The sequence below is a fragment of the Caloenas nicobarica genome, chromosome 3 (genome assembly GCF_036013445.1).
Source record: "Caloenas nicobarica isolate bCalNic1 chromosome 3, bCalNic1.hap1, whole genome shotgun sequence".
In the NCBI taxonomy this organism is placed as follows: Eukaryota; Metazoa; Chordata; class Aves; order Columbiformes; family Columbidae; genus Caloenas; species Caloenas nicobarica.
Genome location: NC_088247.1, coordinates 102,392,054 through 102,536,232, shown reverse-complemented (window position 1 = coordinate 102,536,232; position 144,179 = coordinate 102,392,054). Strand labels below are relative to the sequence as shown.

Genomic DNA, 144,179 nt, shown 5'->3' with positions numbered 1-144,179 from the left:
TGCTTGTGACCTGAGGAGTTACAGTCTGAGTGCTGCTTCCCCACTTACTGCTGCTTCCTCAAGAATTTCTATCACATCTGTGAAAGCTGACCTCCTGTAAATTAAAAACTCGGCTGTCATTCTTGAGAGTCCTTTTCCTGTTATCACTTTGATCTTTTCCAGGTAAGAGTTTTAATCCTGGCTGCTTCTAATTATCCTGTGAGCACAAAAAGGGACCTAAAGGGCTAAATCCACTTTGTGAAAAGCGCAGTCCAAAATGATAGCTAAAAGGGAAGGGAAACTAACAGGAGGGAAACACTACTTCCCTGGAGTGGTGTCTAGTCTAGACCAAGCAGTTATCCCCTGACAGTTTTCAAAGCAAAGGAGGGTGAACGTGGATTCAGGGTGTGAGGCAAGAATACCAGAGTGGTGACTGTCACTGCCCACAGGTGATTTGTGCCGCTTTGAATGAGCGTCTCTCCTGGGAAACAACTCTAGTAATTGAAAAAAAAATCCCAGGAATCTTCACTGAAGGCTCGAGAAGTTCATTTCCGTAGGACCTGGAAGAGCGTAAGACAATTTGTTGGTCCTCTTCTCAAGCCTAGCTGAGGCGCTCTCTGCACTCACCCTCCCCTCTGAGACACAGGGGCAGAGGAGTCTGGCTGCTGGGGCCTGCAGATGGACCAGTGCCCAGTGGTGGGGCACTTCACTGGAAAAACCAGCCCAGCTGGTTGCTCAGGCAGGGAAGAGAGCCAGCTGGCTCTGCTCAGGAGGGAGACACTCAGAACAGTGCCAGGGGCTAAAAACAAGCGAGTGGGGCCAGGGGCTGGAGTCTGGGGTTACAGCACCCTCCCTGTGCCCATCCAGTTTACTCCTGTCCCCCAGAGAAATAGCCCAGAGTGTATTTTAGTCTATACTTTTAAGTTTATTTCTCCATCCTTCTGGAGACTGCTTTCTTTTCAAGAACTGTTATCATGAGAATAGAGGAATCACACTGTCTTTGAAGTGTGTGTGTCCACATCTCGCCATATAATCTGAGGGGATATCAAAACAAATAAATCTAGGTAATGAACAGGAACTAGATAATTACATCCCATAGGTACCTTCTGATTACCTGAACTAGTGGCTGTTTTTCATGGTCCTTCTGCTCTATCAAGTCATGAAATGCCTTATTGTCTTAGGTTTTCCCCATCTGTGCTAGGAACTGTCACAGAACTCACTTGCCTTATAACATGCTTCCCCATTTTAAGTCAGAAAATGCTGTATTTGAGTTAAGCATCCCGGCAACTTAAGGGAGAGGCCGAGGGGGTGGGAAGGGGCACATTCATTCATCATCTGATGAATTAATTTTTTTTTTTTTAGATTTTAATCAGCTAGACAGGCCCCATGAAGAAAAGTTTGTTTACACTGCACAGCCTTTTATGAGCACAAATGCATATATTATGATGGCTTAGAGCCTGGACAAAAGCTTGGAGTTGTATTTTTGTTTCAGTAAGTAGATTTGATCTAATCAGATAACAGCAGCAATACAAATTTTCACAATAGCAGTTGGCCTTTATCTGGCCAGTCTAAGAACAAAGGCTTACTGTTTGTGATATATCTTTTAAGATCTCTTTAATGGCCTAGATAAATATTACAGACAAATTCCCTGTCAGTAGGCTTACTGTTCGATTAAAATAAAAATGTGCTCTTTGAAGGTCTTTGGGGTTTTCTTCTGAAAAATTTTACCAAGCACCAAATACAAATAGTACTTCATGGTCAGTGTGTATCACCAGCCTCTGGGAAAGATGCCATAATTGTTGCCAAGAGTGAAGAAAAGACTAATGATATCAGGGAAATAGACAAGGGTATTTTACTTGTTCTGCACTTTCTCCAAGAGGTAGAAAGACTGAACAAAGAGGCTCTTTAATTTGGATGGCAGGAAGAGACCCAAGAACTGAAGACTGAAATTGAGACACATTTGTCTGTTCAGGTGAATTTCAGTAGATTTTAGGCAGCCAAGTCCCCAAAAGCTGATCCAGCAGGCCCTTCCTTCAGTCATAAACCCATACGGCACCCCCATTTCTACTGCTGCTCCCAGCACGTGTAAGCCATTGCAAAGGAGCACCCCAGGGTGAGGAGCCTCACATGGTGATTGCCGATGTTGTGGAGATGGATGTGAAGAACATGGCCCCCCAGGGGAGCCAGCATGGAACACTTCCAGCAGAGCTGCAGCTTTGGGTTTAGTGCAAGGCATACCAGCCATGGACATTTTCTTGCACACTTTAGCCATGGAAGTGAGAGGTCTCTGATACTATGACCCAGTTAGACCATTAAAGGAAGTGGAAGACCTAAGTACTCAACCTTCCTCAGTCTGAGAAGCTTGTCTGGTTCTCATTGAAGGAAACGGCTTTAATCATGAGGCTGTAAGCACGTATGTTAGGTAACAGTATGTTGTATCTCTACTGCAGAAGCTTGGCTGTGCAAACAAGAATGCAAGAGTTGTGAGGATTTTTTTGCTGAGCGAGGTTGGAAGATAAACTCCTTGAATTATTTTGGAGTGTAACGCTGGTTGCTTGACTGTGGTTGTTTAATCCAAAATGCTAGTTTAGCTAAAATCCATCATCAGACTTCATCTTTAGAGCCTAGTTTTGAGTACAGAATTAGCAACTGCCCTCTGCTTCCCTTTGTTAGTACACGCTTCTGCCATAATGTTGCATCCAGTCAGCATTCCACTTGTTTTTGCAGAATTGGAGATCTATAGTTAACTCCTCAGTTCTTCTTTTAGCATCACCTTCCAGTTTGAGGTACCAGTTTCCAAAGTTACAGCCTCCAGCCTCAATAGCTTTGACCCATTCTCAGGAAACTTGAAAGTCATAGGTAACCAGCCTAACTGTTCTAGATACTTTAGAGGATGTCTCAGCCCCGTGACATATAAACAACAGACAAGTTTCCAATGTTTGCAGTGCTTGCTATTTTCTTCCTTCCTCCTCCCACCCCCAAGTTGTCTTCCTTCTGTTTGAATGTTTCCACAGAAGGGTCAATGCAATTCAAATAAGGCAGGAGCTGCACTGGTCATGTACCAGGGATGGGGCATATCATTATGCTTGGGCTGCGTTAGGTTCGTGCATGTTTTCTAGTCTTCACTCTGGGTCTTTGGTTGGGAATTACTTTTTTGATTGGGCAGCTAACATCCAGCTGAAGTCTTACCTTTACATCCAGACTAAACGCCAATGTGGAAAGAGGACAGATGCAGTGGTCATACTAATGTAGGAGCTAAACCCCCTTTATATGCTGGTGCACTTGGTCCATGCCTAAGTCAAAATCTAGTGAAAAGAGAAAGGGACTGAAGAAAAGGAGAGGGAGATAGGAACTGAGATCATCGATTTACATTTCAAGTCTCAGGTCAGGAGCAGAGTCTCACATAGTCTCCTCCAGCACTAATGAGCTGGCTCAGCAGTCCCACGCTGCTAAACCGTGAGAGACCATTTCAGGCCTAACTCCCATAAAGCTCTCTGTGTGTTTTGTTGTATCTTACAGCTCAGCTTTGTCCTGTCACCATGGCTGAGTGGTAGTGGACTGTTGTATATGCCATAATCCCTTTCCTGGAGCTGTTGCAAGCATCTGATATGGAACATGGCCAAAGATTGGTTACAGATGTACAAAGATCAGGTGTTTAAACTTTAATACTATCAGGACATGAACATTTTCCTAACATTTGTTCTCAAAAGTAAACTAGGTTTGAAAAAGGAAAGGGGAGGATTTATTTGACTTTGTTGGGATCCTTGTTCCGCAACTTATGGACTGAATCAAGAGCCATTTGAAATCTCAGTCTTTCCAGCTGAGATTATCTATACTGAGGGTTAACCTGAAACTAAGCAAAGATGTCCTCACTTACTCAAAGGTTCCAAACTTCCTGCTGTTTCCCTTTCCCAGTGGCTCATTCATGCCCATGTGCTTTGTACCTACAGCTGATTTCTTTATTAATACTGTTTGTGAATGCTGCACTTTGACAGGTTCTGGCAGAAAGATCTGGGGTTAACTAACACTTCTAGGAATTGGCTAATCCCTTGTCCCAAAGGACTGAACAACTGACTGTTGTTTCTGGTCTGGGACAGTATGCCAGAACAATTTAATACTAAGAGCATAAGTACTTCAAGCAGAATTCAGAAGCTGTATATGGGCAGGACCCCCAGTTCATTCTGTCACAACTGTAAACGTGTGAATCCTTGTCAGGCAGGAGAGCTACTCTCGTGAATGCAGGAGAGGGACAGAAGTCAGCAAGAATGTATTTATATTAGTATCTAACGATGAGAAGCAAAACATTTGAAATTATATTGTTTTCTACACAGAAACACCTACTAGTGATTAGATTTGAAACCAGAGAATTATTTCAAATCTTAGAATTTGCCAGCAAGCAGAAGTGTGGCACTAGTGTGTCTATAAACTTATTCATAAACATTGCTGCAAACTCAGTGTAGTTTAGGTTAGATGAATATAAAACAGTCTCTGTTCAGTTAGCTGGACTCTGGATATATACATATAGAAGTCGGCTTAAATATATTTTCAAAACATTCACAAGAAAAGTTGTACACTGATGGTGAAAGCAATGTGCATATAAAATTTTAAGTTAAATCAGTGTAATTATATACACAAATCCATCTCATTACAGAAAAAAAATAATAAGGGACAATTAAGATGGTCTTTGTCTCTTCAGTACCTAATGGTTTTGGGTATAGAGGGGAGAAAAGAGGACTACGCTTTGATTTTCCGGGCAAGCAATATGCTCTGAGTTTGTTTAATCCTCTTTCTTCCCTTTCTCTGGAGAGCTTTTGTGCTACTGGCGACAACTAGTGGTGTTTCACAGAAAGACATCAGGGTACCAGCAGCACTCATGCAGGCTCCAAGTGAGCTCTCACATCTTGCTGTCCAAACAGCAAGGCCCTTAGTTATGGAGCTAAAGGGAGAAAAAAACCTTCCAACTTGGCAGTAGGATTAACGTTTATCCCTTAATCCTTAATTCTAAAGCAGTCTTGCAGCAATTAGAGATGAGATTCTCACACACTCATCAAAAGATAGTGCTACCTTTATTATATATACACCCTATTCACCTGTAATTCAGTGACTTACAGCAAATAGCCTGGATTGGTTTTGTGAAAATTAGCATGAGCAAAATATTTACACCTCGGGGTTTTGTTTTGGTTTTTTGGTGCAGATAATGAAAAATTTACCAGCTTTACCTCTGTCTTTACCTTTTTATCCACTGACCACATCCCAAACACCTAAACAATCGGTATTCTTGATCACAGGACTTCATCTTTGTGGAATTACTTTCAGCAATCTGTGCTTGTGGTGGGCACACAATTCCTCTCACTGACTGAGTCGTCATCTAGGAAAGGGAGGGCATGGTCACTGCAATAGGTTATTGAAAATATTTTTAAACTCTGTAAATCTCATCGATGATTGTATCAGACTGGTCTTCTCTAGAGTCCACACCCAGATAGCCAACGCCTCTGCTGCTTGGTTCCCCAAAACCTCCGGCTGACAACTGAGTACCATTTAGGTCCACTGCTCATTTTCACAAGCACATACAGAACGGGTCTGTTCACTCCCACTGGGGTGTGCTGATTCATATTTGACCCAGGGTTATGTGGCAGAAGCAGGGGAGGCTGCTGAAGAGAGTCAACGTGCTACTGAATGCTGCACAAAACCACTTCTGAGACCAAAATTTCCTGTCAGATCACTCTCTTAAAAAGCAAGCAAATACTCTCAGCCATCAGCAAGGACAAAAATAAGGCATGTAACCCGTTCTTTTTATATGTGGACTCCAGTGTGGTTTTGTTGGGGGTGTGGAAAGGGGAATGTCAAGTGCTTGCTAACTCTCCATCAGACATTTGTTACTCTAACTTCTTTCCTGGCTTTTCTACATCAAAAAGGAGACAGTCTTAGTCCTCCTCTTGCTTGAGGCCCCTCTCACTGTTAGCCTCTGTGGATGTCCCAAAGTGTGCACAGCTGTGCTGAGACAGACACCACTACAGCATCCACTCTCAGGAACAGCCAGTTCCCTTTTTGCTGTGCAGTGAAGGTCTCTGGGTGATTTAACTCCAAGTTAACAAAACTGAGTTTTTAAAAAAAGCTAGTACAATAGTGTAGGTCAGTTCCAGACTACTCAAAGCATCTGCGTCGGCCTTCCCTGATCCAGATGCACACTTCCCAAGGAGGCTGACACCATTTGCATTCTGTATGCACTTGCTTGCTGCCTTTACATCCAGGTAGGATATCCACCTTGCATTGTAAAAGTTCTTTTCATTGCTCAGAAACATAGCAGCTTAGGACGTTCCACCCCAAAAGTATTTGCTGCATTTTTCCTCCCCTCCTACGTTTTCCCTTTACCTCTTAGCCCAACATCAATACAGTAAATGAAACAAAATCTCACATGCTGAGTTCTGGTTCTCTAAGCTTCATAGCTCCAGCTTTCAGTAACAAATGAAGCATTTACATATCCCTTCACCTCCATGCCCAGGCATGTAACTTAAAGGGATGATGGTCATTTTGTGGGAAGAATATTCTTCCCAGAAGGTTTTACGTGTTAATGTGCAATGGTGAAGGGTTGTATGAATGCTATGTGGGGGATTCTGTTAAATTAAAAATGTTTGGTGTCCTCATGAGAGCAGTAAGAGGCATTACTTAGTGTCAGCATCCTCCTCCTGCTCATGGAGGGCCACGATTTGGGGGAAGATGTAGTAGCTTACGCAGAAAAAAAACTGAGGGAGCAAAGCGTTTACAAATGTTCCTTGTCACTAAACCAGAGCGGAGGCAGACTGTAACAACTGTTAAGAGATTATTAGAGATTTCTTTAACTTACAAGAATGCGGAAAAGCAGATAACTGTAAAAGCAAAGATGGCTAGAAATATTTCACCATTTTCTTATTTTCCAATAATAAAAATATATATTTTTTTAACTTAAAAATCTCCAACATTTTCCAATTTTTCCACTCTAAACATTTTGAGCTTGTGGTTAAGTTGATACATGTCTGTTAAATTTTGGCTTCTAAAGTAGTTTCTATTTGTCACTGCTTTTGGTGATGCTGTCATTTTGCCCATATGTTAAAAACCAGCCATTGCATTTGGGCAGACACAAAGAATGGAAATGGAAATGTCTGAAAGATAAATGTAATTTGAAACTATTTGTGCTAAACATCTTATATTATGGTGTCAACAAGTAATAGTAATAGTTAACAAATGATAAAAGGGAAATGTGGTCATTTGTTTCCATGGTTCAAGCGAACAGAAGAGTAAAAAGTAAACAAGATCTCGACCTGCTGTATGTTTAGTTCTGTCTTATTTTAATAACCTAGAACACTTTGTGGTCACAAAGACAAACATTATACAGTTTACTGTTTATAATGTCCCCTTTTAACAGTGCATGCTAGATCAAAAGAAAGAGTAGAAAACACTATAATTTTCTAGTACTAGGATTTATTACCCATAGATTCAGTTAAAACCTCTTAACAGAATTTTGATACTCAGTACCTGCAATTTGCTTTTCTTTGCAGCACATCCTAAATTCCTTAATGAGACAAAATGTGAATGAAATTCGAATGCCAGGACTTCAGAATTTAGCACCCTATCCTATACTAATAATATTATTTACTTTCAAGAATCAGATCTTGTTCCAAAACCATGAAATTGTCTTAAAAAATGACAGGAGTAGTATTTTAAGTTGCAGTGTATGTGTTTGCAGACTCCCCATATTAGTCACAGTTGTTACAAGTTAAAGTTTTAGTATAATCTTTGAGACTTTGAGAACATCACCAAAAAATGTTAAGTACAGTGAGATTGTGTCAGTTATGAGATTCGATGGTACTACAACATCCTTGTTCTTCCTATTTAGCAGATGGTCTCTAAAAAATGGCCAGCTCTTTCCCTTGGCATTTGCAATGGGAATATCATAGTGGTTTCTACTGACATGCTTTTTCATTTCCCAGAAATCACTTTGTAGGATGACAACAAGCATAAGATGATTTTAGTTCAAGTGCAATATTCTGCATAGCATTTTGTACTTCTGCTTTAAAGAAGCAGTGTGCTCAAATCATAATAATAATTAGTGAGGTTTACCTCTTGTTAATTACTGGCTCAAAGCCCAGCTTGTCTCCTCCCTGAACTAGATTTATTTTGCAGTCGTTAGATGGCCATCGGGGCTTTGGTTCTGCAAGAATTTACACTTTCCAATTTTTAAGCAGATTGTGCAGGAGGTCACAAAAATTCTTCCATTGGGCTGTCATTTCATTTCAATAAATGTTTTTTTAAAAGGAGAGGCAGATGGTTACAATCTTAGTTAGAAGGGGTTTTTTAAACTACAGTACATAAACAACCACTTTAAAGCTAACAATTTGCTCTGTTCTTTACCATGCTCAATTAAAAAGACCTTCCTTGCTCTGAAGAGGTTTTTGTCTCAGATAGAGACAGGCAGACAGATGGCATAATGCAAGGAAAATCCAGAGTAGGAATAAATTAATGAATGGGTTCATCAGTGAGCTGCATAAATTATGTTATGCACCTTTTTGTCTGAGGAATTTACAGTTCAGGAAATGCAGTTTTTCACAAAACATGAAATCTTGCAGCATAGTTTCAGGCTGCTGCGTTTTTTTTCTTTTCCTTCACTGTTAGTCTTGTTCCTGCCTATACTTTTGAAACTATTTTACAACCCTTTCAAGAACAATTTCACATTGCATGGTTAATCTGAAGCTCAAGTACCTCCAAAAGAGATCCCCCTTTTAAAAATGCATGGCTGTTAGGGACTTCTATGTGACAGCAATGTGAACTCCAAATAGCAAGATTGCCCTTACCAGGAGAGTGCTCAGGGAAAGAGCAGCATTGGCCTGCTCGGTTGCGATGACTGGATGACTGCACCTTACTTCGGTAATCCAAACTGTTTCAACTGTTTGGATAACTGATTAAGGAATTAAGCTAATACACCAGCTTTATCAGTTCCATGACGCAAATTGAATAGCTAGGCCAAGATTTTCACGCTTACCTAGTGGGGTTTTGGTGCCACCCTGAAGGTACATAAAGGTACTTCAGAGAAAGGATAAATGTCAAATCACTAGTCAGTTCTAGTGTGACATTAGCCTTTTATTCTACAACTGTTAAAAACATGCTCTACAACTTACTGCATAGATGGCCGACTCCAGAATTAATGCTTACTATTTTCACTTTTTTCACACAGACTTGTGATGTTACGTCAACAGCTAGTACTTGTCGTTGGAATATCACTAGCTAGTGATATATGTGCATCTAGAAGCTGTTATTCAGAAGCCCAAGTCACCCTGTATCGTTTCTGCAACCTCACAGATATTCCACTTGTGCCAAAGGACACAGTGAAGCTTCTGCTAGCTTTCAACTATATCAGACAGGTGACTGCAACTTCCTTTCCACTGCTGGAGCACTTGTTGTTGTTGGAAATCGGATCGCAATATGTCTATCCTGTTACCATAGGGAAAGGAGCTTTCAGGAACCTGCCAAACCTTCGTGTCTTAGACTTGGGATTCAATAACATTCTTCAGCTGGATCTTGATGCTCTTGTGGGCTTGCGACGTCTGAGTGTACTCCGTCTTTTTCAGAACAACCTGGGAGATTCCATCCTGGAGGAACGCTACTTTCAAGATTTGAGCTCGTTAGAAGAAGTGGATCTTTCAGAGAACCAAATCACTAAACTTCATCCTCATCCCTTGTTTTATAATCTAACAGTCTTAAAAACTGTGAACCTGAAATTCAACAAGATATCCAACCTTTGTGAAAGCAATCTTACCAGCTTCCGAAGAAAACACTTTGTATTTTTTAGCCTCAGTTCTAATCAATTGTACAAGACAGATGAAATGGTCTGGGCTAAATGCCAAAATCCTTTCAGAAATATTACATTTGACTCACTAGACCTTAGTGTGAATGGCTGGAGCACAGAGAAAGTCCGATATTTCTGTGCAGCCATTAAAGGTACTCAAATTGGTTCGTTAATATTTGGCCCTCATACAATGGGTTCGGGATTTGGCTTTGATAACTTAAAAAATCCAGATAAGGATACGTTTGCAGGGCTAGCAAGAAGTGACCTTCGTTTGCTTGATATTTCAAATGGTTACATTTTCTCTCTCAATTCTTTAATCTTTCAAAGCCTTGGTAATCTGGAATTTCTGAACCTTTTCAAAAACAAGATAAATCAAATCCAAAGGCAAGCATTTTTTGGCTTGGGAAACTTAAAAACTCTCAATCTGTCAAGTAATCTTTTAGGCGAGTTGTATGATTACACTTTTGAGGGTCTACACAGTGTACTGTATATTGATTTACAGCAAAATCATATTGGGATGATTGGTAAAAATTCATTCAGTAACTTAGTAAGCCTGAAAATAATTGATCTCCAAGACAACGCCATTAAAAAACTCCCTTCCTTTCCACATGTGACCTCTCTCATTTTAGGTGATAATAAACTGATGTCTGTAGCTGGTACAGCAATAGCAGCAACACACCTTGACTTAGAACGAAATTGGTTGGCAAACGTGGGTGACCTGTATATTCTTTTCCAGGTTCCAGATGTGCAGTATATCTTCTTAAAACAGAATCGCTTCTCTTACTGTGTGAAGAGTAATAATGCTATAGAAAACAGTCAGTTAATCTATATGGATCTAGGCGAAAATATGTTACAGCTTGTGTGGGAGAGAGGTTTATGTTTGGATGTGTTCAGGGCACTGTCAAAACTTCAGGTTCTACATCTGAATAACAACTACCTCAGTGCTCTTCCACAGGAGATTTTTAGAGGTCTAACGTCTCTAAAAATACTTAATCTAGCTTCCAACCTATTGTCTCATCTTTCTCCTGGGCTTTTTCCACAAAGCCTAACCAAGCTAAACTTATCTGGAAATCAGCTTTTAACCCCTGAGCCTGAAGTCTTTATGACTTTGAGTATTCTGGATATAACGCATAATAAGTATGTCTGTGATTGTACTTTAAAGAATCTACTAGTGTGGCTAAACGAAACCAATGTAACCCTAGCTGGCTCAGAAGCTGACAGGTACTGTGTATACCCACCTGCATTTGCAGGGGTACCACTGTCCTTTCTGACATATGATGATTGCGATGAAGATGAACTCCAGCAGATGCTCAGGTTCTCAGTATTTGTCTTCACCTTCGTCACTCTTCTGATGTTTCTGACAGCAGTCATCATTTTTACTCGCTGCCGAGGGATTTGTTTTGTCTGGTATAAAACTATCACAGAAAAAATTATAGACAGGCATCCACAAGCAGCAGATAAAAGTGAATACAGATATGATGCTTATTTGTGTTACAGCAAAAATGACTTTGAATGGGTCCAGAATTCTTTGATAAAGCATCTGGATTCACAGTATTTTGATAAAAACAGATTTACCTTGTGCTTTGAGGAAAGAGATTTCTTACCTGGGGAAGAACATATCAACAATATTCGTGATGCCATTTGGAACAGCAGGAAGACAATTTGCATTGTGACCAGGCAGTTTCTCAAAGATGGGTGGTGTGTGGAAGCCTTTAATTTTGCCCAAAGCAGGTACTTCTCTGATCTGAAAGATGTCCTCATTATGGTAGTGGCTGGATCACTTTCTCAATATCAACTGATGAAACACAAACCAATTCGGAACTTTTTACAAAGGAGCCAATATTTGCGATGGCCTGAAGATTATCAAGATGTAGACTGGTTTTTAAATAATCTTTCTTGCCAAATTCTGAAGGAGAAAAAAGTGCAGAAGAAGGCCAATGGTATAGAGCTGCAGACTGTAGCAACGGTCTCACAGTGACACTGTATGGGCTTTCTATGAAGCCCATTTCCAGCTGTGCCAGGAACGGCAAGAATAAATAGAAGTTTGCGTCATCTTTCAGGTAGAAAGATAACTATTTCAGTATAAATCCTACTATGATCACTGGTCTACTTCATTTGCTGCTGTTTCAGCCTGATACTTTGGCAGTTGAGCTGCCTCCTGCCTTGCAGAGGAACAGTATCCCCTTCCGATCTGAAAAGCAAACAAGAAACTACCTCAGCAGCTGCATGGGCTGTACACTGGTGACATGGCCAATAGCCCAGCGATGGCCAGACAGCTTCCACGTTCTGGGAGTGGAAAGTATAGACAATTGGTGTGTAATTTGGGTTGTCCTCCGTACATCCTGGGTCCTGATCAACTCTAGGGTGTTTTTCTGCTTCTATTGAAGTATTTTTCTAGAATCATTAATGCCTGGTACTTTCTCACCTCTCTAATCACTTTACCACTGTTTGTTCAGGTATGTGTCTTCAGGGCGTTGTTCAGGGTCATTTAAATAGAAGTCTGACTCAGTGTTCTCTGTTATAAAACCTGCACCTATTATTTCGATGGTGACGTACTCGTTCTGTGTACTGTTCATCTCAGTTTATACATTTATTCAACAAAAACTTACCAAAATCATTTCAGTATGGCCTCAGTGAGTTTTTTGCTGTAGTGAGGAAGGAGGAATGGGAGGTTTTATAACCTGTCTTGACCTTAGCTGCAAACAAATACTACCATCTTAACTATTTTGATGGAGATTAGAAAGTACAACCCACTTCCTGTGAATGAATCTGTTTGAATATAGATGTGCCTGTGGCTGATCTAATTTAGTGTCAGTGTAGCAGTATACGGGATTTCTATTGATAAAATTACTACAGTAAAATATTACTTCCTTCTCAATCAGTGTAGTCACTCAAGAACAGAAAAGGGCTAAACATTGGAAATTTTTCCAGGAGGCACAGCGGAGCGGATTAGAAAATGTCCTGGATAATGTGGATGAAGCCCTGGGTGTCGCTGTGGGCTCGGGTGACAGCTGGGGCTTCCCAAACACCTCCAGCATCCGTCCGCTGCAGCTGCTGGCATTAGGGACAAAATGCTGCTGCAGAGGGAGGTCTGAAAAACAACCAGCAGCCCCGGTTTCCCACAGCCCCCATGGGCTGCCAGAAAAGCCACCACCTGCATTTCAGCTCTCTTAACATTGATCTGAAAGTGTCCAAACTTTTTTTTTCTTTTTCCCCAACTAGTGCAAATATTTATAGGCATCCTTTAAAGTCAGAGGTTATACCAGGGAGTATTTCACGTTAAAAAATCACTGACAGGTAGCCAAAGCAGGAATGAATCTGTACAATGAAGATCATGTGCAGGTCTAGGCTGTTAGTCTATGGATCTGTAGATGGTGTAAGAGATGGGAATTTTAAAAGCACGCTTAAGGAATTACATTTGAATGAACGTTACAAAATATTTTTGATCAAGTGTTAATTGAGACCCCTCTTCCGTTAGGACCTTATCGTATTCTTACAAGTCACTCCTACCGCTTCAGATACTTGAAACTTACTTCAGGTAACCTATGTATGCAGGAACGACAAGCAGAACAGAGATTTCTGAGATGGCTTTAACCAAGGTGGTTTGATTTTGTTTTAAATGTTTCTATCTACTTCATGCTTATGCCAGTGGTGGGAGGTGGCTACATAAAACTTGCATTTACTTCAGTCTTTGAAAGGTCTGACTTTTTACATAAAGGTCATAATAAAACCTTTGGATGAAATTTCATTGTCTGCCTCCGTGCTTATATAGCATTTTGGAAACTTAAAGAGATCAAACCTGTGTCAGGAGCAGCTGGGAAAACTTCTTTCTGCCACAGAGGCAGCTTAGAAACATAGAAGTAGCCCAGCCCCCATCTGTCCCTTACAAATTCTACTGCAAGGGGTCTACAAAGGGCAGTAAAAGGATTTTTGGAGGACATGCTACTGAACCATTCCTGACTGTGGAGTGGTTTGCAGGCATATGAATAACTGCAATGTCAAATTTTAAAGAGATCCAAAATACCTTTATTTTTTACTCACTGTGAAAGTACTCTAAGCCTGAGAGTCTCAGTCTTCGCAGCCGGTATGCTGTCCTACACAACGAAAAATTGACTTCAAATAGATCACAGGACCCTGACCACCACATCTTGTAGTCACCTCTTCTTAAATGACAAAGCCTGGGGAATTGTCGAGAAAGGGCTTGTGCAAACTTTATGCTCCACTGCTCAGCAGGAACCACAAAAGCATCCTGTACAAAAATGGAGAATGACTATGCTTGATGAATTAAGGCCATAAATTGAACCTCAACCTCATAACTATTGATCAGATTCCCTTCAGGTTTGCTGGGAACATCACTGGTCTATTAGCATTTTATGGCTCTTTAGTTAAGGATACTCTCATCAGTTTTAGTCACCTTCCTCACTGAAAGACATTAACTTGTTGGAGAGTGTCCAGAATGGGGTGTGAAATGTGACAACTGGCTCTAAAGCAAGCTATTAAGACGGAAGCTGGTGAATTTATTTGCAGTAGCAGCACAGAGAATAATCAGAGGACAGTGACTCAGTGCCACATGGTATCAGCTCAGATATTTAACAGTAAAAGCCTACCCCCACCATTGTAACATATGTTATAAACATTAACTGGTCAAGCAGGCAGTGGTGTTCTACGGCAAGAGCTGGCCAACCTGTCAAAGTCCTAAGATTGAAGGGCTCCTACTCGAAATCAAGGCACTCCGGACCAGAACCCAGATTCTAGAAACATATTCCTATGGAGAGTACCAGAAGTCAACAATGATATGTCCACATGTTATTGCACATTTTACATGATTATTGTTTCACATACAGTGAAATTAGGCTTCTCCTCTGCATTCCATCTGACATCCATACCATTCTCAGGGAAGTGTTGTCCAATTATATTTGCTAATCCCAGTTGCTAATCCCTCCTCAGAGAGACTGTTCAACATGCTGGTAGGTCTATCACCTTGTTAATTTGCAGTTAGTATCCATCATTGCTCCCACCCCAATAGCTGTCCTGCCTCTGTGGAGAATGTTAGCACAGATATGATACAGAGAATTCAAGCTCTTGAGTGTGACACTCCAACATATGTTGCTCAGAATCACTCTGCCTTTCCTTTTCTTGTGTCACATCATTAACTCAGCTCATTTGCTGACTTCTGGGTCTTTTTCAGTGTGACAGCTCTTCTGCTCGCTGCCAGAGACCATCTGGGTTTCAGATTATTGGATCCCACCTTCTCAATTTCATGTGGTGCTGATTATTTTACAATGGCTTTAACATGTTCTGTTCTTGCTGGAACTGTGAATAGCAGCAGCCCAGTTAAATCACCATACCTGGCAAAATACTTCCAGATGAAGAGCAATGCACAGCTGAGTGCAAGAGTGAGTGGCGAAGATACTGCAAATGGAGCAGAATCAGAACATGCATATCTGAGAGATCAGCCAAGTTAGGAAGGGTACATATGGCTGTCCAAGCATCTCACCATTGAAAGGGGACTTACGTTCCATGAGAAGCAGAAACTTGAAGCAAGCAAAGGCGGAGGAGGAACAAGATACGCCTTTAGAGCCTGACTCTACAAACATGATTAAAAATTATGTCCTAGTAGAGTAAGCAGATTAACTTAAAGTAGGACTAGCACTAGCAAATATTTGCAAGGTTTCTTTGCACTATACAGTACTGCTAACAGCAAGCATATAGTTGTGTGAAATGAGGCTTCCGAATCAGAAGACTGGTGTAAAAAATCTACGATATTAGAAAAGAGTTAGAAATGTCTCACATTTGACCCTGTAAGACCACGCTTTTACATTTCCTCTATAATCATAAGAAGGTGGATCTTCATGCAGTCCATTAACACAAGAGCCAAGGCTTTAAGGAGTAATCCAGATATTTCAGGATTTCTGCTTAACTGTGAAGTATAGGTAAATTAGCCAGGCCTTGACTAAAGAATAGCTTTAGGAAGATGGTGAAGAAAAGACAGGCTGGCCTTCCCAGCTTGCTCTGGGTGGTGGTTCTTAATATCACATATGTCCTCCTTCCTTCTTCAAGATTCTGTAGCTGTTGCTGATAAATAGGATCAGCAAAACTATAGCCTTGACTGCAATAAAATAACCTGAAGGAGAAGTGATGATATGACGACGTCCCATACAGACAAATTTATATCAGTAGTCCTTACAAAGCCTCGTCCGGTGGTTACTGCATTAGGCTGCTGTCAGTCTCTGAAAAGGTACCAAACACCTTTGGGATGCCAAACAGCTTGTTCTGCTTTGGGGTACAAGCCCTTTTTCATACATAGTTTACCTGTTTTCTGGTTTGTCCCTCACAAAGATGAGCTGAGCATCTTGGTCTCCAGTCTCACTGTTCTGCAGCCATCAGAGACTCCATGTATCTGGAACAGAACTGCAGGTGCTGCTCCACCAGTATTTCCTTCAATGAAACAAGAGCTGCAAAAGCAAAGTTTAGAAGCTGAGATTTACCCAGAAGGCTCCTGTGAGCACAGACACAAAACACAGGGAATGCTAAGTGCCAAGCAGGTACCAGAAATTTTAAATTTAGCCTTGTTAGTCAACCTGGCATCACATCTAGGTGTTACTGTTGGTCCAGTCCAACAGAGAATGACATAGAGATTGACACCAAGATTGACAAGGGGCTTCTCTCCCCTTTCTAACCTTACCTTTGCTTTCTGTATTGTGTACATACAGCATAGTGGGTGCCAAAAATAAGTCTACATTTCCTTTCCCAATATGCAAAAAGGCAGTATATAGGTATGACATGAGTTATTTGATAGCACAAAGACTATCTATTCATAGCAGACTGTTTGTTTCAGACATGCGGTTTTCCTTCCTTTCAGATAGCCTATTGTTTGTCTTTTCCATTTGTATTAAAAATAAAATCTTTGAAAACTGCAAGTAAGAGAGAAAAAGATATTTCTTCTGAAACTAACAATTCTCCAAACAGGAAGGTTAGCTTTTTCCTGTTTAGACATTACGTTCAAAGAAAGGAAGTCGGGATTTTCAACGATAATAACAATTATATGGTATGTAAACATCACTATAAAAAAGGCTTCACTCTTTATTTAGCGTATCCCAAATGCTACACTGCTGTTTAGAGTATCTTTATCTTTACCAGTTCACCAGCCTCTTGCAAAAATGGATTTATGAGCAGTCATTGCACTGGGCTGATCACCTGTGTGCTTGCTTCTTGCAAGCTTCCCGGGATAAGAACAGCATTGTCAGGCTGCCTCAAGGCTGCGTGGAGGGCAGTGATGGAGAGCAGCGGGGCAAACCAAGAAACCTCATACCAAAAAAACACGCTGATGTGGCAAAGTTCTTTTTGCACCAGGATTACACATACACATGTAAGCTTTTCACGTTGCCACCCAAAGCCAAGTACTTCAAGCCATGAAGTCTGTTATCACTGTTCCTAAAAATGGAATTGGCAATGTAATTTCAGCATTGTGATTAGACTCCATATCAAATATTCGGTACATGTGGCACCTTGTAATACTGAAACTAGATGTGTTTGATAAAGATAAGTGCATTTTATTATCTGCTCTTTAAAGGCAGAGAGAGTGAAGTTACACAGCTTTTGCCATGAGCAGCACTGGAAAGAGAACTCAGGTTTGACAAAGGATAGATAAGCTATTAACTCTGTTTGCTCTGTTTTGTAGGAGTTTTACAACATACATTTTTATTACTTTGGAAACCAAAGTCTTCTATTTATCTCCAGAACTAATTAACAGTGTAAGGTCTCTACTTACCATGCCAGCAGTTTGCCCTTGTGGGGCAGAACCATTTTTACAGGGAGGAGAAGGTAGCGGAAGGTTCAGTGGGGGTTGCCAACTTGAGTGCCAGTGATTTGGGGATGATCTGGGCCCCATTCAGGACAGGAATGAGAATTCACTGGGCATTTTGCTGGGAGCTGCAAAGGTTTTTTCAGGTAGCCATATGGACTGGAATTTCTGATGGGGCTTGCAAATTAAGAACAGTGGGAAAACCAGTGAAGGACATATGGCCTAGTTCAGGTGAAGATGCACCTGTGGGAATGCCAGAAATGGAGTCGGGAGAGTAGGGAGAAGGCAAAGGATTTTTAAACACATGAACTATGTTTTGAGAACTCTAAGATACTACAATTTCATCAATGATCAGGAAAAAGCTTTGGAATTAGCCATTTGGGTATGTTTCTTCAAAACGATGGAGCCTAAGAATGTGATGCACATAAGGAAAAAAAAAAAGGTGAGACAATTAGTGGTAGGAAGTGCAAGAAATGAACAAACATATCCCAACTATAACCTCCTTTTCCCAAAGATATGATGTTCTAGAATTCACTCCCACAACTACTCATCAGAAACGAAAAGCCCAGGCCCGTGCACCCAGCCTTGCTTTTGGGATGGTGAGAATGGCAGGGCGAATCACTTACTTTGTTACAAGAGTGTTACCATCTGCAGCCCTCCTGACATAAACATTCAACACCCCTCAAAAGCAGGCGTTGAATTTCTCACTCTTTTCCTAGGGAGAACAGACTTCAAGCTGCGAAGTGAGAGCATTCCAACTGCATCTTGCAATTCTCAGTGCCGGCTTCTTTAATTTCAAATTTTAACTGCTTCGTTACTTCTTTTCGTAACTTCCCCAGTTCCACATTGCCAAACATCCCTGGAACGTGTTTTGTTGCAAATGCATTTGCACCCACCCAGGAAAGGACCATTCTCTGCCGTGAGCCAGGACTGACAACAGCTGACCCATAAGCTTCATGGCAGGAACGTGTGTGTGATTAAATATGAGCTAGGAAGGGTCTACAAACACTTACCTAGGTATGTCTACCTTACTTGCTACCCAGATTTCTGGGAAACCTCATGGATTAATCACAGCACTTCCTCATGTCTCAGTTAGGATTTTCTGGTCTGACTGTACTTTTCCTGCCAGAGTCCCAACTTTTTAAGAAGATGTCAGCTCAGCCTTCAGCTGTAGCAGCCACTGCTGCTCCCGGCAGACCTCATGGCACAGGGAGAAATATGAACTCGTGTGGAACAAAGAAATCCAGAACACACAGCACCTTTACAAAAGTCCCTCAATACTCTGCAGGAACACGTCCAGCAAGAGGAAAATGTAGGCTGTCGGTTAATACTAAACTAGTGGTAGTTCAATGAGTTCTGTCTTGATGCAGAACAGACTCTAGCTAGGAGCGACAGAGCTTGGTTAGTTTAAATAATGATGGAATTTCTGTTTTGTTCCCAAAACTTGTGACAGCCTTTAGAAAAGGCCAGGCAGTTTGCTGCCCTGTTTTCAATTTTCGTGCAGTTCTTCTAGCCTAGGTTCTGGGTGAAAATGGAAACAAATCACAAAAGAAAAGACCGGTAGTGATTTAAAAGAGCTGAAGAACACCGAGAAGAAAAAGAACTACCAAGGGCTGCAAGAATATTACATCTGAATTCACCAAAAGTTCCCAGTGTGAAGAAAGAGGAGCTGTATTACTACAGAGGGCACTGTCCCTGCCAACTCACTATCCATATTGTAGATGGAGAGATTACATGGAAGATAAGGAATGGTATGAGAGGCCACTAACCTGAAATAAAAGAGACAAAAGGAATCTTGTGGAAATCACCCTCTTTTGGAAATCACCCTCTTCATGCCTCACTTTCTTCATTTTTTCCTTGGGAAGACTAACACTATCCTAAGGGCACTGTAATTGTAAATACGTTACAATTGAGGGACATTTACACGCTGTGCTGATGGAGCAATGTAAACACAGAGGGCTTAATTTCTAACTTCCTTTCCTCTTACCAGAGGAATCCATGTCCTATGGCCACAGAAGTGCACTGGCACTTGTCTTCACACCCAAAAGAACTTTCACTGAGTTTTTTGCTAAAACTGGAAAATCTTTCCTATTTAGCCTGACTTCTGAAAAGAAAATAATATAGTTCACTAGAAAGTGGGAACCCACTCCCCCTGGGTGTTCTTCCTTTTGAGTATTTGCTCATACTTCTGTGGTTGTTTTTTGCTAACAGTGTCCTTTTCATCAGTGTTCTTCTCTGAAGAGACTGATTCATAATATTCTCATTTGGGTATACACACATTCGCCCCCTTGACACTTCAGAAATGCGCAGCTCCATTCATACCCCAAGCACACACATCAGAAGGCTGTTTAAAAAGCCCCAGGAAGTTTGCTCAGACATGCTATTTTAGGAGACTTGGACTGGGTCTTGGAATTTTACAATATTTAGAGGATTTGGCACCGTGACTATTTCCACACCAGGACATGTGTGCCGTCAGAACGCGTACCGTACACCTCGTGAAAGAGGAATAAACTACCTGCAAGCTAAGAGATAAAAGAGGAAGGTCCATAAAATGCTTGAGAGTAACTGTAGTAAATACTTTGGGGAAGACCAACCCAGTTGGCCAACAGACCAGCCCTGAAGAGGGCCAAACACAATGCACACGCTGGGGACTTCTGCTGTGCCCTGCGAGGAGGAAGGGCCAGAGTATACAGAAAATGTCAGCCTGTCTGAGGATGGGTTAGAACATAATTTGTTATTAGCTGAAGGGACAGAACTACACTATCTTATTCATGTTACAGTGCTATGAAGCCCATAGCTACAAAGCCTGACGCTTCCTCAGCACAACTCCACTATGTCAGTGTACAGGTTATGGTCCTAAAATTGTCAGAAGATAAAAGGGCTGCCCAGTCATACGAAGCCTGAGGAAGAAGACCAAATAAGATGCTGCAGTTTCCCACCCAGCTCCAGCACACTTGCTGGTAGCTGCCGAAGGCACTAGAGAGGCACCTTTTTAGCAGAGGTGCTCAGAGGCAGCCCATCCTGCTGATGCTGTGGTGGTTGCCAGACTTAAGAAGCTACTTAAATAAAAACTATAAAGAACAGACTGGGGAGGTGGAAATGGCCACTCTACCAGCTGTATCCTTCTCATGCAACAGGCAACCTGTGCCACCTGCTCAGACACCACTGACTGACTTCAGGGAGCAGAAACACTGTTCTTAGGAAATTATAATTTCTGCTACTCACTGTCCACAGGCTCCTTGCAGGGTCCATGGTTTGCAAAGGATCCCTTGACTCACCTCTGGTTTCCATGTACTCAGTATTTGCAAGCACTTAGGAAAGAGGCCTTGTGCTGTAACTGAGGGACCTATCAGGAATATCTGCAGAAAAATATTTTACAAAGTAGGTAGCTGCAAGTAACTCCTGTGGCTGGGCTGTTCTGCCTTCTCAGTTTTCAGAGAAAGGTGCTCTTTCCCCTGTGTCTGTTCTCCCATGGAAGCAGGCTGTTTATCAAGAAACTGGCCCATCCTTCACATATGTGAGATACAGCAATGGGTGATGAAATCCTCTGAAGACACCTACAGTTTGCAGAAGCAAAACAGCAGCTCTTCTTAGCAAGGCCTCACCCTTCCTTCTGCCGTGCTGTACATTCCGCTGCGCCTCAGCTGACCTCAGAATACAGAGTTTTTAACTTAATAACTTACTGCTCTCTGACCTCAGCTTTACCCCTGTGAAGGAAGAAGATCAGCAGGAGATGCTCTGGAGGGATACAGCTTGTACTTCACATATAGAAGCAGCAGCTTTTCTTTCAGTGACCCTTTGGTAGCCCTTACGCTCAGGTTGGAGATCTCCCCATATCCTGTTGACTGTATTTCATTGGCATGACAAAGCAGCACATCCTGCCTGAACCTATGAACCTTTGGCCAGACCCTCATCTTTGGAGCGCCAGGATACACACAGTAATAATGCCTGATGAGCTAACACCATGTGCATGATGCCTTAGTCAACAAAATGCAGCTTTGCAAAATATCACTCTGTTCTTCTGGGACATGTGAAGCCAGAATCTTCACTAAAAGCTGCTACGCCACCAGAATACCATCTACAGCAAAACCAGCAGAGATTTTGGACAGAAGCTGTTGGATTTATTCTGACTTCCCGCAAAAGCTTAGAGGTGTCTCAAGCCTCAGTTTTCAAAGTAGCATCTGGGATCAATGCAAACCTTTGTCACAAGTGGCTCAAGGTGCCAAACTCGGGCTTGCCTCCCACAGAGATCCAGCAGCCGCACAGATTTTTAACAGACTGATAACTGTTTATGCAGTAGTAAATATTTTCATATTCCATCTATTTATAGTGTCTTGCCACTTCAGAATTTTTTTTTTTAAATCAAAGATACCAAGGCAGCTATATAACTCTGTGTGTTACTTCACAGTTTGATAGAGAAAACATGACCTGGGAGGGTAAGAGCCTGAGAAATGAGACGTGTTTGCTTTAGCAGGAAGGTTAATTAAATAAAATTCGTCAAGATCTAATCCTTCCTGCCTAGCTCCCACTTGCCTTTTGTGACTACTCTGCATGTTTCCATCTACCCACTGAGAAGTGGTTGAAGGGGATAATGGTTGCAGCCGCCTGCCCTATGTCCACTGACTTTGAGGAGGATGGGAAAAATGTCTTTGAACAATGTTTTCTTCAGTACTAACACACTTACTAGAAATAAACCTAATCAGTAAGATGGTGATGGATTAATAGGTGTTTCAGCTTTGATGAGTCATCTGAGATGAGAGCCTGAGAAATATCTAGATGGTTGTAAGCTGGATGAACTGGGGAAGAGAAGTCTTATACAATGATGTTGTGGTAAAAGGAGAACCAGGGACCACAAGGCAGAAGAAAACTAAAGAACTTGAAACTCAAAGAAAAGTAGAGAAAACCAAAAAATTCAGAGGAAAACAAATGGGCTTTTTACATTTTAAGCAATCTAAGATTTGACCCAGTTTCATCAATAGAAAGATACCCAGGGAGTTCCATAAATCTATTAGTTTTTTAAAAAAAGGCATTTTTTACTACATCTTGAGTAGATTAATCCCACAGCAAGAAGTATAATCTTTGTTTTCCAAAATCTTAGCCCTTCTTGAGAAATTTTAAAACAGTATTAGATCTTGATGGGGAGAAATCAGATGATCTCAGCCCTGGACCAGCTTCTGATTTACAGCATCCAAAATGATCAAGATTATTCTCCTGCAGATGTGGCCTTAAGCATTTTTAGAATATGCAACTGTCTGTGAATTCCACATCTAAAAAGGAGAAGTCGCAAAAAGAGACCACCATGGTGACTCACTGCTCTCAAATCTCCCTTGCAAAAAAGATGTCCTTAGCCCTTCCCAAAATATGAGTCACAATTTTCTGATGTGGGCTAGCAATCTGCCCTCCAGTTCTCAGAAAATAGTGTTTAGAGCATTGCCGTATCTAATGATTCAGGAATTGCAAGGCCCCCTGGAGAAAGAGCAAGGGCTGCTACACCCAGGTTACAAGCAAAGAGCATGACCCCCGGAGAGAAGACATTCTTGCAGATGAATGTGGGGATGAGAAAACAAAGATGCAAGGATTGCCCTTGATAAGGCACAATCTCTATGTTTTCCCTGTGACAACCCGGCACTTCCACAGTCCTAACAGGGCTGGTATGGTAACAGAAGCTTATCAATACGTATTTTAAATAATTCCCAGTTTTTGATGCTTCCAGGAACTTCTTCAAAAGGTGCCTTAGCAAACAGGTACTTCAGTTTCATCAGTAAATCAGAGTATCAAGCACACAAGAAAAACAACTACCCAGGAGCTGCTCTCAGCAGGAGTCGCAAGCAACATCTGTCCTGGTACATTACCTTCTCCGTCAGCCTTCTGAAATTAGATTTGACTTCATGAAAAGGAGTGTGCAGGTACCCTTGTCAGCTCCAGAGGCATGAAACAGGAATGGCACTTTAATGACCCACTTAAAAGTAATGAAACAGCCATTTATCCTAATTGGAGGAACACTAATTATATCAGAAAGTGACGCACTCTTAGATGGCAGAGTGCAAATGCTATCTAATCAAACTTAATGAATAGGTAAAGTATCCTGACGGAGCATCTGTGCATCACTCACGCATTCCTGCAAACAGAAAAATTAGCCTGTAGGGAGCTGATCTGAAAATGGAGGTTTTAAAATGGAAGGTTAATTATGGCTGTTGGATACATGTGCTTTATCTAAATACAAGTTCACGTCATAAGCCTCAGGGGATGTTTTCTGAAAGAAATGATGGCAGTTGAAGGTTGGCTGGAACATGGGGGAACACCAGGTGTGCAGGGCCTGTGGTGGTTACCAGGAACACGTGGGGGACAGGAGGAGGCTCAAGACAGCTTTTGAGTAAAGCCTCCACTGATACCTACCACTGCTGCTAAGCCACAGGGGTAAATCTTATGCTGAAATGTCTTTGTTTTCTCTCTAAGTGGCTCCCAGCATTTGGCTCTGCTGCTGGGAGGGAAAGGTCAGTTCCAGTATCTTCCCAGCCGGGCAGTCTGGAGTGCAGCAGAAGCCACGTGTAGGACCCTGGGCTGTCACCAAGCACCTCACACCCTTCAGCATCAGTCCTTAAGGACAGCAAAGGGGCCACTTTTGCCAGGCTCTGAATGAGATCCCATTTGCCCTGCGTCAGCCAGGACAACAGTGGGTGGGGTGCAAGGGCTGAGAAGGGACATGAAACAAGGATCGGGGCTCAGAGAATGCACTGAAGCCCAGCACCCCAGGAAGAGGAGATCATTATTACAGGGGGAGCCTAGGGGCCTTGCCTTTGGTGATCACAAGGATATACTAATGCATTTGTATGAAAGTGAGCTGGGCTTTCTATGAGCTGTTCAGTGATGGGATCCCAACAGCTATGAAAAAAGATGCAAAACTTTGCCACCTCTTTAAAAAAAAACAACAACCTCTAACACGGAATAGCAATGAATTGACAAAATTGAAACCTCTGCCAATGAAAAAAAGCCATCAAAACTTGCTCCTATGAGCAAGGTACAATGTTAAAGTGAGAAAACATTTACCCTCAAGCCGCATTAGTCAGAGCCTTAAAATATGAGCAGATCTGGCTGCATGGAAGCCATATGAACACTGCTAGTTTTATATAACGAAGATGCCAAGTAAACACACAAGTCTTGACCAAACAAGTACTGCACTGACAGCTAAAAAAAAAAAAAAAAGGGATGTAATAAAACTCTAAGCAAAATGTTCTCCCAGCCAAAAAAACAAAACAAACTCCAACAACTCAGGATAAAAAGACATCCACAGCCTCTGAATACTTACTGAGATTAGACATAAAAGCCTCTTCAACTTATCTTGAGTCGTACTTTCCTCTTAATGTCAAAGGGTACCCTGCCGCATAGGGAGATGTTTATACCCTCTCATGGGAAGCCAGAGGCTTCAGATAAGGGAGTGTCTTTGGAAGAAGAGAGCTTTCAAGGTTTGGGAAGATAGCCTTTATTATCGGCCAACCCTCTATTAGGCTGGTGAGATGCCTGTTTGATTTGGCTGCAGTCTCCAGCCTCGAGTTCCTGCCCTAGCTTTTAAAATAGAACAAGATCTCCCTGCAGCTGAAAAAGGGCAAAGGGTGGAACGTGTAAATAGCAATTAAAACAAAAATCTTGTTTTTAGAAAACCCTGCCCTAAAGGATACTCTGTGCTCTTCCCTAGTGGCCAGGGTTGGCAGGCTGACAAAGCCAAACAAGCCACACAAACCAGTTCAAGTTAAATGCAACTTGCCCAGCTATTTCAAACCATGAGCAGCAACACAATCCTGACAACACCCGTCCCTGCTCTCATGATTAGAGACAATTCAGCCAGAAGAACAGAATTCTGGACTGGAGTTCATGAGTGTTGGGGGCTGTCCTGGCTCCCTCGCCAACCTGCCAGGTAATTACCTTGGGACAGCTCTGTTGCTTTACCTTTCTGAAGTAGTTTTGAGTTCTATAAAGAAGTTCTGGATTAGATGTTTGTATATATCCTTACTATTGGTAGTTTTTGTTCCATATAGGTTGGTAAGACTACATAGAAAAATAAAGCATTGAAGCAAACCAAGCTTGGTTTAGGGAACAAGAACCCCCTCAAATCCTTCCTCACCACCTTGTCAGGCTCTGGCTTTGCAGGAGCTGAGTGCGCCCAGCTCCCACTTGCCATCCGTGGTTTGTGACCTTACCTCGTCTGTTTCTCGGTTTTTCACTGTACTGTTATAAATCATGACTTTCTTGCCTCTCAGTGTTTCAATCAATATATAAAATGTCAGATCAGATAACTGGTACTCTCTCAATGCACACTAATGTAATTTCATAATGTGATTTCACTTTTCAGAGAAAGAATTGGGAAAGCTATTATTGGAACAGGAAGAACTGGGTAATTGATCAAGGACACTTTAAAGACAAAATTCTTTGAGTTTTGAGTACCATATTTGGCTTTGGATTATACACGAGTGGCTTCTGTGACTTTCACTCCGTTTGCACACGCTACAAACCAAAACGATTTCTGAAAGCTAAACATATATACCACTGACCTAGGACAAAGTGGATTCAAAGGATGGTTAAGTGCCAGTACCTTGGGAGCTCCGCTAAGCCACAGAAGTTTTTCGGCATCTATAATTTCTTTTTATTATAGCATTAGTATCATGTGGAAGAAGTCACACCCCAGCCCAGTGGTTTCTATCTCATTTCCAAGCAATATCTGACATATGGGATGAATCTAAGCTAACATGTTATCTCCAAGTATGACAACACTGGATAGAGATCTTGAAGAGCTGTGAGGTGTGAAATGGAATAAACTACAGAATTTTGGAGAATAATTAAATAATTCGTACAGGAAAACAAAACCAACAACAACAAAAAACCCAGACCAACAACAACAAACAACCCCCCACCACACAATCAACCAAAAAACAACACTCCAAACCTCATGATATTGCTTTGAATCTGTGCTCCCACAGAGGACAAATCCAGTTAAGATCCCATCTCAGTCCTGCTGGCTCTGGAACCAGAACTGTGCTATGGCAAGATGACGTTCTGCTCAACATCTCTGCACGTTTCCTCTCCATTCTTTTGTGGCCATATCATCCCACCTGTATGAGGAGATGATGAGATTTTTCGGTTTGGGATTTTTGGTAGGTTGCCTTCAGTAACTAGGTAGTCCCTTTCAGGAGCAAATTAGGAATGTCTGGGTGAACTGTTGATGATTTGTGCTATATAACAGCAGTCTGCAGGCACAGAGTACTTTGTGAAAGTTCCTCAGTTCTCTGAATAATAAGCATTATCCTTCCCACTGCTCAGACTTGAGAGCATTGAGAAACTGAACAACACACGTGTTTGGAAAAGCTGGGATCTGGGTCAGAATCACAATTCTTATGTTTCTTGCTTTAACTACCTCTTGGACCATCCAACATCTTTTGAAAGAATAATAAAATAATTTAATTTTTGTTCAACTTAGTCGCCGAACTCAGTTTTTGCCCAAGGGCTGGGTGGACACACCAAACACCTCAGTGGGAAATACAAGCAATTTTCTGTGATAGCAGTTTCACTGTACGGTCTTGATGACCTGCCTCTTTTCAACTTGTTAAAGCTTTTGCTTCATAGGGAGATTGGGTTTAGATTTTTTAAAAGTCATTGCATTGCAGTTATTTTTATAATGTCTCTAATTTCCAAGTACCTTTGCTAAGCAAAAGATCATAAACAGGTTTTGTGTGAAACATGGAAATAAGAAGCAGAACTAAGTATTACTGGGACAGACTAATTTGAGGTTAGAAGAGAAGGAAACTGCAAACAGAAATTAAGGTGTACAGCAAGGGAATTGGCACAACATTGTATGAACATCTGGATGAGAATCAGAACTGCCCAAATAACCTCACTGAAACCACAGAGTGATCTCTGGGGTTTTTTTAAGCACTGATAGGCTGTGAGGATGCCAGCACTTAAAAGAAGATCTAACTTTTCCTAAGAGAGAAGAAGGAAAGAAGGTGAAGGATTCTAGAGATACAGGCATCTCCACACAGAAATTTCATCAATATGGGAAAAAGAAAGGCATTTTCTTCCAATCCTACAGTGCTAAAATTAACAGGAATTCAGACTTCACTGGAGCTGGATTTCAGGCACACATGGCAGAGCTGAGAAGTCTGGGCAGATACTGATTTTAATCGAGTTACCTGAAAAAGGCAGTGCAGAAGGTGACTTTACCTCGAGGTGACAGAGATAAACCAGATACCTTAGACACTGTCACACGGAGACAACTTAATGTCAGTGTGTGCCTTAAAGCAGTGAAGGTTATGTGGGCCATTTGACACAGGCATACCTGACATTCTTCCCAAATTGGAGTGAAAAGACCAGCCTGTGATTTACACAAAGGGGAGACAAAGCTGCACAAAGGCCAGGGGCAGGAAAGAGATCAAAGCTCTTAAACAGAACGAGTTATCCTTATCAGATTGAGGCTTTTTTTCATTTCAGGAAACCTTTAAAATACTAATTTCCAGCAAAAAATCTTATTTTCAGAATCATCTTCCTAAAAAGTGAAACCCTGGATTAAAGAAGCTTCGGTTTGCTTGTCTTTTTGTTTGGTTGATTTCCTTTGTGACTTTTTTGCTTCTTTCACATTTTTAGTAGCAAAATAGATTCAGAGAAGAGAAAATGTTAAGCAGCCACAAAGAAATGTCGACATTTTCTGTCCAAATGATTGTGAAATATTTTGAATTAGAAAGGTGTTTATGCTGTATGCAAAGGCCTTCAAAATTAAAACATTTCTGAAGATAATTTTTCTACTGTCATTACTTCACAAGCCCTAAAATAACACTCTTGAGTTTTACAAAGCATTTCTGACATTTCAAGATTTTCCAAATTGCACTTGAATAAAATCACGGTAATAACAGTTTAAACAAACCATAATCCTGGAGGTATCTGGATTCAGGTATCACTCAGCATCAGTTTGAAAACAAACTGTGTAACATGATTTTTCATTTCTTATTATCTCTCCAGCTTATTTTTTTAAATACAACATTTACAGGAGTACAGGGCTCACCATTTCTTATTCCTGCCAGGCGTCCTATGCTGAACGGCAAGCAGATCAAAACTAGCACTTGCTACTGCCAATCCATGGCCAGACACAGCTAAAGACAGTAATTTCCAGGGTTGATAAACGCGGTTTGTTTCTTTAAATGGCTACATTTCTTGTATTTGTGCTTTCCTTAAGAGCTTTCTAGTTCAGCCATGTTCTGAGGTTTTCACTTAAAGCTCGGGCCTCCCAAATATTGAAATTCCTGACAACTCCACGCTCATTCCAGGACTGTGATTCTGTTAATTCTCTCCAGGCTGCTGGAAAGACAAGGTAGAACAGCAGTCAGTCGGAAAAACACACTTATTTTCATCTCTCATGGAGTTGGTATCTGAGAAGAACATCTCAGTGAGGCCCTAAGGGCAACAAGGACTTTGATTTACTCCAGAAACTGCTTTCTTAGACAAGTTGCTCTCTTGGCAAAATTTAGAACAAATTCTTGAACTACACAGGCTCGGGGAACGTTCTGACTTCCTGCCTCGCTTGAACGAATATTTTTTGCACTGCATTTTGTGTGAGCTCCCACCACCTACAGCAACAACACTTCAAATTTCCTGATGGCATGTCAGTACGTTGCACGTTTAAAGTCTTCATTGTTCATAATATCAATAATTATTATACAAACACAATATTGAAGAATTATTTCAAATCCTCATTAACTTCAGTACCATCAGGAAGAGGAAACCAGGGCAGGAAAAACCTGCAATTACTGTTATACATTCCCTGTGACATCAGTCACATCACATCAGGACACTGTCTTCCTTGTTCTTCATCTTTCTTCAGCTCGGATATCCTCTGGCAGAGCCAGCTCAGAGAACAAAAGCTGGATTAGGCATTTGTACGAACAAGAATAGTATCTAATATTACACTCGCTAATGAAAAATGTCCAAAGATATCCACTGTCATGGTTTAAGGAGATAAACTGATCACCAGCTGAGGTCAAGAAAAAATAAGCTTCCCCACCCTCACCCACACAACACTTCAATGTAATTATTATACAATGGGAACACAACGAGCATTTAAACCTTTCTTGAAACAGCCGCAACTGGAAGCACTGGGAAGACAACACTTGACCACACAACTCCATCACCTCAAAAATTCCTAAAGCGGTACAAAAACTAGACTAGAGAAAAATCCAGACTAAGGCAATACTGGAATTGCGGCTTTCCTCTTGAAATGCTGGCAGATGAGCCACATATGGCTGTTTGCTGCAATTAATGCAAACACATTAATGAGTGTTAAGGTACTACAGTTACTTCACAGCATACTGTCAGGATATCCACCAAGGACCCATATTTCGGTTCTACACACACTCTTTAATTCTAATCACTGGTCCTGCAAGGTCAAACTGCCTTCGTTAAGTCTGGCAGTTCTTCTTCACTCAACTCTAACACATTGAAGTCCACTGCTCAACAAGACAGCAATACACACTCTCAGAGGCACAAGTATAACTCAGGCTAAGCTAGTTTGTCTCTGCATATATCCCTTTTATTCCTTGTTTGGCCAATACTACATACACTTCTGAGTAGCTAGTTCTCTCTCTGCTTTATTTACCCGGCTGCCAGTGTTGTAGATTTAACTCATCATCAGAGAATTAGGCTTGTCTTTTAATTTCATGCATCGCTTTAATAACAATAATCATGCAGTCACAGTGGAGATGTAATTCATGGCATGGTGCCTTCTCCTGGAGCTATGCAAATTCTGAATTGGGAGTAGCTAGTATGTATATTTATTACCTGGCTCTCCCTACTTCTTGTATCTATTCATCTCTGGTAATATCCTTGCCTTCCAGAGCTGACCTTATATTTATCTGTAAATCCTGGAACATCCACAAAAGCCTACAGAAGCAATAAACGACTAACAGTGCTGGACAACCAAACTATCTGCCTTATTTTGGCATTCTTTGCATTGTTACCCTATCTGTAATATTGCAGAAATTAAGTAGATACCAGGCAGTGCCTTGCAGTCTTGCCTCTCGAAGGTCCATTCATCGAGGTAAATATTTTAGTAGAGAAAGGGCAGATGGGAGTAGATTTAGAGATACAAGAATGAATTTCACAATTTAAATACCCAGGTATAAAAAGGCTTTGTAAGGAAGCTCTGAGATGTATCTTCAGGGAGTCTGACACTAGATTCATCTAATATCTTTTGAGAGGTTTTTCCTTGTCAGTCATCAAGAGAACGGGTATGTCTGGGCTGCGTGTCTGGTGTGGTCCTACAAGGAGGCAGCGGCCACAGTCATTCATAGATTAATATTCAGCTTCTAATGTGGCTGAAGCTCAATTCATTTATTGATTTAAAAACTAGATTACTGGCTTAAGTTGGTATTGAAAGCAAATGGGAGGCAGCCGAGAGTAGGCTTTAGATGCCCACTGTGGCCTGAAGCACAGGGAAGGCAGGCAGGCAATCGCCTGCTGTCCCCACTGCAATCTGTGCGTCCTCTTCAAACCCAGCTTTAGATACAACAAATCACAGTAACACAGTCTGGAGGTGATTAATGAATTGGCATAATGTGGCCAGATTTTGTGTCAGGGAAGAAAGGTCAAAATTTCTTAGAAAGCTGGAAGTGAAAGGTTACATTTTTAGAAACTAATGTAAACCTGAGCTTCCTCAAGTAAAGTATGCTGATGTGTTTCAAAGCTTCAGCTGACCTAAACACTGTAAGGACAAATTTTTTTTTTAACAGCCACAACCTTTATGACCAGATCTAACCTTTAAAGAAATCTGAGTTTATGCCTGCATATTTATATAATATTTTTATACACACACTTACATCTATGTATATGACGCTAGAACTTTACCAGAAACACTCTTTCCCGCTGGAAATTACTCATTTAATTTCTTCCTACAAGAATGGATGACTGTTAATTCCAGGGTCAGAGAGGGTTTGTTCAAAACCAAAATCAAATTATGGCTCCTATGTGTAAGTACAGAAGTGTGCAAGAAAACTGCTGATCAATAAAAACAAGAGTAGATCATCTGTATTTCCTAGCTTCTATATTTACAGACTGGAAGACTCTGAACTGGAAATCCAGTATTTTAGGTTACAAAAAGCACACAAGATTCATAACTTTTTGATTAATATGCATATTGCACACAAAGAAATATTACTAGGTGTCCTGGGTGAGTGTTGTCTGCTGCCATAGACTAAACCCCACGCCTTTTCCTGTTAAAACCTACACAAACAAACAAATGGGAACAATAGATTAGTTAACTGAATTAAGCTTTCGCAAGCCAGCACACAGCTGATGGCTGACTGTTAGCAAGAAGTTGAACTGGATTTAAAGCATCAGCATGGGGAAGACAAGTGACAAGAGGCTTAAGAGCACTGGGCCCAGGGTCTGCCCTGTCATGAAATAGGTAACCAGTTACTCAGAAGAGGAGGTGCTCTGTCCCTAAAAGGCAATTACTAAAGGCTGTTTTATGGGATGACTTCCAACAGAAGCCAACATTGACTTATGGCTTAATTTCCTACTGCAGACCACAGCACAGACACATGTGGTAGCTTGAGTACCGAGGGCAGGATAAATAAACGAGGCCAGAGCTTGTGCTGCCCCAGCTTGATTCCTTTGGTGGCTGCGGGGAGCAGGGCAGGGATCTCAGGTAAGGCTGCCAATCCTTTCCTTTGCCTGGTCAAATAAAAAGATCCATGGAAGCAAAGCAGCCCCTTTGCCAAGCTTCTTCCTCAAAGAAGAAAAATATCTCGCCTGTTCCTGTGCTTGTCCAACTTTCCCATGTTGTTCCAGTTTCAGGTTTCAATCCGCTGGTACTTTAGTTGACAGGAAAGAAAAATACTGTAGAGCACCGTTAGCCAAAAAAACATTGCAACCTCTGTAAACCTTCAGAGGGTGATGTTCCAAGCCAGGTACAATTTACTGCTCCTAAATTAGGATCTCGGGCTCTCTGGATAGTCACTGGGAAGAGACGTGGGTGCTTCCAGAAGGCTGCGCCTGGATTAGATGTCTGAGGAGGGCAGTGGGGGTACATCTCAGATTGCTATTTTGCAGTCAGTAGCTTCCTGTCCCACTTTTAATTTGGGGGTTTTCTACAGTGAGAACAGAGGGATTTCAGGCAGGACACCACAGCCTGGGATACGTGTCCTTTTTCTTCACGGCAGCAGTCAGCTCCAGGTGCTGGCACATTTATTGTCTGTTCCGTCCATACCCAGGCCGGCTGGAGATCCCAGATCTCACTTTACTGAACTATTTCACCATATGGGAAAATTTGGTAGCTGGGAGTCAAATTCTCAGTTCAGATCATTGATTACAGATCAGCCGCTGTCCTATGGAGGAGAAGAGATTGAGTCTTTTGACGCAGTTCCACTTTGTCTTCTCCACTTCTCCTCCACTGTAGGAGAGGCTAGAAACATTTGTGTCCAGTTGGATATACTGACATATAACTTCAGATCCTCTGAAGTAATAACAAACCAATCTGTGATAAATTTGAGGAAACGTACATTCAGTCAGGCACATAATGCAAAAACATGAAGCGGCTGTGGCTTCCTCCCTGTCTGGGTTTCCTAAGGAAGGGCGGACCCATTTCCAGACAGCATGGACTTGGGTGCAGCAGCAGCATCTGACATGAATCCTTGCTCTCCTAGTCTTAAAATACAATGTGAAACCAGAGCAAGTGTGAAAGCTGAAGACTCCAGCAGGGTTTCACATCAATCAGGCTTTTCAGGCTAAAGCGTATCAAAAAATAGGAGCGAGACCGCAAATGTTAGATGTCAGGATGATTCCTCTTGCATAGTCAGACGACGAAACAGTTTTAAATCCACAGCCTTTAGAATTAGAGTCCCCCTCAGAAGCTCATGCTGCCCCTGCCTTGCTCCCAGTCCCCAGGAAGCAGAGGAGGTTACAATACAAATCTGAATAACTTTCTTCAGGGCAAGGTCACCTAAATCCCGGAATCCCGCAGGTCTCCTCCACGGACAAGGGGCTCCAACAAGGCTGTGCCGCAGCAGCAGGGACTGCTCCCTGGGCAGGGCTCTTTGCACGCAGCAGCGACCGCAAGATTCGAGCCACGCAAGCACCGGGAGGGAGACACTCTCTGTTGCCCCAAGGAGGGGGAATAACTTGCAGAGTAGCACAATGACAATGGACAAAAGGCAAATTGAGACCTAGTATCAGAAAGATAAATTGCTGAGAGTTCTTACGACTGGAGACTAATCCTTGGGGATTGCATGGCCAGTTATCCCCTGCTGCACAGGCCTTCATAGCCTCTCTGCTGCTCGAGGTCAATCCCTCCCTGGTGGCCAGAGAACCAGGCGAGATAGAAGAGCGGGTCTTCTCCAAGCCCTGCGTCTGGGAAAGGCACACAGTGGCATACCTGCAGCCCCTCCGAACTGGCTGGCTTCTTGCACTATGAAAACCAGCTCTCGTCCTTTGGGATTGATCTTCGGGCACTGCAAGGAAACCAGAGCTGAGCTGGAAAGGAGAGCTGGAAGACAGAACGCAGATGGAGGTCTTGAAAGGAGGGCTGTGAAATGGGCAAGTCAGACGTGAGGCACATGTATACAGACTCGCTAACAACGAAGGATATTGGCCTCTTATTTTACTGTTACAAAACAGGTGTTTTGTCTTTTTTTTTTTTTTTTTTAACCAGTCGTTTCAAGCAGTTTTAAAGCTAGCTGTAGTTACCTTGAATCATCTATACATCCAGGCCTAGCATTTTGAATGTATTATTTTAAAGGCATCATGAAATACAATCATGAAGTACTAAAAATGGTAAATGAAAACAGGAATTATATGTCCCTACAGTGCGGGACCATTTATAAAAATTGTGAAGTAATGGTAACATTAAACATCAGTTTATAATGACAGGGGTTTAAGACTTGGGCATATTATTGTAGATTTTATATATTTAAAATGCTATTAATTTAAACATAAGAGCATAGTATTTCTTTGAGAGAGCCAAAGCAGAAACACATCAGGCCACTTTTTACACTTAACCAGGGTGAAGTGAAAAATTAAACCATCAGTTTGAGTATCAGTAACTTAGCTACAAAAATCCAAATATGGATTTGGAACACCAAAGAATCCAAGCACGCACACAGTTTTGGCTACACGTACACAGCATCACAAGGACTTCATCTGCCTTTTGAATGTGAAACACCTGTGCTGGTCAAAGTTATCAGCTTCTGTATTCAGGGGATGAACAGAAGTACAGACCTCAACCTCCCTCCTCCATTGCCTACAACAAGCCAGTAGCTGGCAAGGGACAAACAGGCACACTCACATTCTGCTTTTACAGGTGGTCTCAGTTTTGAGCTGCTCGACTGGAGGCAGTTCAGCCTCCACAGAACCATAGAATCTGAAGTCCTGACTGGCGACGGCCAAATTCACTGCACGGATGTGCCCGTGAACCTGCACAACAGATGCCAAATGGAGAACATCGAAGTTACAGCAGTAAACGCTATTTGGATGTTACTGGTCATCTTGAACAAACACCAACATTTATTGCAGGTTCATGGAACGCATCCTTTTTAAACACCACTGATTTTAAATTTATAGAGGTTTACAATTCCCTAATTAAACATCAATCACCTTTTACAGGCTGTTGCTTGCTACTCTCTTTTGTGCTTACCACTCTTGAGATCATAAAAGTTATTGTCCTCTCAAACATAGTGGTTTACACACATTTCTAAGATGTTTACTCGCTCTGTATCATATACAAGAATATTGCAACGCAAATAAGGATCTGGGGTACGTCTCTCTCCCTCTCCTGTTCTGACTTAACTAGACTAATTGAAGTTTATCTAAGTTACCCAGTGCACCTACGGCGCTGTCTCAAATTCTTGCGTACGGGCTTGAGTATCTTGCAGTTAAAATGCATTAGTTCGAGTCCCATATTGCTTCTCAGCTACAAAAGATGAAAATGCCAGACCAAGCAACACTTGCATTATAGTCTTCATTACGACACCTTATTTTGGTCCGGTGTCTTTCCCCTGTGCTGTTTTTTCACATATTCAAACTTCTCTGGAAAGTGATACCGTCAGGGTTTAAAAAATCCTTATAGAATTGAGAAAACAGGAGAGTTTACCTCCTGGCAAGCCACTGTAATCCTAGCATTTTTCAATTTCATGTTGTTTTTCTTAATACTTCCTGAATTACTTTTACTTTTTTTTTTTTTTTTAAAGTTTCTTTGTGCGAAGATAATGCTGCACAAAAGAAGCTGAGAGTATGTCATTATCTGTCATTTATGTTACAAAATTCCTAATGCCCACCTTTGTGAAGATTATATTCTTCCAGTGCTATGCCAAATAAAACACCTCCAAATCATGTAACTACCTACTGCTACAAGCATTCACACTGCTGTCAGCAGAACACAGTGCTCTATGCCTGCCCTATTCGGTCGTGTACTACTGCTGTGAACTGTTGAAAAACGGACATATTATACTCCCTAAATGTAAATGAAGTTTCTCTGATAAGAAAGGATCAAAGAGATTATGCTACACAACTACACAAGCTGTAGTTCGGAAGCTCAAGAAAAATGGGAATCAACAAAAGGAGAGGAAGACCTGCTACGTGCAGCTTTATGAATACATGAAATACAGGGAACACTGGTTACCTTTAGTGTATATGAATGTCAAAACGAGCTACATTTAGCACTCAACAGATTCAGTACTATGTTAGGAAAGAAATCAAGAAATCAAGCTTAGGGCATCTAAGAAAGCCCTAATGTCGGATGAGACAGAACCCTAACTAAGAACACAGAATAGAAGAAAGCGTGAAGAAGGGTCTGGGACAGCTTTTCTGCTATGACAGCCACAAATTCAAGTTTTATCAGACTGAAAAGACCATATATTAGCAAAAAGGTTTGTTGTTCAGCCATGCCATTTCAGATCACCTGGAAAATATTTAGGACAACACAATCATATATTATAAAGCCAGACACTGAAACCACAATTTTTAAACATATAGATTAAAAAATATCTATTTTAACAGACTATTTTTGTAAGAAAAAGTGAAGGAGAATATCTAACCTCGTGCTGCAGGATAGCACCGACAGAAATCTCCACCCAAAGCACGGCTAAATCCATCTCTCCGTGCTGTCACTCTTTGCCAGTACTGAGTTCACATGCTTTCAGTTCTTTATTTCTGTTCATTTTTACCTGGGCTCTGAAGACATCCACGGGTTCTGCTTTTGCACGTAAACATCCCTCTAAGAAAATGGATTTAGGACCAGGCACTAAAGCGTACTAGGAATTTTTACGAGAGCCAAGAACTCGGCAGTGGCAACACCTCTTATTTCTTGCATCAACACAGCTCAAATAACTCAAATTAACTTGCTTTTGATTTATACCATTACAGCGAGAGTTGAGTCCTTGTCCCAGCTTGCCACACACAGGTTTTCTTATCACAAGAGGAAGAACTTCACCGGTGAGAGAAGGGGAGAAGAGGTGCTGGTGCAGTTATTGCCCTGAACGCTGCCGTTTCGGCCAGCTGATTTCAGGCAACCTGCTGCCAGGGTTGGGTGAGGGCACCAGAGGTGCCACCTCCTTAGTCATCCCAAGCCAAGCTGTCCTCATTTATCATCCACTTGTCCTGAAAATTACTTCAAATATACACAAACTCAGTAATAATCTTACTACGTCATCCATCTTAAGATTTAAACTATGACGTTTCCTATTATCGAATACTATTACATGCAGAAGACACAGCTTAGGTCAAATTGTTAAGGGTCTGACGTCACTGAGTTTATTGTTTAGTCGTGCTGTTGTCTGAGGATCAGGGCACTGTAATACAGTCAGCATTACTAAGGAGGCAGTTCTGAATAAACTGCTCCTTTCCTAAACCACGGAGAAATGTGCCAGAATTGCTATTAAGATAAATCTGCGGACAATTTTGGTTAAGGCTCTACGAGGGTTTAAGAAAGTTCATTTAGGCCGCAAAACAAAGCCACCCATCAGCTCTAAAGACTAATTGCTGGAAGAGCTCAACTTGTAACACCGCCATCCTTGTGGCCAGCCCACAGCAAGAGAACAAGTGTTATCCCTGCTGCTTTTAAGACAAATTAGCACCAGTTTTAATTAACTTTAACAGTTTGGGAACTAGACTCAACACATATTTTTAATGAACACAGTTTAAATAAAAGCAACAACCAGCTGCTTCTCTGGAATGTGTCTATCTCCAAGTAAAGTGACATTTGTGAAAACCTAAAAAATGGAATCTGAACCCAAGCTGGACATGTTACCTTTAATACATTTCAGGAATAAATGGAAAATTACACATCTCGAGGAAGCACCTGAGTCTGCGCAACTTTCTGAAGTGGAGACCTTAGGAAAACCACTCCCCATAGAAGCTGCCAAGTAAAGGGAAACAGCAAAGTCCTCGGTGTGTACGACTACTTAGTATTCACAAGTTACAGCACAGTAGCACCTAAAAACTGCAGCCTCTCTAAGCTACGCGTGATCTATTTTCTAAGTTCTCCAGACCTCAAGAGACCTTATTCTGATAAAGCGAGTGAACCGGTGAGAGATAGAGAGGCAGAAGCCAGTCCAATACCACGTACAGAATAAACAGTCAAAGGACAACACCATGGGAGTGAGGGCAGTTCTGCGATAGCGACACTGCCTCCTAATTCAGGAATGTGTGGAGATCTGTTATACGAACTCAAGAGAAGCTCTTGCTTTTCTTGCAGCCTCTCATAGAGACTGAGCTTTTTTTGCAAAGGCAAGTGTTGTTTCACGCTGTGGGAATACGCAATACTTACAGTGTCCCAACTCACCACTGTAAATCAAATGCTACATGTACAGGCACTTCAGATATTATTGGCAGAAGTAAAATTTAATATAGCTTGCCAGCATGTGGAAAAAATTTAAGGTCTGATTCAATGAAGTCAGTGTGATTTGGACCTGGATCACCCATCTGCTACCTATATTAAGCAATATAACATTCTCTATATAAATAAAATATATTTCATTTCGATCACGTTTGACGTTTCTTATAGTGATAAAATTTTTGTCATTTGTCAACTTGTATTTTTGGACCTCTCTTGCACTGACTACCAGGGCTCCATCTGGCAAAATAAGAGGTGTTCCTAATCCAAAGCATTTCAAAGCAATTCTGCCACATTAGTTAAAAAAAGATTAAATTTAAATGATTGCAGGTGATTGTAAAAAGATGGATTTAAATTTTCTTTAAAAGACCTCACAAACAATGAAACAGTAACTTAAAAACCCCCTTTTTGTTACTGTTCCAGCTATCTACCCATCTACCAATACTTTGTACGAGGTAGCAGCAGAGTGATGATATATGGAGCATGGTGTAATATGGTTAAGGATTTATTGTAAATTATCATACCATTTTTGTTCAACTAATCACCGTATTACCCACACGATAAATGTGATTGTAACCAGAAAAACACACACTCTAAGAACAACACAGACAATTAGGTTATCTAATATGCTAAATATAATATTTCACCCCAAGTGAATTTGAGAGAGTTGGTCTCGGACGCCAAGTCCCATTCCCAAGAAGATTCTTTATTCCTGAAGAAAGCATTCTAGCAACTTCAGAGCCACACGCAGGTCACTGCCTGCCCACATAAACACTCTCTTTCCTCCCTTGGATAATCGAAGACGTCACTTTAAAGACTCATTACACATACGAGTTACAGTAAAGTCTTTCATAGACTTGGAAAAGGCAGAAAGCTCGTCTGTCACGTCCCAAGCAACACGTGTCATTGCTGCCAGAACAATTACCGAATACTCTGCTCAATGTGGTAAATACCCCAGCATGGGTTCTCCACGGAACCAGAGCTCTCCATCTTCCAAAGCCAGGACCCTGTCACCTCCCGGAGGAGGCACCAGCCCGTGGTCGGGCAGCCTACGAGAGAAGCACCATGCTCGGCCAGCGTGGTGAGCGCCCATCCAGAGTCACCCTGACATCCCAGTGCAGGGGAGGACCTCAGTGACAGCAGCTCAGTTAACGGGAATTAGAGCATCCTAGGCTCATCACCTTCCTTGGCAATCACTGGCAACTCTCAGAGAGATGTCTCAGTAGGATGTAATGGTCCTTGTTAAAATATCCTGGAGGGGAACAGGATCCCACCTCTCCTCGCTTGCTCCTAGGAGCCTGTAAAAACTTAATTGTTAATATTTAATTTTTTCTCTCATGAGTTTTCCAGGGGTAGCGTAATGCACAGCCTCACCAACCATCACATGTCACTGAAACCAGCTCCTATTCCAGGTGTTGTACTGGCTTGGATTTTAGAGTCTATGCATGAATTGGCATAGATGCTGCACAGATACACATATGTGGTGCTACATACGTAAATATTAAACTTATCTATTTCAGTGATTGCTCCTTGTCTGGCCAAATGATTTGGAAAGAATAAGGGAGACAGCAGGGAGGCAAAGGCAAAGTCACAGAAGGCAAATACAACAGCAATACTCTTTGCTAGCTAAATACATTTCCTCATTTTAATATTTTCTAAGCGTACATTACAGCTCAACTCCTTACCTGTCTCGCTTTTTCTTAATTGTATCAGCCTTTAAGAACATATAAATAATAACGAAAATACAACATTAATCTTTACCGCTTACCTCACCATTCTAAAAGCAATTATTAACAAAAGCGCTTGGAAGGGGTTTCCTTACACAGAATGAGGTTGCAGAAAGCTGGCTTAGAGAAAACCTTAATTTTGAGTTCACCAGCTCAAAACGTCCCACGTTCTGCAGACGCGTTAGCTGGAGACCTCCCCTGAGGCCCTTGTCTCAAAGGCACAGCTGTGAATGAAATGACGGCTGATGCGACAGGCACTTTGTAAGCATTACACACCGCTCTGGCAAGGTCCGACTGCAGGTCAATTAAACTACCATACCAGTGTTTTCATTTCAGGCACGATTTATTGCTTAGCGTGTTACATACACCCCTCACAGAAACTGCACTCAAGCAGGTGCAGTGGTCAGGAAGAACGTTGGATAATAGCAACAGCCCGGTTTATTTTTTATCCCTTTTCATTTCTTTAGATCACTAGCACTGCAAGTCTTACCTCTTTATAATTAATGGCCTCTACAGTGCACAGAAAATCCTTGAATTATTCCCATTACGAACATTCAGAAAAAAATCTGGCTCTAAATTAAGTGTTTTAAAAGAACTGAAAGTGAGTTTTATTTTATATCTGAGAGAACGCTACTCTTCTGAAACAACATAAAACCATTTTAGCTTTTTCTGTAGAGTTCAACCTCTTATTCTGTTCCAGAGACTGGGACATACAAGCACTAACATCACTACTCCCAGACAAACCAAAGTGCTTTGTCACACGATACTGACCTCCTATGTCCCTTCGACATGAACACTAGCACAGAAAAAGCCAGGCTTTTCCTCCAGTGATTCAGAACGCACCACGTACATGAAATCGCATCAGTCCATGAAATCTACCTTTTGTTATCTGTGCATAGTAAATCAACATAATCAGCATAACCAAACGATTATATGAAGAGAGATTTGTCATTTAGGTGCATAGCAATTACGACATGCAGTTCCAGCTCTCAAATCCACCCTCCCTGAATGATGAGACCAGCGAGTATTCCCACGACCAAGACATAGCTGTCATTTGACCAAACCCTATGGTTACACAAATGCTCTGTCTGAAATCCAGTGTCTTGCTTTCATGGCTTAGTTCAGTATTTGTAACTGCATCTTGGACCTCCTCTGGGTAAGGAAACTCAGAGCATAATATTTTAATTTATGTGTTTAAGCCTTTTGAATGGACTTAATCTGATAGTACTGACAGTAAGTCTAGAAGATGTGCATTAACTCTGCCTTTCTCCACAGACTTAATTCCAATTTACATACTTTGTGGGAAAAAGTTCAGTATTGCGAGGCACTTCATGCCCAATTTTATAGATCCTGATTTTAGATACATACATATGTCACACAAATGAATGATACTTTTCTTGTCAACACTAAGAAGCAAATAATGCTCACTTACTATTGTTTCCACCTGTATTCTTTGGTATTTAACAGTAATTCTACACAGTAACTGCCAGAAAGGGCAGTTTAAATCAGGGGTGTCCAACTCCCTTACGTGGGGGGTCACATCAGCCTTGCGGTTGCCTTTAAAGGGCCGAATGTAATTTTAAGACTGTATAAATATAACTACTCCTACATTTATACAGTCTCAAAATTACATTCGGCCCTTTGAAGGCAACCGCAAGGCTGATGTGGCCCCTGGTGAAAATGAGTTTGACGCCCCTGGTTTAAATGTTTTACTGTACTATATACACAGATGTGCCACAACAGCACTGCAAGCGCCGCTGACCTCCAAGAGCTTTTCTTTAGATTTTGTTGGGAATAATAGTCAAAAAACCTCCCCAAACAGGCTACCCTGCAGAGCTGGTCTTTGAGACAATCCCGAATGAACACCGTTACAGTCCTGCCGCTGCTTCAAGGTGAGCACAAGCCTGCCAAGGCAGCAGTAGCATAAAGTTAAATTATGCACCCGAAAACGTGGCAATCTCAGTCTACCCCAAACGTTATCAACCTCAGAAGCCCTGGCTTCAGAAAAGGGAGAGTTTCTTTGTAGCACTTTATTTCTTGAGGTGGCTTATAAGGAGAATTCAAACTTTAATGCCCTGGGACAAAAACTAAATTAAATATAATCCATCTTATGCGTTTCAGCAAAAAAACTCCATTCTGGACAACATCAGGTTTTACTACATGTAATGGCTTTATGAAATGTATAAATGTTACTGTTCTATAAAATACATTTTTCATTCCAAAATGCAAATCATAATTCATATTTATTCAGGACTTTCCTTTTTAGTGGTTTAAACTTACTTTTAAAAGAAACACACAGGATTGTCAAATTAAAGATTTATTATAGTGTTTTTATTAACAAACTTTGATTGGAAAGTTCTGGGCACATTAACATAGGAGGCACATTGGCTTCGATGTTTGGCATTTGACAGTCAACAGAATTGCACTTCACAGCGATAGCCTTGCTACAACAGTGTGGATTTTCGCGGCAACCCTCATAGCGACCCTCTCTCACTGACCTGCTCAGCAGATGTTTTTTATCATTTTGGTCAGCCTTCCAAACCCGCTCATTCTGCAAAGAATGCCGGTCTACCTTGCTCTCAGCTTTCTTTTTCTGCTTTGACAGCGAGGCTTTCTTGCTTTCAACCCCATTCGCTTCTGTACCACCCTTGTCATCACACTTGTCCATCTGCTGACAGAATCCCTTTGGGTTATTTGATAGACTGTTCTCACATTCAGAGCAACGCACTATCAGAGGTCCTGCGTTTCGGCAGAGAAACTGTGAGGAGCTCATCACCTTTGGAACAGTTCTTAGGTTTTCCTCTGGGTTTTGATGAGCATGTGGATCTGTCCTATTTATTCTTTGATGTGCCTGAAACTGTTGCACTGACTGGAGGAAAAAATTTTTCGGCAGAGAGTTCTGCGTCTTTGTTCTTTTGAGCCTTCCTTGAAGGCAACTGCAGTGGAGGACGTGCTGGACGGGGTGCACGTAACCTTCAGCCGTTTGCTGTAAAGCATTTATAGGAGCTACAGAGCTTTGGATCTGTAGAGTTCCCGGTGAAGGAGAACACTGGTAACAGAAGGTATCGCTTAACTGCTGACAGGAGTGCGGACTCCACTGCACTGCCACTTGCTTATAGGCATCGGGACAGCTACACTGCCTGTTCTGGGAGAAAATCGGGCATATGGTGTGCTGGTCAAGAGCTGGCTGTAGCATAGCTGAACTAGCAACATTTTTAATGCTTTTACTCACTTCGCTATTATAGGTTGAGTGCACAGGCATACACATGTTTTGGGGCCTGCTACTGAAGAGCTCTGAGCAGAGATGAGTTTCTTCGTACGTCACCTTCTCAGCAGGGTTACAGACACCAGTCTGGCACGCCAGAGGCTCGAGCTCATAGTGCTCATGCTCCACTTCTGTTTTTTGACTTCTGGAGTCCAGCTGATATTTGCCAACAGGATGGGATTTATTTTGAGCTCTGCCTCCTTGGGCTTCTGAAAAGGTCTGAGAGAAGGCATTACACCGCAATTTTTTTGGTAGTGGGATCTGGCCACAAGTGCCTTGGGGTCCAAGGCATCGGCACATGCACTGGAAGAAGAACGTTGCGAAAGCCCAACTAATGCACATGATAAGCATCATAAAAGTGCCAAGCTGCGTGTAGGCCAGCACTGTAGAGGGCATCATCATTGCTCCAGCTACAAATGTAGTCAATGCAGCCATTGCAATAGCAGAACCCATACGGCTTAAAGAAAAAATGACCTTTCCCTCTCGGTCAGGGTCAGGGGCTAAGCGATAGGCCACTCCATAATGAACAGCAAAGTCTACAGATAAGCCAACAGCCACTGAAATAGTGACAGATTCTAACACATTTAGCTCCCATCCAAGGAGAACCAGAGAACCTACAGTGACGAAAATAGTTCCAGCTATTGAAACTATTGCATAAAGGCTTATAATTATATTCCAAGTTGTAAGAAGCATTACGCTAAATGCAACAGCAACTGAAAGGCCCATGGCAATCAGAGTACCGTCAGAAAGACTATCCTGAAGATCATAAAATTCAAGGTTACTCACAAACCAACCATTGCTAAGACCTTCAGGAGCAGAACTAAGCTCACTTGAAATCCATGAGTCAACCTCTTTGTAGAACTGATGCATTTTCTCATAAGCCAGCGTGAAGAGGTAGGTGCTTTGGAACTCCAACACCACTGCCCTGATGGTGTCATTCAGGTCAAAGCGAGGCCCTGGGGTTTTACTATCTAAATGGTACCCTGTGCTTCTTTCTAGCTCCATTATAGCCCTCTTGATACATAATTCAAAAACTTCTTGTTTGTAGGGAAAGCTCCAGTGGCTGCAGCAGGGGTAAAGAGATGGCTCATCACAGTCTTGATTTTCCATCCACTGCTTAAATGTTTCAATAAAGCAGCTTGTGAAGTCTTGTTCTTCGGTCTGATAGTAAAACGTTTGATTTCTTAACTTCTGACAGAAACGTAAAATCCAAACCTGTGAAGCTGGGCTAGCGATATTAAAACTGCTATCTAGTTGCAGCTTTCCTTTACTTTTAGGGTTTAAAGGGTTACCATTATCCTCAGGTGTGACACCCCAGATTACTGTAATTGGCATGTGGAGCTCCTCTCCATGGTGGACACGTTCAAACATAAAAAGCTTTTTGTATTCTGCATCATATCGTTCAAATGGGTGAGAAGACCTAAATACCTGAAACTCAGAGAGCTCCAGTGATGGCAATTTCATCTTTGGATTTACACATACGATATATGCTCCACCAATTGTTAAGGCAAGGAACCAGAAAAGCCAAATATATCGAAATTTGATAACAATGCATGGCAAAACTTTTTCAAAAAATATCCTGGATGCTTCAGAGACTGCAAAAATAATCTTGTGGAACATTTGGCACAACACTGTCCAGCAGTTTTTGTTGTTGTATACCCTCTGCTGAGGTTTCTTAAAGCAACTGAAAATATTGAGAAGATATCGTTCATGTAATACAACTACAGCAGGTAGCCATGTAACCATTAAAACATAATTCACCAAAATGGCAGTACCGGCATAAACACCGAAACACCTGATTGCTGTGATATTGCTGACATAATTAGCATAGAAGGCAGCAGCGGTAGTAAAACTTGTGACAAACATGGAAAGAGCAGCGTGTTGCAACGTGATGCTCACTGTCTCAGAGGTTCCTGCGTGAGGTTTATCAAATTTTGTGTAGTTCCAAACGTCACATAAGACAAAAGCATCATCTGCTCCAATCCCAACAAGAATAATCAACGCAGTGAGATTCATGAATGGGAAGAACTCGAAATTAAATACTACCCGATACAGAAAATAAGAAATAATCAAGGAACTAATTATTGCAAACATAGTCATCAGCGTGATAAACATGGACTTCGTGTACACACACATAACTAATAAAACAATCACGATGGCTATGGCAGGATACACAGTATCCATCAACAGGTAATCCTGAAACAATCTATGTTTTATTCCAAACTCAATCCCTGTGACGGTGGTTACACCATCAGAAGCATTCCAGTTCTCAAAGTTATCCAGGTAAATACTCATCATGCTTTCCCCTTTCTCGGTCGGAGAGAAGAGCATGCTGTATTTTAAAGCTGGTAAGACATAGTCAGCTGTCTTTGGGCTTAGAAAATCCTTGTCCACTAGATAGTGAAGGATCTGGTAAACAGCGTTGTACTTGGTACATTTGCGAGGCACGTTTGTACACTTGAGCTGGTCCTTCCTTTTGGCGTTCATGTCCCAGCAGTCCGGCCCCAAGGTCCCATTGTAGTAGTATTTGGCACATGTGCGAAGCAGCTTTAGGGTGTGAGAGACATCCCGTTCGACAATTTTTTGACATGATGACCTGTTGTTTAGAATAGCCACATAGTTGCCCAGCGTCCAGCTGGGACAGCACGAAGCAGCAGTGGCTCTCTGGCAGAGATCACCGAACTGGGAGTGGGACCTGATCTGTAAAAAGACAGGCGGGGCAAAAAAATACAGTTTAAAGTAATAGTCTGAATTATTAGAAACATTTGCCCACAAAAAAAAAAATCCAAAGTGATGAAAATTCAGCTTATGGTGTTTTTGTGTTAACATTTTAAATTCTTATTTCCACACACATTGTTTTTGATCAGCATCCTCTTACATGCAGCAGACTAAATCAGCAGTAACTCAGTGTACTGACTTGTCACAGCAGCATAAAACTGGCAGCAGCATTCTAATTCTAGTGTTTGAAGATGCACTAAGATTTTTTTCCTGACTGAGGACTATTAAACCTCTTCTATTACCTCACACTATAGCCCTGCAAATAAACAATTTGCCGCACATCAGCAAAGTTTCATTCTGCTTGGAATCACATACCGAGGTTCCTAGGAGAGGCAGGGACTCACCGTCCAGAAAGAAAGGATGTGAGAGCTTTACGACACCTTCCATCATCTGACCTCTCTTCTACAACCCTCACTTTATCGCTTTTTCAGCTCTTGCACAGCTGACAGACGTTTCCCCGACCCGGCCAGCCTGCCACCCAGGCATCGTCCGTCCCCGAGTCATGCCGGATTTCCGAGGCACAAGATAACTCGCTGTGCCACGAAGCACCCCAAAGTTTTAACATTTTGGGTAAGGAGTCTCCTTAGTTAAATGAGTGTTAATCCCTTAGATGACCACTCTTCTTTCACTTCATTCCAGATTCCACTGAAGCCAGTGAGAGCGTGACTTTGCTAAATCACCATAAGGTGCTTTTAGTCAAAAGTATCTATAAAATAGAACTGAAACTCTTAAGTTTCAAGGTTAGATCAGGGAAATTTTCTCAAGTTAGGAAAACTCAATCTTGATAGGGCGCGGGAAATATAAGTCTTAAAAGCCAGAACATCTGGCTTGTTATATGTGGCAAATTAGAATTAATCCTTCAAACAGTTAGCTATATGTAAAATTTCAGTCTTAATCAAGTTACTTAAATGAACACTATTAATACAGTCAAATTAATAAAGCCATGTGCTTAAGAGTTTACAGGACTTAGCCCTGAAACCATTATCTGTGTATGTTTTAAATTTAGGTGACCTGAAATATACCACTTTGCCTTTTTTTTCTTTTTTAAGCAAAATTGCACAGGCTTAATATTAGCAATCCTTTGTAATGCAGCCAAAAAAACCTGCACTTGGGGATTCTCATGGCAGTTATAAAAGCTTTAATATAGACTTAATTTTGTCAACCAGTTTCTGAACAATAACAAACTGGCATTCCAAAAAAACAGGATAATTCACATTTGATTGTTTCCAGATAAAAACACTCACACATGCAAACTCAGGAAAAACTGAACAACCTACTAAATAAAAGGAAGCACTGGAATAGTATTTTTCATGGCACATCTCCAGGTTAATCCTATGAGGATATAATAGGCAAATTGGGAGGAAGGGACTGTATTGTCTTCTCTATGTATTCAAGTTCAAGATGGGCCAATAAGGTTTATATGCTGTTCTTCAACACTTGCTGCAGGCCACAAACATTCACCAGTAAAGCAACTGTTGCCAAAGATAAAGTAATATGAGCTGGCAGCTGGAAATTAGAAATTAAAATACAAAATTTAGCTCCGGATAGGTCATTGAAATACTATGCAAAAAATTAGTATATTGTAGCATTGGGCCTTGCTGGTGATCCAAAGGAATTGTAAAGGCCATTTTGCTGTTGCCAGATTCGGTCTGCCCCTGGCAGCATTTTCATTTATTTTGGAACAAGTAAGGAAACTAAGCTGTGCAACCTCCACACATGCCGTGTCTGAGGGCAGATTTGCCCAAATGAATCTACACAGGGACAGAGAATCACAACTACACAGTTTTGGGGAAGCAGTCTGAGGAGATAGTTTACAGTCTTCAAAGTTCATAAAATAACTGCTTATGGTTTAAAGGGAAAACATTCTGCAATTAACAGGTGAAATAAAGGGCTGCTCTCATCCAAGTAGCAAAAAATGTGAACACCTCCTATAGCTATTTTGTACATAATGTTTCCATGAAGATTGTAGGACTACCATATGCTGAGCAGCTGCAGGATGGAGCCCCTAAGTATCAGTAAAACATATAGTTAAAGTAGTTACAAGCAGATGGGAATATAATTAACACATGGGGGATATATTGCTAGCTCCTATTAAAGCAAATAGTTGGTGCTGAAATCCTGCTTATCATCAGAAAAATACATAAATTCTAAGGTTTGTGTTCCCAGAAAATAGCGACATTTTCCTGTCTTTGAACACAGAAAGCTTTCCCACTTATTTCAACAGAGTTGTGGCCCTAAACAAGCATGAATTCAACAACAAAAATAACTACAGACCAAAGAGTCTGAGACCAGGAGGTCACTGAAGCCATCCATTTCTCAGCTTCAGCCCTTTTCTGAGCCCTGACTATCTAACTTTTATTATAAATTTACACATACCAGCAATAATTGCAAAACCTATCAATATCAATTTGGTTTGCCTACTAACTAGCTAAAAATCAACACTGCTATATCATCATGCACTGTCATTCTGCTCAGCTGAGATGTTAATTACTGTATTAATACCTAAATTACAAAAAAGATACATAGAAACATTATCTGTAACCATATTCTTTATCAATATCTACACAACTGTGGGTGTAGCTGAAATAGCCAAAATTTAATTTTCTGAAGTGTCCTTATTTCAAAAGAAGAGCTGTTTTTATGGATACAAGATGCATGGTTCTTGGTTTTTTGAAGTAGTTTCATCTTTCCCTCAAAGAGTATTTGAAATTAGACATTATTATCAACTCGTGCATATAGGAAGGAAAAAAGAAAAAATCCTCAGGACTAATGCAACCATTACCGAGATTATTCTTCAACGGCAATGAACTGGGTTTTATGCTGTTATAAAGAAGTATTTTTCTTTTTCCATCCAGATTGCATTACTTTGCAATGATCTACACTACCTGGGATTTACCTGCATCGGCTGCTCGTCTGACTGAACTTCTACAGTTAAATACACAGATTAGCATCTCCTCCCAAACTCTTAGTTTTTACCCTTGTAAAAGGTTTCCCTCCTGATGGAACTGGTGATATGATTCCTCCCTAGCTCACTTCATTCAAAACTGAGTTGGGTTGGTTTAAATACTGCGCTTCACTCACCCGACTCATTCTGATTGAAAGAGATAAAGGGGAAATCACATGAGCCATCCTGTCAGGGCCATAATCTCTGATGGGGAAATGAGGAACGTTTCATGAGCATGTGAGGACAAAAACCACTTACACCGCAGGAGGCCAAGCAGGACAAAATGCCAGCTGTTATGGAAAACAGTGTGGGAATTTGCTAAATACATTTGTCTAAAAGACCACGATAAAAAAATCTAATAATGAAAATATTCCTCACGAAATAGCTGTGGTATAATATGAAGTTAATTGTTTATGATTATTTTTGTTTTGGAGGAGAAAAAAAAAAACAACTGGAAAGAAAAGGATCATTATTAATAGAAGAAAACATGTTGCTTTACTTCCATACAAAGTCACCAGTACCCAGCAATGTATGGTTACCCAGCAGTTCAAAGGAAAAATTTTACTAATTTCCAGCAAGTGACAAGCTTATATTTTACAAATGTACCACCTGAATGCTTATTTTAGCCTTTGCTGGTTAACTTCCATCAGTTGAAACTGGACATCAATCAGAGCACTAACTTATCTCCTCATGCATGTAAAATAAGTTATGGTAAACTCTGCAGCTGGCTATTACAATGGTTATTTTGACTATGTAGAAGGACAGCCAAAAAAAATTGCAACGGGGCCAAAGAGACAAGGCCAAAGTGTCTTCTTTCATTCCCTCAGTTTTAAAGAGAAAATTAATATTACTCTGAGAGTATCACTATCCACATCTAATTAACTGGGTTATATTTCTAGGTACTGTATCTATGTTCCTTTGACATCCATCAGCCAACCTATTTTCTTTTGACCTAAAAAAAAAATATATATGTGTATTTAAAAAAAAAAAAAAAAAAATCGGAGTGACCCACTGGCTGCAAGAGAAAAGTGCATATGCTATGAGGATGCAGCTAGTTCACCTGAAGGTGAAAAAGCAAGAAAAATTGAACTATTTGCTGGAAAACAAGAACAAAAATCCATGGAATAATATCCTAAGAAGAAACATACAGCAAATGTTAACCAAACTTCTGAAGCAACTCTTCTCCATCCCATTCTGGATGGGATTAGTAGCAAATCCAAATTCTCCTATATAATCTGATTTTACAAATTGAAAGCTGTTTTTTAACTTGGCGTTCATGCTGACTGACCATCTGAAAAGGGGGTGAACAATGCGAAATCCTCTCATATGCTACTGGCTGGCAATGGGCTGCAAAACAAAGTTTCAAACACATGCTTCATGTATCTGCAAGTTAAACAAAATAAATGTCATCCTTACTTACCCTCGAGTTATCTACATTGCACATTGACTTAATTGCATTCAAATTCCATAAGTTCTCTCCTTCTGTTGATGTAAACACCACTCGTGAATAGCGATCACCTGAAATTACAGGAGTGGAGTTTATGGATTATTTGGGTGTGTCTGGTATCAAAGACTGAGACAAAATCCCACCAATCAAAATGACACAGATTAAATATTTGTCAGTTCATGGGAATCCACCTCCTTTTCAAGATGAGTTATTTATCTGTAAGACTCAGTCCACATTAAAGTTTCGGTTTCCTTAAAGTGCTTATAGTAAATATGGCATCTTCAATATTATATACCACTTAGAAGCTCTACAGACTTCTATTCAAGCAAACGATCTTCTGAAATATGACAAACAAATAAAAATCAAAGGATCTAATCAGCAAACTATGAAATTCTTGGCACGGCATAATGGCAGTGCACAGATAATAGTAATCAAAGGCTGATTTAGTAAGTCATTTGGGAATATAAATAATAATTATAAAGCTGTTTCTACAAGAATGTTTTTGCCTTAGAAGCAAATGACTACAGTGGAAATTGTTGCAATATCCTTCAGGCCATTTTTAAGAATTCTGTAGTTTAGACACATACAGCTTAAACTACAAATTAAATCACATTTATTAGAAGACAGCTTTTAGGAAAGGAAATATTTACTTAGTGCCAGTGAGATCTTTATGTGTAACTAACAAGGAAAACATACATATATATATATATATATATATATAAAAGCACAAATACAGAGTACTGCGTAATGCAATATGGTACTTTGGGTTAAGAAGTGTTACTACGTTAATTTCAATACTCCAAAAACCAAAGGGCTGATTTTTTTTCTCACTGCTGTGAATTTTGCCTTTCATAAGACTAATGAAAAGACTGAGGGGTCTTTTTATGATCTCTGACTGTGCCTCAGGATCAAGAAAACTGAAATCTCCTGATCCTAAACCAGGCAAAGAATGACACTAGGAACAACAAATACGTGTCGACAGGAAATCAACTGTTTTCTTTCCATAATGGACTGGCAAACCTTCCCATAGAAGCACAATTACTTCATGACTGCCACAACTGAGAATATGCAGAACCAGGAGTGGAAAGAATGAGGGTGAGATGACACAGAAACAGTGGGCAGGGGAAGAGGAGTTAATTCTGCTTTGAGCTGCAGTTAATGCTCAGTAGAGTTTTGAGAACATTTCCTATGCGAGATCTGCTCAGTCTAATTTGGTTCTGCTCACAGGAGGAGAAATGGCAACTTTTCTCATGTCTTCTCACTTAGATGTAAGACTATATCGTAACAGAAAAAAAAACAAACAAACAAAACAGAAATCTGTATTTCACCCTGGTTTTTACTGGTCATTGCTCTCTCAGATCAAGTAATATAAACAAATAATTTCACAATTATGTTTTTGTGCTCTGTTATCAGTCCTCACAGACTGAAGTAGCTGCAAATGAGCCCAGGTCATTACATGAATAAAGGCAAGATCTAAATCTGCTAATCCATTCGCTCTCTGCCAGAACGGGACTTATCAAAGTTCTGCAGCAGGCCTTGTAAAAAGTCAATAAAGACTTCTTTGTCTTTTCTGTCCTCTGGTTTAACTTAAACAGCCTCATAAGCCTTCAGTATTTTAACTTGGGGGTTTGTTGTTGGTCGTGGTGGTTTTTGCATGTGTTTGCTGTTCTTTTTTGTTGTTTAAAATTTTGTTTTCTTTTAGGGGGATGTTTGGTTTGGATTTGTGTGTGTGTAGTTTCCTGAGTTTGTTGTGTTTCAGAGTTAATTTTTTTTAATTTGGTTGAGGTTTGTTGTAGTTTTTGGTTTGTTTGTTTGTTTTTAACCCTAAACAAAGCCCTAAATTCTGGACAGGATATGACCTGTGGATGTCTTTTAGGACATATACAGGAGAAGTATTTTGATTTAGGCTTTTTAGAGTTAAGTTACGGAAAAAACGACTTCTTCTCTAGTGTGAATTGAGTGCTACCTCTATAGTCATACACAAAACACTGTTTTTACAGTAATCAGCATTACCAATAAATATTAAAAATTTTACAGGAAATGGAACCAATTAAACGAAGAGCTTTAGGTGAATACAGTTTTTGCTAAGAAGAACCAATAGAACACAGCATTTCAGCCCAAATTCTTCGAAGATTTTTCTACACCGAAAGAAGGTGCTTATCATGAATATACTAAGCAAAAAATATTTTCCTAATAAAGCATAGAATATACAGAAGAGATTAGAAATCATTCAACTGGCAGAAGTTTTTCAGCCTTCCTTATATAATTTCTCCACTTACTTGGAATGTCGCAGAAAAAGGTATCCTTGTGGAAGTTCCAGTCTGCTTGCCTCTTCTCTCTTTCGTAGTGATCATCTGACCATCTATCATCCTGATGACTAAAACAGAACAAACAGTTCTACCTCAGCAAAGAGACTGTGAATAAAAGGAGCATCCAAACAAGTCACACTTCTTAATAACTCTGACATAGAAGAAAACATATTTTTACCAATGTGACCTTGGTATACAAAAACTGAAACATTCCTTGAATTTTCTGTATAAATTAGAGACTTCAAGGGAAATTACATGGAGCACAGTACTGAAAATACCCGTAATTCAAAGAGAAAAATAAAATTACACACTTTTTTAAAAGAGCTCACGATGGGAAATACCTAGTTCCATGTGAAAGGCCTTGAGAATTGTACATGATCAGATTCAATATTTATTGAAATCAGTGGCAGTATATATATATTAACTTCAGAAGATATTGAAGCAATCGCTACATAAAAAAAAACCCCAATAAAATAAGATGCATTTTAATACAAATTCTTACCTCTTGGCTTGCTCATCTGCATATTTGAAAGGATAGTTTGCAAGTGTTGCTTTGTACCCTGTGTTTTTCACCATGTTGTTCCATGTGACCAATCTCTGTCCTATGGCCGTCCCCCTTGGTTCAAAACCCTAAGTAAAGAGCACCACAAAATTCCATTAATACTTTTCATTCTTTAGCTCAAATGGGAAAGTGGGAACATGATCAAAGTGATGGATAGTTTTCATTATGAAGCACAGTTACTCCAGGCATCTACTTCTAAGGGTAAAATGCTCTATGACAGGTCAGACAAAATAATGACCAACTGTATAGAGTGACAAGGGATTAAGAATTCTTGCATGTATGACTTCTCTCCCTGAGAAGTGATGATTTAGTCTACCAAACATTCAACACTTAGTTTTCAGAGAAAGGGTGTTCACTCTTTACTGATGAAATATGAATAAAAACACTCAGGTGTATCTTCTCTATTTCTCCAAGAAAAAGGCAAACCTTTACATAATTCTGAAAGTGACTTTGGAACAATTTCAGTAACTTGGCTGTTTTCAAGAAATACACATCACATATGGATACAGATGTAAGCTACTATAATATAAATAACAATAATTTACAGGAACAGTATATTTTTATTTGAGGATAATAATTAAACACAATACTTTCAATAAAAGTCCTGAAAGCTACTCATGGGTAGATAGCTCATGAAAACTAACAAATCAGCACAGTATTTAACAGAATCTGCTAAAAATTACTTTCAGTCTCTCAATATGGATATCATCTCATCCCCAGAAGGCACTTAGAACCCCCCTTCCTTTAACAGATCCTGACCCTCACTCTTTGAAACCTGATTTAGAACGTATGGGCTGTGTTGTACTGTGCTGTACACCTAAAACTGGGATGAATTTACATTATTCAATGTACACGGGTTCTGTTGAAAGACATATGAGCTTCCAATGGCAAAATGCAGTAGAAATTTAAACAAGTGGCCAGCATTCTCTGCTGGCAACTGCGTTTTTGTATCATCGTTAGCTGCTCGAATGTCAAGATTTAATCCATTTTTTTAAATTGGAGGAATTAAAAGGCTCTTTAACACCTTACTTCTTTTCATGGATTCATTAGCCACAAATTGCTTCTGCAAGCTTACTGCCAACTGAATCTCTCTGAAAATTGATTCCCAAACAGATTCACAGTCCAGGGAAGCTCTTCAGCTACGTTAAGAGATAGTTTTCTCCTCCAGGCAGATCTCAACTTCAGAGCAATGTATCAATTGCTGTACTTGTATTTGCTGCTTACTGGTACCACTGCAAAAAAGCCAGCAAACTAAAACCACTTATTTGTCAGTACAATTGGTTAATATTTACCTACCAGCAACGGATCAGAGAAATCTGGAAGGTCTGGAACTAATATCCCGACCAGCGCACACACCACTATTAACACCGTACACATGCCCAGGACCACCACGGGCCAGTCGGCAATCAGCGCAGCGTAGCTACGGGGAGAGGAGCACAGAAAAGATGTTACAGAAATAAAAGTTACGCACAAAATTAATCCATCCTTCTCTAAGGAACCATGCTGAAATGCTGACCTGTTTTCTCTGTCCTTCATGAGATTAAGCTACCACACACGGATGGAAACCGTTTGGAAACAGTTTATTTCTATGCTCTTTTTTTTGAAGTATGAAAACAAAAAACACCCCCCACCCCCGGCCTTTCTATCAAGTTTCCCTACTGAAGCTTTATATCATTATGTAGAAAAGCTTTTCATATCAGACTACTATTTTTTTCCCCTCAGGATTCTGACAAAAACGCAGGTTTTATCTCAGATTTTCTTTGTGCTGCTACAGAGGTAATTAACTATGGGCTACCGAAATACGTAATTCTGTTGTTTAATACATGTTCAGTATTTGAAACAGTCATAGCAATAATTTACATCAAATGTTTTTACATAAAAACACAAAAAAAAAGCATATGTGAAGTGATAACTGTTGTTTAAGACTGAATAATTTTAAAAGGATAAATACTTTTCCTTAACTTTACACTTAAATTTTGGAATAGGCATTATCTATGGTTGGGGACCACTAAGAAACAGATGCTTTGCTAAAAATTTAATGATAGAAAACATCATAGTTCCTTCTTTGAAAGCTTAAGCTTTTTTTAAGAAAAATATCAAAGAGAGGAAAAAATTGATTTTTAAAGTAGAACCCAAAAACCCCACACTCCCTCTATATTTAAAATAGTCATTGTAAAAAATACTCAAACCCTATATACTAATGATCCATAAAATCTGCTGTAAATTCAAAGGTGCAAGGGAGCTGCAACATAATACATGAACTAATCAGCAATAATTGTTTAGTCTTCTGTATAACACATAACCTTGGATTGTAACTCCTAGTTCATTCTAAATTTTAAGAGTGCAAGAATTTTTATATGCAAATCTGTCAACATTTTCAGAAAATATTTGTATTTTTGTTAAATTGGCAGAAAAGTATCAGAAAATAAAACCCAGAAATCTTATTTTCTTAATAATTTTTCTTACAATAAGGACTTGAATTCGTAGAGTCTCTCTTTCAAGGGCAACTGTCTGATCTTGGGAGCAAAGAGAGTATAGAAAGTCCCAAACAGTTTAAAGGGCATTAGAAAAATAATTATATGCTATGAATCATTCTATACCAAGTCTCTGCACACACTAAATATGGATTAAGAAGATCTACACTCTTGTTTCCTCCTCAACTTACATGAAACATGAAAGTTTAGAGCAGAGCACTTTCCTGACTTATTTCTGCTGTCTTAAAAGACGGTTCTTTTTCAGTTTCAGAGCAACTCATTATCTAATCACAATTCAATTATCGACTTTACAGAAATGTCCTGTCCCGTGCCTGGAAAAGAAGGTAACACCCAGCTCCTTGCTCCAGCAATAGCTTCCCAATTTTCTAGCTGTAAAATCACCCGCAGCAAGCAAGCCTATTGCTGACCTTCCACAGCATGTGGAAATAAGTATGGGCTAGCGGTCTAAGCACAGCTTTAGGGAGCAAGGAAGTCCAAAGCTCTACGTATATCTCCATTTCCCACTAGGTAAACGTGGAATAATTCTTGCACTGACACAAGAGGTTAATTAGCAAAAGCCTGAAAAGCAATCTGAAGTGTAAGTTTTTTATTAAAGTGAATCACAAAGGGGCAGCTTGCCAGCAATTGTACGAAGCAGAAGTGAAGGGAAGTAAATGACCTAACAGAATTTTCCTAATTATAGGACTAAATGTTTTCATAAACACCAAGCTGGGTTGACTAGCTATTATAAAAAAGAAGTCATAAAAATTATACCCTAAAGACTTTTTTTTCCTATTAATCACTAGTGCTAGATTTACTGCTTTGATATCTTGTCTCTACACTTCAATTCTCCTAAATTGGTTAAATTCTTCAATCGCTAGCTGTAAAAGAAACTATGTCCTAGGTGAAGTAGTTAACAAGTTAATAAACCACATACAGAAAACAGTAAGTGCTTGTTTACACCTGCAAATTTGTCTTGTTTCTTATACCACATACTGAAATTCAGATAAGCAAAGCTGACCTGGGCTGGAAAACCAAAAAGGACTAACCAAGCTATATTTTATTTGTCTGAGCATCATTTGGTGCTGCTGAGGTCTCTGGCTCCAAGTTGCCTACAGCCAGCCTTGGTCCCAAGCCCCTGGAAGTGGCTAAACAGATGGCAGTTATTTTATTTTTTATCCATTAAAATGCCATAAAAAGAGTTTAGTTACTTTTTATTTTCCCTGTGAAAAGCCGCTGCTGCGACTCAGATTCTGCATAAATGACCATTTGCCTGAAAATGTCCAAGTCCGAGAGGAAAAATGCTTAAATCAATTCCTCAGCCAAGGAATTGCATTCAGAAAGGATGTCCTCAGTGCTAAGCACATCCTTCTACAACAGGGCAACACCTCCTGCTTTTTTGATGCCTAATTAAAGCCATGGTTGTGCAATGAGCTGGACATATAATTACACTGACAGATTATCTTTTTTTTTCCCTCCAAACTACTCAAGCACTGAACGATGACTTCTCGAGAACCATGACACTGACTGAAATATCTTTTTTACCCATTTTACAGCCTGCTTTCAACCTAGTTGCTCTAATAGAATGCTAACGCTACTTTAAGCTGCCCTGTACCATTAATATGCAGATAGTTTTCATTCATTTCTTTCCTCCTGATGTTTTCCACACATTTGAAAAAGGTTGGTTTGTTTTCCATGTTTTAAATAGTTAAAAATCCTTAGGTGCTACAGTAAACAATTAAATCTACATTTATCTCGCCCATTTAGCACCACTAAAAGACAGGTTTCAAGCAATTTGCCCCAAGGTGATCTAAGACCTTAGATGCTTTCTTCAAAAGAAGACAGAAAAAAAGACAGTTTTTACTTTTCCTTCCCATTTTAAGCTACAGTGTAACACGTGGATAGTGTTAAACTTTTCAATTCAGCACCCATATGCAGACATACTCAGGTTAAACCACTACCCCGTCTCATATAGAGACACAGGAACACACCATACACAGTTTCCAGAAAGAGGTCACTATGGGCAACAGATAATTCTGTGACAGAATTGATATTAACAAACAGATATCTGCAAAACAGATATTTAGTGAGCATGCCTGTTCTTTACTGAAAGAAAATCCTAAAGCTGGATCATGTTTTTAATGTATTTCCACTTGAGATGGTTTCTTGTTGCTATTACGGATGCAATAACAGTTTTAGGTAAGTCGCTCTGTTGTTTTCTATGACCCTGCCATTCTTCAGAGCATATATCCAGGCCAAATGTAATGCTCCTGATTGCGTGGGGTTTCTGGTTTTAAGAAGAAAAGATCATTACAATGGAATTTTCTGAACTTTTCTGTCAGGTTGTTTCATCATTATTGACGATACAACCAAATAGCTTCTCAGAATAACCTTTAATCACAAAGGTACTGGGTCACAGAGTTGTTATGCTTGTGCGGATGGTGAAAATACACAGAGAATGCCACAGATCGTAATTGAAAAAATGCCATAAAAATATTTGAAAACAAGGAACATTGAAATCTGCATAGATTTAAAAATTCTGGCCCAGAATTTATGGAGTGACGACTTGTCTCTCCACAAATAGGGCATGTGAGTTTGACCACCTTCTGTGGTCTCTCCCCTTCCTGCCCCCCTGGGATTCACAGATGTGTGATGAGGGACAGTAGAGAGCTTGTCCCTGGCTCTTTCCTTCACTGTTTATTTAGGAACCCATTGTAGATCAATTCTTCTAAACATTGTTTGAACTTGCTGGTGCTATCTGCCTCCACAGTCTCCTGTGGCAGATCAAGAAATTCACTACGTACTGCATAAAGAAATATTTTCTTTTAAAATCTGCTTTAATTTGATTGCCTACTGTTTTCCTTGAACATTCCTTACTCTTGCATTGTGTGGAGAACAACAGCTTTGCCACCACCTCATCTACTGCCTTTATGATTCTGCAAACCTCACATGTGCCAGTATTAGACCTTACCTTTTTGGTAACTTGAAAGGTCTGGCTGGCCTAGAAGGAGAAGAAAAACAAAGTAATTGAAAATTCATTAAGTATACATGCACGTAGCAATTTGCTTAATTCCTCTCATACATGGATAAGCAAAGAAATTATAAAAATCAGTTATTTTAGAATACGAATTATTTTAAAAGGCACATAATCATATTCAATTGAGTCTCCGCAAACAAGTAATTCAGAGAATGATTACAGCTACAAAGACAGCTGCATTTTCAAAAGTGGAATTTTATGCAGCTGATTTTGGGGATTACTATTCCAGAGGCTTTTTCAGTTTTCAACAAGAGACCAAATAAACTAACATGATAAAAATTCAGTAGCATTGAAAATCACGACAAAGTTTGCATGTGATGGGAAAAGACACCCAAAACACCATGTTCTGACATTGCAGTTCACAAACTCTCTTAATTATCCTCCATAATTCCATTAAAAAAAATTATTTTGGCCATAAATTCTGCTTCAACATAATACAGGAAATAGAATGACAAAAGATACCTCTATAAAATAACTTTTCCATGCAAGTTTTTGTTATTTATTAAAAATCTAATATAAACAATATTCCTTTGATGAGGAGATAGGAAACCCAAATGCAAATTATTCTTATCTGCCATTCCTATCATCCCTTTCCTCAGCAGGGAGGATGGAAGAACAAATTAAACTAGCAAAGCTAAACACTGATGCTAAGCCCTCTTTGACTCATCTTCATTCATGGTGTGTCCCAAACAATACAGCAAGCAAATATAACTATGATGGAACATTCCATCAAGAAATATAAATCTAATATATTCATTTCCTTAAGAATATATATACACACACACATATATATAAAAATCTATTTTAACTGTTACAAGAAATAAGAATTGTATAAAAGCAAATTTCTATCAGCTGTAATTTACTGCTGTCTGGAAATGCTAAACCCGACAAAGTATTAATAGCAGAGCTGCTGACTGGGACATGCCTGTAGGTCGTACATAGCAGTAAAAATTGCTCCTAGCAGCCAGAGGAAGCTGGAGGAAAAACAGGAGAAAAGCATAATAACCAATCTGCAGTTGCAGTAACTGAAGGATTAAGGAAATGTACAGACAAGGATTTTCTGTTCAATCCAGCCACAAAAAATTAGGATTAAATTTATGAAAAGTCACCAGCCTTCAGACTGTAGCCCAAGATGCAAAAATCTGACTTTCAGTGGTACTGAACATACTCCATTTCACAACTAATGCCAAAAACTTGTGGTACGACCACAGGAACAACAGACTTGTCAGCAGCTACAAAGTACAGAAACCCAAATAAACTGATTTCTGAAATGATTTTGCAACAGTAAGTTGCCTGAGGCTGCAAAGAAGTTGTGGCATGCTCAGGGGACTTCTCGCCATCCTATCTACAGCCTCAACCACAAAACCAACTTTTCTCAGCTGAGGCTAGACTGGACAACGAGAAAGTAGGTACTGAAGACACTAAACTTGAATCTGAAGTCAGTTGTAACAGGATTCTGTATCAAGAAAAATGCTTAAACAGACAACCCTTTCATGGATTAATTCAGCACCAAGGCAGAGCACAAACTGAATGTATGAAAAAGGAGACAAAGTTACAGTCAGGTTAACAGATCTTCGTAATTGCAGCATTCATTCACCCTTGGTTATATAGCAGAAAGAAATACATCTGCACATATTTAATGTTAATATGGTGATTTAAGCATGTATTTCTAGCTTTTATTTGTAAAGATTTGCATTTGCACATACATTAAGTCACTTAGGAAAGTGAGTCCCCTTTTCGTCTGTGCCATAATGGACCTCACCATGAGCAACAATACTACACAATCACTTGGCACAACCAACAGCCATCCAAGGACAACAACTAGTATAAGCTGTTGTAATTCGCATTGACAGTGATTATATAGAGCAGGGGTGTCAAACTCATTTTCACCGGGGGCCACATCAGGAGTAGTTACATTTATACAGTCCTAAAATTACATTCGGCCCTTTGAAGGCAATCGTGAGGCTGATGTGGCCCCCGGTGAAAATGAGTTTGACACCCCGATGTAAAGGTTTGTATGACCATTCAGGTTTACATTGGCAGATAAAATTGCCTTCCGTATCCTCAGACAATCATTATCATGATCTCCGCGACTCTGTAAAGGGTGAGGTGGTTCATCCAGAGAGCCACGTCCACATGACTACACAATCTTTCACACACAAGAGTTTGCTCAGACAGTGAGAACTGCCACAGAACCAGCTGAGCTCCTCAAAAAGCTGCTGACGCAAACAGTTGTTGGGAAGGACCATTGTTTATTTTATATTGTTCTAAGGACCCCAGGTTGCAGTATAGGTTGGGGAATGACCTATTAGAGAGCAGTGTAGGGGAAAGGGACCTGGGGGTCCTGGTGGACAGCAGGATGACCATGAGCCAGCACTGTGCCCTTGTGGCCAAGAAGGCCAATGGCATCCTGGGGTGTATTAGAAGGGCTGTGGTTAGTAGGACGAGAGAGGTTCTCCTCCCCCTCTACTCTGCCCTGGTGAGACCGCATCTGGAATATTGTGTCCAGTTCTGGGCTCCTCAGTTCAAGAAGGACAGGGAACTGCTGGAGAGAGTCCAGCGCAGGGCAACAAAGATGATGGAGTGGAGCATCTCCCTTATGAGGAAAGGCTGAGGGAGCTGGGGCTCTTTAGCTTGGAGGAGACTGAGGGGTGACCTCATCAATGTTTATAAATATATAAAGGGTGGGTGTCACGAGGATGGAGCCAGGCTCTTCTCGGTGACAACCAACAGTGAGACAAGGGGTAATGGGTTCAAGCTGGAACATAAGAGGCTACACTTAAATTTGAGAAGAAACTTCTTCTCAGTGAGGGTGACGCAACACTGGAACAGGCTGCCCAGGGAGGTTGTGGATTCTCCTTCTCTGGAGACATTCAAACCCGCCTGGACACCTTCCTGTGTAACCTCATCTGGGTGTTCCTGCTCCGGCGGGGGGATTGGACTGGATGATCTTTTGAGGTCCCTTCCAATCCCTGACATTCTGTGATTCTGTGTGACAATGCAGGCACATTCTCGATGTAGCTGCTTCTATGGTTCCCCCTTTCCACAGCTCTCCCAGCCCCTTTTGCAAGCAAAATCTTAGTAGGTGTACACATTTTATACCTCTTCAAACTTTACACTTTCATTTATGTCTCCATAATCATATATCAAAACAGATTTTCTTAACAGAATGTAAAATTTGTTTAGATAGAACTTTCAAAAATTAACTGAGGCTAATTTCGTTTACACAAGAGGTAAAAATACACGACCCTTCCTCATCCGTCCTCTTTCCCATCAAAACCAAACTACATTTCCCTCTGTTTCCTCCACCTGCAAAACATATTCAGTTCTGAACAAATGATGATGATTAAGTTCTTCAAAGTTAGGGAGGGTTAAAGGTCACACCTGCTATCAAACTGTTTTGTTTCGAAAAGCATGCATTAAAAAAACCTGTGTGCACCCCGGTGAATTCCAGCAGTGTAACCAATCCCTTGCAGCTGTTGTGATGACTCTATTATGTCAGTCAATAGGAAAAGCTATCCCTGAAAACTATGCCCAAAAAATCCTTTAGTTATGCTCTAAAACACAGAAATGCATGGCAAAACCAGATCTTTCCCACTTAATTAACACTGCTGTGTCTAATTTTTGAAGTATTATACTTCCATGTAGCCAATTTAAATAATGCCACTAACCTCCAAAAAAAATCTAGACAGCAAAAAAACCCACCAAAACCAAACCTCATCAGTTTTCATGAGAAATAAATGGTGAATTCCATAATTGTGCTGGGACAAAAGCCAAGCTGATCTGTGTATTAAATTACCTCTGTACTTTGTTCACACAAGTTTGGTAGCGGAAAGCGACAATCACAGTTGTTTGTGACGGGGCTAGCACAACCGAGTTATTGCAGAAATTACAGTCACTGATTCAAATCTAATACGTGCTATGCCAAGGGGGGAGCAGGGGGAAGAAAAATACAGTCTCTGTTCTATCACCAGTTACTGCAAGTCTCAGCCCCTGTTCGACAGATGCTTCGCTTCATCCTGTCCTTTCCTAATGGCGAGTTTAAACTGAGCATCATACAATTAGGAATCGCATAAAGAAAAGGTAAATAGATTGGTTAAAAACCCCACACATTTCTCAACATGAAATGTATTTGGTTGACCAGTGGCCTTCTGTGCAACATGGTTAAAAGGAGGAATGGTATTTTTAAAAAGCATTGCTATAATATCCAAAAGTTTACTGTAACAAGAACATCAGGAGTACAGATCAGAGCACTGGTTTGGACTGGACCACTACAGCTCTAATATTCATTTGTCTAGCATTGAACCGCACCATTTCTACCAATATTTTAAACAGTGAGGTAATAGAAAACATCAACGTTCCTGCCTACATTGATAGTAACTTTAAAAAAAGAAGTTAAAAAGTGTCAATACATCCCAAAATGTACTTTTGTATTAACTGATCCAAACAATGCCTTGCTAAAACATTTTGAATTCCTGTTATGTGCCTGGATATTTCCCTGGCTGAACATCTGACTTCTGAGTTATTTCATGACACTTTGCATGCAACTAATTTCTATTTCAGTGTGCAGAGACAGGAGGCTCAGATCTAGAAGGGCTTTTCCGCTTTGCGTCTGGGGCTACCAGCCCCGGCACAGGGCAGCCCAGAGGTGCTGCCAGGGATGTCATTGACAGAAACTTGACAGATTAGGACAAGTCAAATTTTCTAAACAGTCATTCAGAGAAAACTAACTGGACAGGTGGCTGGTCTCCTTCATTTCGACACTGAGCTGCACAAAATTTTGAAAATAAATCACAGAATCACAGACTGGTTGGAGTTGGAAGGGACCTCTGGAGATCATTCAGTTCAACCCACCTGCTAAAGCAGGTTCACTCAGAGCAGATCACACAGGAATGTGTCCAGGTGGGTTTGAATGTCTCCAGAGAAGACGACTCCACAGCCTCTCTGGGCAGCCTGTTCCAGGGCTCTGGCACCCTCACAGGAAAGAAGTTTCTCCTCATATTCAGATGGAACCTCCTGTGCTTCAGTCTGTGCCTGTTGCCCCTCATCCTCTCGTTGTGCACCACTGAAGAGAGTCTGGTCCCATCCTCGACACCCTTATAGCTTACAGCTATTTATCATAAAGTAGTAGCAGTTACAGGGCTGTAAATGATCACTAATAATACTGCAGAAAAGAGCAGCAGAAGCAATCGTGACAAAGGCTCCAGCAGAATGCGATCCAGAGTCCATGAAAATTGTGGATGTTGCAGTAGATCTGTAACACTGCTGAGTTCTGGCAGCATGGACAAACACCAACTGTTTCACAGAATCTTAATTCTTCTTTCTTCATGCAGGTATTCATAAAAAGGATGTATTCTTTCTCTTGATACAAATAACATCACATCCATATAAACACATAACATATTTGTTACGTAATGTACCCTTTAGGACACAAACTACCTTATTTCTGAAGCACCTCATATACCACAGGTGTCTAAACATAGCGATACCAAAAAAATAATCATTAAAAAGCCAATAGCAGAAAAACTAGTTTTGCCCTCTTGCCTTTCACTTAAAGATCCACTTGAGTCAAAAATGTTGTTACAAGAAATAGCTGTGCTTACTGGGGGGGGGGGGGGGGGCGGAAAAAAATCAATATAAAGACTCCCCTGTCCAAGGATTATGAGGTGTTTAACCTCAATGCTTGACTTTGCCAGAGGGAAGCTATTCCCTTTGTTAATAGATCTGGTTACAAGAAGCGATAAAACATAGCTTTTTGTCATTATTACACTCAAGGATAAGCTAAATCCCTGCAGGATAGAATGAGATATGCATCATATTGTACACCTTCCATCAGAACATACAATACAAACTATATCCCGTCAGAGGAAGAAAATCCTCATGTTTTCAGAATGTCATTGACCCATGAGAACAATTTGAATTGCTCTTAAATATCAAGCTAGCTTTTGCTGCTATATCAGGTATAACACCTACGTGCTTTATCATTTTAACAATCACTCAAAACCAAATCCAACAGATTAAGTTGCCAAAAAGCTTTTTACCAGCCTCTCAATTTAATTTTTAGCTATGATGTGTAGAGTTTTCTTTGATACTAATCATGAACTCTCTCAAGATGTGTTTTAAACAGGCAGTGTTTATTGTATTTGTCTGCACTTAGCTTTACTTATTTACACCTATACAGGCAGAACAGCACAACTCGAAGCAAAAGGATGCCTTAAAGATGACAGAGAATTCAGTTTTCTGAAAAGTTGCTTTTTTTAAGGTTTTATTGAAAACAAGAAAAATGCAAAGACTTTTATTGTTGTCTCCCACATAAAATGTCACGGAACAATCCAAAATGGTTTTATGTCTAGATTATCAGGATGATCTGAAACTAACTGCTACTTCACTCAATTTTTCTTGCATTCTTCTTTCCCTAAACTTTTCTCCAATGAGCGTAGCCACTTTTAAACACAGTTCTCAAACTGTCAATAAGAAAATTGCCAGCAAACATACTTAGACTGGATTGTCCTAGCTTTAAATGGCAAAGTTTATACATAATTTAAAGTATATTCTTCTTCAAAAGGTTTAATTAAAGCTATATATATATATTCCTTTAACTTCTAAAGCACTAAGGGCAGCACCACATATAATACTGTTTGGCAAGTTAAACAAAAGTTCTGAACTATTCAAGACAATAAAAAAGGCTTAGTAAAATACCACCATGAATCATTATTTGAAAAGAAGCCAACAGCTAATTTGGAGCAGACTAATATTATTTCAAGAACCTTCACAAGTCTAAAACCATTAGTCTTTTTTCTTCAGTAATTACAGTGAAATTAATAGATATGTTCTGGGATTTAAATGATTACTAGAGTAGTTTCAGCATTTTTACTGGCAAAAAGTTCCTTCCTTAGAAATATTTTATTTCAAAGCTGTTTTTATTACACTTCCCAGTTGAGTGGAGCAACACAAGGTCATGGCCACATCTTGTATTTCCCTGACAGACAGGAAATTAATGTGACCCAAGAAATCACAACATACACGCAAGAAAAACTCCATCCCATGATACCAGAGAGAATGAAAGAGATGTACCAGAGCACCTATTTTTAATCAAAGTATTTCTCTACATAGGCTGAAATCCATGTTCGCATAGGCATCAATGACTGACGTTAAGCATATGTAAGTTTGACTCTGGAGTAGGGAGACTTCAGACTGTCATATATCGCACTTCAACTGGTACACGCTTCAGTCTTCCTTCCTGTGCAGATGTAAGAAATTGGGAACGTAAGTCACTGGGGGATTCATTTTTGCTCTCAGAAAACCTCCTTTGACCAAAGAGCTTTTTTGAAGACAGGCTACAAGCCCACGCAATTTTTTTCAGAATTACTAGACCAACTATAGGGACAAATGCTAGTTTTTATCTTTCTACATTTTTCATCTCTTGCAGCAAATGAAAATACTGTTACTTAAGCAATTTTTTTTCTCAATTTAGCAAACTATTTCACTTCAAACATATATTACAGTGTTGAGCTGCTGTTCCAGTGTCTGAATTTAGCCATATAGAATGTCATAATTTTTAAATGTTATAAGCCAAGTTTACATTCAACGTAAGAGATTTAAAAGGATTTAGTAAGTAATTACACAAAGCAGGCTCTTTAGCTTATGCTGACACAGATGAAAAACTGTATATTTGTTTCGTTTGCTCAGTAAGGAGCAAGATAAAAAGAGAATATTTACTGAACATTTAAAGGTTTTCAGTACTGCAGCTAAGGCACCAAAAAACCACTGCAAGATTAAGCAGACTGTAAACCAGATTTAATATAATCAAAACTGTTCAGCAAGAAGTTAGCAAAAGTTCATCCACTTGACTGAATGAACTAAACATCCTAAAAAAGGGAAACGCAACACAAGAATTTTGCAGAAAGCTCTCTCATTAACATCACAGAAAACACTGGAAAAGTGAGAGAAATTATGCATGTAAGCTTTTCTAGTCCTGTAAATGCATCTATTTATGATTTCTTTAAAAAAAAAAAAAAAATAATTTCCAAGTAGAGGGGCCAGGCTTTCTGAATTATGATCAAGATTTCTACCTGTAACTTCCCTTCCCTGTACTGATCTGTTAGAAGTACCATCTCATTTCTGTTTTGCGTTGATAGTCAAGGCTTCAAGAGATTTCTTTATTCAGCAGATATCCTGGGCAGATGTCTCATAGCAATGTTAGTACAGCAAAAATAATACAGAGGGCACCTGTGCAATTTGGCATTTCCCTTTTGCATTGCATTTGTTTGGGGGTTTATTTGTTTGGGGTTTTTTTATTGGGGTTTGTTTTTTGTTTGTTTTGTTTTACTCTTCAAGCACCACTGTCTACTTAAAAGCATGCACATCAACTATTACTTATTAGAGGATTAAGACAACATTGAAATATCAGAGAGGACTGAAAAGTGATTTGGGAAGGAACTAGAGACAAAGAGAATTAAGGCAACTTACAACGAGTTTTCCAAAGTCAATGTTCCTCATTCTGCACTTTCCCCATATCATAAGGAAGACTGAAAACTTTTCAGAAGTAGGAATGCCCAAATCTCTCAAATCCAATCTAAGAGCGCTGAAAATCAGGTTACTGGCCACATTTAGTTTAGACTTTTGCTCTTTGTTGTCTAGTGTTGCCTTGTTTCACATTTGAAACTTATCACAACCTACTACTAAATTAAGTAAAAGTGCATGAGAAAAACTATACACGGTCAAAGCATTCCAACAAAATGCCATTGTTTTGGATATTCTGCCATGTGTTTTTTTTCTAAATACCCGTACATAAATGCTCAGTTTAAGTCATCTCAAAACACACAACAATTAGTCCTTTTCAAGAATGAACAAAGCTGATGCTGAGTTTTCCGGTCAATTTAGCACAAAAGGATGGACCTATGTTCTTTACCATTTCCCTCAAGTTATCAGCTTCAAGTGTTCTGAAGACTGCAGTTCAAAGGCCCAGCAGATTGCTGGTTAAGTACTAGTTCTTTGTTGTTCAAGGAAAGGTGAGGGATACAAGGCATAGGAAATTCATCTTCAAGCACACATGGAACCTGGAGTTTGTAACTGGCAGAGACTAAAGGTCAAAATACGGCCAGGCTGGTACCCGGCTGTGCTCAGACCAGAGCAGGAACCTTCCACATCTCTTTTTCCTACTGCAAAAACGCTTGCCTCAAAGTAATCTGAAGTCTAGGCAAATACTAATTAGCTTAATTAGTACAATTAAAAGCCTGCAAACATCCCTTGGACTGCCTAACAAATGAAATTATGTATTTTTTCAACTTCACTTAATATTTTTCTAGGCGTGCTATTTTTAATTTGGTCAGCCACTGAATTATAAATAACATTTTTTATTTGTATTCCGGTCTGTGTCAGCCCTTTGCTTTCAGCTCTGTGCAAGACTAACAAAGTGCAGCATGTTGTTTGCATAGCTGACAATGCACAACAATTATCACAGGAAAAGTAAATGAATTCATATAACCAGAATAAATCTCTTTGGTATCACACTCGGGGACAATGTCAGACTAAAAGTAAAAATGAATAAAATGGGCAAGCACAGCTCAAATTATTGTCTGCCATGACAAATTATTTCAGAGAAAAAAGAACCACTTGATTTGTTTGGTCCCAGGGAGAGCTTTTCCTCCACACGTACACAACGGAATCCCACATTTGGACTCAGACTGAGAAGGATGCACGAGGCTGCTACTCATTCCCTCTCCTTTCCTCAGCTGCATTAAAATCCCAAGTATGGAACCGGGCCGCTAGTGCTGTGATGTGAAAGGGAGCATCTAGTCTGCTGCTCCCATGTGCCTCCAGCCTCTTTATTATGGGAAACCATTGGGTAAAGAATTCATATTTTAGCATGGAATAAATGGCTTAAATGAGAACAGCACCAGAATTCGTAAAGTTTCCATACAAATTACCAGCATTCAGGAACTCCTGATCTACAGCACAAATCAAGGTATTCTCGACATCCTGAACACTGAATGAAGTGGCAGTAACAGCTGCTTTTTAGTTGCTCAAAGTTGATAAAAAGGTTCAGGAACAAGCTTCAAAAATCTGACCTAAATGATTTTTTTTTAAAGATATCTATTTTTAATCTTCCTAGGGGGACTAAGTCTTTTATTAACCTATAACACAATATAATCATATGTATTATACAAAAGACATCAGTGCACATTTCATATAAAAAGTGAAAACAAAAGAATCTTTTAATGAATTAAATACAGCAGAAGCTAACAATCTTCAAACTGGAAAATATTTAGATAGGTGGAAAAATACTTTGTTTAAAAAACTCCACGTAGGAGTTCTGGTGAACAGTTAATGTTGCTGAAATGAGAATACTTCAAAATATTTTATACACATGTATACATATAATCAGCTCTACAAGCCACGTAGAACGTACTAGATAACAATTATCCTGTTCCTGGAATCAAGCAGAGAGCTGTTTCATAACAAAGTCTTGTTATTAAGATTGGTATTTGGCAAACATTCCCTTGCTTTCTGAAAAAACAAGAGCTTTTTATTTCTTTCTGGATCTAATCTTTATGCCAAGTAACTAGAAGGAAAATATAAAATGGGTAAGAGGCAGCTATAATGTTCTATCCTCACTTCACAGCTTTTTCATTTTTATAGATCTCCTTTTTAAAGTATTAATTAATAAGTGGAAGTATTGAAGTATATCTGCAACACTGTTTAAACAGTGTGTGGCACAGAACTCTGAGAGAGAGCAGAACCCAGAATCCCACTACAGTCACATAAATCTGCAATGCCAAAACGGTTCAAACGCAGCCTTAAATCTAACTGGAAGGAAGATGCACAATAAGTCCAAAGATATTAACACTTTATCAGCTTCCTGACTCTGGAATACTACGTTTTTCACCTTGCTTAGAATATAAATTGGTCTCAATAAGCAAAAAATTTGAATCCAGCAAGTTGAACTAACTAAGCTTTAGGAGCTAAAACCTCCAAACAAGGCTGGTGGGGAATGAGGAACAATTTACATGTACCTTGGAGTCTTTAATTTTAGGCAAGCTAATGATTCTGTGAGGCTTTAAACTGATTTTCACATTTTATCTTGAGATGACTGCACGATCGTGGAGAGATCATCCCATGTGTCCTGTTACTGTGTTTTTATCAGAGATAATTCAGATGCTTTTCAGAGAAGTTCTCTTATCTGCTTCAGCCAAAAGCATTAGCAGTATAGTCTTCAAATGTAAATAATGGTAGGTGATACAGAGCAGGTCTCCCCTCAGCAAAGAGTACTTGTATGGATTTATTGGTCTGATGTTGCAGAAGTGCAAGCACTGCACACACCAGCAGTTTGGAGCAATTTTCTTAGCAGTACCATCGCTGCTTCTGCAGCTCCCTGACCTCTTCTCCCCTACCTTTTGTCTTCAAGTCTACATTTTCTAAACTGTATCACCAATGAGAGATTCCAAAAGAGTTGGCATCAGGATTAGCAAGGATACAGGTAGCTTTCAACTGGTTTTCCCATTAAAAAGTTAATATACAAGTCTGAGAGAAGCAATTCAGTTTGGTAGCAGAGACCACAGTCATACACAGCACTGTTACCCCATGCTTTCCACAACCCTGAGACCACTTACTGAATGGTTTCTGCATATTCTTCCTCTTTTACTCCTATTTACATGCATACACTCCCATATAAAGAATAGATTTTGAAAAATACCAGGAATGATTTTAAGAGTTTTCTGGTTTTACATTTCTTTACTGTATAGATCTGTCAGAATATGTAACCCTTCATTATTTATTTTATCCTCCTTTCATCCCACTAAACATTCTGCTGGGCCACATACTTTTACACTTCCCTAGTGACTCCTAACTTGGTGCTTCCAGTTGTCAAGCATCAGTCTTCACGCTTCTTCCGCTTCTTCAGATTAACAGATTTACTTGGTGGTTCTTCCTTGTTTCCACTGACTACTTGGTGAAGGTTACTGATGATTACAGAAGCAGATGGCAGCAAAGGACGGGCAGTAACTACCCACCCCCAGTGGCTCTGGGCCCCACGGGTTTCTCGAGATACATAAGTGCCTTCAGACAAAAAGGGTTACCTTCAACATGAGCCCTCCAAAGGGCCAGGGTGGAAAAAACCTTCCAATAGTACCTGAAAAGAAGAACTAATCAATCATACCATGCTCCAAACAGGTAAACTTAGAAACCGTTTGTCAGAAAGCAAATCAAATCCCGAGACAATTGCATTCTGATATGGGGAGATGACTGGAAATTCCCAAGGAGTGTTCGTGAGGTCGAGAGGATACATCCACTAAAAGAGGTTATGAACATGTTTGAATGAATTACATAATCAATATGTGCACAAAATAACAAAAACTTTGCTAAGATCTTCCAGCCTCAGAAAAACATAATCAGAATCACTACGACCAACAGCTGACCTATTTTACCCAATTTTACAACATAAATTTTTGCCACAATCACGTTGTAAACCACCAACCACTCAAAATATTTTATGTTACAAGCCTTTTCACCAATCTAAAAAAAAAATTTCCAGTTGCCCAGACATTCAAGTTATGGTGTATAGATTAAATTTCCATGTAATTTAGTTTAAACTTCAAAGCTGAATGTGCTACAAAATTCCAGATCCAACCAGCTTTAAGAGGACAGGACAAGTGTGGCATTATTTCAATCTGTCTTCTTTATACACTCCAATCTGCAATGATATACCAGAGCCACATTCCTTTAATATTAGGTCACTGACAAATGTTAAGCCTTGGGCTTCAAAACCTGACAAAACCTGTCATGCTGAAACAATTGGTTACCTGCCCAGAGCTGTAAGCATTAGCAATACAGTTTACAAAGTGTTCACCCACCTCTATCTAATCACGTTTTCCCCCCTTAAACTTAAAACTCTAAAAGTATTTTAACACAATTTTTAAAAATATGAAGAACTAAAAAGAGAGCTAGTTTGGATATACACTGAATTTAATTAATGTCTTGTATGAGAACTTGCATTTTAAATAACCCTGTTAAAACATGCACGTTACAAAGCTGGATGATTTCCAATTAGCCTTGTACAAAAAATATCTGGAGAAGAGGCTGTTGTGCAGATTACAGGCTCAAAATATAACTAGAGTGCGGAACAAAGATCACATAAAAATATCACATACCTAAGTGTTACTCTTCCGTGTATAGAAAGTTATCTGAACATGTAAAAAATGAATACACATTTATCACCAATTCTCTTTAGCACTGCAAAGTAACTACAAATCAGACAGTTCAGTTCTTCCTGGGCATGTATCCACCCAGCTGCAAGGCTGCATCCAGTTGTTCCCTGTTTTTACCAGGTATAGACTATAACATTTTGAACAGATCTATAGAATATTCAGAGAAAATAAGTCCTTGGTTCCATGCTAATAACACAAATGATACAGTCAGATGTATGCACTGGCCATTAACACAGTCACAGCCAGTTTAAGGAGTTAAAGCACGTTACAATTACTCCAGCTTCCCCAGCACAGCATGGGACCAAAATCCTATTTACCACATGTTTAGAGCTAAAAGAACAGGTAACAGCAGCCAGAAGCTGGGTGACTTTTACAAGATGGACTCATATGACTTGCCGACCTACAAGACATACTGCAAGTACGTTCTCGCTGAGAAAATTCAGTTGCCTTTGCTAGAAGGAAGTCCAGAAATGAAACAGTAACCACTTAATAGGGACAAATGGAGTGCTAATGCATATAGTTGAGTTAATAAGTACAGACGCTTTAAAGGTCAGATTGTATCCTTGACTGCTAAAAGACAAACATTTACCATAAATCATTATTTATAATTTATGTACACCATAGTGAGGAAGTGTAAAACAAAAAAAAAAAAGCATCTCGACTCAAGATCCCAATCAGAGCAGTTCAAACAAAGTCTTCATATTTGTGAAGTGCTATGGAAAACATTATTTTACCATATCTGGAAGAACTTTTCACTGTTTTTTTTCTAGGCTAAGAACAGAAACAGAGATTATGGATCACATTTGTTCCCTTCCTCAAGGCTATGGAATACAGATGAAGTTTAACAGTGCTCCTACACAGGGAGAAAAACAGTGAAATTAGTGCCCCCATTTTGACAGTTTGAAAATTATGACTGACCGATTCTGTAAGGGCTCAAACTCCTGCATACCTTTGCATATAAAATTATAGAAAAGTTTTCATCTTTACTTAACATTTAAACAAGTATGGGGTGGAAAAAACATGTCTGATTGTAAGCAGTTTCAAGAACTAAGATTTTTTTCCATTTGTAAAAGTAATACCTGGCAGAGGAAACCAAATTTTTACTTTGTATTATTAACCTTATTTTCGTCTGCTTTCACCTTAAGAAAAAAAGTTTTATTCACTGTGTCTTTTTCCACATTACATGTTTATCCCAGTCTGATATTCTCAGAAGTTTAAAATTAGTTCATACATTTCATCACGACAAAATCGTAATAACTGACTGAGAAATACTTGTAGCTCCAAGTTTTCGAGCAAGGATGCAGATGTTGGACGACAGGGAGAAGTGTAGCTTTTTATTACTCCAGTAAAAATTCATCCAGTTTGGCTCAGCTGCAACTCTGAAATAAATAACCTTGCATAAAAGCTTAGAAGTGTCTTACTGCAAAGGGACATTTGACTTTTAGAAATTGCCTCTTGGACTGACTGATCTTGCCCAGGACCAGCAGGCTGTAGAAGATTTTCCTTGTGATTGTTGCTCCTTGTAGTTGGGACTACTGTCACTGAACTCCAAAGGTAACTGATAAAAAGAGACAAGTTCATATGAAGTGGAGGACAGAAAGGACTAAAACCTGGAACTATCTAAAATTTCTCAATCTGAGCACAGCCTTGAAGTTTAGCAGACACATATGCTGAAAAGGGGGCATCTCACTGAACCAGCTGACCTGAGAAAGAAATCCACTCAGTACACTTCTGAATACAATTGTTTAAAGTACTTTTCAACGCATCTTTTTGAGGAAATATGGGGTTTGATTAGACTATGCAGACATACCAGTTTTTTCAGTGTTTGTTTCACACAATATAGGTGTACACTGTGTCTTGTAAAAGAGTTAATGAGCTTCTAAACAATCCCCAAGAAGAAGAAAAAACAGCCTTTTTTTTTCACCTGAAAGAACTAATTCACTACAGGAATATTCATGTAGCCCAGCAAAATGAGTTTCCTGACTTGGTTTCTTCTGAAAAACAGTAAGTTGGTAATGTACCAAACACTAACTTGCAAAAACACTGGGGAAGAAATTTGGTTCATCTTCCTTAGAGATCTTCTGCTTTTGTAAGAAAATGACAGAATTATGGAAAAGGTTACCCATATAAAAACCTATCAAACAATGCAATCCACTTACCTTATCCTGGCTACATGTTGCTGCACAGGCTGATGCTGAAAATGGTCAGGCCACTGATGGTGAAGGCAGAAGGATGGGGAGGGCTGAAGACAGCAGGCAGGCTGATATACGGGGGTGTGTTTTTGGCAAAGAGAAGCTGAATATTCAGTATGTGGCTGCATGCAGCACGAAGTCATAGGGGATGGTGCTGAGCTGCCAACCACTGAAGGACATTCCTGCTTGTTATTATGGCTACTTAAAGAATGATGGTATGGACAAGGGTGGCAGCATTGCGATAACATCTGCTGAGTTCTTTGGTTGTCTAAAGGCAGAAAAGATGGTTTGATTGTACCATTGAGTTGCAGGCAGCCATTGGGACTCGCTTTCGTTCTTAGTGTTTCCTTGGATGGGAGCTGCTGGACTGCGACATCTCCGTCATTAGCTGCAACGATACCTGGGCCGGTAGCATCTGACAAGATGCTGCCATTGCTCAGAGCCACAGAGTCATTGACGTTGCTCATAGCCATGCTCCAAGTTCTCGATAGATCTGTGATGTTCCTGAAGAAACAAACAGAGCAAAGTTTACAGAGCTGCAGTGTTTCCAGATGCTCAGAAGTAAGTTTAGATTAAAATGAATACAGCTCCTCTCTCGTCTTCATCTTTCACAACACAGAGAAATAAAAGGAGTCACACGCCACTGCCAGGAGTGTTTTGAAGGAATTCCATTTGTTCAACAAAAGGTTAAGAGTGAAGTTATGTAAATGCTTGGTGACCAAACCAAAATATAAGTAAAATGAATAAACATTTGACACTCTCTGGGGCACATCTACAAACAATGGTTCAGATTCACCAGAACAAGATCATTTTGCACAAGATTAAGTAATAGCCACTAATTATGAAAATGGATTCTGGCACACACAATGCAACCATCCACACCTTGCACTGCAATTTGCCTGTGTGCTTTGAAAGCAAGCACGTAACATGACAATATAGTAGAGATTGTTTAATAATCGTTAATGTACTGGATTCAGTAACCTCCTTTCTTATGTCCAATTTCTACTGAAAATGAGGCATATTGGTATTTTTTAAGAAATTATTTTAGAATGTTTTATTTAAGTAAATCAAGACACTTCAGCAAATGCGTCAGAATTTCTGGATTGTAGACTAGGTCTTCAGCAGACGCTCAAAATGAACTGTTACAAAATATTAAAAAGATAGAATACAACCACAAGTTTTTCCCAAGCTTAAAAAAAATAATTCCAAGACTCAATTACTGCTGATTGAGAAGCTCAGGCTTCTGAGTGGCATATATTCCAAAGGCAGCAAAGAAATACCCTGTGCCATAAATAAAGGAAGACTTTCTTCTAAAGTCTTGTCTTTTTCAAGCAAAATATAAATAAGTGAAAACTATTAACACTGGAAAGGTGACTGAGAAGCTTGGCTCAAAATCAAAACTCATCTGAGGTGCTTGCAGCAGCCAGTTTCCCCCATGTTAACTATAATTGTGCTTTAATAAGATTTGAAAATAAGCTGGAGATGATTATTTTGATAAATAACATGAAAGGTCAAATATCACCCTTAGATAAGAATGCTTCCCAAGTTACACAGTGGGGGCAGGGAGGAGGAGAAAGAGGAAGAAAGAACACTAATTATGTACTATTTAGAAGAATAAATCAACACTTGCTTAAAAAACAGACCCTGCTTTGGCTAACCTAATGTTACCTTTTTAATACTGAACTTCAGCAACAACATTCCCGGTCCAAATTTCAAGGCTTGCATTACAGACACTGAACTTTGCAGAAAGACACAACATACAGATTAAGAGAGATAAGTGAGGAAGTTTCTAACTCGTTTTCTTCCCCGATAGCTTTGCTGAGTGCTCAGAGAGCTAAGCCTGCCCAGCCAGCTGAGCTATTTAATTGCCTGAATGCTAATTCTGAGCAGAAAGTGCTTTGCCGAGTGGAATGCTACCCCCGGCAGCCCCCCCGCACAGCATCTCCCCTAGACATAGCTAAATCCTTCACTTCTGAAACAAAAATTAATCCTCTGCTATTTGTTCTAGATCATGTGCAGAGCCAGATGCCCTGAGAAGTCACTTTCGTTTAGATAACCACTCAGAACAGGAGAATATGCTGCTTGACAAGCATATTTTTTTCCAGCCTCCAATTCCACACATTCCTGCCGGGTACCCCCTCCCCTGGCCCAGGCAAGTCAAGCCCATGGAGAACTTTCTGCTGAGCAGAGAGTAAATTCAAGTGGCTAGTTAAACTTTGTTTCAGTCTGAAGAGACACATTAGCAATGTGAAACACCGCTGGGTTGGAACAGATGCTGTTAAATTTCTAAGTTAGTTCAACACATCCACAGCATGTGGATCCAAGTTAGAGTTCTGCAGACTACCATTATGACTGAAAGTAAGGTAAAGAAACACCGTAAATATCCAGCCCTTCAAGAAGACAGATGCACCATCCTTTTGCTTTAAACCCAGGACATCTGCAGCATGCAGCAATTGAGATAAGACGACACGGTTTTTAGTAGTCGTTTCAAATCACTTTATAAAGGAAAGCACATGTTTACACGCAAGGCACATGTGCCAGATGGAGATATGCAAGCGAACTCACAGCCCTGGAAACCGGGCAGCCCCGGCACAGACACACGGGCTCGGGACCCGCAGTTTGTCTGTGCCCCTCGTGCACACCAACATGGAGATTATGACTTCTGTTCCAGACAGCCCAGCAGCTTCCATTCAATACGATCAAAGATAAAATGCTTTCCTTCCAACAGATGTAAGATCTACCTGCATGTCTTTCCGTTTAAACACAATCTTCAGAAGGACTCTTTAGAAACTAGTGAATTCAAAGACAAGCCAGATCATCATCATCAGTACCACAAGAAATAATTCTGCCTTTGTTCTCCTTTTGAACAGGCTATTCACGAACTACCTCAAACTACAAAAATTATTTTCTGTCTTCCCCAGCCTTGAGAAACTATTGAGTTCTGTCTATTTTCATGGAGCCTTTGAGCAAGGCACTGGAAGCACCTGCTTACCTTGAAGCTCTTTCAATGCCCTATTAAAGAAAGCAAGACTACTTTGCATGCTTAAGGGACCCATCTGATTATGTATCTTATTAAATTCCAGCTAAGAATGAGGACTCAAACCAATTCTCTAGAATATGAGTTGGGCTATATATTTTCATTTGGTTTGGTAGCCTTTCCTTTGTTTAAACAAGTGTAAGATGGCCAATGTCACTTGACAAGTCTAATGTTATCTGAGTTTTGTTTCACTCATGTTTGAGAGTATTAAAAATGATGTACTATGATACCTCCTTTGTGTCATGCTCTACACAAGTGACTGCAGCTCCACTGGTAGCAAAACTTCATCTGCAACTATCACACCAAAACACATTCTCAGATTATGTCTCTGCTGTATTTTGCCGCCTCCACCACACCTGCAGTGACTGGGAACTTACTGAGAGATTAACAACACCCAAGGAAACAGCCAACTGAGAACCTTTCCTTTAGAGGATGCACAAATGAGCCAGCTAACATGCAACAAGTAAAAGCGCAGTAAGATTTTAATAACATACAGACTTGGGAAATCGAATAACCTGTTCATCAAGAAAAAAATCTAAAACTAAGAATCTCTGAAAGCAGTCTTTGAGAATACTGAATTCTTTTGATGCTGAAAGTTTATTTTTGCTGCATTCCACAGAATGCTTTAGGATTTGATATTCTCCAACGGGGTAGGGTTTCAGTCTTATCCCAATTTATATCTGAAGGCTTTTTAGCAGCTATTCTGAATAACGAAGTTGTGGATAATAAAGGTTTTAATACAGACAACCCTACTTAACTTTAGGTCCTCCTTCCCCTCTACTCTGGCCTGGTGAGACCTCATCTGGAATATTGTGTCCAGTTCTGGGCCTCTCAATTCAGGAAGGACAGGGAACTGCTGGAGAGAGTCCAGCGCAGGGCAACAAAGATGATGAAGGGAGTGGAGCATCTCCCTTATGAGGAAAGGCTGAGGGAGCTGGGGCTCTTTAGCTTGGAGGAGACTGAGGGGTGACCTCATTAATGTTTATAAATATATAAAGGGTGAGTGTCAGGAGGATGGAGCCAGGCTCTTCTCGGTGACAACCAACAGTAAGACAAGGGGTAATGGGTTCAAGCTGGAACACAAGAGGTTCCACTTAAATTTGAGAAGAAACTTCTTCTCAGTGAGGGTGACAAGACACTGGAACAAGCTGCCCAGGGAGGTTGTGGAGTCTCCTTCTCTGGAGACATACAAAACCCGCCTGGACGCCTTCCTGTGTAACCTCATCTGGGTGTTCCTGCTCCGGCAGGGGGGATTGGACTAGATGATCTTTCGAGGTCCCTTCCAATCCCTAACATTCTGTGATTCTGTGATAACAAGATTAAATACAATTCGAAAAAGTGTTAGCCTACATGCTTAATACATCATACTAAGGTCTCCACCTCTCTAGCTGGACACAATATTTCAAACATTAACATCTATGTAGAAATTATGCCAGCTGGACTGCCAAGGAAAGAAAACTAGAATTATCTTTAATTATTGTACGCTTGATAACAGTAACTGCTAGGAAAGTACTTTACCCATGCAGTTCAAAACGACATCTTGGAAGACTCATCTCTGGAAAGCACCAGAGTCTGTAGAGGCAATGTTACTTAATGACAGTTTTATGGAGTAATCCCTCTATTATTTGTGGAACTAACAATGAACACAGCTTAGTCAGCAGACATCTGCAATCTGCATTGCAAGCCCTTCAGGAAACAAAGTAATGCTGTACCACACTAAAACTATGTAGGATTTGGTGTCCTCTAACTAGCGCGTTCTTTTTAGACCTGTTCACCTGTTCCTTTGGCTGCAAGTGAAAGAATTTTTTCTTTGCTTTAAAGTTTTTTTTTTTTTTAAAAACTCCACAGACTTGAAACATTGGTTCAACAAATCCCATCTGGACTCATAATGCCTGCAATCAAGAACAACAGAAGTGCAAATTCAAGAGTGAATGATGTAGTGGAAATCTAGTATAACCTAGTATGTTAGTATAGATAATTTATAGATCTCTAGAAGACGGCAGAAAACAGCTAAGTGTTGAGGGCTGTTTTAACCATGTAAGAAAAAAAAATCCACAATCCCTAAAATCTGCACCTTGCACTAAAATAAGCTGGTTATAAAGCTTTATATTTTTCATTTAAGGTAGCACAAAACCCAAATTTCAGTTGCAAGTTACCTGAAGTCTTTCAGCTGTAGTCAGCACTCAGCTAAACCAGTCTGGCTCTTCCGGACCTCGCAGACCCATCAGCTACAAAGCATCATGGTTCTGAGATGAACACAATGTCTGAACTAACAAAAATGTCTTTTCATGTGAAAAGTTCATCTAAAACAGTTGGATTCTAAAAGTGATGCAGTCTCGAAAGAAGCAACATTTAACAATCCCAGTGCTACCTATTAAGTCTCCTTCCAGATGAAATATTGTAATGGACTTTTTAAATGCGGCAAATGGGTTACACAGTCTCAATCTGTAAACTCAGTTAAATCCTATCCAGATTCAGTTTGCTGTGCCAGCCAGTGCACAGCCACTCCCAAGGAGAGTTTTCTCCTCCTTCACATCACCAAAATTCTTTGCATCTTTGCTTTTTCTCAGCGCTTGCAGGAGTAACAGGTGGTGCCTGGTGTTTGATACTGGGTTTTATGGGAGATGTCTAGTTATCCATCATTGCAATGGTCTTTAGCAAGTCAAACAGCTTTTTAATGTTTTAGGCTGTTGATCTCCATTTTGGCTCTCAGCTAGACATTTTTCAAATTCTCCAGCTCTTACTCCTATGCATTCATATGTGGTGCTTGGTTTCTCTCAATACCCTGATTCTTGCTTTTCCATTTCAGCTCTTCACCACTAGGTCTTCCCTGAAAAGCTCCTATTTTTGAGAAATGCCATTACAGTCAGTTTATTTTCTGCAGTCTATAAATAACCCATTTTCTCAATTAACATCTCCCAGTTAACAAGCAGAATTTCAGCAATCTAAGCACTTGTGGCATGCAGCAGTAGTTAGAAGACAATTATGAAGCAGAGAAGACTTTCAGAAGGGAAAATTTCCCCTCCTCCATTTCATAGCGAGTATTTCAAAAGCCAGCTCACTCTTCCATCCCTCTGGGCAGCCTGAGGGGCTGGGAAGCTGCCCCGTCCTCAACCTGAGACTCTGGGAGTTCATTTCCTGCGTCCCAGGCTGGCTCTGGAGTTGCAATTCCTGTGACAGGGAATTTCCAGATGTCACCAGGCCACGACCACAGCTCATGCTACAGATGGGCACTACAGAACCAGGGCTGAAAGCTGGAACACAGACTGACCCACCAGTGACAGCTGTGGGGTGAGGGAGCTGGGAAAGGCTGTGAAGGATGGGGGCAAGGAAAAAAAAGTATTCTCCAGAACTTCAGAAATAGATTTTGCTTTGCTTTTAAACTGAACATACTTCTCCTGGCACAAACAGTGAAACAACAGCAGAGCATTTACAGAAATCATTTGCAGGGCTTCGACTAAATAAATCAATTGCAGTGTTTTAACTACAAAGCCTTTTAAGAGTCAGAATTCATAATTAGTAGAATTAAACTATAGATAGAAACAGCAACAAGAAGCCCTGAAAAGCCTTTCCCAGAAGTTTTGTATGATCCTAAAATTTTAATTAAAAAAAAATAATTAAGCATATATATGTAGGGGAAATGGGAAAAATACATATTAAGACAAAAAAAGCTTCAAGTATTCAGAGTTTTGGAAAGTGATAAAGTTACAAATGATTAAAACAGAACATACTACAAGAAAAAAAAAGTGCCTCGTTCTGGAAAGCAGGTATACCTCAGCACAGTTTAAGAGCATGGAAAGCTGTTAGAAAACCCCAGCTCTGCTTGCAACTGGGTTACTGTCATCACACTAAATCTTATTTACACAACTGACCGACTCTCCATTACAATAAGAAAGGCATTTAAATGTTTGTAATTGCAAATATTCTGATCCAAAATAGCTCTAATTCTGCTTACACGGGGCAGGGGAGTGGGGGTGGGTAATGGAGTGAAAGAAAATACATCTCTTTCTGGATGTAAAAGGAGTTACTTGTATTGAAAGTTCCACAGGTTTTTATTTCATCATGCTGTGGGATTAACAATTCAATTATCACAGCTGTAAAGGGACACAAAAGCAATACACTTTAGGATAAAGCTCCAGCTATGCCTACCATCATCCTGGATATATTAGCACTATGTAAAAGGTTAAGAAACCTCTCAAGCATCTGTCTAGAAGCACATTTTTTGTTTTCCATCCAAATTTGAAAGCTATGTTTGAACATCCTTAAAGAATCTGTTACTAATTATAGCATTTTTTCCCTCATATTTTAATAGAAGCACAAACATAATTTTACCACTACGGTATATTAAACAAGCTAAGCACTCGGTGAGAATGCCAGGGCACATCAGGCAGGTCGGCAGTCACACCTATTTGATAAACACGGAGCATTCTTTGCATTTAGCTACAGAAGAAACAGCAAAGTGGTTTTACACCAGTCCAACAATCATTTTCTTTGAAAGCTGTAACACGCAAGAACTGATTTTTTTTTTTTTTTTACCCCTCTTCATTTCTGAAGTGTATGTTGGTTTTAAATCTCCTATTTGCTGAGCCACGCTCTGAAAGCCAAATGATAAAGCCCAGATCCCACCTTTATAATAGCACATCTGTTGAAATAGCTGGATCTCAAGTCGGGGGGTGTTTTTCTTTCTCACCAGCTCTTCAGCGCCAGCAGGGTCCCGTTCTAAGCTCTCCGGCATTTCTACCCAGCTGTAGCCTTTTACAAGCCCAGAAGTCTACTTGCATTACAAAGCAGCGTTTTAGTGTAAATAAACTGAAGGTACACAATAGTCTCGCTTAAACCTACATCTTAACGTGTCCTGAAAGCCTGGGTTGTTTCACCTGTAACCTAAGACACGCTACGGGAACGCACGGCCAGATTTGGAGCAACCCAAAGTCATTCTTAACACTCACCAGAGCCCAGGCGCAGATCGGGAGAGAGCAGCCCCCACCTCTCGGTCCAGGTATCCCCCGCCTCCGCGCCCGCTCTGCCCGCAGCCACCCGGGAGCCGGGCCCGCTTCGCCGCTCGCCGCAAGGACGGCCCCGAGCTGAGCCGAGCCCAGCCGAGCCGAGCCCAGCGGTTGCTGCGGGGCCGCCCCTCCCCGCGGCAGGTCAGGGAGCTGCCAGGGACCCGCCAGCTCCTCCCCGCTGCTGCGGGAGCTCCCGAGGCCGCTCCCCGCCTCCTTTGATCTGGTTCGGTGAAGGCTGATGTGGAGATTAGAGCCGCGCTTTGCAGCTCGGTTGGAGCTGCAACCGGGGGGCGCCGGGTTGGGGTTTGGGCTTCTCCCCGCCAGTGGACGTGGGAAGTACACGGGGCATCAGGTCACCACCAGCGCTGCTGAAATGTAAAAGATATGGGGAAGGTGGGACACTGAAGACAGAAACCTAGCGTCACTTGCAGTGTTTTTCAAACTCACTTCACTGAGTTCAGTGGGCCCCTCAGTTCAGGAAGGACAGGGAACTGCTGGAGAGAGTCCAGCACAGAGCCACAAAGATGATGGAGTGGAGCATCTCCCTTATGAGGAAAGGCTGAGGGAGCTGGGGCTCTTTAGCTTGGAGAAGAGGAGACTGAGAGGTCACCTCATTAATGTTTATAGATACGTAAAGGGTGAGTGTCACGAGGATGGAGCCAGGCTCTTCTCGGTGACAACCAATGATAGGACATGGGGCAATGGGTATGAAGTGGAACACAGGAGGTTCCATTTAAATTTGAGAAGAAACTTCTTCACAGTGAGGGTACCAGAGCACTAGAACAGGCTGCCCAGGGAGGTTGTGGAGTCTCCTTCTCTGGAGACATTCAAAACCCGCCTTCCTGTGTAACCTCATCTGGGTGTGTCTTGTCCCCCAGCCCCGAGCTCTGACTCCATCGTTTGGTTGTCAGGCATTTCTGACAAAATATCTCTACGTAGCTAAAAGTTGCTGACGCTTCAACAACAAAAAAACCACTAGGGCTTTTCCCCACCAGATTTTAAGATATTTGTACCTAAAATGCTTCTTCTTGAGCTTCCTTCACACCTAAGTACTTGAGGACCTGGCAGTCCAAAACCAAACATCTCATCATACTCCTCAGAAATATTTTTTTAAAAGACTTTATAAATACAAACTGAATTACTATAGACAATTAATGCAAAAAGCTGAAAAGCCCATGAGCAGAGAGCCTGGTCACAAGTCAAAATGAAAAAGAAGAGAGATTGCCAAATTCTGGGGATATTTAAACCCTCAGTTCTAGGACCCCAAGAATAAAGCAGCACGTCAGGTTTAGAACAAGCTCAGTATTAAGGTAGGGAACGCTGTACTGACTCAATTTGCAGAGCTGTACTACAAGGAACTTTTTAAAATACCGCTATGGGAAACACCACAGGCTGGTCTCAAGCTGCTCTCCCAGGGTACGCTCATGCTAACTACTGACCCTCACATGCTCACAAGCCTCGTGTTTTGGGAGGCGACTCCTGGTTTTTCCTCAGCTCTGGGTATCTCAGATGCAAATCTCAGAACTGGCATTCTCCTGGGACTGGTCTTATGAACCAGTCCCCTGCCACGCCAAAGCAGGTCACAATCCACCTGGAGCTGGGATTTTGGAAGATCTCTCTTGCCCCTGCGCTGAAACAGAGGGCTTTTGATTTCAGGGTGAAGTTGAACTGGTTGTAGCAAAAGGAATTTCTCATTTACAAGCATCTTCACTCTTTGTAAGGCAAAAAAAAAATCTTACCAAAGGAAACACTGGAGCCCAGTTTCCCTCAGGGTGACCTTAGAATTATGCACCCTAATTCCCTAATTTTTTTTTTTTTTTTTTTTTTTTTTTTTTTTTTTTTTTTTTTTTTTTAAACACAGGGCAACTCTTGCTGCTCATTGGATCTGGTCTTTAACAGGTGGATGGAGAGTGTGCTGTTTCCCCAATTTGAAAGGGAAACAAAAAACAAAACAAAATGGAACAAACAAACAACAAAACACCAACCAAACAAAAACCAACACACAAACCCAAACAACAACACACCCAAACACAAAACAAAACACCACAAACCAAAAAGTGTTCCTTGCTTTTCTCAGCTTGAACTGGAAAATGTCACTGGCATCAGCTGCCCCGTCTCCACCCCCTACACACCATCAACATCCTATCTAGAACACCATTTTTTTAACAGAAAACTTGCTTTCCATCCAATGTAGAGCCATTCAGTGCTAGTGATCTGGAACAGTTCTTATACAAGAAACTCGGATATATTTACTGAATGGAACAGCAATATTACGAGCCAGATAACTTTAAACCATGATTCAAAATGGAAGTAGGACCACAATACAGTATTCACTTCCTGAATCTCTGAAATACATAACATACGCCCAAAAGCAGTACAAGAATAATCTCAAAGTTACTCTTCCAAAGTCACAAAACTCTACGTATTCTTGAAAAACCTATTTACTAGCAAAAATATTTCTTAAATATGTAAATATTACTGTACATAATTTCACTGCAGACATTATATCACTTGTATTTGCTAACCACCTCAAAGAAGTGACAATAGGCACATAATATTTCCTCACTGCTTTCATATCTAAGAGGAAAAGTATTATAAAAAATCTAAAGGATTAGAGGAAAAGTACCATAAAAATCTAAAGGATTACAATCTATCAAAGCTCTTCAATTACATGTACTGCACAAAATAGTGTCACAATATCTTAGCACATCAACTTACTGCAGATACTTTGTTTCCAAGGATGATGTAAAATGAATGTATAATGTTGGTTCATAAAGCAATTCCTGTGCAAATTGGATTTAAATACTGTAGTGTATATTTGAATTATAGACTTGTAGTCAATTATTGCCTTCAGTGTATCTGAAAAGCACAGTCAGCACTGTGAGTGCTGAGAAACCTTTCCCTCACGCTACGCTCTATCCCCACAGAGCCTTAATTGTCCCGTGTCCCACTGGCACACCTCTGGTTTTGAAATCTCCATTGTACACCCTTTAACATTGCCTTCTGCACTACGTTCAGCTTTTAATGTTGCTATTTATCCCACAGTTCGTCTCCAGCAATATCAGGCAAATGCTGACTTCTTCATTTGTAAGCGATTAGGAAACACAACTGAGCTCTGCAGCACATGGAGTGCAGGAAAACTGGTGTAAGGGGGAAAAGGACCACATCAAGGCAGATCAGGGATGTCACATTTGATCTGTGGAAGGCTTGAGAAGATAAATGAGTAACAGTCTGCTCTATCCACCACCTGGCAATGCATATATGCAAAGAATTCACAGGACATCTGCACTACTGATTCAGCCTTGGTTTAAGTTAATATCATCTTTGACCCACCAGGATGTTCCACCTACCTATGGATCTACCAACACATTTTACCTGCAACAGAAATTCTATAATAAAAAAAAAAAATGAACTCTCAAAGCCATTTAAAGGGTAAAATGACAGAATGAGTTCTGTACATGGCACAAGTATTTTATTATGGTTACACTGAATTTTTATTACAATTCCTATCCACCTACAGAACTTCCTGACTGGTGTTTTTTTCTTGGATACAATACTCCCTATTGCATCTTAGATGCTATAGCACAGTACTTGCAGTAGGCAATTTACCAAACGCCATTTAAAACAAACAATGCAGTGGGAGAAATATGGTAGGGACCTACTATTTATTTACTACTTTTCATACTAAAGTGTATTTTCATGCAACACTTGAGGTAATGCTCAGATAGCAGCAGCTACTTTAATTACTCAGAGGCACACGGGGCACATATTGGGATATCCCAGACTATAGCAGTATGCAGGACATGCCAGGAGCACAGTATTGAGCAAGTTAATTGGACTGAGTCAGCCTGATCCATCAGAGATTTCTAGGTCTAGACTGCCACTGATTGTGTCACACCTGACAGTTTTGCAGATATCCAAGTGCCTGCATGGTGCTCTTGAGTGCAGAAATACACAAAGACATAAACGGACTCGGCCAAGACTACGGCTACACAAATGTGAGTTGTCTGCTCCTAGACCTAAACTGAGCCTGAAAACTGAACAGCTGTGTTCATAAGGCATCACCCTCGAGATGGAAACTCTCAGAAGTGGCATTTGGCAGCCTCAGAACAGATAATGGAGTTAAATCAGAGCCTCTGTTACCCATCCAGAGATGAAAGAGAATATTGTAAGAGATAAAAACAAAAGCATCCAGCAATGAAAAAAACCTGTGCTTAGAACTGTGGGTTTATTTCTTTGAGGTACAGGATGAAGTGAATGAAATACAAGGTATCAAAGGTAAAAACTCACATCCTCTTACATTGGCATTTTTCTATACACTTTTTTCCCCCCCCCTCCAGTGGTTAGAGGAGACAGATCTTCATATAAATATAGCTCATAATATAAGCAAAACTGGTTTGGTATTATCATATACATACAGCGGAAGCCTAAAATACTGTTCTTTCCATTTTCAGACTGCTAGCTCCATGAAAATCAAACATTGTCTGATCAATAGATGTCATGAACTGGCTGTCCTTCTCCAGCTTCCACTCATCCAGACTTCATCACAAAATCCATCATAATTGGTATAGAATCATAGAATCATTTCAGTTGGAAGAGACCCTTAAGATCACTGAGTCCAACCATAACCTAACCTAACTCTGGTACTAAACCATGTCACTAAGAACCTTGTCTAAACACCTTTTAAACACCTCCAGGGATGGGGACTCCACTACTTCCCTGGGCAGCCTGTTCCAATGCCTGACAACACTTTCTGTGAAGACAATTTTCCTAATATTCAATCTGAACCTTCCCTGGTGCAACTTGAGGCCATTTCCTCTCATCTTATCACTTGCTACTCAGAAGAGCCCAACACCCTCCATTCTACAACCTCCTTTCAGATACTTGTAGACAGCGATAAGGTCTCCCCTCAGCCTCCTTTTCTCCAGGTGGAACAGCCCCAGTTCCCTCAACTGCTCCAGACCCCTCACCAGCTTCATCGCCCTCCTCTGCACTCTCTCTAATATTTCAACATCCTTCTTATGACAAGGGGCCCAAAACTGAACACAGGATTCCAGGTGGGGCCTCACCAGTGCTGAGTACAGTGTCACAATCACTTCTCTAGTCCTGCTGGCCACACTATTCCTGATACAAGCCAGGATGCTGTTGGCCTTTTTGGCTACCTGGGCACCCTGCTGGCTCATGTTCAGCTGCTGTCAATCAACACCCCCAGATCCCTCTCTGCCAGGCAGCTTTCGAGCCACTCTTCCGAGCCTGTAGCGCTGCCTGGGGTTGTTGTGACCCAAGTGCAGGACCTGGCACTTGGCCTTGTTGAACGTCATACAATTGGCCTCAGCCCAATGATCCAGCCGGTCCAGATCCCTCTGTATGGCCTTCCTATCCTCCAGCAGAGCAACACTCCCAGCCAGCTTGGTGTTGTCTGCAAACTGACTGAGGGTGCACTCAACGTCTCTTCATCCAGATCATTGATAAAGAGATTAAACAGAACTGTCTCCAATACTGAGCCTTGGGGAACACCACTAGTGATCGGTCGCCAACTGGATTTGACTCCATTCCCCACAACTCTTTGGGCCCAGCCCTCCAGCCAGTTCTTGATCCATCGCAGAGCACACCCAAGAAAGGTTAAGAATTCGGCGAGTACAGAGGCTGAAAAAAATCTTTAAGCCTTACAAAGCAGTCTTCTCCAGCACTAGAGACAGGGGAAATGTTCGACATGATTGCTGATCGTGCTCTATTTGGGTTTTTTAAATAAACAAAGGACTTCTGGCTTGTAATTGGGAAATTTAAACCCTATGCTACATTCAACAAAACAGATACCAACACATTCTTTTAATAGTCTGGAAACTGGACGTTTAAGGTCACATCATCTTAAATAACACCGAAAGTCAAAGCACAGAAATAAATTTCTGGGGGCAAAGAGGGTCTTTCATTGTCCAGGAAGTGCCTAGAACAATGTGCTCTCAGTCCCTGGTGTAATTAAAGTCAGTTCAGTACGATATTGCAAACGAATACAGCAGGATTCTAAACTATTTCCTTTATTGATTTTTTTAAAAAGCTCTGAAAGTATGATACTGACTTCTTTTGTTTGTTTGGTTGGTTTTTTTGGTTTTTTTCCTTCAACTGAAACAAGACACTCTACAACATTAACTTTTTTCATTGAGATCATGAGGTTTTAAACCAGGTCATGTGAAGGTTGAGTTTTATGAAATATAAGACTGTTTTGTTTCATCTGCTTACAGAACAACATCAGTTTAATGATTTTTCAATGAAAATCTAATAGAGAGAATCTTACTTTGCGTGTTTCCAAATCACATGTATTCTGAACCAAAATCCATATCTGAGGCTCCACAGTAACTCAAGACACAAGTCCTGAATAGCTATTAAGTTTAAAAAAATTCCCCACATTGAAATAAATTATTTACAGTACTAAAACAAAAGACAAAGTTGTATATTAATCATAAAAACAAAAAATCCAATTTAATACTCTGAATATGCTTTAATATGGAAAGTTTGTAAGACAGGTTTATTAGCATCTCAAATAGTTTTCAGATACTAACAGAAAGAAAACTTGTTAAAATTACAAATAAATCTGTAAGAACTGAATATCTATACTTCTCATTTATCTATAGATCTCAATGTTTTGAAGGAATTTTTAATAGCTTGTCTTCAGTGGTAGCAGTTTAATTCTCTAAAAAGACCACTCCAATAATAAGTTACATTAAAATGCAGCTGCATAAACATGTTTACACACAGTTACATGTTCTCATTCACATTCCTTTCTCACAGGTGTACCTTTTCCACTATGAACTAACTACATTTAAGTGCATCTTACATAAGTGCACATATGTATAATGTCACTTGTAAAGTAGTCCAGACTGACTAAAGGGAAAAACTAACAGAATGCTTTTCTGAACATAAAATAAACAAGTGACAAAAAGCAGTAATTCCGTCACTTGTACCACGACAGTATTTAAATCATAACCACTATCCCAATGTTACAGTGAAAGTGACTATTGCAGTATAATATTTTTTTCCAAGTGACAGGAGAAATGCACTTTACCAATACTGTTACAGTAATTACCATGTTAAAACTAACTTGTCTATAGTCAAAGAAATAACAAAAGAACTGCATTTCTCCCCTCATTTGGAGGCCTTCATACAGTAACAGTCCAGAAAACACAACTACCACTATTTCTATTTCAGCTAGAAAAGCAAAAGAAAAGCCACTTTTTCAGATTCATATTCTTAGTTCACAAAACAGCAAAGTCTTGAAAGATAAAGGATTCTTTTAGAACACTATCAATTACATTTAAGATAAGGACCATTGTTTTGCACTTAATTCCAGGGAAACTAAAAATGTAACATCAATATTTATTGCAAATGCATAAGTATTGCCATATAATTTGTGCACAATATAAACACATGCAAAACAAACATTTATGTTGCAGATATGAGAAAAATCATTCATGTTGTTCCTTTACTTTCATAGCTAAAGAAAGAAGGTTCTCAGTACTCAATTAAGAGCAAATTAGGTGATGACTGTAGTTTTTAAACATTTCTTCTACCTATTGTAAGCTCTTCTACCCATTGCAATTTTAACTTTCAGCCTAGCGTGCTGTTCCCTTGGCTTAGTAAAAGCAACAGGAGAGAAAAAACCTACCAGCTTCTTAATTATTCGTTTTTCCAAAGGATTTTCAAAATTAACTGCCTAAGCCTTCAAATAATGCATGGAAGAGCTCCCTGCCTTTTGTGCACAACCCACCTCACACCTTCACCTTTGCTCATTAGGAAAGTGAAATGACTGCCAAAGTTGATTTTTTTTTTTTCTTTAGGAAAAAAAAAAAATCCTAAGTGTTTGGAGTAAATAAGCATTGCTAGAGCCCACAGAGGAGCTTTTATGTGATGTGGGCTTTACTGACACACTAACGAAGCCCTGACAGACAAAGCAAGAGAAAACACTATTTGAGCACCAACTCAGTGTTTGCTCACCAGGCTGCTTGCCTGCCAGCAGGTTCCCCAAACACGGCTCCTACGAGGGGAAGTCAATCTCCTCTGGCTGTCTCTTAGCAAACAGATGTGAGCCTGAGAATTCCTCATCCATCCAGATAAATCAAGAACCAGACCTTTCACAGCACCAACCTCCATGGCTTTAGAAGGAGATGTCAGATTTCTCTGGGACCCTCCGATTCCACACTGTGTAGAGTAAACTACAGTTACTGCCCACCATACGCAAGTCATAATTTCCAAAGCTGTTAACTGAAGTTAGCTTGACCGATGTCTGTTTTACCTGTTCCTCTAAGACAACAACCTTGAGACAAGTCTAACCTATGAAACATCTATGCAACATTCCCCTACATTATTTTTAAAACGCTATTTCTCTTCCTTTTATATTATGCCTATGGATATTGAGATGTATCTTATCAAAAAGCTGATTTGGCATTTTCTGCAGCGCACACGTGTTCCCCTGGAGCCACACGGTTCTGAGCTGTATTCTTGTCAGTACAAAACTACAACTGTACACCTTCCTGGTAAATTCTCAAATCAAAAAGTCATTTGGAAAAGCACAGGGTATACAGAAATTGCATTACAGTTGTATTACAAACCCAGATATATTATATCTCTGAATAAGGTCCATTTAACAAACCAAACTTTTATACTGAATATGTCCAGTATTGACCAAATGCCTAAGATTATATACTTGAAGGATTTTCAAACCTGATGGTACCTCTTGAGATTTACATTCAGTAAGTTGGATGGTTATTTAAAGATTGAGTTCAAGATCAGACTTCAATTAGATTACTTCTACTACACTCTCTGTGATGAATGTAGCAAATTCAGTTCGACAATATTGCTTTTTCCAGTTATTATAGGCTACCCATTTTATATATACTATACATGCTCTGTGTCTAGGAGATTTGTCGGAATTGGATTTGGTTCTCTACTGGTTACAGGAATTGCCGTATCAGATTAACTCTCTTCGCATAAGAATTAAGGAATGTAAAGAGGATCAGGTGCTGAAGTGTATTCAGGAATAGAGTTTCTTTCCGTCTCCAGGAATTGGGGATCATGAAGCACTCCAGGACTCTGAAGCAGCAGGACTGATGTGAGTCTCTTGCATGGGAAACGAGGGTATGGGAACTGAGAGAACACTACTACCTTTTTGGTCATTACACAATAAAGCCATGGGGAGAGAGAGATATATATTATATATATCTCCTGGCAAAGAAGAGTGGCTGGGTGTATGCCAGCAGCACCACAGCTGTACAAAGTCAGCACCGGTAAACCACGGCCGTATGGATGGGAGACGGCACATGGCAGCTGCTGAGGGCTCCCGGCAGCAGCTGCACAGCCTTTCTGGGGGTAGGAGAAAACTTTGGCCCCTTGGCAGCTCCCTCCCCTTTCCGCTCACTTAATTGGGCTGTGTACCTGTTCCAAGGCACAGGCACTGCTAGTTTTAATAAAGCTAAGAAATTGGTTTACTGCCAAGCAATTGAACCTTTATAGAAGTGTTCAGATATTAAAACCTGAATATTCTTTCTACGGTTTTAAATCTTATTTAACAGAACAGCCTTGTTTAGTCTACTCTATTTAACAGTCAGCCAGATACTATTTTAATACAAGCAATGCATGACTAAGATACTGACCTTCCCAGCAAGTACTCACAGCCCAATGAGCTATTGAAAGCAGAAAAGCAGCCACAGAAAGATTGCTCTATTTGTCAGAAGATATTCATCTTTGCATATACCTTTTCCACAACAACTTATGTATAAATCTACCAGCAAAAAAAAAAAAAAAAAACAAACCACAAAACAACACACTTTCCCAAAGAGTTTGCTTTAGAGACAAAGATTAAAAAAATAAAAATCTAACCTTGAGGAAAGAATCCCAATTAATTTTGGATGACTTGTTCTTAATGCTTGCATGACATATCCACTACATTTTTTTTTTCCCCTTACAGCAAACAAAAACATATCACACGGATCTGGTCACAGTACTCAAAGCCAAATGCATACAAAGCTACTGCTAGGCATTAGAAAAGGCTGTAATATCCACCAATGTTCTTCCTGTCTTTCCAGTACAACCGAATGCGAGATGTCGGGCAGGACCAGCACTATTAGTGGATGGTGACTGGAAGGAGGTGACCCCAAGCTCCTTGGTTACCAACACATTATAACCCAGGGGTGAGAGCAATCTGCGTATTTCAGGGGGAAGGGGAGAAGGGAGAGATGGGAACCGGAATACTCAGCCTGAGGTCAGGGGACAAAGAATTTCACAGCTAGGTGTTAATTTTAAGAGGCAAGTGCCTATCACCCAAACATGTGCTAAGACGCTCACCCACATGCTTCCTCCGCATAGATTAGCTTTAATCCCAATAAATTTTCTAAATTCAGCTCACCACATATCTGCACAAATACATTTGCTAGCGTAAGGACGGCAATCATAACAGGCAAGAACATCCAGGAGTGGGGAGATCAGTTGCTTTCAGTGACACTAATGATTTAGGTCCACTTAGAAGTCTGTATGCATACAACGTGTATATTGTAGTATACACTGTAAAAGAAATAGCTTTAGAGTTGATACTTAGCATTAAATATAAACTTTTAAAAAATATTGCTTAAGAAAGAGTATGTAGGACAGACTATAAGAAGTAGAGCTGCAAACTGAAGGGATAAGCAGAAGCAAGATGCTTAATTTCTGGTTGTAAGTTTACAGAAAACAAGTTATTGCTGAATTAGCTTCAAATTCTCACAAAAAAACAAAGCAGAAACAAAGGGCTGTGTTTGAAGTGCTTAGAAACTGAAATTCCAAGTCCCCTACACAGGAATTTCTTTCATTAGGACAAGATGGAGAAGAACTCAGTGATTAGCATTCTAATTCAATACTAAAACATAGTTGGGTGCAACTGGTAAAGCCACGCAAGGGATTTTCCCAGGTTTCTTGCTTTCTTGTTGAATGACTGTGCTTTTCCTTTCAGAGCTAAACAAGTTGGTTCAACAACATAATTATCTTCTGCGACTTTCTTCCCAAGCGCCGCGTCACTACCCTGTTTGTGCGGTTACTGGACACACTGAGGAGTATCCAAGGTCTCCAGATCACCAGTCAGAGGACGATTGAAATGGCCAGGCTTCTCCACAGAATACGTCTAAAAGACACCAGCCACCATGAGTTAGTTCGCAAGGTCGCAGGTAAACACCTAAGGGACAACAAAGCTGTATCCTATTAAAACAGCATGAGTGAAACACAGGTGGCTGCCTTCAGATGGACATAATTCAAGAAAAATTGTGCTAGAGTATTACTGAATTCTGCATAGTACTTTGCAAAAAAGCCTCATGACTTCAAAAATAAAAGAACAGCCAGGTCCTGTTAAGTTTACTACGCTCACTCCCCTCACATTTAAAGATGGAAAGAAATACTTCCCTCAGGGAAGGGGGGCCCAGCTCATAATTTCTGGATTAAACCCATTACTATTAGCTGCAGAAAGAAATTATTAGTGACAGGTTCACTGAATTACCTCTTTACAGAGGTCAGCAGAGCTTCCTAGAAACCTAAAACTGCCATTGTAAATTTAGCTAGTAACAACTGAGTTTTCTAAACCATCAAAATTAGAGGTAAACATAATAAAGAACCTGTTTTAACACACTAATTTAGTCATGAACTGAAGTACAACATTTGCATTTTCTTCACTTCAAAATCATAAACTGAGAAATACACGAGTGCTGGCATGTATCGCTATTACATCAACATTTTACATCCACAAATGTGGACGTAGAATTTCTATTGATTTTCAGTATGCTCATGTCTCTTTAACACAAATCAAGAATAATTCCTCTGGCAAGTACACAAACCATAGCTTGATGAGTACATTTTAAATAAGATTAAACACAAGCTTAAAATAGGATTAAATAGAAGCTTTCACCATGCAAAATTCTGCTATTAAATGAATCAATTTTGCAAATATCAAGAATCTGGAAACAAAAAATGAAACCGCATCAAAAAAAAAAATCTTACTTTTATTCTGTGTTTATTACCACCATTTTAAAGCTTTGCCCAATTATTTACAAAGTACCTTAGACAGAAATCATTCAATCCACCACTTTATAGGCTATGCTTAGTTCTGTTTAAGCTTCCAAGACTGCTAGTAAATTGTGTACTGTTTCATGTAAAATACACAGTCCTTGAAATACAGCCTGTGTTTCCCCCCCTCCCAGGTAAGTGACCTCATCTCTGCATTACAAGGTCCTGTTTCTCTTGCTCGTGCCCTCCCTCACTCCGGTCCTGTAAATTTTGTGCTCCTAGTTGTACAAAGGATGCCCTTGATCCAAAACTAGTAAACAGCTGAGTAGTTAAGAGTCCACTACTTGGTGAGAAACCTGAGCTTGAAATCATTCAGATGGATGTCAGCATAAAAAGCTAAGTCTTCCTTTTCTTGGAGATATCACAGAGTTGCCCAGCAATTCTATCAAAGCATTGCAAGGCATTTGCAGAGAAGACACTTCTTGATTGCCACTGCAGTGGAACCTGGACACTGGGGCACTGGTAAGAACAGCACTGGGCAGACTGGGCAGAGCCTCTGCTTGATAACGCACCAGTACGACTTGCTGCTCGGACTGCAAGGGGACTGGAGCGTTACACTTTGCAATCCCTATTTTCAAACAGGGTAAAATAAACACCTTTAATTCTGCTGGTTCATAAGGAACTGACTGGTAAAATGGTGCCACAGGTGAACTACTGGGAAAAAATGGACCACCCCGCTAAATGGTCATGATAAATCGTACACTAAAGTGTCATCTCTCACAACTGAGCCACATTCACTAGTGTTGAACAAGAACCTATTAAATTTCTTATACTCCCACAAGCCTTAAACGATTTAAACCATGCTCTGTTGTGATTTATTTTACCAGTAGAAAGCTATTGTGCAAAGATACTTGAATCCCACTGACCCTGGTCACAAGTTCCCTGGAACTATGACCAAAATTCAACACTTGTGATGTAGACCCTGAATCTGAAGCAGACCGGTATTAATTTACAATTAAAATACTAAACTACCATAGAGTGCAGATTTCATCATCTAAAAATTCAGTTTACTATGAATTCAGTTCTTTTTCGAATTTCTTTTTTCCTACTTAATATTTTAGTGGGGTTTTTTAACATCTAATACATCTCATGCAATAACAAGAGATATCCAGTGACAGACAACGATGCAAAAGGCTGGAAAAAGTGCTTGATTAGTTGTGAGATTCAATATCGCCTTTTCTGCAGGGCACATCTGAACATGGCAGGCAAACGACCTTTTCTCTGCTGTACCAGTTTCTGTATCATTGTGGTACAGAGTAAGACCAAGTTGTTCAACTACCTCCTGGCATTGGGTTTAGCTCTTCAGATGCCTAGGTTGAACAAATGACTTTATTGAAATAAGAATTTTTCAAATTGTTCCACTTCGCAGAATTTGCAAAGTACTCTCCGTAAGATTAAGCCAAGAGGGGACACGCACTTAAGTGTTTGTCATCCCACAAATGAAACTTCAAGATAACAAATATCCATATAAGTAGGCAACCAAAATACTGAGAAATTCACAAGGCATTGAAAGAAAACTCAGGCATTGAAGTCCTGGAGTAGTCTAAATTACTCTATATTCCACTAATACTAATATATTTCACTATAGTTCCACAGTTTTGTGGGTCTAGCGACTGGCAACTAAATCTGAAGCACAACTGCTAGCCTTCAAGACATTAGGTGATCTGAAATTCAACCAACTCTGTCAGGGGCTGCACTCAATTATCTACCATCTGGAAACCGTAAAAATCAAAATTATACGAAAGGTAATGAAAAAATGCTATTAAAAAGTGATGGTGATGGCAAAATCTGACAACTTTCCAACAGAACTAACTGGAAACTTATCTTTTCTGATGACCCCCACAACTTAGAGCAAGCTGGGTGAGAGCTAAGAGCCCTGAGGCCTCAGATAAGGCTGCCCAGCAGGGTCTCCTACCTGTGCCCTGGAGAGAAACTATTTCCTTCTACAAAGAAATGCAGAAATTTTTGCTTTAACTTTTAAATTGAATTTAAAAAAAAAAAAGGCAAATTTCAAAACAATGAAATCCTTTGCAAAAGTACAGCTCCCTTCCTCCAGCCAACTCTATAAGGCCTCTTTCTGAAAAACAAAGCACTGTTCAAAATTAAATTAAGGGATTATTTGGAGTTGTCTTGGATAAACACAAGCCAAGTATCAGCTTAAGTTACTGTAATGGTCTTTACATAGACTCATAAGTCACACAGCAAACTCTGGCAGAAACAGACTTCAGCCTTTAAAACATACATCTTTAGGTATTTGAACACAATGCCAAAAATCTCCTAAAGATAAGTGAAACACACCAGGAAAACTGGTTTTAATATCCGAAGAGTTACTCAACCTGAACTGAATTTATCAAGATAAAGAATACATTTTTCTTGCTATTCTGAGGACAGACAAATCTTTCTGCTCAATATCTAACAGCTGTTGCAAACAACAGATGCTGGAAATTCTTTAAGAGATTCTATTAAAAAGAAATATCTTTTATAGAGCAAAATACTTTGCAACCTAAACACCAGAGTTCCTATAATGAAATCGATTTCTATGCCATGGTCTTAATTTCAGCCTACTTCATATATTCATCCAGCCTCTAAGCTTCACATTCAAGAAGTTCTCATGCCAGCAGCAGTCTTCCACAAAAAGCCTTGTTCACTTAACGGTGCCATTCTTCGCTCAGTGAAATATTAGTTCCTGCAACCTGCCTGAAAGTAACTGAAAAACAACATACTCCCATCTGGCAGAAAGAAAAAAACACCACACACTAAACAAGAACTTAAAAGGCTACCTTTTCAAAACTGAGACTTCTTATTTGTGAAATGGGGTAGTTTATTCTACATAGAACAGTTCTGCTTATTACTTAATCCAAAAATGAAAATCATAACTTTTCGCCAATTTACTGAAAAACTTTTCTTTTTTTCCACCCACAGTTTAAGCCAAATGTGTCTCAGCACTGGATCCCAAACTTTAATTTCCTTCTACTTCTGCTATTGTTATGCCAGCACTTCTAAATATTTACCATTCCCAGATTCCTAAAATGGAAGGAGCCGGGGTTCTTTTGTAGTGCAGATGATTTGCACAGACCCCAAGTAGCAGAGAAATTCTCACGCTTTCATGGGAGGGAACTGGATTTAGGGGACACTTTGTTCATGACAGGGTAAAGTAATCTTCAATAAATTTAAATTGAAGGGTCTTTCTAACACAGAGGGATTATGTATACCTTCGTCATGTACAATGATAAACACTAAAGGTATTAATAAACATTCCTTAGAAAACTGCAGATTTACATTTTTCATAAAGTGTAGAAGTGATTAAATTGCATCTATATCTGGAAACATTCAGCACTAAGCTGTTGAAAAGTCATTTCACTGTATATGCCACTTTAATTTATCTTCCTAAAAATAAACTGTCATTATAAATAAGGATTCAGTAAAAGTTTAATTGAAAAACTTAAGGAAAAAACAAACAAAATGTAAGCATTAAACAACACAAAAAATGAAAATAAGCTCCAGTTTTATGGCTACTGAAAGTTTTGGAGGGACAGCTTCATCACTGCTACCAAAGGGGATGCCAGCTTGCTCTTTGCTGGCATCGTATGCATTCAGCGAAGGGATCTACAGGAGAAAATCCCCATATCCTATTTATTTATTAAATCGAACCCATAGTCTAATGAGTTAAACTACAGTCAATCTCAAGGAGATATTAAAACATAGAAGATACTGTAATCTGAGACAAAAGCAGTTTTCCTTTCCTTTTTGTAAGCAAACACTGAGTTAAATTCTCCTACTTAACATAAATCTGTTGCTAAGGCATTTATTCCTCCTGTCGCAACAGGACAGAAAGCCAATTAAAACCTGCTAAAGCCATTGATCTTGCCATTTTAGCTGAAGCTGTAAATAGAAGTATCAACATATTATAGTATTCTTTATTTTAAAGTTGTCAATTTATGCTCTCTAACTAGACCGAAATCCTTCCAGAAAATGCTTTTAAGCACTGAGCCTCTTTTGTTATCAAAGCAAACATTTCTTTGTGTGTATATTCCATCTGCTAAAGTTGGATTTCTCCCCCTCATGGCTGTGAAAACTTGGGGAGTAAGAATCTAAACAAGATCATCATCCTCATGTATCCCAGCATTCCTAAAGAATCTGTACGAGTGTATGTAGTAATTGACAGAGGAATAAATGAAATTTAAAATAAAACTAGTTTTCTGCACAGTGTGGAGCTATAGCTCCTCTATATCCAACTCAGAGCACTACGTAGGTAAATCAGAAAAAAGAAAGCAGAGGCTGCCAAAAATCTGCTTTTCAGTCTAAGGCAGCAAAATTATTACAAAAAAGTCATAATTTCTATAAAACTAGGAGAACAAAACACTTCTAAGGTATGGCTGTTACTACCAAACCTATTTTGCAGAGCTCTGCCTATCAATAACCATCTCTCCTTATGCTCCAGCTACAGCACCATTTCTCCTCCTTTTATATGGACCTTTGTTTCTATTTTTGTATTTATCTCCTCTGGTCCTGAATCTTCCTAATTACAAAATCTCCTGAATCAGTGGAACCAGAAACTCAGATTAATTTATAGAAGCAGTAGTCTAGATAGGAAAGGAGAAATTCCTGCATCTGTCCTGTAGGCAACCTTACTGCGTAGAATACCGATCTGCATAAACACTATTTATCTTTGGAAGAAGTATAGATGTGCAGGACAGTTTTAACATATAACCAAGAAGTTTCTATGGGCACACAGATTCTACAGGCTGCATTAACCAGTTTCGCATTTTCATCACTGCAGTTGTACCTTCCGCGGCACTGCAGCGTCAGGTCACATAAAGCTCATCGAACAAGGCATGTCTTGAGTTTTCTAATTTAGGCTAAGATTATTTCAAAGCTATTTATCCTCATAAGGGAAGAAGTTGGAAGATGAGATTAGTGAGAAACCATAATATTCAAAGTCATCATTAAAATGATTTTGTTTTTACAGACTGACTTCACAATATTTCAGGAAACACTTTCTAAATGACTCTTACTCGGCTGGTAAACTCCAAGCTGTTTATCACCAAAGGCCCTATCTTTATAAAAGAAAATACTGAAAAAAACAGTGCTAGAACATTAATCCCTTGAAAATAGAACTTTAAAAATGGATAGTGGATACTGACAAATTGTAGGCACTTTTTTCTTAAAGTTTTTTTTAGTTCTTATAAAAGCTGCTTTAGAAGCCATAAGAAAAAAAAAAATTAAAGAACAATTCTTTACCTCTATCATTTAAAACTCTTCGTTGAACAATTAGAAGCCTGCCCTATATGGTTACTGAAGGGATAAAGGCACATTATCCAGACTCGTCTGTAATAGGATCTGTGGTCAGTCGAGAGCACCAGAATTCAAAACGACTCATAATCATTAAATACTTTAGATCTCTCTAACTACCTAAATGCTGCGAGTATCACAAATTGTTTTACAAAGCAGGTAAGCCAATGTGTGTTACACATCACTAACTATGGTTTGGAAAGACTTCCCACATACTTTAACGTGTTTCTTAGAGTATTTAAGAATCTATTTTATAAGATTGGCCTTGTATTCTTTTAACTAGAAAAAACAAGAAGCTGAAAGAACAAGCCTAAATGCCATCAATGGCCATATTACCTACAATAGAGTAATATGTTTCCTATGGCCTAGTCCTGAGATGTAAATACAACACATTGGTTGACTTACATCTGTCTTTGCCCAAAATCAGAAATGAAGACATTGTCATCTTTCAGTCTCTGAAGAACAATGACACATAATGAAAAACTACTATGAAAAAAAAAAACCAAAACCAAACAGGAACTCCCAGTTTATCTAGTTCATAAGCAATCTATAGAAGGTAGCTTTTCTTATCAGAACTGTCTGGAGAAAAATATGCTTCCTAATAGCATTACTGGATTTTGTGATTTTTCTAAGCTGATAATGAAAATAATACTAACCAGCTATAATGAATATTACGACTTTTCAGGCTTATAAGGTGACTTTGTTATTATTAGGCTTAACAGATACCAAACAGTGGAAAAGATTGCTAAAGATAAATTTAATCACAATACATTATCTACTTGTTTGATGCATCAAGTAACACAGCTGCTGGCTTCAAAACTAGTAATTATTAGAGAATTTTTAAAAGCTGAAAAAAATCTGAGCTTTTCATAATCTTTTAACTGCAGTAACTAAAGGTTAAATATTACTGAATATTGCATTGAACTTTTAAAAACTCTTTGTATCAAATTATGTGTTTTCATATTTATTTAGTTTAAAAGGGTAAACTTCAAATGTGACTTAAAAGCTGAGACATAATGCAGCTAGCTAAACTGGAAAACTAGAGCAGTGTCAAAGTTATGTGGGTATACGTCAAAGAAATACATTGCTAACACTGAACAGCACGGTAAGCATGCCTACCTTACGCTGGAAAAGCAATTTTAAAAAGCAGCAGTTTTAAAGAATAGCCAAGGTTAATTGCATAGTAAGGAATAGTCTTAAAATGGGCAATGTTTATATATATAGTTAACAGTTCTGTATGCGTTATAAGTAACATCCAGACAACAGAACACAGACACAAGCCGTTCAAAACAGTTAATGTCTGATATTCTCAGGAATCTTGCCCTCCCCAATGCAAACCGTATGCCGTCAACTCTGGAGAGTGGAGGCAAAAAATGGAACAGGAGCAAACAAGGTATCTGGAAAGAGGCAGCCCAGTTCTAGGCAGGATGACGCCACTCTGAAAGGTGCTGCACAAGGAAAGAAGCAATCTTAAATACTTCTTTGTGTTACTCTTCAATACAAGGTTTTAATGACACTGAATATTAATTCTCAAAGGAAAACTGAAAAAAAAACCCCTCAAGCCAGATTAAAAAAAGAGAACATGTTCACAAGAAAAGATGCAAATATTTATTGCACTTTTCTTCCACCCATCACCACAAAACATGACACACTCTATGTCCAGATTTCCTACCATCTAAATTTTAATCGATGCTTTAATTGTCATTAACAGCTAGAAAGGATGGCACTTTCTGGTCCTGGATTAGTTACCTTGAACACAAATGAGCTGAAAACTGTAACTGCAGCCTTCCCAATACAGAAGAATCAAAATCATGAACTTCCCAGAGACTGCACAAAGCAACCCTTTCCTTCCTTACCCAGCCAGTGTGACCCATGAGAAACAGCTGACTGCACACAGAGCAAAGTCTCCACTGGAAACCAGGCTCACGTGTTACATTTGATGTACTTCAGGCAAGTGAGAAAATTCATTGTAACATTCCAAACAGGTTTCCAAGATCAGCGGCACACCAAATTAGGTGCTAAAGGAAGAGGAGTTGTCAGTCGTAACTGCATCAGAAAGAAAAACAGCAACACATTTCCTGGGGTTTTTTAAATTATACTTCAAGAGCTATTGTTACTAATAGCTGCTCCAAGCTGTAAAAACTGCAACCTCAGAGGGCAAAAGTCAAAGAAACCCTACTGATTTTCCCCAGGTTACTCACAGAATTAATAAGATCATTTGGGAGTCAGCCTTGAGGTTATCAGAAATCTCTCGCCATATGCCCACAGTACACTTTTGCAGCATTTCTGTTTACAACTCTTTAATGAACTGCAGCAATGAAACAGAAATCCTCTTGCCTGCTAGTAGGTCGTGCTGGAACCTATTTTGGGTATCTGCATATTTTGCATTTCCAATAGCAAAGTTAGGAATAAATGAAGCAGGTAGGTCTTTAGCGGTTTTTCAGTACCCAGTTCTAAAACATCTTTATAAAATCATATTCACCACTGAAGAAATAAATATCAAAACTTATGTACGTTTCTTATTACTGATAAAGAAATTATCTTAATTATGCATGATATAATCAAACAGAACATTGCCTTAAAGTGCCACATAAAGCGTTCCTTTTAAAAATATTTTTTAAAGCAATAGTCTCAGGCGAGTAGAAACAATCTAAACAATAAGAGTTCCATAGTAAAATTGAGCACTGCTGTTTCAACACATGAAAAAATCCCAAATGTCAACAGAACTGAATGGAGGTTATGCTGCAAACATTCTTGTCAAGGAAGGAATCACAGGATTTTAGCTACAGCCATGTCTTCACTACACAACGTTTAGGGACTTGGAGCAGGGGTGTCCAACTCATTTTCACCGGAGGCCACATCAGCCTCGCAGTTGCCTTCAAAGGGCCAAATGTAATTTTAGGGCTGTATAAATGTAGGAGTAGTTACATTAGACTTAGAGGGTTTTAGCGCAACCGCTGCCACTATTTGTCTACAAGTATCTCATGCTCCGAGCGACTGGTTCAATGAAGTTCCCCACGTTACTACCTATGCAGAACAAAACAGACACCAAGTTGGGTATCACCTTACATCAAAAACTTGGCTTGCCAGCCAGAAGCTCAGATATTCGCTGTGAATTTGTGATGGGAGGTCAGCCAAGACAAACGAGAACTGGTACGCCAGCCACAGGAGAACCAGGTAGACAAAAAAACTAAAATACACATGACAAAGCAGGACCTCAACCTGCCCTTAATGTGAAGGGCTCGGCCACACACCCAGCATTGCTGGAAGTGTGTGCATTTGAAAGCGTTACACACGTGAAAGTAAATTTGTTCTTCTGGCCTTTCAGACAAATATTTTGAGAAGAAAACTAAAGGACTTGAAGACAGCAAATCAGCCTAAGAACGAGAGTAACATTACAGGAGAGCAGAGAGACTGAATGTCATCATCAGGTTGGAACCCAAAGATCTGGCCAAGATATGGGCTGTGAATAATACTGTTTAAAAAAAAAAAAAAAAAACAAACCAAAACTTCCTTCCTTCCTTAAAAGGAAAAGCCAAAAAGAGGCAAAAATCCCCAAAGCAGCCTGTCACAGGTAAGAAGTTGACTTAGCTTCGTTATCAATCTGAGAGAAATCACAGTATTTGCAGAAGGATTTTACAAGTTCAAACTGTACAATCGGTGGAGACCTAAGATTATCAGCAGGCACTCACTGTCACAGCTTGGAAGAATATTTTGCAATATTTGACCTCCTACATCCCAGGTAATCCAAAATGGATTCCAAGCAAGCAGAAAAATTAAGGGTCTCTAACCAATTATGTCTGTTTTACTTGAAAAGCTATAGGCAGAACGAATCCTGCACATCAAGAGAGAGGTAGCACAGAGGTACACACAAATACATATATACTTAGTTTCCAAAATGGAAAGTTAAGTCTGAATACAGAGCAATGTTGTGTGCCTCAACTGTTGTATACAGGAGTTCACTGTCATGAAAAGGGTTAACATGGCAAACTTATTGACCATTGCAACATGCAAACCTGTGCATGCTTTTTGCACATTAGAAACAGCCTTAAAGCACTGAAACATTCTAAGTCATAAATCTTATCGTGTGACACACAGTTTCAAGAAATCCCATGGCGCTGCTGTTGTCTGCTGTCTAGGCACTGCTGATTCACTGTCTGCATGCATGTGTTGCAAAGACTGCTGGAACACACAACATTCTGCGTCCAAGTTCAGCATCTTGTTTGTGTTAGCATGAACTTTTGCTCACTCTTGACTGATTCTGCTTTTTGCACAGGAAAAGCTTAAGATGAGTTTTAGAAATTCCTTTGTCAGGGCTGATCAGATTCTCCCTCTCCTTCCCCTCATAAAACGCATGGCAGGGTGGGGGGAGAGAGAAGAGAAACAAAGCTTTTAATAAACTCTCAGAACAGAGAAACGTGGATGCGTGATAAGCCAAATTACCAGTTATCTCCACATTTTGTCCCAAAAACTCTAAGAACCATGGGCAACGGGTATCTGTTGCTTCCCCTACACTGCTAGCCCACCCAGCTAGGAGAGCTGCACATCCAGCCTTGGAATCAACTCATTGATTTCAGTCCAGCTCCTGGCTCCTTTCTTTTATTTGTAACACATTCTCTCTGTCATCAGTAATGTGAACTGAATTTGCCATCTGACCAGGCTGGCAGCAGCAGTTTGCCTGCCTGGAGAACACTGCTGCCTTCGGGTACCTTCAACTTTTGACAACTGTTCAGCACAGAGGTTCGTATACCCGGATACCACTTTGTGAATTGGAAAAGCAAAGTGTCAGCTGGAACTGGCTGGTGACATCCATGGCAGCAGGGATGAAGCAGACAAGTAGTCGGCTGTAAGTCACGTAGGTTACGAAAGAAAACCGCTGTCTTGGAGAAGTCACAAAGCGATAAGATGCAAGGATAATTTCTGTTACCTGAAAATGACAGTCACATCAATTTCCCCATGTTAATATTGAAAACCAGACAAAAAGCTCTTAGACTATGAAAAGCAGGAGCTACTGAGACTGGCACCACAGAAGTATAAGGCAGAAATGGACCTTTTCCTTTCTCGAAAGCCTTGTGGCTGGTAGCATCTGGAGGTGTCGATTAGCTTTCTTACAGGTTTTTTTGTAGACTTGGATTGTTTTTGAGCAGTGGCTACTTGGGTGCCCAGAAATGGCATAACTTCTCTCTGAAACGAGGAGCATTTAGGGTTGTAGCCACTGTCTTCACATACTTCGTTGATTATTCACCCGAATCAGTCTTATCAATGAGTTTCAACACAAAAATCCGATACTTTGCTATTTTTGAGCCAATTATAGAGCTACAAGTGTAACTTCACTCTAGTCTTATCCAGGGAGTCCAACATCTGTAAGAGTCCTTAAAATTTCCCTACAAACCCCTCTATCAGATTAACGCTATTTTTTTCCTTTGGCATTGCAATAACCCTCTCTTTTAGTTTGTTCAATACAACTAAAATCTAACTTCTGTATTTCCTGGATGATGATTTCTCATCAGAATCGTTTAACTTGGGACTTTTTACATAAGATTAGTAGGAATTATCACACACCCATTCTCTCCAAAGTGTAACAGGTATGGGTTTATTATCTACAGTATCTTCAAGCAAAAATTTTCAAGTCTCATAAAAACCAAAGTGAAAGAGGACAGCATCTACCCTCTGTATTTAAATTTAGACATTACCAACAAAACAGAGCAATTATCAGCAAATAGCTATTTAAATATTTATAATTCTGAGTATTAAAAATAAGGAACATTTTAAATGGCTTTTTAACCTGAAAACAAGGATTGAGAATTTATAAGATATCAAAACACTAAACATACTGCAAGCAGAATGGTTCAGAAAGTAACTATACAGATTCGAGATTAGGAGTAAGAAAAGAAGTTCTCTAACATGCTAGTTCATAGCCAACTTCAGGTAGTATCCACAAAAAAGAAAAAACTATCAGACAACTTTTTCACTACTCATGTAAACTGAATGGATGGCTTAATTTCAGAACTGATGGTCTCGACAAATCAAGAATTTCTAGGCACACAGGAGCTTGTTTTCATTGCAGTAAACCATCCAGATGATGACTTCTTTTTTAATAGAAATCTAATTTCTCCACAGTAAAAAGCTTTTACTCAGTAGGAGCCTCAGGAGTGACGAGAAGGAGCAGACTTGCCTTCAAGAATGGTCTGATGTTATTTCAGCATAACTTAAATATTACCACCGGGTCAGAAGACTCCCAAGTATATCCTATCAAGGCCTCTACTACATACTTCAGCTGGGTGCAGAAAGCTACAGGAATTTGCAGTCCAAGGAACTGTAAGCATCACACTGATCTTGCTTACTACATGAATATAAAGTATCTTACTTGGTACCCCAAATGTAATCAAATCTGGATAATTTAAATAATCGAAAGGTAAATATTTGTGTGCAAGCTGACGGCAGATTTCTAATACTCTTAAAACCTGATTTATGTCAGGAATATGATCTCATGTTTGTACGTTCTTTACTTGAGGTGGAAAAATCAACTAGTACAAACTATTTATGCTCATTTGCCAAGATCACATCTCTGCAAAGGATACTTAAGAGAGATGAGAATAAAGTTTCTCATTATCAGAATATTATGCCACTTAACACTTTTAAAATTAGTTTTCTATATGAAATCTAGTTTTTCTTAAAGTTTGGAAGAGAGTTAAAAAGCAGTAGTTGCACCTGGATTGAAAATAAACAGAGTCTGAACTGATTAGCCTCACGAAGGCAAGAAGGAATCTCAGTATAAATTTCTAAGTGGAGCTCTGCTTGGAATTTCAACAAGGTAATTAAGTATAGACCACTTCAAAGTGGGACATGTCTATACTGATCACTGGAACATACAGTATTGCAGAAGGGGAAAGTCAGTACTTCAGCATTTGAATAAAATATGGATTTTTTTAAAAAAATCTGTACAGGAAACAGACTGACAGTACATTTGAGTTGGTCTGCTTTTCACTTTTCATTTAACATTATTTATGCCCATACATAAATATTTCTTTGCAAGCAGCAGAACTTAGCTGTTGGCTCCAAATACCTTAACATAATTAGAATGGTTTTAACCATTCGTTATGCCATGGTTCCTAATGTGCAGGCTGCAGGGTACTGCAAATCTAGTTTGTCTTCTCTTTAGCTGATCTTAGGTAGCACCACACCTGAGCTTGTCCTCTTCCAATTCAGAAGTGTGTGTCTAACATCTCTCCTCCAGCTCACATCACACACAAAACCACTTTTCTTGATATATGATGTGTGCCAACATCTCAGCTTGTTTTTTCTATCTGCTAATTGTCTACTTCCAAGCTTTTGCAGAAAATCAAAAGAAAACAGTGCTTTGTGCAACACCTACCTTACATTGCTTGGATTGCCCTGAACATTGATACTCCTAATAAATTCGTCCTTCATGCTCACTGACTCCCTCAGAACATTTTCAATTCGAAACTCCCCTCCACAAAAGCTGAGCTGTCAATACTCTAATTTTATCCAATCTGTCTGGTGCAGAAATGGGATTTACACGGTTTACTCCCTTCAGTCTGCAAGCACAAGAAAAAAGTGTTTAATCACAGTATCAGAGAAAAGAATTGGCTGCTGGGTTTCAAGTTAGCTGATGTTGCAAACCAGTAGCTAACAAAAGCAGTAGGGTAACTGACCACTATTTTGGCAAAAAGGAGTTGCAGCTATTATATAAGATCCAGGTTTTGTTGTTTGTGGGTTTTTTTTGTTTTTTGTTTTGGTTTGGTTTTTTTTTAAAGAAAAGGGGAAATTCACTTGTCTTTATCCTAAAATAGAATTCCTACTTTTTTGTTTGTGGGGTTTTTTGTTTGTTTTTGTTTGGGGTGGTGTTTTTGTTTTTTTAAATAAATGAATCTGCAATTCTAATTTATAATTACTATATTCCAATGCTCAAACAGATATATTTGCACTGAAAATATATTTTCTGGACTAGAGGTGCACAGACACAGTGAACTGAAACTTCTCCTGAGACGATGTCAGCCAGTCGCAAAAAGATTTTAAGTGCACTGTCAGAACAGGGAGTACACACCAAGAGCCCTGGCTCCTTCTCTGGAGACCTAGACAGAAGGTAATATTTTATTTGTAGGATGGAATACATGAAGAAAAATATTATAACTGTCTTTTACAACAGAAAGTAGTTTTGATACATGACCAGATAGGTCATGACTTCAACTTACCACAAGATTCAGGGTGTCTTTTTGGTTTTGTTTGTTTGTTTTTAAAATACAAACACATACCCTCTTTTTCAGTCATACTTTGTCCACGGAGCTTCAGGAAAAAATATCCCATATTCTGCAGATTTGCAAACTGAGAACACATGCTAGCATTACGCACACCACAATGAAAAGAGCATGCCGCCTGTTCAGCTGAACATCTCCTGCACATGTGCACAGATGGAAGCAGCTGTTGCCACTAAATATCTCGCCAAGCTGAAATGCATTTGAGAAACTCTGCTCCATTCCCCAGGCAGGACATGTTCTTACGGACTGCACCAAAGCTGGATGGGGTAGAAAGAAAATGCAAGTAGTAAGGTGGTTTGTCATTCCTCCCCATCCCATAACAATCTGTGAAATATACAGCTTTGAGAAATTAAAAATAAACAAACAAAAAAACAAAAACAAAAAACCAATACAAATCTCACTTTCTCCTGTAATTGTTAAGATAAGCAGCAACATTTTAAGTGCGTACTTTCATTTTACAGCACAGCACAAGCAAAAACTAGATTTCTTGCACTAAAGCATTACAACATGCTATTTGCCTGTCAGGTCACTATAAGAGTAGGCCAAAAAAAGTAGCGTCTGCAATGCTGGCTTATACTGAAAAAACAAGGAGGTGGAAGGGTGAGGTAATGGAAAGAGGGAAAGCAGTTTATCACTCCACTCACTCTTCCCTCCTAGAGGACTTTGAGCAGTAACGAACAGCAGAGGACTATGTTCCTACTCATGACCTTTCTTTGAAAAAGCACAGTCCAAAGTCTCAAAAAGTAACAGAAAAGTTGGGGTGGAGGCAGAAATCTGGCATTCCAGCACTCCCACTCCCAGCTTAAAACTCCAAGGCAGACCAATTCCTGTTTCACAGTCTGCTGATTTATTCTACTTTCCAAGAACCAAGAACGCTTAAAAAATTAACTTAATCTCTGCTTAATGTCTAGGGTTAATCATGTTAAAATTTCACTTCTGGAATCTTTAATGTCATCAATGGCAGCAATGGACCATTCAAAGCGAACGTTCAATAAGAAAAAGAAAACTAAGACTCTCCTTGCTCCAGAAGATGAGCCAAAAGTCCCTTTTCTTGCGCATTTTAGAGACTGGTTAGTTTGGTTTGCATGTTTTTAGACAGGTGTGCACCTCTAGTAAGTTACATGTAAATCAGTACAGAAGTTACACACTTCTCTCCAACATTTATCAATTTACAATAACAATGGTACTGAAGCATACTTATTTATGGATTATAAAGGCACTACTGCTGTCTGTTGCTCATGAAGTCATTTCTCTTGTAGAAACTAGCTACAATATTATACACAGCTGTATATACAACTGTAGGTATTTACATTTCTGTGACTGCAATATAAGAATGATTGTGCTGAATCAATCCACAAGATAATGGATTTCTCAGTCTTCAAAACTGAGAAAATACCTGATTCTTCAGAGAAAAGTATACGATTGCCACACGAGGGAGAAGTCTATGGGGAACATTTTCTCTAGAAGTTGAGCTGTAAGTTCATAATTATGAAAGTTTTTTTTACTGTTTGAGCAAAGTTTCACATTTGGAGAACATTAGATATTTTTAAGTTAAGTTTCAGATACAGCAGAAGCCGTATCTCCACAACATCAATTCTGCAACCATATAGCCAAATTTTCTGATTTCCAAATGAACTATACCTCTTATAATCCATCTCCTGCTTCCAAGAACTGTAAATTTGTAGAAGTGGTTAGTTTTGGTCACTGTGTTCCCTATAATAGTACTGCTTTGCAATTAAATGATTAAAACTGCCATGGCATGCATGAAGAACACACAGCATATCGACACAGATGTGTACAGACAGACAGTCTCTCTGGGCAACTGGTTCCAGTATTCAATCATCCTCACAATAAGAGAAGGTTTTTTTTCTTATGTTTAAATGGAATTTCTTGTATTTTAATTGGTGCTTATTGTCTCTTGGCCTTTCACTGGACTGGGATGCAAACAGCAAGAAAGCCCCAAATGGAAGTTGCTACTCAGAAAGAGCTGCCAGGCACAGTACACTGTCAGACCAAGGAGCAAAAAGATCTCTCTAATCTGTAGCTGCTATTGTACTGTTTTGCTTGAAAATGTAGAAGGTAATTATTTCTAGCCTGCTTTTCAGACACTCTCCCTTTAAAGTTGTTAACTGGTTAATGTGAACATGGGAAGCAGGAAAGCACATACATGCAAGTTTTATTTGCAAGTTTTACTCCATGTTCTGTCACCTAAAAAACCCCATATGTCTTCCATTTCTATAGAGAAACGATGCCAGTATCTTCACCCAGACAGCTGTATTTGTCCTTTCGGCAAACAAAAAAAGGTTTAATTCTAAATTTCAAGTTAAGTGTTCCCACAATCAACTCTAGACTTCATGCCATTACTTATCCAAGCAACAAAGGAAATAGAAGAATTAAAAAAACCCACCCAGATCAACAATTCCATGGATCACATGGAAATTGTTTTACTTCCAATGACATGATCAATGTCTAAGTCAGGCATTGACACAATCTTGAAGGTGCACTCTCCCCCACTGCAGGGCCTCATTCTCCATGGCTTCTACCCAACTTCCATCCCACCCAAGGACATTCATTAAGTTTTCACCTCTGCAGTAGGGTGCACTTTTGTTTACAGTATATATTAAGTCCTTTAATTGTTCTACCTGCTTTGTAACAGAGTCATTACCTGATCAGATACGACAACCATTAAAATAAAAGTAATAAAAGTAATGAAAATAATGAAAAGATTCGGTAAAAAGAATCCTCATTTACTTAATGCCTTTTAAATCTATTTCATTCAACTTTTCTGCTTCCAGTTCTTTTAGACATATTATGGCTTCTTTGATCAGCTCTTATTTAGACAGTCAAGTACTGTACTGGTAAATGCAGCTTTAATGCAAATGCTACCTGAGACCTCATCACTGGTGTTCTCAATTGATTCCTTGGGACCTTCTCTCAAGGGAAAGTTCCTGTCAGTGTTGCAGCATCTTCCTCTAAGCCCCTGCTTTTATTCTTCTCTGCCAGCATCAAGAAACTGATTCCCAATCACAGAACTTCCATCTAACCTCCATCCTATCTCTCCCTAGTAAAACAACACTCTTGTCATTCTGACTACAATACTTTCCCAGAAGGCGATAAGAAAAAAAAACCCATCTGTATCAAAAGACACTGAAGTTACAGAAATTATTTACCTTGCAAAGAAAAGGACTGAACGATACTAAAAACCACACGAACAATAACTGCACAGAGAAGTTAGCCAGAATGGGGAATTTCTGTCCGTGTTGTCTCAAAGAGTTAAGAAGCCTGACACATTCATGAGACTCGCATCTTCTATTCCCACCTTATATTGTCTCCCCCTCAGCTGCCTGCATTTCATGCGTTTGCTTACAGCACCTTCATTTTCTTCCCTGCACCTCACATCCTATGAGCACGATGCAGCTAGATGAAGCTACTAAGAATTTGGCATGTGGAAATCACAAAGCAGGAGAAAGCGTTATTACAACCAGATGTTGTTGCTCTTACTGGAGCTCCACACTCAGGAGTCTCATTAGAAAGAATATTGCTCCCACTTGCAGCCTCAGAGTGAAGAGAAATACAACAGAAGTAAAGCAAGTTGTCTGTTCATGACAAGGGAACATTCAATAAAAAATTAAATTTGGCACCTGGATATCTTTGCAACCAATCAGCCTTCAGAATTCACTGCCACATGATGCTAAACATGGAACATAGTAAGATTTAATGCACTGCAAATTTTTATGGTTGACAAGAACATTTAGCTGCTCATACTATTAATGCCAATGGAAAGACTACTGGAAGACAAATAAAAATCTGATGTTTAAGGTGTTAAGCTTCTCATGTGTCTTGCTCAAACAATAAACTTCACCCTCTCTAAGGTGGTAAGATTCCTTACAATAAGACTCCAGCCCCATCCCTGCCCCACCAGCCCTGGTGCTCCTCAGCCCCTAAACTGAGCTGCTTCTATTGGCAAAGACCATGGAAAACCATTCTCCCCCAGACCCCCCCATACTAGGCTGCATTTCTCACTGGTTGGCATGCCAAGCTGACCCAAAGGTGGACCTCCCATATGCTGGAGCTGCTGTAGAGTCACAGCCAGCAACACAGTAAACAGCCAGATTACAAGTAAAGCTCAACACAGCCATTTCTTTGTCATTGCTACTCGAAGTACCAGAACATTTTTTAAAAAGTAGTTAATAAATTGGTACAGCAAAGGGGTACTGGACATCTCTCCCCTTATTAATAAGCCTTTTCATGCCCTAGACTAGATGTTTCTTTTCATGTTAGTACGAGCACGAAGTTAAATTAAGTATCAAGATTATGATGCTACCAAACAGTAATAAGTCTCAACTAAATATTATTAAAAAATTTAATTCTAAAATATTTTAGAAATAATACTTTTAAAAAAAATCTCTAATAACCATTAGAATGAGGGAAGACATTAATAAAATGAAATTTGGCTGAAGCAGTTTCAAAGCACAGTATTATGTGTTTCGAGCATTTTACGATCACAAAATGAAGTTATCTTCCTTACACTGAATCATGACAAACACGCAGTCCGTCAGTGCTCAAATTCTTCTCAAGTGTTGAACACTACTCAGCTAGTGCTACCAAAAATCTTCTGTTCAGGAAAGGTATCTTTAGTTTAACCACAGGAGATAGTTATCTGACCACAAGATCACAACAGAGATAAAAATTTTTACTATTACACATCCTAGCAAAAATAAATTAAATGAATGTGAATATAGTATTGGATTTCTAATCTGTAGCTAAAGGTACTAAAGTAAATGTGTGTCTGCATCTATTCCATTATCTTCATTCGCAGAACATTAAGGTGTAAGCACACAATGTTTTGAGCACCTGCACACGTGTGAGAAACAGGCCATTCCTTTAATTCTGTCCCAGAATTGCAGATATTCCTTATCAACTTTAGTAGATGGGACAATTCAGCTAAAACATCCCAGTAGTGAAACAACAAAAGAAACATCCCAGAGACAAAATATGGGAGAAAAGGAAAGGCAGACTGCCTTTCAGGCTCTTCCCAGAAGAGGAGCAACTTTGTGTTATTTCACATTCATAAAAACTTTTAATTCAGGCATTCAAATAAGATTTCCATGACAGGCACTCAACACAGTCTCCTAAAAAGACAGAGGATCACTTTACTACTCTGGGTAAAACTTAAGTTGTAAAATGCTATGTTTCTGTTCAAAACTTAGAGAGTTACATAATTTTTAGAAAGCCAATGAAAAAATATTATATTTTTTACATGAGATAGTGTAAATTGAAATAATAGAACAGGCATGCAACGATAGTTGGAAAGGATAAAACAATAATATATTTAAGTTCAACATGGCTATACACATTCTACATAAGAACATTATTCCTAAAAGGCGACTATATAAAATCAAGCACAAATGTACCAATTGCAAAATTGCGATGAAACTCTCAGAAGCTACACAGACTTACAGCCACTCTCAGATCACTGCTTCTTGCTTGGATTTCTGTAGGAACACTTTGTTGTCATCAATTGCAATTGCAACTACATCACCTCACTAAAGTTACAATGTGCAGGTGAACCCACTGAAGTCCTATCTGTTCAGACAGATAATTCAGTAATTCCATCTGAGTGGTTTTTGTTTGTTTTTTTCTGTTTGTGGTTTGTTTTTTTTGTTCGTGTGTGTTTGTTTGTTTTGGTGGCGGTGTTTTTTTGTGTGTTTTTTTTGTTTGGTTGGTCCGGTTCCCTCTCTCCCCCAAAGTGCTAGTTGGCCCTAGCTCAAATCACTACCAAGTTCTAACAGCCCAAATGAAGTAATCTGGTCATTTTCTAATTGCTGCTTAATTCCGAATCACCTACAGGGAACCAAAAAAAAAAAAACACCACCAAAAAAATACAAGCACCAAAACCTAAGATTACTCTTGTGAACACCACTATTGGCACTTTGTGTACCCAGGCCAAGCAGCAACCACAAGAATCCACTTTGGACACAGTGGAGCCCTGGATATCCAGTCCCTGGCTCCCCAAGGCTCCCCTGATCATCCACAACATTTCAACAGCTTCAGCAGGTTTTCCATGAGACATTCTTGTGACTACAGCGTGATATAGAATAGACAATCCTCATCTTAAAGCACTTAAATAGTCACCAGCTTCTGCTATGGATTTAAAGCTACAGATTAATATTTTATTTGTCAAAGACCAAGTCCAGATCCTAATTTTTATCAGACTTTATTTACATCCTCTCCCAAGACCAACTCAAATATTTTCCCCAAAAGTATTTTTAAATTTAGATCTTGTAAGTTCTTTTCCTTAAAAGCAGAATCCCATTTTGTGCAAGTTTAAGATACTGAAAACCCATCTAAAAAGCTGACTGATTCCTTGGGAAGTTGATTCTTTATTAATGTTAAGTAATAAAGCTCAAAATTGTATCTCAAATAACTGAAACAGCTCTGTAATAAAGCAGCACCCTGTAGTACAGCATGAATATGTCACTCTCCTTTTAGCATAAAATTTCATTCCACCAGTGCAAATTTTACCATAACTACCTTCCAGTGTTTCTCCCCTCTCAAAGTTTTCCTGTTTCGTAACACTTTGGAAACCCAACATCTTGCTCTGAAACAACTTTGAAAAACTGGCCTATGGCCAACTTGCAACTGATACTACAGTTTAAATACCTTCCCAGCAAAGTTGCACAAACTTCAAAATACTCTGGGATCAGTCATTAAAATGTTTTTGTTTCAGTTACAACACTAATGAAAACCAAATGTTTAAATTTATTTTAGCTAGCTTAATGTTCTAGGGACTTCACTTAAGAGAGAGGTCTGAATCAACCCTCATTTACCCAACTGAATAGTCAGTACAACATTGTACAGAGGTATGGATAATACTTTAAAAAGATTTAATTACAAGAGTGTTTCAGCCACAGATTTAATTAAGGAGGCTAAATTAATTGCCTCAATTTGATTCTTCTTCTCTAAAGTCTTCAATTACAGCGCAACCAAAACTATGCGCTTTTAGATGCGAGTTTACAAGGTCCAATTTGCAAACGGATTTAAGATTCAAAACTAATGGTACGCTACAGGATAAGCTATTGAAAACTGGATAGTTTTACTATCCAAATAAGGGACACAATAACAGAGCCTGCCTGAAGCTTAAGCCTTCTCAAAGTGTTTGCTTGTAAAAGATTTCACCGTGTTATGCAAGCGTATCTCTATGTTAATACACATGCCACATTCAGCAAACATAGGAATATTCTGGGTGGGAACTGTAGACTCCTAAATGAAATGCTTCATACAAAGCTGTCTTTCAGCTAAGAGTCATGGCATTCTGCTACTGGTTTAATCTATATGCTCTACAATTAAGCCAGTGAATTCTATGCGGGTTTTGTACAGGCTTAGCAATCTGTAAAGTCAGTAATATTTTACCCCTAAATTCATTTTAGAACTCTTTGTACATACTTCTCCATAGCAAAGAATATTAAAGTTCTCCTAAAACAAAATCAACATAGGTAGACACAAATATCTACATTTTCAGTGATAACGTTGTTGACCATCATCTGTCTCAAGATATTTCAAGCATGCACCACCTGTTTCCAGCTAGCATTCAAATGGTTCAAGCGCACGATTAATGACAGCTGCTAAAAAGTCTAAAATATCAGGGAAAGGAAACAAAAGTTTAACAACAGCTATGTAGGACTGATGCAAGCCAGAGTCTTTTGCTAAATATGAGTTATTACAATACATACAATACTCTAATAAAGTATATTTGCATTTCACAGCACTCAAGACCATTACTATAACTCAAAAGTTAACAGTTTGTCTGCAAGACTGCCAGAATCTGTGTGTAACAACTGTTCCTAGGACAAGAGAGCAAGCAAGCCATCTGTGCACTTCCAGAGTTGTACATACTTAAGAAATACCTAGCAGAGACTTCCCAGTACTTATCCCTAACACACACATCCATGCTATTAATCAGGAACATATAAAACAGAGCAAATCATAGAACAGTTTTGGTTCATAACCATCAAGTCCAACCATTAACCTAACCCTGCCAAGTCCACCTCTAAACTATGTCCCCCTTTTAAACACCTCCAGGGATGGCGACTCCAACACTGCCCTGGGCAGCCTGTTCCAATGCCTGACAACCCTTTACACGAAGAAATGTTTCCTAATATCCAATCTGAACCTCTCCTGGTGCAACTTGAGGCCATTTCCTCTCATCCTATCACTTGCTACTTGGGAAAACAGCCCAACCCCCTCCATGCTACAACCTCCTTTCAGGTAGTTGCAGACAGTGATAAGGTCTCTCCTCAGCCTCCTTTTCTCCAGGCTGAACAGCCCCAGTTCCCTCAGCTGCTCCTCTGACTTATGCTCCAGACCCCTCACCTGCTTCGTTGCCCCTAAAACACCTGCCTGAGAGGCAATACCAAGCACAAATTCCAACTCCAAAAAGAAAGGTTGAGATTCAGTCATTTAAAAATAAATAGTTTATTCCCTAAGATATTTAAACACTGCTATATACCAAGAAATTAAAGGTTATAGATCATTGATCACCCAGGAGGTAGGTTTTCTAATACCTAAGTGCAAAGTTTACTTATCAACACTGACACTCCTGCCATGCTTTCAAAATATGTAGATCTCTCCCTGTGTGAAGTCCTTCTTTCTAGCTTATCAAGACATTGGAAAGAGTACCTTTTTATACACTTACTTCAGAGATTCACAAAAACATTACATGCTTACAGAAATTCAATTAATTTCATATATCATATTTAAGAGGCTCCTTTTACAGAAATTAGATGATAGAATTCTAGTACTAAATAACTGATAAATGTTTTTCTGTTAATCCCAAAAGGAAGAGAAAGGAATAATAAAGGAAAAATGGACACTTTGGGATACCTTAGACTACTACCCTTATGTTTCAGAAAAAAACCCCAAAACATCACAACATAAAAAGCATCCAAGGCCTTTGGTCTCTGCCTTGGTCATGACTTTGAGGTTTACAGATGATGGACATCACATCAAGAGCACCAGAAGCAAAGAATTATTTCTCAAAGTTTCAGCTAATTTCTAAAAGACATCAGCCAACATGATTAAGTATTTCAGCTATTTAAATATGAATTTAAAAGTATGGCAAGAATGATTTCTTATTCCTCTTTCTTTCGTATAATAAATCCACACATCTGCTCTTCACCACTTTAAGAGAGAATCAAGACATAATGGTTATCCGTATAACAGAAATAACTATATAGGAAAGACTGAGCAGTATGAATTCAACCACACCCTTCAAGAAACGAACTATAAAAATACCATTTCTCAGTATGAATTTTCTCAAAACCTGGCAGCCTTACAGAACAGTCACATACGTAGCCCTGGCCAGCAAAGAGGTCCTCTTTTGAAATTTCAAATAGAACCAAGAATGTCTCCATTTATTAAACTGAGCATACCTATCTTAATTTATCTCAGGCATTCAGCACAGAAGATTAATAAAGAACATGTGGATCAAACAAGCAATACCCCTAGAGATCAGGAATAACAAATCTCTGCAACAACAGAGTCACAGAAAAATTGCCGCTACCAAGTACTGTTTGCACAAAGCAGCATAGAAGCACAAATCATGAGCTCTTAGAAGAGTCTTATGTCCCACCTGCACACAAGAGGAATTTTAAGTTCTAAATTTAAACTTCATTTGGGACAAACTTCTCAAAAGTGAATCAACTAATCAGTAATATACATTCATTCCTCTCTCATATGAAAACAATCACAACACAAGCAGATTGTGGAGAAAATTCTGAAGACGTCTCAAATTCAGAATATTAAGACTGATTTTTATGGCTCACAGAACAAGCTTCAATTTCTCACATGAGACCAGGAATCTTTTATGTGAACACACCATGAGAGAAAAACGGATAAATATTAAGTCTTCCCCAGCGAAGCAGAACCTAACACTTTCCATAGATTGAACATTCTCACTCTCATGCCTCATCTACTCGGCTATTTAATTTGAAATGTACCTCATATCACATGAGTTGCTCCAGAACAGTGATATGGAGACAAGTATAACTTAAGAACAAGGTGGCTGCTCAGCTTCCTTCCTACTGACATACACACAGCAGTCACCCCTTTTAGAATAAGAGAACTGCATTCCAAGTTAGTATCTCTTTTTTTTTTTTTCCCCCCCCGACACTGCATCTGAGGCATTAAGGGTTAAACTGAAAACATTTAATGGAGGTTGCTCCATGAATATTTAGGATCTTGAGGGCTGGTAGCGCCAGCTTTGGAAGCTGGCTGTGGGGTCAGGCCAAGAGGAGTGATGGAAAATGACGTAATCCAGCAGATGTATTTAGCACTTCAGGTTTTCTTCCCCTGTCACTAGCCCAAGTGGCATTTCTGTCTACAGCATAATTTCCAAGTATGGAAAACAGACATATGGGATGATTAGAAAAAAATACAAGGTGGCTTTTACCAAGAAGTCTACTTGAAATGCAGGCTTGAACTGCCATAAAAGCAGACTAACCCAAGAGCGTTTGGTCGCTGGTGATTACCAGCAGAAAGACAGTTTGGTATTGTTAAGACAACACCTAACATAATACAATAAGCATAAACTGCAAAAGGCATAAAATGACAGTGCTTGAGGATGAATAACATCCTGCAGAATTTGCACATTTGTGGTATATGGGCTGCAGAGCCAGCAAAGGATACCTTATCAGCAGTATCTTATCAGGCCTCAAAACCCACAGCCAGAAATCTGTTTGTCAGTGATTACAGTGACTATTCTCGCAACTTCATTTAATCCTAGACATGCGATAACCAGTGTCTTCATATCCCTGCCCACTTTCTTCCCAAAGAAGTTGAACTTGTGTCAAAGAAAACTAGACCACAGCTTGCCTTGCTCTTCTGCAAGATAGAGGTTCCCTCCCTGACACACACTCATGACTGAATGTTTGGCTACAAGGAAGGACCCAACTAAACTATGTCCAAATGGGTGCAGAAAGTACAGAATATGTATTTCAGACTCTGAATGGAAAACGAAGATGTTCAAGGTGTTTAATGGTGGTGACTGCTAAGTGGTATTTATCTTGCATGAATCACTCGAGCTATTTTGCGCTACATCTATAAAAGCAATGAAAGAGCTCTTCTATTAACCAGGTACAGTTTATGACACGTCTACCTCTGTACCTGTCACTTCACAAAGACACCTCTCTGGCTATCGCTATGGATACCAAATCCACAGAACATCTTGCTACTTCCGTTTGGAAACTCAGCTCAGATGTACTGCACTAAAATTAGCAAACAGAGTATTTTATTTATACATTTTAAAATACACAAGACACTCCTTTGTAGAGACATTTCAGGTTTGTGGAACACACAAGGTATAAGACTATCACACTTCTGTCAAAATACCTCTAACAAGCTTTACGTGTGACAACGCTTTAAAACAAGGTTGACAGCAGAGTTAGTATGGGAAGCGATTGGTGCACAGCACTGCGCCACACCGACAGAAGATCTTCAGACGGAAGATCAGGCCCAGGTTTCTCCCCTGCTCAAGAAACCTGCCTTTGATTATGAAGTGGAAGGGAACAGAGCCACTGTGGCTGTGGAGTTCCAGAATTAAGTTTATCTTGGCATGTACACAAGACTCAGTTTTACCAAGAAAACTGCTGCTAATTGTTGCTTTTGCCCCATCAAAAGTGGTCATCTATCTTTTACAGAGCTGCTTCTTTAGGTGTTTTTCCTTCCCCACTAATCCTTCACTTTCCACATGAGGACATCCACCTTTTTACTCTTTTCCACTACCCACTTCTTGACTTTTGGCTTCTCTTTTGGCTTATTTGATGAAAAAAAACACTAACCATGCATCCTGCAGCAGCTGTTTGCCTTGTCCTTAAGGACTGCATAGCGTGGAATAAGACATGAGCAGTATTTACTTGTATCTTCACTATAAGATAAGGTTAATTTTCGCTCAGCTTTCAAACATGCCTGTCCATGCATCTTCCAGGGTGACCTGGGAAAGGAGCAAGTCAATGTCTGACTTCTGTTTTAACTGTGAGCTCTTCCTAGGCTGCTGTGCAAGCAGTTCACATGGGCTTTAAAGTCAGTAGTCCATATTTCTGAATCAAGATTTAAGGGCTTACATAAACCTTAAAACTCCTGCATGCATAGATGAAATGCCCAGGAGAGCCTACTTACATAGATCACAAATATAAATGTGTTTAATTTCCTTGTGAAGCCAGCTCTTAGTGCCTTTTCCCAGATCACGGGAAGTCTAGGACCTTTTCTTGCTTCAAGAAGATGCAGGAAATACAGCATGTTTTCCAGTGGCAATGTGGCATTCCTCAGTTCCTGAACACTGTGATAATGCATGTACTTTGTCTACGTACTTGAATGCTGATTGACAGGACACCAAAGTACTGCAGGGCACACAAAATCAGCAGGCTTATTTTACTGCAGAGGAAAAAAAGTAACCTGAACAACCGACAAACTAGTGCAAAGTAAATATATACACATGAACATCTCTGCATTGAATCATTCCAAAATGAACTTAATCCATTTTCAGAGTAGACAGTAGAATTTACATTCACTGGCAAGTTAACGCCCAACAAGAACAGCATCATTTGGATGCAGAAGATTCATTTGAAAATAGCCAGCATGAACCTTCTCTACCTCATCCCCCTGCAAACAAACATTAAGAACCTGACATATCCATGGCAACTTGTGCTGTGGAAACTAGAATTCAACATAACCTTTTAAAAAATGATGCCAGGTCTTTCACAAAGAATCCACTGAAGGAACTATAAACCCTGTATGGTGACACTGTAATAATAAATTTAAATGTAAACATCAGTGGAAGCCTAGCTTAAAACCTGCACCTGCAGAAAGAAGCCCACTGGGATTTCAGACTGATGCTACCAATTTTAAAAAGGGTATTTCATTGCCCTAAAGACCCCACACACCCTCTCACTCTTCAACACTGCTGGTTTGTCAAACCAGAATGAAGTCATACTAGCATGGGCCCCAGGCTCTTAAGGAACTTAAATTAAAAAAGAAATCCATAGGATAGTTGTATTGCTATAACAATGCTAAAAGTCAAATCAGTTTATACTGATGCAGCCTCCACACTTAGAAAAGCTAGGTAGTAGACAGAACTGGGATTCCAATAAAATTTAAATTCTGGAAGCTTTCTTAACCCTCATAAATCATGAATGGAGCCACGCAACTACACTACACATCTGAAGTCTGAAAAAGGAGTTATCTTCAACAGCAGCAGGGAAGAAAAAAAGCAAAGGAAGAAAACAAGAAGCTGCATTTTCCATATACAATGACTACTGAAAATATCACAGTAAAAACCTACTGTGATAAGTATTTTTAACCTGTCAAAAGTTTAAATGGTTTTCTTGAAGATACTGTAACAGAAGAAGTCAAACACAACATAAGAATCCACAAATGAAAACCTTGGGTTTACATACTAACTTTAAACGCAGAAAGATATACTTGTCCGAGTGTTTTAATCTCTGTAGCTACAGACAAAAATTAATCCTGTTCTGTGTGTAGAAAATAGGGCCAGGAATTAAACATGCCCTTTGGCAAATCATAATTCAATATCATAGCTAAGATTAAGATGCTGACAGTTCTGTCTCCCAGGCCCAAGTTCCTGCTACCAGACTACACTGCCTCTTATTCATGCATGTTAATTGCCAGTTTTAGGAAAAGGGGCATGCAAGATAAAGGCTGGTATCTGCTAATGAGGGAATGTTATTTTATATCTTAATTGCAACTCAGACTAATGAGCAAAGCAGTTTGAAATCTCAGAATCTGATATCAAACTTACCATGGGGTTCGAAGAGTCCCATTTCTTCCTTGTCCCCAAAGGAATTTTATATGAAGCTGGGGAAGAAAGATGATTCTGGAAGTTTGCAGCCACCCACATACACTTAGTGTATCAATTGGAAGATATTTACAGACACAAAATGGAAGTGAGCCAGAAGATTTGTAAAAGTATTTCCCCCCTCTCCGCCAATGCAATATTACTTTTCTTTGAAGAGCGGAGAGTAGAAATGAGGGAATACAGATGTGTGATTTTGATAGCAAGACCCATTAGCACAAAATGAGAAAACTATTAACATGGGCCCAATGCTATTAACCACTTAGATACCTTTTAAATTGGTATGTCCCTGCTTTCGAGAAGTCCTTCTAGGATTTTCTAATACTATAAAATAGTAGTTGTAATATAGCTCAATAAAGCAACTAACATATGTTCTCTGGGCTGCAGGAGAAAAGCATGGTCTAGACATAGTTCATCTTTGCCTTGCAGGGCACTCTAAAAAATGGAAATACCACAGTCTTCCCAAACAATCTTTTCCAGTGGTTTGCAATTTTTTTCCCAGTGTCCATTTACACCATCTTTGTTGCAGTTAAGCACATTAACAGTGGTTCTGTCATGTGAGTGGCTAGAGTGAAAAATGCCCTCCTCTTGTTTATATCTCACCTGAAAACAACTCCTCTTCTTCTCCCTGTAGTCTTCTTTAAGTAAAAGAGTTCTAAATCTTTCTGTGAATAAAATCATTACATTCTCAATACTTTGTTCTCTTTACTTTCCTCTATACTCTCCCAAAGTACTCTAGTTTTTCCAATGGGAAATATCTAATCCTAGAATGAAGGACTGTGACATGATTCAGATGAAGTTATCCTCCTTATGCAAGACAGTACATCTGACTTGTTTGCAACATCAGTTTAGAATCACATCCAGTTTAACTGCAACATCCCCATATACTTTGCACAAAACTCATTCTAATTCCCCATTGTCTACTTGCAAAGAGATGATCAATAAATGGAGGATCTTGAGTCTTGTCCTTATCCAAAAGGCATATTCTTCCCCAGACTGCTTCTCCACTTGCTTCAGATCATTCTGAACCCTGACCACCTTTTCGAACGCACTTGCTGCAATTCCTAGCTTGGTACCATCTGCTGCTAATATTGAATAGCCTTAATGTTTCACTTAAGTTGAAATTAGTGACAGAACCCTGCAGACACCATTCAGTCTAGACATCCTCTGGTCTGACAGTGATCCATGAAACTATTTAAGGTTTTTCACAAACTTTATGGTATTAAGAGAAACATTTCCTCACTTTTCACATGGACAAAATAACCAGAATAGCTGATTAAACTAAGAACATATTTGTTCCCCTCAAAACGAGACTGGATACAGTTTCATGAAAGGAGATTTGACTGCTTGCGAATTTTGAGCAAATCCATTTATGTTTATTTAACACCTTTGTACTATTTCCTTGAAGAGCTTACAAAACAGTTTACATTTGTTGCAATGTTTTTGCAAGTGGTCTCCAGTTCACTACTGGTTCTTTTCCACCTGCCCCTCTCAGATACAAGTACTGGCTGGGCTTCTCCCTCTCTTTAAAGAGCTTTATCTGTCAACATGCAAACTGATAATGGTTCTGAGACCAGAAACCAGGTGAAGCAAAATAACCTTGTTTGAAGTTCAACTGCTTTTCAAATTGGCAATTTTATAAGTGTTGTTCATTATTTTCCTTATCAAAGAAAGTTCCTATTCTTCTTTTTCTGGGGTCAGGTATATAAGCAGCTTATCCTGCAATAAAGATAAATCCAAAGCAACAAGTGCACTAATAAATAGAGCTTTCTCAGCATCATGCTACATTTCTTTACTCAATAGCAGGCCAACCCCTTATTCTTCTTATCACCATATAAACTGTTCTAGAAGTACACTATCTTAATTGCAGTACGCATAAGAGGATGCCCCTAGTATTAAGCATGCCTGAACAGATGCAGAAGAGCCCTGTAAAAAAACTTCTCTAGAGACACAAACACACTAATGTAAACAGCTTGTTGTACAGTATAATGCCTTTATATTATACATTTCTATTATTTAACCATATTTACCTTTTAATCTTTATTCTAAAACTGTTTAACATAACTTTGTCTCAGCGTCAGAACTCACAGCTAATGTGCTCTTAACTGAATTTACAGGACTTTCACTAAAGTATGAAACCAGAAATTTTAAATATTTTCCTGAAAAAAGGCTAATTCAAGTCTTTTCCAAAGTGGTAGAAAACAATTGATTTCTTGGGATATTTTCAGCACTCAGCTCTTTTATTAGTTATCTGCCTCCTAATTTAATGAACACCCAGCAGCATCTCACATTCAAGTTATCAGTAGTCCAATCTGCGTAACTGGGAAAACGAAGGCTTACGTTACAGATGGAAGCAATCTAACTGATCACGAAATACCTCATTAGCGCTAAATGAAGTCTCACATCTGACCACGTGTGGAGCTCATTCAACTTGCTAACCAGCAAGCTAACCTCAGCCTGTACATTTCTGCTAGCTTCACAAATGGAATAGTCTTATGCCACGAAGCCATAGGCAGAAAGCAAGACCTCATTACTGGGCTTGCATGCTGTAGCAGGAAGTTCTGATTTGTATTTGCCAACAAGCACTGTCACCCCAACCTACAACACTAGCCACAGTAAGAGCACAGCTGCTGAACACAGCAGCCACATCCATGACTAAAATGATACTGTTAATTACAGACAGACTCTCAGGAAGCTAGTCTATACAAGTCTAAATTCACTGAAAGAAGGTAATGATGAGAAAGAAAAATTTAAGCAGTGGAACAAAATTGCTGCATGAGTTCCCACCAGCCCCACCTGCCCTTCTGCATGCAATAACCACATGTGCTTGGTTTTGCCCATGTTTTATTACACTAAATAGTAAATTATGGAAGACTACCCAGAAGCAGCTCACACATAATAGATAACTACATCTTACTAAGAAATACCAAAATATTTACATTGTTCAATCTTTTCGCTAACTTTATTTCTGTTTTCTACTCTGCCCCAGTCATTCTGCTTGGAGCTGTAATACAATGAAGAAAATTAATAACAAAAATATGAAAGCAAGTTTCTAGTAAAGGCAAACAAGATACCGCAGAACATCCTATTAACAGCGTTGACAAAAGAGCTGGCGTTAAGCCTTGAAGAACAAAGTAGTATAATCATTTTGGGATACCATTCAGACCCACTATTACCTCTTTACTACATTTTAACTTGGAACCTCTGACACAAAGGCAGTGACCACCAGACCCTCCCCTGAAATGGAGAGGGCAACACTGAAAGGCAGGGTAGGCAAGAGGGAGCTCCGTTAATCACTGCTGGACCTGAAAAGTAGAAAGAAGCTTCAATGTCTCATAAACCAATTATTACAGCTTCAGTTTGTGTGTTTTACAGATTCAGCAGTCTAAGTTTTAAATGCAGCAAGAAACTCTGAACAGTGTATTCAAACCCGCTTTGGGGCTTACAGGAAAAGACACCAACTTAAGAAAAACAAAAACATGTTTGGCACAAGCAAATAGATGGTAGTTTCTCCTGCCTAGATAGTAAACGAAGATTAGAAATTCATACATTTCTGAAGGTCAATAACCTATTTATTGTAGATGTTATTGGGAAAGCCATGAAAAAGTTAAAGAGCTTTTCAAAGTAACAGATTTTTTAAATCTAAGAAGAGAGGGATAAGCTCTCCCCCCCCCAGTCCATCCATTGTCAAACATCAGTGATCAAAATCTATTAAAAAAATTAAAAACCTCTCGATTTCCTCAGAAAGCAGTTTGGTTTGTAGAACTCAACCATATCCAAGGCAATATCAAACAGCCATGTGACTCTCTCGTGGAAAGGCCATGAAAAAAAAAAATAATCTGTCTGGAGTTTGTGCTGGCCAGGCAAATCAATATACTTAGTCATAACTCAACAGCACTACTTACAAAGCAAGTAATTGTTTTCCCACTAATGCCATCTCTACCATTTTTTAACAGAGAACAAATTGCCAAAGTACTGAGTTCACAGCGGATCTTAAACTGGCTTTGCTTGACAGCAGATTAAGCAGAGACAACTGTTGTATCAATAAACTGTTTAAGTTTTTATACATAAAAAAGCCAGTTACAGTTCACAGACAAGCATAACACTACTTTCTTCAGCTGTCTTAATGTATAAACATTATTACACAGTGACACATTTACAAATATACTCCAAAACTCTTGACACAAGTATTGGTTTTTCATTTCCTAAATTTCACCAGCAAAGAAAATCCACGATGACTAATTCAGGCCCACAAAATTTCTAGGACTATTCAGGATCTTAGACTTGACTGTCACAGAAGGGAGTTCTAAACCATCCTCATGATCCTACTTTTAGTTTTAATAACACTTTGGTTCTAATTCCGTTATGTTTTTATAAAGCTATCAGCATGACATACATTTCACATCATTTAACTTCAAAGGGTTAAGATTAAGTTACTGAATTCTTGCAATACCTGCTGTAGTTTTTTATGGTATTAAAGAAGCTATCAACAGTAAGTGAGAACATATGTTTAAGACTAGGGTAAAGTTTATTCCAATAGGCAAAAATTCCCTTCAGCTCTATATAATTATTTTGGACAGCATACGTATTAAGGAAAACATTTTAACTTGCATATTCAAACTATGCGGCACAGTACTCCGTAATTTTCTAAGCCCAAAGCATTATAACTGCAGCAATCTTTAATTAATTACTTACTTCTCAAAATCCCCCTCGTCCTTCCTCCTACCCAGATATAACTCCACATCACCCAGTTTTTATACAACTTCGAGAACTGCTGCCCAACAAAAGTGTTTCAATATTAAATTTTTTTTGCCTTTAGAAATGGATCCTATCTGCTGTATCGCTGAGCATAGCAACTGCTTTCAGCAAACAGAATGGGGAGAAAATTCCAAAGTCTTTTAAGTTCATATCAAGTCAAGAAGCATCCTAAGTCTATGTCTACAGATATCAAGCATCCACCCTGTCTTACAGAAGACCACAGATGAAGACTCGCGCACACACACACAAAACCCACCACACACAAAAACAACGCCACAACCAACCAACAAAAAATCCGACAACACACACCACCTCAAAAACCCCAGCTTTAATTCCAGCTCTACCCCGAAGCACAAGTGTAATCTGAGCTGTATCATTCCACCTGCATTCCAGGTAGAATGGATTTTGTGTTTACAAAATGTGTCTTCTCAAATCTCCCTACTGATACTAAATCCTGTGTATAAATATTTAATCACAGACAAGCACTTCACAAATAGCAGCTTGAACATCTATCAGTGGCAAATGCCTCTTCTCTAAGCTAAGACATAGAAAAATTCTTATGTTATACACACAATTAAATATGACATTGGTAAAGAAGCCGTAGAGATGCACATTGAAAGAACCAATTTCTTAAGTTAGTAATTTTATGTCTAAAATATTTTTAAAGAATACTCATTACTCAGACAGGTATAACTCACAGGAAGATGATGGTGCTGTACTTAAACATTCAAACTTGAAAGAGTGCTCATCAATACTCTCTCGAAACACTCAGGAAAACAGCAAATGCAATACTTTTGAAAAACAAGCCACAGTGCAATATTAGCTGTGGTAATAAAGCTTATTGCCTTTGAGATTGACCAGGCATATCTTATCACATGTGCAATGGCAATGGCATAGAGAAATACCAGGAAGTCTAAACGAAGGCTGTTTACAGCCCTTGACCAACCTTGGTTACATAAAGATAGAAGATACAGAATTAAAGCTGGGGGGGGCGGGGGCAGAGATCCTTGACAATCCAGGAGTAACGATAGTTTAATTTCTAAATGCTATTGCTCTGCACAAGAAAGCACTATTGCCAAGCATGCACACTTCACCCAGGAATGTGAGTGTTTTCAGATGAGGAAGGAAACATTTCCTTCTATTAAAGCCAGAGCTATCTCCTTCCATTTTATCTGCATGTCAAGTTCATTCACAAGGAGAGACTATACAAGTCTAAAGCACAGTATCCATCTGCTAATAGTTACAGCTTAGTCATTTTTATTAATTTATGCTACACAAGAGTTTTGTTGTACTATAGACGGCATAAGAATGGTTTTATCATGCTGCGTTTGCCTGTTTCTACAACAACACTGTTGTACATTAAGATACACAGCAAGACCTTCCTTCAGAGACCTGAATGCAGAAAACTAACATTATGTTCAGTCATAGGGTGACTATATCAACCCACCAAAAAGAAAGTTTTCACCTCTACCATAAAGATGGAGGGGAAGAATAAGAACAGGGAGGACAGAAAGTATGTTTCATTCACAGTTTTCCCAGAGAAGAGAAGGCTGAGAGAGGATCTTATCAGTATGTATAAATATCTCAAGAGTGGGTGTCAAGAGGACAGGACCAGACTCCTACCAGTGGTGCCCAACGATAGGATGAGGGGCAACGGGCACAGACTGAAGCACAGGAGGTTCCATCTGAATATGAGGAGAAACTTCTTTCCTGTGAGGGTGCCAGAGCACTGGAACAGGCTGCCCAGAGAGGTTGTGGAGTCTCCTTCTCTGGAGACATTCAAGACCCGCCTGGACACATTCCTGTGTGATCTGCTCTGGGTGAACCTGCTTTAGCAGGTGGGTTGGATTGGATGATCTCCAGAAGTCCCTTCCAACCCCAACCAGTCTGTGATTCTGTAAGCTGAGCTCACTGTGACCACCACTCTGGGCTGTGCACCACCGAGGATATACGGCATGGCACTCTACCATGTCCCTCTTGTGGGTACCTGTACAGCTCCTCTCATTCTAAGTCACATGCCTTAAGCTGTCCCCATACCACAAGTCCCTCACCTCAGCACTCAGGTTTCCACTCGCAAGAACAGGCTCCACACGCCCTTATTCTCATCTCCACCCACACAGTCAGAGACCATGACCTTACGGTCACTAGCTCTTCTTCTTGTGCCTGTCACACCTTTCAGATGTATTTCTCCTTGATTTCAAGCGGCATTTTCCTGCCTGTATACTAACCAGTTCCTTCCTCTGCCTCTCCCCCATGCTGCCTTCCCTCCCCAGAAAACTTCATTCTTGTAAGGTCTATGCTGCCCTACATCACTATGACCAACCTTTAGTCTTCCGTGACCCCTGGTTTCACTCCACTCCACTTCCCAACACCATTTTCCTTGGTTTTCTTTGCCCCACTCACCTGGCCTGACTGCTTCCACTTTTAGACCTCTTCCTTCCCAGTTCACCATCTGATACCAGTTCTCCTTCCCCACAACTCTCCCAGTCAGATTTATTGCTGTTAATTTTGCATGCTGGAGAATCTCCTGCGGAGCAATTTAAATTGCTATTAACAAGCAGGGAGTAAAGGTCAGCTAAAAAACAAAACAAAACACTCACAACAAACCACAAACAACAACAAAACCCCACACACCAAACACCACCACCACCACAAAAAAAACCAAAACCAAAAAGAGACCACAACAACCACACCTTTCACCTTTATAAAATTGCTTCACGCACAGCTCAGGCCTCCCCAACTAAGGAATCCTCTCTGTTATTCTTGCTTTCACCAACTCAGCTGGACTGTGTTCCCTGATGCCCAGAATGTTTCTCAAAAGCTCATGACTTGTTGGATTTGGTGTTCCAAAAATTACGTGAGAAATAAAATTCCCACTTTGACTACTGCAAGCCTCAAAAATCAGAACTCAGATGGAAATTTCATGTGGCTGTTCTATTAGTGTCAAGACACATGCAACAACAGCATTAGTGTATCACACCTCAAGAGATCCCCTTAAAAGGGTAAGTTACTGTAACAGGGGTCTCATTTCTACTAAATGCTAAAAAGTATTTTGTTTACCACAAAACATTGATCCGTTAATAATTATTTGTATTTAAAAACTTCAGTGCCAAACAAGCAGTGGTTACAAATTTTTACTATTTTAGCATTACGGTCTCACTGCACATATGATTTAGAGGCTACAATCCACTTTTACACCCAAGTGAAAGCAACCTGCTTTCTTAGGCCAGAAAATCAACTTCATTTTTTAAATATTAGAACATTTTCACGCCTTCTCATAGTGTTTAGTTTTTGCTGCACTTCACACCAAAGCCCAGCTGACTTTGTAAAAATTGCTCACAGGAAGTCACACTAAACTCAGAAATACCATATGGTCGCTGAACAAGAAAATAGCCATGGTTACCAATCCAAATTAATGCCATTGATCACCTCAAAGAGAGACAGTTGTAAGCTTCCTAATTATCTGAGGTGCTTATTACATATTTCAAAGTTTGAAAGTAATTCCATGCTTCTATCAAAGCTAATAAATCAATCACCTCTGTTAAAGGCTTAGAGGGAAAGTACAGCTTGCTGCTCAAATCTATGGTCAACATATGAGAAACATTACTATGAAAGCCATTTGAAAAGCTTCCTCATGGGAAAGGGTAACATTATGAGAGCTAAGTGTTTTCACATGTTCTTTTTACCTTTGTTCTTTTATAGTCTTATTTTTCACCTCTTCTACAGCAAGATTTTTTTGGAGGCTACTAATCTGAATTCCATCTCTTTCTTCTGAAGGCCCCTCAGGACCACTCATCTCCATCAGTGTCTTTTTTCCCGCTACAGTAATTCTCTGATCAGTCAAAAATACCTTCACATTGCATTCTCCCACAGTTGGGAATCTGCAATGGTAGCAGATTTGGAAAGGAGTGCAAAAAAAATAAAAAAGCAAATAAAATAAAATCACTTGAAGGGAAAACCCCCACTTTCTCAGCAATGTTGTAAGCCTGCCTGCTTTGAAAAAAAAAAAAAAAAACAACAAGTTCCATCCTGCAGTAGTGCCTCCTGCATCTCTGGGCAAGAGAAGGCAATCAAACCGAGGCAAAGGTGCTGATCTGTATGCAGGGAAGCCCAGCCACCAACACTGCTCTCTCCCAGGTTCCACGAAGTCAAACAGTCACCGCTGCAGCTTTATTTATTGCATTATGCAACTCGCAAACAAGCTTGACTGTTCAAAAGCAGGTAAAAAAAAAAAAGAAAAATCAAATCCTTGCATTTTGTTCCCTACATCCCCAAAAAGTGGAAGAAAAAAAAACCCACAAAAAACAACTACAGAAAACAACCCACAACCACCAAACCCTCTTGAGTTATGCTACAAAGTCTCAAAACCTAATGCAGGCTTCCATGTTTTGCACCACTATAGTATCAGGTCCCAATTTCAACATCCATCTGCTTTTAGGTGACGTACACATTTCAGCTTCTAATCTCAAAATAACTGCGTCCTCAAACAAGGCTATTATATTACTACCGGATATTACTCACTTTGCTGTAAAGGAGGAAATAAATCTTTCTGCAAAATTTGATTTTCCTTTCTATTTAATGACTTTCAAAATATTTTGCACTACAATCATGGTGTGGTTCAACCATTCTATTTCTAAACAGAATACTAGTGCCAAAGGCTATTGTGTTTTGTTACTTTAAGCTTCACATTTAAAGATAATTACTTAAGCAAAAAAGCCTCTGGATGTTAGTTTGCCTCTGTAATTTGAATCTCAGTTCACTTGTACAGTCAGCAATCAGCACACTGGCATCCCACTAACCAGTTGCAGGCTCTGGGAGCTACTGGAAAACTAAAGCAGCACAGTAATTTATTTTACACTTAGAGTAAAATGTAAATATATGTAAAACAAATATAAGTTGTGAAAGTTATAAACACTATAACATACTGTGAGAGTTTATATGCATTATTTGTTAGAGTCAGCAACTTAACGATGACAAACCTAAGAATTTGCCACAAAAGCCTATAAATGCTGATGTTTTAAGTATTTATATTTTCCTAATGCACGTTTCCCCATTCCAAATATGGGTATACCCGCGCCCCCCCCCCCCCAGTTGGCTGTTTCACACTAGGTCTCTTCCACCTCCATCACTGCGGGCTGCTTGCTTCGGGCTCTCACCCCTTTGCCCAGTTAAGAAATCCATCTTCTTCCCAGCTCCTGTCTGTTCCAACTGCTTTCATGCATCTTTATTCCCCTGCAATTCCACCACTCGAAACTTTTAAAGCTGAGCACATGTATAAGCCCATTGACAATTTGGACACCTTACCCCAAGTGTTTGTTACTATTTTACAGGCTTGTCTAAGCCAGATATTCTATAACAAGCTACTCGCAATCCTGATCAGACAGTTGTTGTCCATTTAAAATACACATGCTACAGACAAGCTTTGAGTAACCACAGCTCTTCATCCCTCTCCTGAACCAGGCTGGTTCTCATTTGCTGACATATAACATGAACCATCAACTATCCTGCAAAATCATATTTTTTCAATCTTATGCAGAGGCTGAGAAAACAGACAAGGTGTCCTATTGCCTTCCTCACAGAAGTGTTTTTAATTTAACTTTTAATATCCTCTCCTCCTCTACCAAAAGATGAGGTGAGCTGTCCTCCAGGCGGGACGCAACCCATTCTGTAGGCGGGGTACACCAATAGGTAGTTGCAAAAGCTGCAGATGCCATCACTGACAACAGGATCACTAGCTACTTGCACTGGATCCAGAAAGTGAAGAGGCTCATGCGCTACTCATTCAATACACACCTCTGGACGGACCTCCGCCTTAATGGTCACTCCAACGCATCTCCAGTGTTTGCCACCACCACTGGGAGCAATGCTTTAGCAGCTCAGCAGAACACCGGTTGTGCAGACAGAAATCAGGAGTTACCGCACCTCAGTTTTCCAAGACAAAGAGTGTCATATGAGTCCCCTGCCCGTACAGCCTTGGTTCTCACAGCCTGTGCTCCTAACAAATAAACCAGGCGGCTGCAAGCAGTGTATGTCTGAACAAAGACGAAAAGCATACGAAAGGCTGATCGTATTTCAGTCCATAATGAATGAACAAAGTTAGGTGCCTGAACACCTTTAAAAAAAAAAAAGGAACAACAAAAACGTCTCGGGTCCCACTAAAATGAACACAAAAACCCATAGGCAAACTTTAAAAATTAATTCATTTTTACATAACGTTTTAAAATAGGGCTCAGAAGACACGCAAGGGCACGGCTGAGGGGTGCAGACCCCCGCCCAGCGGGAGCTCTCCCGCCGCCGCTGAGGAGACGCCGGGACCCGGGGCTGCGGGTACCCGGGGCACCCCCGCCCCCGGCAGCGCTACCGCCAGCCCTGGGAGTCACTCCCCCGCTACAGCCGCCGGCGGAGCACGGAGCCACCGCCGCCTCCCCAAGGCGCGGGCGGGGGGAAGCCGCCTCCCGCACGGAGCCGGGGCGGGGGGCCCTGAGGGGCGGGAGGGGGAGCCGTCCCGGCGGCCAGCCCGGCGGACGAGAAGCGGGAGGGCTGCCCGCCTGCCGCCCCGCGGGGCCCCGCCGCCGCCCGCGCCGCACTGCCGGCTGCCCGCCGGAGCCGGCTGCGGCTGACGCGGCCGGTACCGCCCTCCCCCCGCGGGGGCCGCACACCTCAGCGGCGGCGGCGCGGAGAGACCGCCCCGCAGGGCCCGCCCGCTCCGGCGGGCTGCTCTCACCTCACGACCGAGGGAGGGAAGGCGGGCGGGGAAAGCCGCTGGCCCGCCCGGCGGTGCGTACCTGGCGGCTGCCGGCGGCGGGGCCCCGGAGGCGGGTGCCCGTTGTTGCGGCCCGGGTGGCGGCAGGAAGCGAGCGGCCCCCGCGGCGGCGGCGTCTCCACCGTGGCGCAGTTACCATGGGACGGACGCCCTCTCCCTCCGGAAGTCACCGCCGGGAGGGCGGGGCAGGGGGCGGGGAGCGGCGCCATCTTGAGCGCGGCGCCTGGCTCGCCGCCTGCCTTCCGCCATCTTGAGTGTGGCGCGGCCGAGCGCTCGTCACAGCCGTGTCCTCCCCTTGGGCTGGCAGGGGTTATGTCGGGGAGGCGCAACGAATGGAGGTTTTCCAAAACTCGCCAGAGAACGACAGCCTACTGCAGAAAGCTTTTAAAAGAGACCTCGGCAGAGGAAAAGCTGCATCTGCAGTTGAAACAATTCTCTTCGGTGTGAGAAAATCACAATAAAGAAAAAAAAAAAACAAACCACAAGCATAATGCTACCAGCAGGAAGTTTGTGTGGGTTTTTTTTTGTTCTGGAGGAATTAAATAAATAACTAAACCTGGCGCTCTCAGCAGCCACCCTGTAAGCTGCGGTGGTCACAGAGGCTCTCTGGGCCCGGGCTGGGACAGGGAACATGGCGGGAGGGCAGGAGCAGCCGGGGAGAGAGCTGCCATTTGGGGCCAGGATAGCTCCTCACCTCATGGAATCATAGGATCATTTTGGTTGGGAGAGACCCTTACATTGAGTCCAACCATAACCTAAATCTAGCAATAAACCATGTCCCTAAGAGCCTCATCTACAGGTCCTTTAAACACCTCCGGGGATGGTGACTCCACCACTTCCCTGGGCAGCCTGTTCCAATGCCCGACAACCCTTTCTGTGAAGAAATATTTCCTAATACCCCATCTAGCTCTGGTCAGAGCTGCCACGTAGTTTCCCCAAACAAGCTGCTGTGAATCAAGAAAGCGCACAAGAGAAAATGTTCACAATTCCCCTAAAAAAACGTCTAGGAAAAACAACTGATCACAGCTAGGCAGACACACTGGTTCACAGCCCCTGCTCCCCCCAGAAAAAATCTACCACCAGCTTTCCAGCCCCAAACACTGTGATGCCCGGTGTCACTCGCCCACGGCTCCGGCAGCCAGACCACCCGGGGCACAGCGTGATCCACAGTAGCCCAGGGACAATGTCACCGCAGGCTGTGACACAGATCCCTTCCCTGGCCCCTGCAGCGGGGCCTGCAGCGTCCCCACACACACGATGGGCAACACTTGGTCTTTAAAAAAAAAACACCATAATTTTCTATGTGCAATTTTATATACAATATTACTTTTTTTATCTCGATAGGTAAATCCAAGGCTGTAATTCTAGGAAAAGCTTGCTACGGCTGTAATTGTCTTGTGCATATGCTTTAGTTTTTAATTACATGATTGCATACCATTTTGTCCCAAAGGACCTCTGCCTCGTTTAGTGCACAGAATGGGCTGAAATATGGGTGCATTGTTATTCAGAGACACAGAGATTCCTAACATTTGCGTGCTTGCATTTGCGGTCGGGATAAAAGCACGTCTTCGTAATTTTTAAACCCAGAATAAAATGTTGGATAATCTGCAGTGAACCTTTGCACATGACAAGCTGTCACACTTTTCATCCCATCATGAGGGTAACTGGCTCTCCAGAAGCCGCTCTGAAGCATGTGAAACACCTCGGGCCAGGCAGCCGATGGTTTGGGAGTCAGAGCTTGCAGCCTGAGTCAGAGACACCGACTCCCTCCCTCCCTTCCTCCCTCTTCCTTCTTCCTCTGGAGTTCACTCAACATGGTTTTTATTAAAGGCTCGTTCTAATCTTGACTTCTGACTCAGACCTCATCCTAAACGCCCGCGGCATGTCTCCTGTATCAGCCCAAGAGTTTACGTCTGGTCAGACAGGGGTAGGGCCAGAGCACGAAATGCTGCAGAAGCTGATGTTTTTAACTCTGTCTAGTGCTACGCTCAAGGAGCGCAACTGTGAATGGGAGAGCGCATATGAATTTTAGCGGAGATATCTCTTCTGCGAAGCAGCAAGAGCAAGTCGAAGAGGAAAAGCTCCAGCCCCTCTGGCTGCAGAGGGACTTTGCTGCCAGGCCTGGTCGCTTAATATCATCTTCTGCCACTTAATCTCTAATTGTGCTGATTTCTGCCATCAGCTCAGGCGACTACTGAGTCATGCAATATAGTTTCTGTAATTTCTGTGACACCTTCCCTTTTTTTCACAAGATATACCTACAGGATGTCATTTGTGCTTCAGTGATCCTCCTCTAAAGTACACTAACCTCGAGAAATTTTAAAGACCCGTGTTTCCACACCACAGCTCTTGTCTTTCAGTGCCATCTACTGTTCATGAGCAGAAGAGATGCTGGAACTAATGGAATTTCTCATCAGACCGATTTGCCATAATTAACCCATTTTGGAAACTAATAGACGGCACTGATAATATGTATCTTTGCAACTCAATAAAATATTTCTATATATAAAATCTAGACATCTATCTATTCATATTTTTATTTTATGGCATTAAATTGTGACACAGATCTCTCTTACTTAAAATCAATGGCACTCACAATTCAGACAGATATATATATAGATAGATAGAAGTTATTTACTTCTGGCTACATTGTTCTCTGTGACAGACTGCTTCAGAAAATAGCAGACAAAAAACAAAAAAAACCCCCAAACAAACCAACCAACCAACCACCAAACCAACCAAACAAAAAAACCCCCCCAAAACCAAAAAACCACCTCCCCCCAAAACAAAATGAAACATCCCCACAAAACCAAAACACCAGCCATGCAGACCTGAAATAATAATCTATCACCCTGCTTCATTTTCGGCTCTCCGAAAAAAGGGATAACCATCCAGATCAGAGCCCAATCAAAATTTTACTTTCAAAGTAAAATTGCAAATCTTGGAGTGACAGATCCTTCAATCCATTTACAAAAAGAAGTGAAGTGGTTTTTGAAACAAGGAGGAAACAAAAAATGAGGGATTATCCAGAGATCATCTGTGTCCAGTTTCTTGTCTTTTCTACCCTGATGTCTTTCTTTACAGTGACTTCTTATTCTCACCCTCAGTCCATAATCAGCAGTTAAATAGTTCAAAACCATTGAACCACCCTTGTCTGTCTTTTACTATTAGTGCATAAACTTAAGAGACAAACATGAGGGACTTATAAAATCTCTCCACATTTCTATGAAGGAAGTGTTTAGCAGCCAGTACAGATAATTCCTCCTTGAAGATCTCAGATTCCAAATTAAGATACAAATTTTGAACAGCAAATACAATAAAAGGAATATGAATACAGAATTTAATATTGTAGTTTTGTGCATACTCAGATCCTTATATAAATTTAACAAACCTGATCCTCCTACCTGTTAATGAAGGAACTGGAAAGTCATTATTCTCTGAATTAGTCCAGCTAAAAAGGAAACAATGCAAGGTGCTCAGCTGCTTTCATTCCAGTGAAAATTTAATTTAATTAGAGCAATTTCAGATCACACTTCTGGCAGCTGTGTTTATCACACTTTCTTCAAAGGATGGGAATTAGCATTGACTGACATTAGCATCAAAGCCCATTTATTCACCCGCCCACATCCTACCAGCCTTTCTGAGTTTGTCTATTTATTTAGCACTTTATTAACAGCACAGTAAATAAGATTTCATTTCAGAGTGTGCATGGTTTTTGTCAAAGCATTTAACATAGACTTCTTATAATGTTATTGTAGAGCCCTTCTTTGCAGGTTTGATGAAAAAGCTGCTGTTCTCCAGAAGAGGTATTTTAAATGCATAACGAGGACACATGACTGGGATCCAGATTTTTTTTTTTTTTTTTTTTTTTTTTTGGTCAACAACTAGAAAATATCTGTCTTTCAGCTGGGAGGGTGGGCAAAAGTGCCAGAAATGACCTGTCATCCCTTAAGCTGCAGAAGACTGTCGGAGTCCAGAGCCAGGTGGGTCACAGGGGGGGTTGAACTCCAGGGTTTGGGGCAGCCATGTGGTACTGAGGTCTCATTTCTGTTTCACGCTGCTTTGTCCTTGCCAGCTCATATGGAGGCATGAGTGCTGCCCATTCCCTCGCAGCACACAACCTGCTGCCATCTCTTGTGAACTAAAAGTAGGTTCTTACCAGTAAAGACTGTCTTGAGTTTCATATTTGTGCAGCGCCTGGTGAAACAGGACTTGATCCCCAACTAGAGCTGCTGGAGCACAGGAATGAAGTGGACAGATCATAGCTCAGCCGCTTCTTTTGGAGGCACTTACAGACCTGCTGCCGCAACAGAGGAGACACCGGAGACATCGGCGACAGGAATCTGCTGCCTCAACTACAACCTCAAGCCCTGGGGGAACAGAGAGCAGCACTTGGGCTGGGTCCCCATGGGCTTGTTCTTCAGTTATCAGTGGTAGTTTATATGTAGTCACCATTGCTCATACATGACAAAATATGATAAAATGATGCCACAGAAAGGAAAAAAAGCCCCTTTCTGTTGCTTTCCAAAAAGAGGTGAAGCAAACAACTCCATTTGATTTTATATTTTTTTTTTTTTTTCGAATGAGTGGAACCCAGCTGAGCTGAGGGAGCAGGTTCACAGCAGGCGCCCTTCACCGAAAGATTCCCCCCAGATCTCACCCTTACCCCCAGCTTGCCAATGTAGATATCATCGGGTACAAAATAGAAACAGCAAAGAGAAGCAACCTGCCAAAAGCTGAACAGGGTGGAAACGGAGCCTCCTGTGTCTCCTACCCAGACAGAAATGCCTGATCACAAGCCTCCTTTGTTACGCTTGGCTCACTCATAAAATCAGGTGAAAGCCAGTAAGAGCGGCTCTGCAAGCAAAGGGATGGTGTGGGCATTTTCTGCCTTGCAGTGAAACATCAGAACTGGTGATGGAAATGGTTGTTCCTTCCCAAAGGGTTATTGGGCTACAAGCAGAACGGTGTTATCAGCATTGGCGGTAGCTGAAAGAAAAAAATCAGAGCCCTAACTTAAAGACACAATTCAGAATGTGAACAAGAAACAGCATAGCTATAAGTTGTTTCCCCAGTGGGCACATGATTCTGCAGAGAAGTCAAATTAAAAAACAAGCAAACCAAAGTAAACAGAGAAGAGAATGACTAATGGGCATAAATTCCACTGCTTTGACCACAGCATTACATTATCAAATCCTGGGACTTGAAATGCATCAGAATTATCATAAGACAACAGTTCTGTGTAATAGAAATAATTTAAGTTTCAATGTTTCATCCAGCCGTTCAGATGGGCCTCTGGAGCATCCCATCTTAGCTGGAATATTTATTGATGCTGACCACTGGCTTATACAGCAGGAGTTGAAAGGTGAAGAATTCAACTCTCCAATTCTGAAATTAGGAAGAAACAGATATGCCAAGGAAACAAGACCCTCAGCAGCCTGTGGGAAAGTAATGGAAAATTCACGGCTTTCAATCACATACAGCACTTGTTATGCAGAAACAGGCTGAGCTCCCAGTTTTGCTTGGAGGTTGTGTCGCTTCCAATCTTCCCTGTGAGACTCAAGTATGGTTTATTGTCATGGTGATTTGCATGTAGACGAATGAAACATCTGCTTTCATTGACTGTATTTCTGAAACTTGGTTTTCCCTAGTTAAGAAAGAAAACAGCTTTTCTGGGGGAACATTACTCTTGTTAAAAATCCTCATGCTCTAAGCCATTGCAATCAGTCTAACCTTTTTTGTTTGGTCGTTTTTTGGGGGAAAAAAAAAAAAAGGAAAAAAAAGGTTAACACATGCAACAGAGCAGCACTGATTTGCATTTTCAGCCGACAACTTAACGACTGGAGAATTTTGTTTATTCCATTTAGCCAGCCAGAAACCACACAGGCCCATGCAAAACCAAATTTTGGACATGTTTTTTCTCATCTACCAAGAAACTGTCAGGAAAAAGGATAATTTCGACATCTTTTCAGAAGTATTGTCCAGAAAAGTAATCTTGCATAGTACTTTCCTTAATCCACTCTTCAAGATGTTCTCTCACTTTCTTCAGAAGTACTTCATTCTGCTACCCTGATGAATGAGAAATAAATCTGCAGCTGCCCAGAATAAAAGAGGACTTCGCAGGCTGATTTAGGTGTACCAGGATATTGAATTGCACTGTAGTGCCCCAAGCAGAAAGCTTACCATAATCAGAAGAGATCAGTTAACAACAAGTCCAAGATCCATGCATCAGAAAATAAGAGTTTCCGTTAAATGGAAACCAGATGACAGAAGCACCAACTATCTCCTTAGCTTAAATAAAGCAGTAGATGCCACAGAAGCCACGTTCTTCCTCACAAAACTCCTTTTTCTCTTCAATGGTTGTGTTGGGTTTTTTTCTGTACTGAACATTAAAATCATACTGCACTGGGCGAAGGGAGGAGATGTTTCATGCCATGGCCTGCTAATGATTCATTCATAGCCTAGACATTATTTTAACCAGAGATATAATGGAATACAAACATTCAGTATTTAGTAGTTGAGACACTTTTTGGGCCCCCTTCTGACACTTCATTAATATTTGCAAAAGCAGTTTGGGAGAAACCTGCTATATCCTTAACTGCTCCGTCTTCATCACCCTGTACCCAAGGTGGCTTTTTTCACTCAGAGTCCCCATCATTTCTCTCCGAGCTCTCTCCACCATCTCCATGTTCCTGAAAACAGTAAAACATTAATTAGATAAAAAGTAACTCGTTTTAGTATATCCTGTTAGGAGCACTTAAAACTAATAGTTGTCCCAGTGCTTCTAATTACCTTGAGCGTAGAGGCTCCATCACATACGGCTGATTTATGGCTGTAGCTTATGTGGTGAAGTCATAACAAGACATTTGCAATACCAGAAGCCACAAAACATATCTAAAATAAACCTCGAAAAGCAACAATGTGGAAACAAGAAGGGTCCCAAATGCAAAGCCTCCTCTGCTACCCTTCGACTCTCAGGTTACTCCCTGCCCTACTCAAGCCTGATAAAATGCAATTAAGTTTGAGTATTGAAGGTTCACATTTAAGGCAATTACAGAGAAATGGGAATAGCATTTGATGAATGAGAATTAAACTCAAGTGGAAGATCTCAGAATTTGCTACCAGGGCTGAGATCCCTTTTTAAAATTCAGTTGTAACACACCTAAAATTCAGAAGCCCACGCTACCACTTGTACAGATCTCACTTTTTCAAAGCAGATATTCACTTCAAAGAGTAAAGTGGCACACGCTGGCACTTCAGTTCTTTGGGGAAGTTGTATCGCACCTAAATTGCAAGAGCTCATGCCTGATTCATCTCTAAAATTAAAATTCTATGTAAAACTGTCAAACTAGAACTAGAAATACAGACATGGTTTCAACAGCTTTTAGGACCTCTGAATTTATAGGCAGTCCTCAGCAATATAAAGTGAGCTTAAAATGACGAAGTTCATAATTTTCTATCCCTACATTTTAAAAAAATCGCATCTTTTCCATAGAATTTTATTGCTAGAAAAACTCAACTTCACCACAGTTTTGACCCATCCTTCATTACTCACTTTCACCTGGTTGATCATCTCTGCAATGTTTCCTTGAGAAACGCTGGGTTGTGTCTTTGATCAGCAATACGTCCAGTACAACAACCATTGTCACAGCTGCCAATAACCTGTCTCTCAGCGTAATAAAGCAAGGGCAGGTTATTTTCTTCCTGGCAGGAATTAGTAGAGGATAATTTGAGCTACATTTCATTATTCAGCTGAATTACTCAACAGGCAACAATACTAATAAAAACAGGACTGCTGCACACAAAGGCACACACTTCAGGCACTTGCAGTGAGCCAGTGACAGAAAAACACTTTAGAATTTGTTTTTTGGAGGGTTTTTCTGTCACCCATGTTCCCAAGAATCCTTTGTGGCTAGGCAAAGTTTTCTAAGGTGCTCCTTTGTTTCTTGAGATTTTTCCTCAGGAGGTTCTACTAACACAATACCCTGACATGGGCACCAAAACTGGGACCAATATTTGTCTCCAACACCCAGACCAACATTGATTTCTGATTCCGCTACCAGAAGTGGTACTAAAGTGAACAATCTGCCCATGCATCTACATCACCTTTGCCATGTACCTCCACCCTATCAGTATGGGGAATAAAACCTCTAAGGTTGCCTCAGCTTGTTCATTCACTTTCAAATATCATGTACAATCAAAACCCAGCTTAAAAGCAGTAACTTCAGAATGTACAGTACAAGAGGACTGGTGCATGTACTAGGACACAAACTAATAATCACACTCAAAGCTCTACTAAAGCTTTCAAATAGCTTTAAGTAAAACAGTGAAAAAAGTATTACAGAGCCAAATTTAGTCCAACAGTACATTGTTCAGGGCTAAAATCAGCTTTTAACATCTTTTGTGACGTAAAGCATAATAGCAGATTTAAATAAAGCCTAATGAAGCACATCCTCTTCATTCTCCTAAGCAAGATACAGATCTTATTTACCTGATTCTGTGTCCTGTAGTTTTCCTCTACTGTGTATTTGTATCTGGGTTCATTGAGTCCAAACAGCATGGCAAGTTTCCTTCCAAGGGATTCACAAGCTGAAAACACACAAAAGACAGTAACTGGAACATACTCCTTCTACTAAAGGGCTTTTTGCAATAGGCATTTTACACGGTGGCAGAAAATTGTATGGAGTGATCATACATATGAACATAAAGGATCAGCAGACAAGATGACACAGAGCACAATTCATTTACTTAGTGAAAATATTCTCCTTGCTTGAGAAACCTCCTTCATAATCTAGCCATTACAACTTTTTCCAAAGGTCTGGGTAGTTTTCTGGGATAGCCATACCTGATTTACCCCATTCCCAGTCCAAAAAATTTATTCTGTGCTATGTTTCAATTAAACAAATTCACCTTGGTTTAATCCATTACATAATCTCATTACTACCTCAGAACAATTAGCACTTCTACCTCCATACGTACACCTGCCTTGGTGTGTATAGGGGATAAGGAATGGAACTGACATCTGTTGTATTTTAGGCAATTGCTGAAAAAAAAACCCCAAAACCTTCATTGCAACTACTTTCAGGGCCCAACTTTTCAGATGCTGCACTGATCTGCCTACGGCAAACTGACAGACATCACCTGGTGCAAACCTCGGCCAACCCAGTCCTGCTGCCAGCTTTCTGAGGTGATGTTCTCGCAGCAGTTATTGCTATGACCCTTTTTCTTTATGGCCTCAGTTCCTGCCTCTGGGCCAGTTTCTCTTGCTTCGTCCTTACACCCTCTCTGCATTTGCACCACGCTCTCCCTCGAGTTATGCCGATCCGATCTCAGGTGTTCAACTGATTTTCATAAAACTGCAATAGATTTAGCTCAAAACCAATTTACTTGCTGCCTACTCATTAATATACTGTATTGGAAGCCACACTGATTGCAAAACAGTAATAAAGGTCACTGACACTTATCTGAAACTTTATTTTCACTTGCTGATAACCTGTTGTTAGTGCTGAAGCATTTTGTCACTTGTGGGAAAGAAAAGGACTTCCAAACATTTCAAAACATGGGTAGGCATAATGTTTTTTTCTTTAGTCCATGTTAAAACAATTCTTTGTTTGCTTCACTGCTGTAAATCACAGAGGAACGAGGGCATTTCCGAGTCCTGAAATGTGACAGAGTCACTGATTCAGCTTTGCTATCCCCCTGAACGTTTGCCCAGGATCCAAATATACAAGCTGGAGAGAAGATTCGTTTGTGGAAGGGACATAGGGCAAGCCACAGAATTACGTTGTGGTTTGTTTTGGTTTTGGCTTTTTTTTTTTTTCCTCCAGCATGCTTAGAATTTTTGGAAAGACTAATTTAAAGTAAACTTAGTTAAAAACTTGGTTCTAGGCTCTCCGGTTTAAGAAGGACAAGGAATTACTAGAGGGAATCCAGCAGTGGGCTACGAAGATGATGAGGAGACTGGAACATCTTTCTTATGAGCAGAGACTGAGAGAGCTGGGTCTGTTCGGCCTGGAGAAGAGAAGCTGAGAGGGGATCTCATCAATGCTTATAAATACCTCAAGGGTGGATGTAGAGAAGACGGGACCAGGCTCCTTTCAGTGGTGCCCAACAATAGAATGAGGGACGATGGACACAGACTGAAGCATAGGAGGTTCCATCTGAATATGAGGAAAAACTTCTTGACTTTGAGGGTGCCAGAGCACTGGAACAGGCTGCCCAGAGAGGTTGTGGAGCCTCCTTCTCTGGAGATGGACTAGATGATCTCCACAGGTCCCTTCCAACACCAACCATTCCGTGATTCTGTAAGAAGAAAGCTGAGTGGCAAAGTTAGGACACATGCTTTGGAGGTTTCTTCATTACAGTTTTTCATTAAATCCCCTATTTATGTTGAATAATGAGAATGGGGCATATACACCGTCATCGTATATAACTTTGCCCCTGTGACTCATGCCTCCTTATCAGTTGAGGAGAGGGAACTTCCGAGCACTGCCTTTGGAGCAGGTCAGGTTTGCAGGGCGAGGAAAGCTGTTGCCTGTAGGGCTCCATCCTCTGTCATGGAGAGCTTGGGAGATGTGAGTGAAACAGAAGACTGAGGAGTGAGAAGGAAGACGAGATGGTTTTATGACAAGGGCAGCTGAAAGGTGACATGGAGAGTTAGACAGGACTTTGGCAGGAGTGTTGACCATTCATAGTCACT

At 40.1% G+C, this 144,179-nt stretch overlaps 2 protein-coding genes across 4 annotated transcripts; one reads left to right on the top strand and one right to left on the bottom strand.

Moving 5' to 3' along the window:
- Positions 1-9,194: 9,194 nt before the first annotated feature.
- TLR5 (toll like receptor 5) lies at positions 9,195-11,777 on the top strand. The gene has a single exon (XM_065631714.1). It carries the CDS (start codon positions 9,195-9,197, stop codon positions 11,775-11,777), a length of 2,583 nt encoding a protein of 860 aa, XP_065487786.1.
- A 30,733-nt stretch (positions 11,778-42,510) lies between these two features.
- Positions 42,511-133,576, bottom strand: DISP1 (dispatched RND transporter family member 1). 3 transcript variants are annotated; one of them, XM_065631371.1, is made up of 8 exons: positions 133,442-133,576; positions 74,371-74,907; positions 58,941-58,970; positions 54,792-54,915; positions 53,436-53,563; positions 52,904-53,001; positions 50,598-50,695; positions 42,511-46,155 (listed from the first exon to the last, which is right to left on the bottom strand). In XM_065631371.1, exons 2-8 carry the CDS (start codon positions 74,874-74,876, stop codon positions 42,511-42,513), a joined length of 4,629 nt encoding a protein of 1,542 aa, XP_065487443.1. In that variant the 5' UTR covers positions 74,877-74,907; positions 133,442-133,576. The 3 variants fall into 3 exon arrangements, with proteins under 3 accessions (XP_065487443.1, XP_065487442.1, XP_065487444.1); XM_065631370.1 differs by having other exon boundaries at positions 133,503-133,575; XM_065631372.1 differs by lacking the exon at positions 133,442-133,576 and adding an exon at positions 82,390-82,488.
- Between the last annotated feature and the right edge of the window lie 10,603 nt (positions 133,577-144,179).

Excerpts from the sequence above, each read along its gene's own strand:
- TLR5 (XM_065631714.1), top strand. The coding sequence starts at position 9,195 with ATGTTACGTCAACAGCTAGTACTTGTCGTTGGAATATCACTAGCTAGT.
- DISP1 (XM_065631371.1), bottom strand. The coding sequence starts at position 74,876 with ATGGCTATGAGCAACGTCAATGACTCTGTGGCTCTGAGCAATGGCAGC. Across the intron at positions 54,916-58,940 it reads CCTTTCAAGTTACCAAAAAG|CTACGCTGCGCTGATTGCCG; the intron begins GTAAGGTCTAAT and ends CTCTCCCCGTAG. Across the intron at positions 53,002-53,435 it reads GCAGATGAGCAAGCCAAGAG|TCATCAGGATGATAGATGGT; the intron begins GTAAGAATTTGT and ends GTTCTGTTTTAG.